The sequence below is a fragment of the Mugil cephalus genome, chromosome 15 (assembly GCF_022458985.1).
Source record: "Mugil cephalus isolate CIBA_MC_2020 chromosome 15, CIBA_Mcephalus_1.1, whole genome shotgun sequence".
Taxonomy (NCBI): domain Eukaryota; kingdom Metazoa; phylum Chordata; class Actinopteri; order Mugiliformes; family Mugilidae; genus Mugil; species Mugil cephalus.
In genome coordinates, this window is record NC_061784.1 from 12,698,794 (window position 1) to 12,830,964 (window position 132,171).

General features: G+C 42.9%; 1 protein-coding gene across 1 annotated transcript; it reads left to right on the plus strand.

The window, feature by feature from the left end:
- Positions 1 to 5,377: 5,377 nt before the first annotated feature.
- Positions 5,378 to 94,144, plus strand: LOC125021591 (reticulon-4 receptor-like 1). The gene is made up of 3 exons (XM_047607711.1): positions 5,378 to 6,211; positions 89,643 to 90,097; positions 90,635 to 94,144. Exons 1-3 carry the CDS (start codon positions 6,199 to 6,201, stop codon positions 91,532 to 91,534), a joined length of 1,368 nt encoding a protein of 455 aa, XP_047463667.1. The 5' UTR covers positions 5,378 to 6,198; the 3' UTR covers positions 91,535 to 94,144.
- The last annotated feature ends 38,027 nt before the right edge of the window (positions 94,145 to 132,171 follow it).

Genomic DNA, 132,171 nt, shown 5'->3' on the forward strand with positions numbered 1-132,171 from the left:
GTTGTTGCATTAAAAGCAAACAGTTCATTCCACCTTTCAAATAAAAACAAATTATGCTCCAAAACAGCACATTCACAGTTATTGTATTACATCTATTTATTTGTTTATTGGAGAGGTGTCCTTCCACTCTACGCTGATTTGGCTCTGGAGCAGCCATTCACAACTATGTTGAACTTAAATGAACTCTGACGGCATAGGCTGATACGGGCGCTGCTCAAGTGTTCATTTTTACATCTCGGAGTGGAATTAGCACTCGTGATTTGCATTTGGGGACAGATATGACAGTTCAAAGTGAGTTCAGATCTGAAACTGGCTGTTGCACTACGCTCAAAATACTTGATCGGCCCGGCAGAGCTTCACCTGCACATACAGTTCCCAATTTTCTCCTGTAAAATGTTGTGTCTGGGCGAATTTCAAGCTGGGCTTTCAAATTACACTATAGACTACTGTACTTCCTTTATCTAAATATTATGGAGGGGAACATTAAAGGAACAAATATGGAGAAGGGCTGTGCATTTTACCCTTCATGATATACTGGTTGCAGGCGACTGGTTATCACTCAGTCTTAGGAAGAGTTAAGCTGCCTCTGCCATTTTGAAATGTTTTGACTGCAAGAGATCAGATGGCACTGATCCAAGGAGAGCAGGTGTGCATGACAATGGGCAGTGGAGCTAACCTGGTGAAAGCAATCATCCCGAACAGGTGGACAAGAGTGTTATGCCTCCACATTGATGTTGGTAAACTCACTGTCTCCATCTCTTCCTCTATGATCAGAGGACAGGTCTGGACACTCTGGACAGGTCTCCAGTCCAGCACAGGGCTAACACAGGTAGACAGACAACCATTCACACTCACACTCACATCTACCGCCGGTTTCGAATCACCAATGAACCTAACAAGCATGTCTTTGGATGGTGGGGGAAGCCTAAGCGGAGTTAGCATCAGTGCTAACCAACCATTACATTTATTCATGTGATATTAGCATCCCAGAAAATTAAACTCTTCATTGCAGTCATGTTGAGTTCCTTTCATCTCATCTTTCACAAGGAGCCGTTTAACTGTTCAGATCATAATCATTTAGAAATCCACTAGACGAAGAAAAGTTTAGAGGGGATATAATCTGAGTGAACTTTTGTGAAGTTCACTAAGCCCAGCTCACCGGAGGCCTCAGCCTACATATACGATGACAGCAATCATTCACACACAACTGCTTGTTGTAGAAAATGGAAAGAAAATCTTGTTGTGTTCAACCTTTTCGTTCACACTGACACATTGACACTGGTGTCTAGTTTATAGACACTGTAAGTAGAAGGTTTTGCATTGATCAATAAATGTATTTATCTTTTTTGTGTAGGTAATTGGTGTAGTTTGGTATTTGGTGATAGTCAGGTTTAGGGTCTAAGTTGTACAGACTGTACGCTTGTGTGACTTCCAGCCAGAAAAAAATCATTGAATGGTACCAACGTATGTTTATATTGTCATTTGTGTTAAAAACCACAAGATATTCTGAGGTACTTTTAACTATAATCCTTACAGTTAGACGGGAGGCAAAGTAAAGAGAGCTTTAAGTTAGGCTCTAGCGCATGTTGTAGAAAAGCAGATGTTTTGGACTTTCTCTTCTTCATTAGTGTCATTAAAGCCCCTGCGCACCCATAATCCACCCACACAGATCCTTTTGTTGCCTGATTAGCTCTATTCTCAAGACTGTGATTCACATCGCTCTCGCTCCCTCCTATTAGTTTTGTTTCACCTGTTGTGGTGGGACAACTTACACTGACAGACAACACGTAAATCCTGGCTGAGCTGCAGTAATCCTTATTTAATCTTTGAGGTGCACGCGACCTCCACCTGACTAAAGGTCTAATCAGCCAGGCTAATTGAAAAAACCTGTGGGGGCGTGCATGCTGAAGAGAGAGCGGGGCCTATTCCGAAAGAACAAGCACGAGGAACTCAACACGCACATTTACAATGCAGCAAGATTATGTTACCGGTGACATTTAACACTCTGATCTTTGCAGCGAGGTCTATTTTTCTTTTCAGACAAGTACAGTAGGGCCAATTACACGCAAAGCATATACCCTTTATGTTGTTTTCTATCTGTGGTTAAATATAATAAGCAGATTTTCACAAACAAGATGCTAAAGTCATTACAGAGACAATAGCAGGCTGATGATAAGCAAGTACTTTTTACCCTGTTCACAATGTTAGTTTAACATGTTAGCATGCTAACCATAGCTAATTAGCAGTGAAGTAATTTGTTGAGTTTACCTTTGGTGGTCTAATATTCACAACCAAAGTGGAAATCTGCAATAAAACATGCTAACTGATGTGTCCAGAAATGGTGGAGGGGGGTGCATAATATTCAGGGACCCTTGAGCTCCAGTGCAGAGATTTGCCCATTCACTCCATTTTAGACATGACAGTGATAAATTGCTAACTAAGCATTATCACATGGTAGCGTTCTGTTGTAGCATAAGGGATGTTGTGTTGGCTTGATCAGGGACCGCAGATACCATGGAGACCACAGGTGCTGTGTCGACTCCATATGTTTTATCAGTGTGCTACGTTGATATTAGGCACGGCTTGCATAAATATGTTGTTTATTCAATGATTTTTAAATGCACAGCGGTTGAAATGACTATGTCAAAGATCCAGACAAAGGAAACTAACAAGCTGATGAATATATTCCCTGAGGTTTGTAGTAGCATGCTACTGCTGCATGTGTGAAAACTCAAATGTTCACAGTAACAACCTTACATGGTGACTACACTTTCAGCTTGTTTCAAACCACTATTTGGCCACAATGCTCCAAGTTGAAAGAAGAAACTTGGACACAGATCCTGGAATGTTACTTCTTTCATTTGTATGTATAGGAAGTGCCTCACAAGCATCTGGATCCATTACCCAACTCAATCATGTGCACTCGCTCAAACAGGTTTTCTGTATTCTGGTTGTGAAGTTTCAACTGTACAGGATATATTGTCGTACGAATGAATTGTAGCAAATGTGTAGTTGAATTGTCACACAGTAGTAAACAGAAACTTAAATAACACGATACATCCTTTGATTAAATCAAAATGTAATGCCTCGAGAAACATCTCCCTTGAGAACTCCTAAATATATATCACTGGATGCCACGACCACAGGAAAAAAATACTCAAGACATGAAAACTGTAATTACTCTCCTTAACATTTACTCGTTTGTTAGACTTAAATGAGTGTAATGACATTGCTGTTCTGCCACATGTTCAGATCCACGCAGATTCAGTCGGGAACAGTCACACATACAAGTTGGCAGCAGCACCAAATTAAAGCTTGATGTGGGTAATTGCTTTGACAGGTTCATACCGGAAAGTTTAAAATATATCATTTAAAGCTAGAGATGAAAAAAAAAAAACAGATATGGTAGAAAGAGCACAGGCCTGATGAAAAGTTGACCAATCCCAACTCATAGCAAAAGATAAAACAAGGCACACAGTGGATTAAGGCAGCATGCTTGGACCTCTCCACTTTTCACACACTTTGTTTTGTAGATTTTTTTTTTGTTTTTTTTTTTTAAAAGAGCAAATTTTAAAAAGAATAAATTCTCAACAATCCGTAATTAACAGAAATATATTTCAGCCAGACATTATTTAACCACCTCTTGATGCTTGGTGTTGCGTTCATGTGTTCCCTCACTTTCAGCCAGCTTTTTGTTTTTGTTGCTAAGGAGGAGCATGATGCTTCCACCTCCGTGCTTAACTATAAACATGGTACAAGGAGTTACTGGCTGCTGCCCGGTGTTTGAGAACACATTGATCTTGGAGTTATATCTAATTAGTTTAAGTTCTGGACTCTTCAGACCAGATAATATTTTTTCTCATGCTGATGATGGCCCTGCTAATCACAAACTAGGTGGGATGGTGTGTCACTGCAAGACATTGTGGCTTTACGTTGACCATCACCACCACCACCATCACAGCTCTCTCTCCATGCTTCACTGTATGAACCACACACACATAGACCAGCTGCACCTTTTATGCATTACACAGTTGTAGCTGCTAGAGCCAAAGACTAAACATTTGTGTGATTTCTTTGCAGAATTTTCAGCATCAACGTCCTCCAAAGACCTGATGATGAGATGACTCTGCTACTTGAACTCTGGGAACCATTGATGAAGGGGTTCTACTGGGTGCAATTAATTGGCGAACTTGTCCTCTGTGGTACTGGTAAGTATTGGTCTTCCTTTCCAGCAGCAGCACTCATGACTTCACATCTTAAAATAATGATGGACTGTTTACATAATACGTAATACCAAAACTACCTTGACACAGCTGATGGTCTCAACTGCATTAAACATAAAAGAAAATCTGCCAGTCTCACCTCACAGAAAAATATTTCCCGCCGACAACCTCACTAGGCATCAGCAGTGTGCAAAAGTAATTAACAGTAACATCTTCAGTAATTGTTATATAATGCAGAAAGCCCTTTAAATTCCTTGAAATGAGTCCAAACACTTGACTGGTAATGCACCGTATATATTCAATGAATATACACACATCGTAACTTCATTACCACCTACCTACTATTCTCATCCACACCAGTGGTCAGACCTCAAATCTTTAAGCAGAACGTTGCACACAGCATCACACTGCCTCCACCAGCTTGCCTTCTTCCCACAGTGCATCCCGGTGCCATGTGTTCTCCAGGTAAGCGATGCACCCGTACCTGGCCATCTGTGGTTTAAAAGAAAAACAAGATATTATCAGGCCAGGCTCGAGGCAACAGCATGGGCACCCTGAATGGTGTGCATCTACGCAACACAACCTTCGAAATCCAAATCCTTCCTTGCCCATTTTTCTTCTTACATCAACTTTGAGGTCAAAGTGTTGACTTGCTACCCAACTTAACCCACCCACTGACAAGTGCCACGACAATCAGATTATTGCCACTGGTCATACTGTTACGCTGACTGTATCATTTGGAATGGCAATATTGTAGTCCTCAAGAACGCACCAGTTAAACTACAACCAATATTATCATCTTGTAATTATTTCTTTGCAGCATTTTTTTCCATTGAAAAAAAAAATGCCCAACCATTATTTTACTGTGATTCTCTGTCATTATATTTGCATTGCAAACCCTGCACACATGCCATAGGTAACACTGAATTGAAGTATGGCTATGCCATTAAAGGCATTCCAACTCTGAGTTTGAGTGGCAGCGTGAGGCAGAGACCGAGAGCAAATGAGAGAAAGGAAGAGTGGATTCAGAGGGAGGATAACTGAATCTTTTGTAATATAGTTTGTGCAACACTCGAATAAAATTGAATTGAGGAGATAAAGAAGGAGCGAGCGAGTGGAGACGTTAAGTGAAAGAGTGAGAGGGTGCGAGGACTGATAACCCACAAGGATGGTTTCGATATGAGAACCCATAAACAAATATGATTCCTTCCTGTGGTGCCAGTAAAGCATAGCCTATTTGGATGGATGGAGAGATGGAGAGAGAGAGGGGGGGAGAGAGAGAGAGAGAGAGAGAGAGAGAGAGAGATGTTTTGGCTTTCATCAGTCACATCTCGCTGTGGGAGGGGGATTGAAGCTGCTGCCTCGGAGCTCTCCTGTAACAGAGACAGTAGACACGGCACTGACTCACGCTGACGATCCGCACACTGCACATTTCAGACTCTACCTGACCCGCAGCTGAAGAGCCGGCCGACAAGAGGAGGAAGAGGATGGAGACGTGAAGGAACTTTCCTCTCATTCGGGGCTGTTTTCAATCCGCTCTCCTTTGGCAGCATCTCCGCTTTAAATTTGGACTTAAAAACTAAGGCAGAATGTATGTTAGCGATTCACAAACACCAAATGGGGGTGAGTTGAAAAATCACTAAGACACCAGCTGAGCGTGTCGAGGATCGGGTGTTTTATCTTCCCTGCTAATCGTGGACGAGACAACTTCGTTTTTTTTCTTCTTCTTAAACATCATCCGAACCTCGTTTCCTCCTCCACTACTACAATCTTCTTCTCGCCTCTCTCATCCAACCGTCTTCACTTGATTTGAAAAATAAAATAAAATAATCATCCACCAAGGAGAGGAGACTACACAGTCTGCCTGCCAGCGGTCAAAGGGAATCAAAACAATCAGCAGCTCAGGACTGGACCCTTCACAAGGATGCTAATCCAGCACAGAGACTACTAGACGGTCCAAACAGCCGCTGCCAACATGTTTAGACGAGGTAACATAAATTCACCCGTTTCTGTCGCTGGTGTTGATGAATGTGGTGTGTACGCGCGTGGCTGTCTATTAAATGTGTGCGTAACTAAAAATTCTTGGAGTATATATATATATATATATAGTTAGACACATTTATTATTATTATTATTATTTTAATTATTATTATTTTGAATTTGAGTGGCATGTGTATGTGTGACGCCTCGACAACTTACCGGTCGCCTTTTAATCTGCTCTGGCGGCAGAGAGTGGAAAGTGAAATTAAATATTTATCCACTTCATGTAAAAAAAAAAAAAAAAAAAAAATTATTCTTAAAATAGCGAACCGCTGCCGCACTGCAGTTTGGAAGACTTGCCTGCACGAGGGTGTCTGGTGCTGTCTCCGCGCGCTAGAAAGAGTGTTTGTGTGCGTGCTTGTGGCGCGTGAGATGAGGTTGTCGGGGGAGGAAAAAGTTAAAAACTGCCGTTTTTTGGTTAAAAGTTTATTTATTTTTATTATTAAATGGTACTTTGTGCGCGAGCGTGCGGTTTGTATGCGTGCGCGCGCGCGCGCTTGTTCTGATGTATGTGCGGTTAAATTGATGCGACAGAAAGAGGCGCTCAGTCTACCAACAGTAGGATGTTTTGAGGTTTCTCCCGCCGGGTCCGCGGGCCCAGAGAGGATAGAAACCGGTGGAAGTGTAGCTCAGAGAATAACTTACACGGCCCTCGTCGCCTTGCTGTTTACTCCGACTCACACGCTGCTGTTTTGTGGTACGAATGGGTATTAAGTTTTACCACAATGACCTTGCCTGTGCATGTGTTGACAGGAAAGCTCCAGTTTCCTCGTACATCCTCCTTTGGTCATGTCCAGTAAATTGATGTTCAAAAAAAACGTGCTGCCATAACCAAAAAAATATGAAAGGTCTCACAGGCCTTACAAACATACTGGGTCTGGAGAGGCCTCAGGGACAGACATAACTGATCAAATTGTTGGGCATTAGCATTTAATATAAGTGAATCCGCTTTTCCTGACAGACAGTTTTTCTCCTCTTATTGTCTCTTCTTTTGTTTTGGCACTCATGAGATGTCTCTTCATTTCGTATTTCTGTTAACAAGTGTTCAACTTTTCAACATAACTAGTCCGAGCTAGCCAAATCTGTCACATGGTACGTAGAAGGCGGCCCCTAGGGGTGTTGTGGAGTATTGCAGACACACTATGACTGCCATGTCTACAGGTACACCTTTCTCATCATTTCCGTGGCCCCAAACAATTGCACGTTTTTTTCTTCCTGCCCAAATAGTGCGCTCGTGCTCAAAAATAAAAATTCTGAAGAATGGTGTTGGTGGTGTTGAGTGGAGTGGTGACTCATCTGCCAATCACAACCCCCTCCCACCATCAAAACATACAGTGGGACTCCAATGAAAGGCAGCTTGTCAGAAGACTGTTCCGTGATGAGTGTAGCGCACGGCTGACTGAACCCTGACAACATAATAGAAAAACATTCTTTAATAGAGACACTGGAAGTCTGTCATTTGTCATTTCGATGCAGCCTAACGCGGGGGGGGGGGGGGGGGGGGGGGGGGGGAAACGACGCTCATACGTCCCTGTACATCATACTCCATTAGCTCACTTGGTTGGCCCGAGTCGGGGCACAAGCTGGGCCATCTCCTCATTAAGGGCGGAGCTTAATGGGCTTGACAGAGGGCTGATTAGTGCTGTCATGGTGTGTGTGTGTGTGTGTGTGTGTATATATATGTATATGACAGCGCAAAAGGGAGACAGTGGGAGCTTGCTGGCTTGAGGGAGACAAGCTTTAATTTTAATCTTCCTGTAATTTCAGATGGATAGCACCCACCCACAGCACACACACACACACACACACACACACACACACATACAGCAAAAACATGCAGGCTGGTGCATTGCTTTGTATCGCCTCCTACAAATATGTAGCCATCAGTCACAATAATAAAATTCAAAGTAATTGCACAGTCTGCTGGAGATACAGTTATCTGTGTCTGTCACCTTTACCCACAGTATCTCTCCACGCTGGGATAAAACAAGAGAGAGGCAGAGCCAGAGAGAGAGAGAGAGAGGAGAAGGAGGATAAGTGTTTTTGTGTAATGAAAACTCCCTCTCTTTGTCTGCCTCTCGTTCTTCCTCTATCTCTCTGCTTGGCCAGCTCCTGCTGCCAGCCTCAGACTGAGAGAAGGGAGGCCTGGCAGGCTGATTGGCTACTAGCTGCCTGGTTTGGGTAGCTGCCGAAGCTTTGTTACCCAGCTTGTTTGAAGCCGGATTTGTTTCCCTCACTTGACTTCCGTCTCCTCGAACTTTTAAGTTGTCTCTCTATTTATCTGCGGTTTTTCAAAAGTTAACACTGACGGCGCGCAAACAAAAAGCTGCCAAACCTTAAAATTAGTTATGAAAAGGAGCGCTCTCCCGCTAAAAAAAGACACACAGAAGGCTTCATTGTGCTCTGTGACAAGTCTGTAAAAGTGCGCATCCGTTTCTATTTTCAGTTACAAGCCTGCAACTAACGCACACGTGCTTAGGTGATTAATCAGTTTTGTCCACCAAACTCGATATCCGTTGGAGAAACTTTGACCGGCAAACATTTAACGTGTTAAATAGAATATTGCTGTTCGACTATTCGCACGTTTATCTCACATCTGTTTTCCTGCATGTCCTGCCATGTTCCACTTTTAACTTTTTTTAACAGTCACATTGTTATTTATAAATGATTAACCGACAGCTTCCTGCTAATTTTTATAATGTTACCAAGTGGTGCAGGCTGCGCCTTTTTTGATTGTCTTACAAGCATTCATCTGTTGACTAAGACGTTTACTACAACAACAAGGACAAATAAGCCGAAGTCAGGATTTATAATTTATAGAAATATCAGTGGGGGGGGGTCAGACAAATGAGTCAACTGTGTATTGATAAATGCAAGTTAACATTATCAAAATCGACAGTGTACACATTTCTTGTAGCAATTTGAAAACACTGAATGCATTATATGTTGAAGTGACGACGATAGCCGTGTTTCCACAGTTTTTCGCTAAATAAAAGCGATATTTCTGAAATTTTGATAAAGTAAAATTGAGCTTTCTGCATGTTTTCATCGAAAGGTGTTTTGCGAATAACTCCCGTGAAGTCTATTCTTGCGACCCGCTGCGTCATCTCCAGTGACGCCGGTTTTGGGAGATGCAAAAAAAAAAGTGTTTCCATCGCACTTTTGTGATAAACCTTTGTATCGATACCGTACGTGTGAAAAACCACCTCTTGAAAGTGTTTTAGCGACATTTGAGAGTTTTTTTGAAATGTTGGTGTTTCCATTGGCAGTTTTTATTGTGATATTTTGGATTTGCACCTTGCTAGGGTCAATGGAAGCGCAACAAATGTCGCGTGTGACCGGTCGACAGAGCTTTGTGTGGTGTCAAGATTTATATTTAAAAGTTTTTCATGTGCTAGTAGGATCCAAAATTTAGGCAAATTTGCAGCATAAGGAGATAAAATAAGTTTTATTTGTCACATGCACAGTTATACATAGTACAATGTACAGTGAAATGTATTTAAGTTGGCTGAATTATCTATTACAACTTCTTGGATACAATATACAAGCGAATAACTAGCAAAACAAGGATAATGATAATGATGATTTGATATAGGAAAATGTAAATGTATGGTACTGCTGATGATCATCTCTCTAAGCTGAACATTTACTTGTATGATAAATAATGATTCACTCCTTCCTTTCATCTCATTTCTGCCAGTTTTCAAACTTGGTGCGCCACACAAGTCCAATCTGCGTGGAAGACGGCATGACTTCTGCTTCTGCTATGGCTTCTGTTTAAGTTGAGAACTTTGTCTTCTAAAGACCAGACGCCGTCTCAACTTTTAATATCATCGCTTCTTAATACAGTTCCATCCTCTCGCTTTCGTTCTCGGCCCCACAGTCGAACGGGCTCTGATCCACGAAAGCGTTGCAAAAGGAGTGAAATGTCCTGTGATATTACCTTCAGCCTTGATAATGAATAACGAACTTCAGCTCTGTGCTGAAACTCGCTGATCAATATCAGTATATGATGGTAAAATTGCAAGTCACTGTTCATCCAGGCTATAGCCTCAGCCTCGCTCCAGGGCTAGTGGCGTTCTCTGGGTCCAAAAGTGAATAAAGTCTCTGCTAATTATGAAACTTTTCAGCATGCTGACCGTGAGCTTAAGTTGGTCCTGATCAAAAACCCCCCGCGTGCTAAATATAGGAACACTGACCACGCTATTTAGCTTTAAACAATTTGTCATCTCCAAACCCACATTCTCATTATATCCATATTTTAAAATCATGCTGTCAGAAACATAATATCACACAGTGGATCTAATGGCAATGTGACAAAAGACTAATGCCACATTCCTCTCTGAGCTGACAGTTGCCTTGGCACACATACATTTCGCCCGCAGGCCATTGTCAAGTCTACAGCCGAACAATTAGAAGCTGCCGCTGCTCATTTGCGTCGCTCCGCGTGTGTTTACCAGCATCTATGATGGCCTTGGTGGATGATAATAACATATGGATTAGTGACAAAATGTTTATTCGGGTCGTGAAGCACCAAATGGTGGGGTAATTGAGTGCCGAGATTGATCCAAATGTGCCGTTGCTCTACCGCCGTCCTGAGGCAGCGGGCAGATTTAACAGATTAGGACGGAGCGCGGAGAGCGAGTGGATTCTGTGGATGTATTAGATTAGGCAACTAAATCGTCCTGGGATTCGATGACTGGAATGGAATTCATATGATAATCAATTACATCTCCAATGCGAGTCACAGCAGAGAGCGGGATGAAACGCATCGCCGCACACACCGCCGCACACAGCGAGCGTCCGCGTGATGGCTGTGCATATCAATGACCTCTGCAGCCGGTGCTCCCGCCTGATCTCAAGGTCACAAACAAACAGACTCTTTCTTCCGCTGCATCCCGGGCTCGGTGTTGGTCTGACGTCTTGGCTCTGTCATTATTAAGTCGCGCAACAACTTCTCGGGAGCGCATGTCACGTTTACAGTCGACCTTAAAATAATTATGGGGGTCTGATGTTTTACGGCGCATACAGCTTCTAAACCGGTGAACTCTCGCAAGCGCAGTGAGAGAAAAAAAAAAAAACTGTTAATGAGCAGAAATTGGTTTTGATGCTAAATAAACAAACACCAAGTGCTACAAATTACACTGTACAGAGCATGAAATGGAATTTCACAATTGCACTTTTTTTTTTTTTTGCCGAGCAAAGCTTTATGATTTACATTTACACAATAAAACACAACTTTTGCAGTTTCCCCACAAAGGAAACAACATTCCTAATATTTTCATATTGTTCAAACCCCCAAATTAGTATTAAAACCGCCTATACGTCGGATGGACGAATAAGAAAGGGTTTATTCCTCACTTCCCTCTAATTAGACCCATACTACTTGGTTAATTGCCACTGCAGTGAAGTGGTCGCTGAATTGTTGGTAAATATAGTGCACTAATTTGCCTACGGACCGCCGCGGTTTACCTTGAGAGCTGGTGGCACACACAGCAGGAAGGCCCTGTGTGAATAAAGTGCCCAATCAAATGAGACATTACTCCCCTATGAAGAGTCCTGCGAAGGCCTCTGATTGCAGGTTCACTTGACAACAGCTGGGGCTAGTTGTGCATTTACCGCATGTGCTGCACTGGGTACGTGTGGCCGTGACCGAGAGAGACAACAAGAGAGATCATGCATGGGTGTGTCTGCACGTCACAGTGTGAGGAACTTTTTTTTTTTTTTTTTTATGAAAGATGTGTATGTGATCACGTAGCATCTGAGGGGTATTATGATTGTGTGTGTGTGTGTGTGTGTGTGCGCCTCAGGAATCGCTTAAATGTCAGAGAGGAGTTACTCTGCCCACCGAACAGATGCTGATGCAGACACGCTGAAAATGAAGGCAGAGATAAAAATGCGAGACTGAGACAGAAGGACCGGACGCGGGGAGAGAGAGAGAGACGATTATTTGGAGGCAGGGTTCACCTGGAAGATAAAGGAAATGCACAAAGAGGGAGCGAGCCAGTGGCAGGTGAAGATGCCGGAGCCGACAGGAGCTCATTGTGTGGGTGTGTGCTTCAGTCTCTGCTTCCTGCTCTGGCACCGGGAGGAACTCTGGTATTTTCTCATCTCCAGGGGGAGAGGCAGTTGGATGAACCAGTCGCTCGCAGCTGCACCCGCATCTGCTGACTGAAGTGAATGAGCCGTAGACATTTCTGAGACTGTTCTTTCTGAGAGTGACACGAGAAGATGGATATATATATATATACACACACACACACATAATCATGTCTGAGGACTGAGCTTAGCAATAAAGCTGGTAGCACGTACTGTAACACGGTTCTGATCAAATTTACACATCTTGATACTTTAACCTAAACTAATGCAGACATTTGACAGTGAATGGACCTCCCAGCCTCATTGAGACTACAAATAGATCCAATGTGGAAAAAAATGGAACTCGTGCTCAGAAGCTTTTGTATTTCCGATGATGCATGAGTCAGAAAGTGAGCGCTACAGGACTCGAATTGCTATTAATTTGATTGAGAAAGACAAAGAGAAATTACCCACTGAACTGTTCCTTCAGACTGGAGCTGTAAACTTTCACATAGCTGTCAACCGGCAGCTTCAAGTCCCATGTTTGTACATTATAGCTGATGGCTTTGTCAAAAAGTGACAGCTGCGCCATCAATCAGTTGTGCACCGCGGAGTGCACATTGGCAAAGAAGACAAAAAAAAAAAAAACAAATCAAATCCTTTGCGTCTTATTCCCATGCAGGATATATATCTCCTCTACCCCCGCACCGTCTCCTCTCGAATCTCGTCTCCTCCCATGTCTTCTCCTCTGTAGCTGGTTCGCTCTGTACCTGTTGAATAATTGATAGATGTTTTGGTTTCCGATAAGGCGTTTGGGGTCCACAGCTCTCAGCAGTATGGGCTTGCTGCTTTCCTCACGGCTGATCACACGGCTCAGTCCATCCTTTCACTCCCCGTCTCTTCATTTTTTTATCTCGTCTTTTCATATTCCACATGTCAGCTGCTCTGACACGCGCCACTCACGTTGTCTGTAACACGCGTGTTGCAGTGAAACCAGCAGCTCCGTACTGGGTTTCGGTCTCAATAAGCCCTAAATGTCCCTCTTATCCTGATTACAGAAAACCATGTTAACATAAATATAAGTGGAGCACGCTGGATATTACCAGGGAAACAGCTGTGGAATGAAAAATTAAGAAATAAGCGACATGTCTGCATAAACTGGCTCATACGGCAGCAGCGCTACTAGTATACAGACTGTAAGTGGTTGTTGGGGGATCTGAGTTGCACCCCGGTGTTTACAGAAATGCTCCTTGTGAAAGTTTCAACTTTGAAGTGGCTGATTTGTCACTACAAACACTTCCAAAAAATGCATGTGAAGAAGCCCGCATGCCAATTAGGGGAATTTACAGACTTCCCCTGTACTGTCAATCATAATTCCAGGGAGATACGTCGTCTCAGGAAACTGCATTGCGAAGAAAACAACAGCTTCAGGTGTTTGTTTCCATATGCACTGGGCCACGTTCATCTTTTACTTTGACTGGGATTCTCTGTTGAGGCAATAAAGGTGCACAGAGGCAGCAGGGTTGAAGTAGCCACAAAATACTGCATTGGCCGATACAACTGGTGCAAACACTGAGGTGAAGGCATCGTGATGTTGTTACAGCGGAGCAACATCACGTCTGAGGTTGGGGTAGATGGCTGGGTCAACAAAGTGTGTTGATTAATCACACCATAGGTGAGCAGGTGGTCCACAAAATCTTTGGTTGATTATACATTTTTTATATATTTTTATATATAATATACTACTGAGCCCAAAATGGATCCCCCCAAAAACAGAAAAAAGTGAATGAATATCTTTAATGTGGAATGGAAAATGATGATAGTAATGTATATTTACAAGTAGCACTGAGCCAAGTGCACTATAGGACACATATAGTAGGTAGGGCACCCCTACTTTATCTCTCCATTGGTTTGGCCTGAAAAAACACTGAAGACCCCTGATTTACGCTTTCCATAAAAAATTCAATGTCCTTTATCAAGTAGTTCATACATATATGTTTTGACAGTTTTCAATAAAACCATCTGGCAGTGTCACATTTTGACGAAAGACTGGATTGCAGATAATATTCCTTCAATTAAGACATTTAGGTCTTAATGGAGGGAATTAAGATGGAGGGTTGAACTCGAATGCAGCCTTACGCTACAGAATCCATTTATAACCAAGAACTCACATAACGATTAAAAGCGTTTTTCTTTAATTATTTTTCACTAACGTCGTTATGTGTACTCCATGCAACAAACGACAAGCAGAGTTCTTGAGTTTTATATGAATGCACCTTTTTTTCCTTTATTCCCATTCCCACCTCTCCCACGTTTTGCGATACCTCTGTGCTGTAAAGTGTTAAGTGTCTGTATCGGCTGTTGCCCAGCATGTGAGGAATGGCAGGATGTGGGTTAAAGAGGGAGAAGAGTTCATCAAACGCCGGACAACAAGTCAATTCCTCCTGGTTTACCGCATCAATCTCCATCAGCCCCACAGTGTTCTTACACACGTACGTGCACGTGTGTCCGCACATACGCAATTTCTCAGATTGACACATGCAGACACACGCCGACTTACAAGATCTATTTTACATTTTCTCCCTCTCTCTCTCTCTCTCTCTCTCTGTACTGCAGTATAGACAGACAGGAGAGGCAGCCGTAGCAGGTCTTACGCAACTACATCACTGCATTAACGAGCCCATCTGCTTCTGCTTACACTTACAGTTAGAGCCCTGTTTAAACGATGTACCCCTTAATGCATGTGCGCATACACCACCAAGACCGTTTAAGCCGTCCTTTTATTCAGGCTGGCCAGGTGAAAAGCTGTCAGATTTTCCACATTGGACACATTTTCCCTCTTTAAGATGGTGTAAGAACAGATGTTACTGTAGCCATCATAAGTCTGATTTTGAGTTCCAAATTTGAGGTCCTATTCATTCCTCGGTCTACGTGTTTCAACACACAAGCTAAATACCGTAGATCAGTTGTGAAGCTTCCACGTGAAGAGTAATGACAAACACAAAAATCTCTGCATAAAAAAAAAATATATATATTTTTTAAATATTCTGACAGCTGTGATGGAGTACAGGATTCAACCCGCAACAGATGCTTTAACTGTGACAGCCCACTGAGGTAAAGTAAACTTCCCAAAGTCGTTTGCCATTAGATCCTGATCGATTCTGTCTGCACGCCGGGTATCATTTGTGATTATAGATGGAGCGAATTAATGCAGTTACTGCTGTCGTGCCACCAGCCCTATCGCTCACGAGGATCCTGCGGCTGTCTGATGCTGCAGGTATTTAATAAACTCGCGGCAGAGCCCCCTCGCGAACAGCTGTTAGCGGCAAACTAAACTTGAGCCCTTTTAAACGTGTCGTAGAGCCTTGTTAATCTGACTTGTTACGGAGTCTGACTACATCACAAGAAGGCTGTATTTTTATGGTCTTTTCAATCTGCGGTAGATGTTAAATAGCAGAGGAAGGCGAAGCCCGGGCGACAGTTGAGTAGTCCTTTAAAATTCACCAGCTCCACATACTGTCTGAGCAATCTGACCTCGATGCTTTCTCAAACCGTCTCGGGTACATTCACACCTGCACTTTGAGCTGTTTACTTGTGAGCAGGTGTGCATGTGTTAAACTAAGGCTGGCCGGTTTACCAAAATTTATATCACGGTATTTTTTCAAATTTCTGACAGCATCACGTGCATGATCACATGTTCACAACATTTTCTACTGGTTGAGAGAGGAATTATTGCAGTGGATTCACCAAGGATGGACTATTTTACCGTGATGATGGGCAAATATTGTAGAATAATCCCCCACTAGTAGTAAAACAGGTTTGCATGACTCCATGTTAGCACTGCCTGCTGAAGTGGAAATCCAGGGACATTTACAGCTCAGAGAAAAAAAAATAAAAATAAATGTTATTAAGGTGAAATGAAGCAACAGGGACCATTACAGTTCCATTTATTTTGACATATTTATTCATATTAAAACTGCTATGTCTGTAATGTCAATAGCAACACGGCTGGCTACCGCAATAATTGTAGTTTGCGCGCAACATTTTTTTCTCATTCATAAAAAGCTAAAATTGGGGACATATTCAGGGACAGCTTTAGCGGGGGGCACAAGTCTTTTCGTTGTGCTGCTTCATTTTTCGGACCTTTCCATCTTCACCACACCTCACAGTGACGTAGTCGCACCGTGTGTGTTTAGAAGCGCTACATTGAAAACGGTCCGGTCTGAAACAGTGTCTCGTGCCACAATGTTCCCAACGCCACATAATCACATACATTGGTATGCACCACTCAGCCCTATGTTAAACTACTGAAGTAAAGTAAATTTGTGACCCGTTCACACCTGACATTAACATAAGATAAGGAATATCTTATCTTATGTTACTGTTGTGAACGGGTCACAAATTTGTAGTTTAAGTCATTTAGAAAGCACAAATGCTACATCTGCTTCATTTATTTCTTCCTCTTCTCATCACTTGCATGTTCCTTCGCACACACACAGACGCACCACATCCATTTGCCACGAACCACCTCCGGCTTTTATGGTGTTCATCCTGAACCATTTTTACCGTTTCTAAATCCAAATCCCGACTAAAGTGCTAAATTAGCCCTGCGAACCACAAATAGGGAGCAATCTATAAATTACTTAACATCCAAATGCCTGCGCACAAATCCGCCAGCGCGCCGCACACAAAGACACTGACGCATTAAATGGCTGAAATTAGAAGGTGTACATTGTGGGAGGGAGTCTGCATTCGACACGTGCTTCGGAGTGACGAGGGGAGATGGAGTGATGTGAGAGAACAGGAGATGAGGGACGTATGAGAAAGTGCTGTTTGTGTGCCGCCACAGCTTGTTTGTGTCTTCGGCCTGAGTCTCATTATAACGCAGAGGCATGGTGTTTGTTCATGTGCATTCACAAGTGTGTATGTGTGTCACACTTAGTCTTACATAACAATCAGATGCTCAGCTGGGGACAGTGTACAGATAAATCCCGGGACGCCCTTTTATTGGACTGAATGCGGAGGTTTTCTGGAACGCAACTAAAAAAGTAATCAAAGGCGAACTTTCACAGAGCTGGAAAACTCATAAATGTGTGCTCACTGTAATATTCGAGTAAATCAGCATCATAGTACTCGTCGCCGCACAAACCCGCAGTTATTTTCATGACTGATGGTTTTTTTCTAGAATGAATGAGTCATATAGGCTTTTACATATATATATATATTTTTTTTCAGCTTTTTTTTTGGCAATTCAAGCCTGGAACATCTATTTATTTTTTAGCTGGGTCGTATTTATAATTTCAGTGAAATCAGTGAGGAATTCAAGGGATTAAATTCAAAATACCGAACCGTGCCTACTTCTGTGTCGCTTCCGTGTTCGGCAAATTAGAAATGATTTGTACACGACGGGCTCAAGGTAGCGGCCGTAATAATCCATAGTGAATTTTCCTTTTATGTAGCGAGCTTTGATTTTATGTCAGTAATCATTCAAATGGCGGATTGTGGCTGAGAATGAAACATCTCATTTATGGCATGTTAGCGGTGGCGCGGCGCATTTGCTTTTGAGTTATGGAGGGATTATTAGGTTGATATCGTAAGACGGGACTAGAATTTTATCGTTACATTATGTGCTCAGAGACGGCATTAAATATAGTGGGCCTTAAATAAAAGCGTCAAGATGGCGTAGATATTGTTGATGGGGCTTGTTTATGGCTATACCGCCGTACTGTGTAAGTGCTGTTTATGGGAGAACGCGTCCTTATAGCGTCTGCGTTGGTGGGCGCCGGCAGAGTTAATGTTGAGGGTTAGAGTCTGTTAGTGGATGATTACTGCAACAGAGAGACCAGTATGTGCGGTGCGGCTCGCATCTGAACCAAATATTACAGCTGCGAGAGGACGGGTGGGTGAAGACATCCACAGTGCACCCTCTGAACTCCCTCTCCGCCTTTCACCAATACGGCATTAATCTTCTTAAGCTGTCAACATGACCTAAAACTGACGATGCACAAGTGCGCGGAGAAGAGGGAAGGCTCCTGCCAAGTAGACAACAGCTTGTGACTAATAGTGAGTTTTGCACAGCTCACCAAGCTCATAACTGAGTTGTAGCGCCGTCTTCTTGGCACAATATAATAACCGCTTGCAGCGAAGGTGCTTACCTCAGTTGTTTCTACTCAGTCATGAGTCAGTCCAGCTCCTTTTTTACCTGGAATGTGCAACCTCTTTGTGAACCGCGGCGCGCCACGGAGCATCTCCTTCCGAATGTTTTTGTTTTCTCTTCTTCCAGTGTAGTATTTGGAGCCGCGGGGAACAAAGTTAATGCCGACTCAACCCACACGGCACAAAGCGTCCGTGCGGCTTGTGCAGGTGCGAGTTAATGAAAGGTGTGCTGGTAGGAGATGTGTGAAGGAGATGCTGTAACGCTGAGAGGATGTGCGAAAGAGCGAGGGAAGGGAAAGAGAAGATGAGAGGGGTCATCGGGGGACGGAGACACCGATGTTCATGATTTTCACGAGACAGAATTTATACGCCTCGGCTTGGCTTTGTTATTCAGTGATATAATGACCCGGGAGATTATCACGACACGACGAATGCCTACCTAACAATGCAGCGAGTCCCAAAAAGCCTGTATGACCTGCGTTGTTGTTGTGATTACTACAGCGCTACTGCCCCAATCAGAATCTGGCAACTATTCTACAGCAGCTGTCATGAAGACGGGCTGCCTGCCCAACTCCACCAGCTGTGCCAGCCCAACCATCACTTAATCACCCTGGGAGGGAAGGCGGAAAGGAGGGAGGGAGGGTGACGGAGGGTGGGATGGGAGATTTAAAAAAAAAGGAAGAGCGAGTGGCAAAGGTGAGGATGTTGCTGTCAAGGAAGCGATTTAAAGTGAAACCGCACAAAGCGGAGAGCAACGTCGGGGACGGCGCAGGATTCTCAGTAGGTGTGAAGATTTGTGAAGAAGTGGCAGAGGAGTGGGATGCAGATGCTTAAGCAGGAAAGGGAAAGGATGAATGCAAAGGAACGGGAACGAACGTACGGGGGAAAGAGATGCGGGGGGAAAAAAAAGTGGTGCGAGAAATACGCCAACAGAATGTCGAGGCAGATTACAGAGGGGAGGAAGGTAAGCAGTGTGCAAGTGATAACATGAAGAAGTGTGCGAGGGTGATTTGTATAAAAGGAAATAGAGAGCCGGGGTGCGGGGAAAATGGCTTACACTGTAGAATGATGAAAAGCATGGAGGGCATAGTGTGAAAGAGATAGACCGGGAAGGAGGAGAAGATGATGTCAAACATGTTTTAGGTCGATTTCTCAGCTGGCCAGATCAATACTGCTGCAATCAGTCTTATAATAGCGGGAGCTGTATGCAGCCGACACAGAATGCAGTGCACCATATTTAGCAGACATTTCTGACTTCTGACTTTCAGCACCTGCTTCGCTACAAACGTTTAGCCCAGAGGCCTGACTGAACATCTGCGCCTAAACGTCACCAAATGCCAGCAAATATTAAAGCGAGCATGAATCTGCCGCGACCTTTTTATATAAAACCAACACCATATTTGTGCACATGTGTGTGTGTGTGTGTGTCTTTTGTCTCGTTGTGGTACCTACTGACCCTCCTGCAGCGCTGCCATGTACAAAAATACATTAATCCCGTGTCTTTTTTGGACGTCAAACATTTGATCCTCTTTGATGCCGCGCAGTACAACACCGCAAGGAAAATTTACATTTTCAACCATTTATTCTCCAAAAATATCAATAGTAAGTTCACACTTGGCCTCGGTATTGTCCGCTTTGGCAGAAATAACTTCTTGTAGGCGTTTTGCATAATTGTCCACCAGTCTCTCACATCAGCTTGAGCTGGAATTTTTGACCACTCTTGTTCCACTCATGCATGCGCTGCCTATCTCAATTCCCCCGACAACATTTAAGGGATATTCAAACATGTGCTTTTTACATTTTTTTTTTGTAACTTATTCTTCGGTTAATGTGTTGTCGTGTTGAGGACCACTATCCAGTTGAAAGGTCCCCTTCTGGTTGTCACTCTCTCTCACTCTGATATGAAGCTGAACTCACAGCTGAATCAAAAACTGCAAGAAGTAACCCCAAACGATAACCTTTCGTATTACTTGCTTCCATAGCCAAACTATTATATCTTTTATTTGTTTTATTGGTTTATTCAAAACATCCTGGTCTCTGCCAATAAGTTCAGTACCAAACAGGGACGTGCAGTCTCTTTCTTTCAATAGATCAAAGATGGATGGAACGGCTCCTCAAAGTGAAGCCAAAGCAAGTAGAGCTCCCCCTGGTGACTGGCGGCAGTATAGGTCATAAGCTCCACCTCCTCCATGTTAGTGGATGGGACTCGTGGATAATGTTGAAGAATGTTTGAGCGTCAATTTTCCTGTAAAAGGATGTGACCTCATGATGAATACAAGTTGCTATGCCAACGGTTCTGTTAAGCAGTCCCACAGGACAGTGAGAGTAGGAAAAAAATAAACACGCACCGTGTATAAGCCAACATTTCTTTGTAACTGGTGGAGGTGGAGCAGAGTGCAGCATTAGTGAATCAAAAATGCGAGTGAGTCTGGAGGAAGTGTTGTCAGGTCGTCGATAATTCAGCTCCCCTTGCTCTACCTTACTCTTAGACCGCACTGTGCAGACTCTGGTTCCAAACTTGCACCACCTGTATCCCTGGGAAAGTAGAGCCAGTTTGGCCAATGCAGGGAAGTGGGGACGTATTGTCCATATTTATGTACAGTCTATGCTCTACACATGTACTTTGGCACTAGCAGTTGAAAGACAACAGTTGCCTACAAATGCTATGAGGAATTTTTTGGGGTTCTCTGCAACTTATTTTTCCATCAGTCTGTTCTAAGGCCGAATTTGCAGTTGAAATCAACACCACTTGCATATCATTTTCCTTAGAGGATAGTTTTAGTTCAAATGATTCAGAGATTTTATATCTCTTGCTTGACTCATGGGAGGCATCCACAACATTTTTCTTCTGAAAACCTCAGATGGTTCCTTAGATCTCGGCATGATGGCACCACACACTTGGTAATCAAAGAGAAAAGCAGACTCTTGATGTCAGGTTTATATAATAAAAGCTACACCTGTCAGTCCCTAAAGAGTTTCTAATTGTTGGCACCTAATCTGGTAAGTGTGATGGGTATACTTGATCTATCAGCGACTGATTTGTTTAATTAAATAAATTAATATCATTAAAAACAATGAAAAAAACTACAAAATGCCCATTTAGTGTGCCACTTTTCTGAGTTTTAAACAAAGATAAATGTTAGCTTGTCCAAACGTACTTACTTTTTCCCCGTGACTGTATCTAACTATCCATCATATTCCTTTAATCTCTCTCTACGTCTCTCTCTCTCAATGTGAATATGTGTGACTAACACCATCTCAGGCAACGGCTCTCTGAGCAAATCATTCCTCCCGAGGGCAGATTTGTGCTGCACAGCTCAAGATTTAGGGCAACGAGGATGAGTACATTTGTCTATATTATAAAGGCAGGTTATGCTTTATTTTCACACGGACTGAAGGGAGAATCACTGACACATGAATATTAAACTTGACTATTAACATAAACATGTTTTACTGCAAACATAAAGATGTCTCATCGGTTTTAAGTGAGTCTTTAGCTTAATCTAATCAGACAGCGGCCATTGATCTGAGCTGGAAAACTCCAGGATTGTATTGAGCAGAATCAGCTACACTTGCATTCATTGACTCAGAACTTGCAAACCCTAATAGACGTGGACGACTTATAGGATTTACTTGTACTGTAGTGCTGTAAAGCTCAGTTTGATATTTTTGAAGGTTATTAGAGACTGTATAGCAATAATGCAAGTCACATTTTTGTGTCTGAAAGCTGTGATAACATGAAGTGTTTGCGTGTTTGCAAATCAACAATGCAGCAAGATAAAGCAAGGAAAAATGCTAAACCCTTAGAAATATGACACAAACACATAGCGCCAAGGTTCCTGCCTCCCTCTCAAGATGTGTTTTGGTCTGCACACTCCTACCTGCCCTGTCTCTTCCCATCTGGCTCCTCTGCCAGGCTGAGGGACCTTACACACTCAGTTCGGCAACAGATCAAGACAGCTACATCCTCTCCAAATGTCATTTCACGAGCGCTTCCCGAGACACGTTCGCCGAAGAGGTTTTTCATGTAGTCACGTGTGCGTGCGCGCCGTTCGGTTGAACGGCGTGTGGGAGGCGAGCCTGCCTCTGAAGATGCCATGTATTTTATTTATTTTTTTATTTTTTTTTGTCTGGATCAGCCGCAGTCACAACCAATTATCCCTTATGTGTAAGTCAACGGCGTGCCTGATAGATTACATGTGTTTTCGGCGGCGAGAAGGGAAGCGGGATGAATGCTGCGTTGTGTTGTTAAAATTGTGGATCGCGGATTTAATTTACCCTCAATCATTGTGAGACGTCACAAGAATAGAGGGTAATAACACGCAATCCACTTCTACAATCCCATCCTAATGACGCCAGCACAGTTTGGACTCGTGTTCGCTGTAATAATGACAGGGATACTTGGGTAAAATGCCCGATTAAATGAAAGGCACGGATAAGAAAACTGCAAACAAACACGGGCGCCTCATTGTATTGTCACATTTCCTACTACAGTAGCACGACCTCTCTGTGTTGACCTCAAAGGCCCCCGTGGTCCAGAAGCAGCGGACCACAGACTTACCTTAAAGAGTTAGTATGGTAATACTGTCGGAGTCAGTCAGCCCGGCCAGAGCAGAGTTAAGCCCTGCTCTACTCACATCAAAGGGGACGAGTCATGCACAGCAATCTCCCAAAGAGAGAGAGAGAGAGAGGGAGAGAGGGGAGGGGGAGATGGAGAGGAGGGGTGCTGTCATATATTCCCTTTATCACTGAGAATTTTACGGTTCAGACCTGTGATTCTGAGGGGAATTTTATGGGCTGACCAAAGATGGGCAGCTTCAATTCAAAAGCAGAGCTGTCTCATCACTTCCCAAGGTGTGTGTGTGTGTGTGTGTGTGTGTGTGTGTGCGCTCGTGCCAGCCTCACCTTTCTTTACTTTAGAGGCACATTTTATCATCCTGACAGCTTATTGTTTATCAATCCGAGCTGATTCATGCACCGCTGCCGCTTCCTCTCAGACTTGCATTTTTAATTGAAAAATGGAGGGGGCCGTCTCCGTGGGGGCAAACAAAAGAATTATAATAATAATTATAATAATAAAATAAATAAAAAAAGACCAATCGATTCATTTGAGGGAGGAGGGGGCAAGTTGTGCTGCGGGTTGTTTCTCTTCGCTCGAATATTAGCTGCGTCATGTATGAAAGCAGCACCACTTGTTTCGTGGTTTGAGCGGTTTATCGAGCGGTTTTGAGCGGCGTTTCCCATGAAATTTCATGAGACCCTGATGTTTTTTTTTTTTCTTGAAGGGAGAGGGGACTATTATCTTAATAAAAGCCCCTAATTAAGATGCTATCCCAACTATTACAAACAATTTACGCAGTATATGGCACATTAAATGGCTCAATAAAGTCATTATCAGATTATGAGTTTTGTATCAGTCCATCTTGCATGCAGTCTGCGCAGTTCATCCACATCCGGGGTCTTCAACGTTTTTCAGGCCAAGGACCCCCACACTGATGGAGAGATTAAGAAGGGACCCCCACCTACCTACTATATGTGTTCTATATTAAAGTGCTATTTATTAATATACATTATCATCATTGCATTCAATATTTTAATTTTATCATACACACACCTTTAAACACAGCTAAATGTAGTCGGGACAGTGAATCCCCAAAACATTTTGACCTCAGTAGTTAGCCGACGGGAGCGAGCTGTACTGTGTTAGCTTCTCTTCTGTAGCGTGCGTCAGGATTTCACTTAGGGACTGAATAGGCCCTCGGCCAATTTCGGAGAACCTGACAAAGTAGGCACATAATATACAACCTTGTGATTGGCTAAGCAGCGATAGGGGCGGGTCCTACTGTGTACAGGAGGCTTAGATTGACAGGTCCAGTGTGGCGCTCTGTGTGAAACGGTGCAATGTTGAGACGAATGTTGATTCGTGTTAATATTTATTTAAAGAAATTTAAATTTGTGGGGGAAAATTAAAAAAAAAAAAAATGCGACCCTCCTGCAGTATCTCCATGGACCCCCTAGGGGTCACGGACCCCCTGTTGAAGACCTATGACCAACATGAGCGCTAAACAAAATGCTTCTGAGACGTGGCATTCTATGAGCGAACGTATGTAAGATTAAATGAATTATCAGTGAATAAATCTAATTGATGTTAAACTATTTCAATCAAACTTTGCTAGTGAGAGCTTCTAAAGTTTAGCTAGTTAACGTTAATGTCTGGAGTCGTTTCCTTCAGAGTTCGACCAACTCTCTTCAAGTAATTGTAAAACTCCGTGGTCTGATGACCAAGAGCACCATTAGCAGGTTTTAAAAAGAGGCAGTAAATTTTTATTAGTGAACTCAAAGGCTGCAGAAATAGCCTCTCGTTCTGCGTGGGTTGACCATGTGCTGTTTTCTTCGTGAGGTTCGATGAAGTGAAGAACAGGTGAGCAACCACTGTGTGTGTGTGTGTGTGTGTGTGTGTGTAGGGGCTGGGGGGGCGACGGCTTTGGGGAGGGGAGGAAAGGGGAGATGCTTTCAGGAGCAGAAGGAAAAACAACAGAAGCGCAACATTGTTTGAAACATGTACAAATATTTCCGATTTGTTATCAGGCCACGGCGGTGTAAATTAGACCCTTGTGGGCCGCCGTAGTATTAACGTTGAATGGTTCGCAGGAGATGGAATTATCGCCCAGCGGAGCTATTATTGCAGCATGACGCAGGCTTTGTTACGTGTCATACATAAACGTTACATAGGATTAATGAAACATGTTCTCTGGAGATTATTCATATTCCCTTTTAATTATGAGATGGTCTCACTACACGATAAGCTTCTTATCTGCCTGTGAGCATCAGTTTATTTCCAAATGAGCCACTGATATCCACGTGTGTCCGTGTCCACGAAGATGTGTCGACTAATGCAGCCGTAATTACTGCTATGTGCAAATACTTTGAAGCATTAAAGGCCCTGAAAACCTATTTTCTCTTTTTGCGAGCAAGTGCTAAATAAATGTGACAGATTTCTGCATTCGTGTTTTCTGAAGATTTCGGTTTGATTTGAAGTGGGTAGGCTGAAACTGAAAATATGCAATGTCACATATTTCTGTACAACTATCTGGGCTTTGAATCTAAATCCGAGTTGTGTGGGTTTTTTTTTTTTTTTTGTTCGTTAGCCTCTGTCAGTCAGATCTGATCAAACCGTTCCCTCGCAGGCCTGACACAGATTAGCTGAGTTAATAAATAATAACTAGTGATGTTTTCTTACAGGACTTTGATTGTTGCTTATTTAGTGATGCCTATTTAATCTCGTAGAGAAATATCCTCAGAGAAGATTTTAAGATTAGGTTTTTCGTGAGAGACAACGTGACACAGATTTCTTTTATTTACATCAACAAAGGAGCCTTTTTTTAGACCCAAGCGGACGTGTTTTCAGTCGTCGCCAACAGTTCTGCAGAACGGTTCATGCCGACTTTATGCAAAGAGACAAGGAGATGAGTTCCCAGGAGAATGCATTGCCAAAGAGACACTTAATCAAACAGGGACACGATATGCTGACTGTAATAATTGTGGCCATAAACACCGTGGCTCTGTGTCCTCAGTGAACTTTGGTGTCTTTCCACTGCGTAAAATAAATCTTTGGTCGGAGGTTCTTGAAACTTTTCTTTTTTTTTTTTAGCCATGTCCGTGTTTCAAAGCAGAACGGAAAGTTGATGTAACCCTGACAGTTTTTGTCAATCGTACGGGAAGCAACTAATGAATCCAAGTTGAATTGTAGTAAAATAAAGGTCAGTACCACTCATCCTAAGCAGCCGTTAGCAACTCACATTTTAACACTCAACATACGCAAAGTCAAACTGCAGTATATCCACTAGAGCAAAATACCAGGAAAACATTTCTACCACAGGCAAGTACATTTTTTTGTCTTTAATGCCCCAAATCAATGTAAAACCACTTATTAGAGCTGCCATATCTGACCAGAATCCAAAGGAAAAGACGCTGAATTCTTAATTAGTTGTAATTAATTAGTCATATTATTGTATAGTAGTAGCTTGGCACAGCCACACTCAACTGAACGGAGAGTCCTACGGCCAATCAGAGTCATTATGCGCAACGGTGCACAGATGATGTGTGTATAACTATGTCGCTGGAGTATTTTATTGGCCAATCAGATATTTGCTAGGCAGGAACATTTCAGAACAGAGCGACTTCAGACTGAAAATACCACAAAATAATTGGTAGTTGGGGGACTTTTAGGTTTGTTTTCAGTCTACTGTAGAGGTCTTGTACTGCTCGTGTTGTAATGCATTAAATACAGTATATTTTATTCTTGGATTCGTAGCAAATCACTTACTGATTTGATCTCAATGTCTTTACCTCCTCCTTGTTCTGGTGTACACAACGGGTGCTAATGTACGATAAACACAAATTGCCGGTGGCGCCATTAAAACTAAATAGGTGTGAAGATAATTGTAACCGATATGGGAGGTGAAAGAGATTTCTGATGAGTTTGTAGGTTCGGACCGGACTAATTTGAACACCAAGGGGGATGAGCCGTTCCCACTGGGTGGAGCGGTCACAGGTCACGTGTCGGAGTGACGTTCAATGGCCCACGTGTCCTCATCAAAATGAACGCAGCGAAACAGCTGCACCGTTAGCTTCTTGTCCTGCCAAGGATGCATAAATCCCAAGCCTGGTCAACCATAGCACTAGCTGCTAAGTGTAAGAGCATAATCATAATAAATATTGCATGTGTTAAAGTATTCTCAGGGAGAAGTAGTCCACTGTGCTGCTTTCTGTTATAGAACAGCCAGGACCCAAATAAAGTGCTGCATTATTTTTAGGCTTTCAAACTGTCTCACAGTCTGTCTCAGCCTCTCTCACGTACACACACGACGGAGCACCAGCCATACTGATTGAAGTTCAATCCACTAAGTATGTTCATTGACAGTGTCACCATGGTATCTGGGATAAACCAATCAATTCTCCTTCATCTACTAGGAAGCCAGAGAGGCACTAAGCCTGTCTTCGGGTTGGCATTATGCATTATGGACAGACCAATTAAGAAAACAGAGACAGCACTCCGGATGGGGATGAGACACTGAGGCAAAAGACTGAAATATCGGAAGACGGATGCACAGAGGAGACACAAAGTCAGACTGATGATGTCGAACACAGACGAAACGGAGAAAGAATGATTTGAATAGATGGGAAAGAAAGCGACATATCAGGCAAACAGAAGGAGATCGATGCAAATGAACAACTTTAAAGTCAAGGGGGTACCGGAGCAGAGAGTGGATTTTTGCAGTGATACAAGCTCAGTCCAATAGCCATCAGTCTTCCAGCAGGAAGAGAGGTGGCACAGTGAAGGCGATGCCGCTGCTGTTTTAGAATATATAAGCACAACTGTCGCCTACAGCTAAGGCAGAACGATTACAGCTTAACTCCATAACATCTGCTGCTCTCTGGCCAGGGAGAGAAATTACCGCAGAGAGAGGAATTAAAAAGGAGGTTAGGTGCAGGGCAGGGGTTCTTTACGCCATGTCACCGTGCCCATCCTGTCTGTGTCACCTACACTTGTGCTCTGTGCTGTCCTACTCTCCAGGTAAGGGATGGGAATCGTCAAGGTTTTATCCGATACTGGTGACAAACCGGTGCTTTCTAAACGGGGCCGGTGCTTAAATGGTGCCTGAACCGTTGCTCAAAGAATGGAAAACATACAAACTTTGTCCAAAAACGGTGCCTTTTTGTTTTCAAGACATTTTGTGACGTGAAGATTGAACAGAAAATTAAATTCAAATAATGTAAATACAACTAAGACTAAGAAATATAAAGTCAAACTCATAACAAACATAATTATCATGATAAAAACAGCAGCAATGCAGAACAAAAATTTACAGTACTTTCAATCAACTTTAAATTTTTAAATGTTTCAAAAACACCTAGCAACTTTTAACTATCAACAGTTATTCTGTAAAAAGATGACCATGTTTTCCTTTTCTGGTGATAGGCAGCATTGCTTTTGGCTGATGGCAGGATGCTGCAAACTCGCAGCATCTTGCAGCAGCTGTTATGCTTGGTGTGGGGTTTTGCAGGCTATCAAAGACAGCCTTTAAAAAAATACTATGCATCGTCAGATGTTTAATCAAATTTGCCTTTGAGCACTTGTTGCAGGTTGCCAAGTCTGCATCTTTTGAGGTTGGGTGCAGCCAATCTTTTGACCGTTTCACCGTTTTGAAGGTTCACTTGCATCCACGCAGGTGAAAAACTGACGTGACGTCAGTGTCACTGTAGCATCAGCACAGCCATAGAGCTAATGAAGCACCGAAATCTGCGTTGCTTTTCGGTCTGGTTACTGCTGTTTGCGTCAGCACCGGTGCCATTGTGGTGCAGAGTATCAATACCCATCCCCATCTCCGGGGGCTTTGAACCTACAGGCAGATTCATGGCTGTCTCTCAAGAGAGAAGGGTGAAAATGAAAGGAGCAGGAGACTGAGATATGTAAAAGGCAGAGAGATGGAATGGAGATTTTGAACCAAAGCCCCGTGGGTCTGCAACACCACCCTGAGAACTGATGGGCTGTGAGCCTGCATGTATAAGTGGACGCATGTTCATGTGTCTTCGTGTGAAAACAGAGGTTTGGCCTCATTAGGAGCTTGTTTGGGCTGGACATGGAAATGCTACCGTGAGAAGGAGGATCAAGAGGGGAGCTAAGAGGATGCCTGAAGTACAGTGGGGATTGAAGTCAGACTGAAGGCTAGTTTCTGCAAAGACTGCAGGAGAGAGACATCAAAGAAATGCAGGAAATACAAATGGGCTCACTTACATGTGCAGGGCCATTCATGCTGCCTCAGATGAACCAAACCTTTTTATGTTTGGCGGAAAAGCAACAGGGATCCTACAGAAATTATTTTTCTTAACTCATCGTCCTTCCCATCGTAAATACATTTGAATAAAGATTTGTATATTCAGTACATCGGTTTGCTATTTTGAATGCCATAATTGGTGGGAAAAATACCGACCAGGTTTTAAGAGCTTAAACAAAGCTAAACTAACTGGACTTGATTTAGGTTTTCTCAAGATGTTTCACCAATTGTCAGATTCTTTAGGAGTGTCGTGCACATTCACATATTGAGTTTCGAGAATTTCTGGTCATTGATGGATCGTTAGAGAAACACTAAACATGCCAAAAATACAAACATCATCCTCTAACTCAGGTGACTACTGGTTTGTTAGCAGCCGTGTGAAGTTCAGGTGGACACCACCCCCAGCTGTTCCCCACCAGTCAGTAAGCACAGAAGAAGCCACTTGGATGAGTGGTAAGATGTCTTCAGGTCAAACAAGTCCATTTACCTTGTATTAGGTTCCACGGTAATTAGCAAAACAGACTAATAGCATCTCGACGGACAGTCTGTGGAGGAATTTTGGACTTTGATGTTCGGCCAGGATCATCTGGTAACGTGACTGGTCTACAAATCATTGACGACCAAATATATAAACACGATTCAATAATCATGATCATGGTAACATCAGCGCTTCCTCAATATCATAAGAGAGACAAGTCTGCAAGAATACAGAAGGATGGCCCAGCTGATCGTGTTGTCTAGAGGCTGACGTTAGCCGGCATGCTACTGTTGACAGATATTAAAACTGACAGTTAAAATCTCACCTCCTGTTCCCTTTGAAGAACAAAACAACCGTTGTTGACCACAACTCCCCAACCATATTCTCATCCACACTTGTTTTGACTTCCGCTTTTGTTTTTCCTCACTGGAATGAATGACTAACTTCCCCATGAGATCACACGGGATCATGCGAGGTGATGCATTTGTCACTGATTGCTCCCTCGGGCCCAATAATGTAAAACAAAATCCTACAGTGTGTATTTTTAAATACTGTAGCATGTGCATGTTTGGGATTAGAGAGAAGAACGTCCGCAAAAGCAACACGATTTCAAAACCGTTCCGAATGTTTAAGCTCGAGAAATGTCTTTATTTCCATGTTTATCGTCTGGTCTGAATGTGGCACTAAAGGAGAAGGATGGGAATTCATGCTCTGTGGGTCATAAACGTCTTCAGCAAATTGCAGCTCTCCCTGGAGGTTAGATGGGGGTGGCGCAAGAGGAGAGGCTGCCAATTTCATGACATTAAGCTTCAATATGTAAAAAGTTAATCATTTGTCAAAAGGGTTCAGTTAGAAGAGAAATCACGAAGAGTCCAAAATGTCAGCAGCCTTGGATGGCAGATGAACAGGCTGACAGACACCTCCAAGCTTTGGCAAAGGACTAAATGATAAGTGCTGATGAATAATCAGTAACATAGTGTGTCAAAGCGCACAGTCACGTTACAAATGAGGGCTTTTTTTTTATGAAACTTAAAGCACCAAATGTAGCTTGGATTTAAAATTAAACATAACCATGGTTTCCAAGTGTGGCGTTTGTTTAAAATATGTCGTTAGGTTGTCGTAATCTGACTTTTACACCTACAGATTCTCACGCAGTCACACATATTCATGCTCTGATAACACAATTTTTTTAATATATATATTATTTTAGCATTGAGACAGTTCATGATCCCAATACAATTATCTCATGCTTTCACACACTCACTATATTTGTTTTTTTTAAACAGTCAAAACTTAATTCCAGAAAGTTCACAAAAGGTTCACTGGTCATATTCATATCAAACTGAAGTGTGACCATTTGATGGTTAACGATACAATAATAAAAATATACTGATTGGACTGTGTTTATCACATCTTAGCTGTCGCCCATTGTGCGATTAATACGTACCGTTACTGTGTAATACTCTCTGAGTGCAGGAAGATCACATTCAAGTCAAGTAATCTTTGTCACAGAGGCTAAGTAGACTGTGAATTAAAAACCACTGCGAGAGAAGAGGGAGAAAAGAAGGAATTTGGAGCAGAATTGATGAGGTGTAACGAGAAAATGGGGCTGCGGTGGCTTTGATGTTTCCGCGCAGCATCCCTGACAGCCACGCTGCAATGGGACTGGGACATTTTCCCATTATTTAAGCTATGGCTGCGTATGAATATGGAGAGCACCTAGTTAACATGGAGGAAACCAGAAATAAGCATGTAAAAAAACGAATTCAATGTAGAGCTTCGGTCTGTCAGAGGTGTTTCCTGAGAGGCTGTGATTGGGTCTGAGTGGCCGCAGAATGGGCGTGCTCGTATCCAAGGAGCTCCGGTGCAGCTTTAGCGGCTCAATCACGGTTTACATCACTTTCGCAGGTAGCAGAGCAACAGTAGACATTCCTCTTGTGGACTTGATTGTGTTAACATTTTATTTATACCTCATCCTACATCCCAGTCACATTGCAGCCTTCATCTTGCACCAACTCACAAAGGAATGGGTACAACAGCATTAAGATACACAAGAGTCAATAACATGTGAAGCAACTGCAGTAATAATATACTGGATTCAAAACAGGTAAAGGTAAATATATGTGAACACTGAACTATAGCTCCTCTTTTCTGCTCCTTCATAAGCCATAGCTTTCTGTTTTGCACTAGAGAGGCGTTTATAACACATTATAAGCTTACTATAAACCAGGAGAGATAATTTAATAAGAAATTATTCTTAAAGCTACAAGACACAGCTACATTATAGCGAGTTATAAGTCTTTCATTAAATGTTTTATACCGCTTATAAAGGCTAAATAATTGGACTGTAAAGAGTTACTGCTTTATGCAGGTGCTTTGTATCCCTTAGCAGCTTGGTTGTTTAAACCGCAACAAAGCTTTACAAGAACACAATTCAAGCGCCTCACAAATGTCCTGTGTCACTTTTAAAGGACCCAGAGAGGTACTGTCTAGTACCATAGTCAGCATACGTCAGAAATGTTTGTGCTGTTATAATACAGACAATGCTGAAAATCACGGAGCGTGACGGATGTAGTTAAAGTTATTATTATTCTGTTTGTATGACGACACTGGAGATCCAGGACTTTTGCATCAATGTAACATTAAAGGCATCGAGCAGCGTTTTTGACCACTACTGGAGGTTATTTCACAAGTAGGCCCTGTGCACTCACATGCAGGTGACATTCATCGGTTTCGCATCCTCCATTGATTGGCAGGGGGTGGTAATGTCACAGTAATTCACTGGCGAAGGCCTTAAGGTGTGCACACGGTGTGCCCCCGTTTTTCTCCGGCTTTCTCCCACCTCCAAAGATGTGCTCGTTAGGCTGATTGGCGACTCTAAATTGACCCTAGGTGTGAGTGTGAATGGTTGTTTGTCTCTGTGTTAGACCTGCGATAGACCGGCGACCTGTCCAGGATGTACCCCGCCTCTCGCCCCGATGACAGCTGGGATAGGCCCCAGCAACCCCCGCGACACTAGTGAGGGTAGAGCGGTAGTAGGAGACGAGATGAGATGAGTGTATGGTGGCGACTTTAATTGGACACGGAAGCCGATATCACAATATAACGAGAGTGAATCTCTGGTCGACCTGGAGACTACTGAACTATTATGGATAATTTATTCATTCTGCCTACCCCTTACTTAGATAATGAATGTCTCTGATTAATTGCAGAAACAATACCAGTGTGAACTCCCCAAAAGCCACGCTGACACTGCATTTATCCTAAAACCCCATCCTGCTGCTGAGATGCCAATCTACAAGCCTGTGGGATCCGGAAATTTGCTCACTGCATGCTTTCTGCCCTGCCTCTGCTTAACTGAAGACAATTTGGGCAAACTGTGCAAGCACAATATTAATCAGCCTTTTATTCACATTTCAGGCAGAATGGGTGGCCACTGCTGCACCGGCGGAGGATTGCTGCAGGGGTGCAGCGGCCGCCGCCGTACTTGCAGCGGCGCCGAGTGCCCGAACGTGTATTTGTGCATGTTTTCTTGTACGCGGGCGCTTAAGTCAGCTCAGCTCTATGCAGTCGGCCCAATCCTCCTTACGCAACCGTGTTTCATATTTCATACTTTTCCATTTCAGCCGCTGCGCATGACGCGAGACTCTCCGTATACGGAAGATGAAAAAATGCGTCAGCTGTGACAGGCATGTTGAGGAGGAAAAGAAGGGAGAGGGGCGGAGGCAGACAGCAGACATGAGATTTCCAGGCTGGAAGTCATGACACGGAAACAGACGCAGACCCGTGTCACAACGCAGAAACTTTTCAGAACTTTCTGAGACGCCAGCATTTGAAACGTTTAAACGCCGCGCTTTGCTGATTTGACCTGACGGCTTTAACCGCGCACATCTGGTGAGGTTAAACCGAACGCTAATACTTATACGCAGAGGTGAGTCATCCCAGGTCCCTTTAGGCATTTTAAGGGGTAAAAGTTATCTGCGCGACGTGACATCATGCTTGTAATCCTGTAAAGACACTGGCAGAGAAGGCGTAACATCTGAACACCCTCAGCGAATACTGTTCAGCTGTCATATTCGTCAGAGTCTGATCCCATTCGCAAGGACCAGAACCCCAGGAATATAATCTCACAATAATTATAGTATAAACACACGTACACCAGTGTTGAGATCAAGTGTGTGGGAATATAGAAAGGAAACAGAAAGGCCTCGCATTTCATTTTAGGTCAGTGTCCGTATATTGGCTATTTAACGCCTTTGTGCGAGATGCTTTCACATCATCTTTTGGTTTCTATCGCCTGGAGCTTCACATTAAATCGTATTCCCATTAGCCTAAGACAACAGACAACACACATAAACACACACACACAAACACGCGCACGCACGCACACTCAAACTAATCCTCCTTTATTGTCCCAGTCCACATCTCCTTTCACGGGGCCGCAGGAGAAAAGCGTTTATGCAAAACAGGGCTAGCGCACAAACACGGAGACGCACAAATGCATCCACACGTATGTTCATAACTACACAAACGTGTCCCAGGTGAGAAGATGCCAACTATCAATGCAGTTTTTTTTTTTTTTTTTTTTTTGTTAAATATTTCATAGCTGTGGCAATTCTAAACTTGTTTAAAATAAGTGCCTTCCCATAAAAATAATAATAATAATAATTTGCCTACCTCTCCTTATTTTCTGTTGCGAGCACCCAGGCAACAATCAGACAACTTCGAGCACTCGAGCACGTCACCGCTGACAAATTACGAGCGGTAGCGGCAATAAAAACCTGTCCGAACTGGAAATGATAAGACAGCTGTGACAGCGCATCTCAGCGCCGCGGTGCACTCATTTGTAAGTAGCCTGCAGAGACGCGGGGAGACGTGTGAAGCCTGCGCGGACATGGAATATGCATGTACACAGGTGTGTTGTGCGACTTGAAAGGCGACAAATATTCATAGATTAAAATTTATGACGACAGGCCCGAGACGGTCTGCAGCAAAAACAAAAGCCTTCCCAAGGTTGAAAACAAAGCAATTAAATCGAGAGTTAGGGTGTCAGCGCGAAGGTATCGGGTACAATCAAAGCTCTTTTCGGTGTCGGGAAACTTAAGTGATTGTTACAATTACATTCTGCAACAATGAAAAACAACTGGAATGGCAAAGCAGCAGGGAAATCTTCCTCATTTTGAGCTGCAGACGCATTTTAATTATACGCATTTTTTACCGTAGCTCATCTGCTTATCAGCGTGTTTGCATGTCCTGTTTAACTCAGTGATTGATATTTATTAAGGGAACTACATAAGAGATAATGGCTTTTGCCTGGATTCACCTCATCAGTGTGCTTGATGAAAACAGCCACCATTCCTAATGTGCTGCACATTCACCGCACAGCTCTGTCATACTGTAAACCAGAATCCCGTCAGCCGTGTCCGTTTCCTTTTCTTTTCTTGTTTTGTGCGTCGCATTCTCTAAATCCTCCCCATTACTTCTGACAAATGTAACTCGTGTCTGGATTTCTTCCGCACCAAAAAAAACAACAAAAAAAACAAAAAAAAACAAAAACAGACACAGCTCATGCAGCCTCTCGCTTCTCTCCCCTTATCTCCTCCACCCCTGTCAGATCCCACCTCTCCCTGTCCTCACATCTGCGAGATCTCGGCCGCTGACCACGACGGACCAGTAGCAGCGAACGTGAGAGGATGGCAAATACGGCCCCGACCTCAGCCACCCGAGTTCTGGCACTGCTCTCGGCACAGCTCAGAACAGAAAGCTGCACAAGAAATTGAGAATTCAGCTCGGACGGGACCGACCGAGTGTCTCCGTCCAAACTTTCGCTGTCACGCATTTGTGTACCGGGCAGAGATATTCTCAAAAGCTTTCCGACACGGTGTTCCACTGTAGATATGAAATTTACCTCCGCACACTGTTATAAACTGAGCTAATCCACTTTAAACACCGACTAAACACACCAATTGGCAGCTGTGTCATGTTTTCAGCGTGTTCGCCGATCCTGTGCTGAAAATCAGCTCGACGATGAGTCAGATGCAAAATAGCGATAACGTTAACGCGCGATCACGAGCGACAGAGCGTCGGCTGCGCTCGGCTGGAGTGCGAGAGGCACTGGGGCCGTGGTTAAACTCACCCTCAAACTTCCTAAAGCTTTTAAGTGATGACGACGCACGGAAGAGATTTACTATAAAAACTCAGCCGTCCTTTAACAATGCTCCAGATAAGAGGACAAAGCCCTCCGGAGAAGAATATGGAGGATGAGCATTCTAGTCGCCAAAAGAGCAATCCTGCAAACACTCAAGAAAACTCTTTGATGACGATAATGACAATGATAGATCTTTCAGCACTCAAGGGTTATGCACAAGGCCAAACCCATCTCGGAATCTCAGACAATTTCAAAATGACCTTTACATCACACAAAGAGAGTTTCATCTGGTGGGAAAAATTGAAAGCTGGTGAAGCACAAAGTCTCCAGAAGACAATGCAGAATAGGCAACCGCAGCTCGAGGGAGCTCAGCGCTCGATTGTATCAGTGTAGACAAAACAAAGATAGCGATCACAATATGTTTGCGACACAAAGGAGATATCCACCACACATCACAGGGCTTTCCTAAGGGTCGTGCTCTCGGAGCAAGCGGTGAATTAAGCGCTCCAGATCTTCGGCTCCTCATTCAGCTCATGCGCCGACTTGTCCGACGTTCGGGAGCCGGCGCTTCCAGAAGCTGAACTTGCCAAGTAGTAATCACGTTGCACAAACTTTCCCCTTTTCGTGTTGTGGTCATTTTATTTCGGAGGATGGACACTACACGAGGTCGGCAAAGAGTGATGTCGTATGAAAGCGACGCTGTCTGAAAAGACGGCTTTATCGTACTTGAGTGCATAAAGAAGGATAAGGTTGCGTGGGCTGGTAAAATTAAATCCACTTTTGAAACAACCTACAAAACGTACATACTCTGATCTTAAGATTTTAAAGATATCTGAAAGGTGCAGAGATTGTCACGGTCCAGACAAGTCAGAGATGATTAGTCCCGGCAGTTAACTTGGACAAAAGATTCATTATCAGCCTCACTTTTGCACTCTTTGCACTTATCAGAGATGTATTACAGTTAATTATCGCTAATGCAAAAGGAACATTTCCCTCTGCTTCTTTGTTACGACAAACGCACTCAGCAGGTTCATCACAAACGTGTCTTCATTCAATCATTTAAGGGTGTTTTCTGTCGGCCTATAATTTCTAAAACAAAAAAAAACAGCAGTAGCCGGAACATAATTCGTTCCCAACAGAGCAACTTTCAGCTGCAAAAAAAAAATTGTGGGCTGGGGAAGCTGGGCTGGCTTCCAGGCAGAGATTAATGGGAGAATATGAAGCAAACGAATAAATGAGAGAGAGAAAGAGCTGCAGGTGATCAGCCCTCCACAGTAACCAACTCTAGAGTTATTACATTTAAAAGTACGACTGATTGTGTTCGACCATACTGTAATCAGAAAGAAATCAGTCTCTATTTGGTCTCTATTTGTTCTTCCCATCCATCGACAATGATGCAAAAGTTACGACAAAGATCCCATAATCCGACAAAGTACTTTTTTTTTTTTTTTATGCAAACCGAGCATTTAATATTCAGTTTCAAGCGTGATTCAGAACATGCGTCGCCTCATTACGAGTCTCTGTCCGTCTGGTTGTTTCTGTTCACGGTTTGACCTTCGCACATCTCGGCCCATTCACGTTGAGATCACGACCACATTGGTACCAAAGCAGTAATTATAAAGCGGCATTCAATTTGAATTTATTTCTTCCATGTTTACAATAATAATTAACAGACATATTTTAGACTAATCAGTTCCAGTAGTGTTTTAACTGCAGAGACACAGATGAAGGAATAACCCAAATTCACGTTTTTAATGACACTAATAGTAATACCATCGGACACTGACCTAGGTCATATCTTAGAAATATTAAAAATATTAGGCTGGCTGATGTCCAACATCTTAAAATCGATATAAACGTGTTTAGATGCGCGTCCACACACATATGCTTGAATCCTTGGTCATTTAAACCCTCAAAACAATGAGAGGGTTGTTACAGCTTTTCTAATAATGAATAAATTAAACACATAAACACACTATTAACTTGTTTTAAAAATGAAAACATGAACTATTAACTAATTATATCATTTCCATGATAAGAATCTGGGTATCTCTTGAGCTATTTATTTAATTTGTTGGTAATTTCTCTCACTATTTTTTTTTCTTCAGAGCTCCGAACTGTGCACATCTTGGCTATTAATTATTGAAGCCATTTTGGCAGAGCTCTCAAAAGTGAACTACATTTAATAATAGAATTTTTTTCCCCCAGTATTTCAAAACAAGTCTCTTCAGGTCGCGTCAAGCATGCGAGTGGGAAGTCGAGTCCTCATTTTTTTTTTGCGACTCAAGTAAAATTCAACGCTCTCGCTGTCACCGCCACAGATGTTACCAAATCAAGCAGCACTGAACTGTTCGTCTGCGTATGCCACCGCACACAGGAGCTGCGTTAGGACTCAACATGTAAATCAGGTCAGATGAATGAGAGCAACAGCCAGAGACAGCGGGAGCCTTGAGAGCCACTTGGCTAACTTTTTTTTTTTTTTTTTTTTTGTTTCTTGATAAGCTACTAGATGTCTTTGCACATCAATATTTCCTTTCAAACTTCCTACAAAGTTACGTGTCAACGGATGGTTGAGAAAAAAAAATGTAACATTCACAGAACGTCTCCTCCTCGAAAAAAAAACAACAAAAAAAAAACAACTTGAAGACCAGAAGATGTCAAAGCACCTCATCAGCATCTCCTGCGGTACTCTGGGAAAGGCCACCGCTGCTTATGCGCATGAGTGGCATGGCAGCAGACGCCCCATGTGCACAGCCCTTTGAGGCAGAGCCACAGTTTATTCCTTTGTTGTCGTGCAGCTAAAACATTTTCAGATAGACGTCCCAGTGGTGGCCTTTTTAGAGAACAGAACTGGAACACTTAGAGAGAGGACAACCTACCAACTCATGCAGAGTGGAGGAAAAAAAGAAAAAAAAACTACCCCTTTAACATTTTTATCTTGAAACGTAAGCGAGATAGAGCTGCGGCCTTTATATAAGGGAACGCTATAGATTCAGCGTCAGACCATCATCAGAACTTTGAGCAGATGAAGACCGAGAGCCTCCGCCACCATCAGTGAAAAGTTGATTGAGAGCTGCTCTGATGTGCATGAGCCCCCCCCTTGATGCCACGTCCACGGCCCAGAATGCCCAAACAGCTCGAGTCCTATGGACTCAACTTAACCGTAAACTGTTGACTGACTTCCAGCGTGGCAAAAACCCTCTCCTAGTACAAACCCTTTGTGGCGCGGATGATTACAAAGCACAAAACACAATTCCATTCTGTTTGCAGCCTCCCCTGCTGGGGTGGATGATTGAAGAGCGGTAAAGAATTGCGTGCGTCCCGATGAGCTTTTGAAATGGTACATGCTGCGTAACGTGAAGACCAGCAGATGTTTATGGTCACCTACATGCACAACGTCCATGTGATAGTTATTAATAAAGACAGGAGACTAGTTATTTCTCCACTGATACATTTGCATGCGTCTACACATCATCTCTTCTAACAACGCGTGAGTCATCTGCAAGTCTGAATCAGTCTTTTCAGTAAATCTGGTGTAATATTCGTTTGTATATGTGGGAGTTATTAATGTACTGTGCAATCAGAGGGCAATGCTCCACACCGTGCAGAGCACGTTCCCTCTAAACCTGTGGCTTTATAAGTATCCGAGCACTAGAGTACAGGAGTATATGCTTACCCAACGCCGTCTTTTGGCAGAAAACACAACGCACCAAAATAAGTCAGAATTCATTATGCCCATTCTACTTACGAAAGCTACAATTACTCATCAACATGGCAGCAGGGTGTTACTTATGAATCATCGGCGCTTTGTAACTAGCTCTTTTTTTTTTTTTTTTTTCAAGCCATCCATTAACATACATCGTGGCAGTTTGTTTTGTCTTGGAATAAATGTGAAGCTCTTTTTCTCAATGTCGCTGGCTCCACGTACGTTCGGGTCAATGATATGGTGCAGACAAACCGCAGCAGTCTGCCACCGCCGCTCACCTCAGCGCCGCTTGCTGAGGGAGGGATTTTCAAAGCCTGCCCTTCCTTTCAAACAGCGGCAGACTTGACTACCATTCCTTTGTGACACAGTGGTTACGTGGAATAATGACCCACTCCTAACGCCTTAGTCGGAACAGACTGGCCTGAACCCAAAGGGATGGTGATGTGACTTGTGTTCGGCAGGAAAACGCCCCTAATTACCATGTCCCCTGTCCTTGGAATAAATCAATTCCGTCTACACATGTTTGCGTCACTTAGGCGTGGTTATACCTCTGTGGGACGTAGATGGTGCAACCAACACATGTAGCCTTCGCCGGTGCAGGCAAACCTTGTTCGCTCTGCAACAACACCATCCAGTCACTAGTGTCATTTTTTTGCCAGCCGGGTTAATTTTTGTTTCTACTTCTTGCTTTACTTCCGACAGTGTCATACAAGTCATACAAACGTTTGTATCAGCAGCTGGAAACACTAAAGCAGAATTACGCTATATGAAACTTACGCGTAGACCATGTGTTAGGGTGAACATAAGGTGAGAAATTTCCACTAGGGACAGAAACATGATGGTGGCTAAATGGCAGTAGCAAAACAAATTGAGAACCATCCAGCAATAAATAATAAATGAATAACAGAAATAAAAATTTAAAAAAGGACTATTCTTATACAGTATGTGCTCCGTGGTGGGGAAAAAACTGGATAATTATATGCCATTATGTAGAAATACTGTCCATGCAGATGTAGCCACTGTAATATATTCTTCAACGTCCTCCTCTATTCACAAAATGTGCCTGATGTTGTTCCCTCACTTGTTTGACCTCCGCTGTGCAGAATGATGTATGTTGCAGCGTCTGATACCAGAAGGTTGTTTTCACATTCATCTTCTGAAGGCGGATGTTTACTGGGACTCAATCTAGTATGTGTGCTTACATTTTATTTTATTTTTTGACAATACAGCTCTATAGAAGCCAACTGTAGCAAATAATAATACTCACCTAAGAGCGATGGGGAACCCTCTAGTGCACTGACACATTTGAAATTCTAGGAATTCCTGATCGAGCGAGTGGGAGGTACTACGGTGCAGTAGTGAATAATTAACAAGGTAATTGCATTCCTGGAAAAATAAACGTCTGAAAAGCCTATGCACGTAGTGAGAAGATGCGCCGCGACCCCATCGCTTTGCAGAACTGGAACTGGAATTAAAATAAATGGTTCTGCAAGATTTACTAGAGTGCCTCCGTGTTCCTGCTAATAATGACACCGGAGCACAAACTCACTCTTTTATTAATCAGCTATTGCTATTGGCGCGATAGATTATTCAACCGCATCTAATAAAATAGGGAAGGTGTCCTTGAGCGAGACGCCCTGGCTCCAAATGTTTCATTAAAAACGTGAAGTGACTGTCCTGCTTTCATACATACATACATACTGTACTCTGTCGTCCTCGGGGCATCCTCGTGGCTCAGTTAGCTCAGCAGTTACCATGTAACTGTGGTGCCCTGGTTTCATGTGATGCGCTATTCTGGTGATATAATATTTTCCCCACGTCACACCCAGTTTTCTGGTCTCACTGTACTGCAAGCAACAAATGGATATTATATGAAAAGCCTCTTGTCCCCTCAATAGAGAGCTAACACACAAACTCACTAAACTAGCAATTTGCACTATTGTGCTTCCAACAAAGTAGTTTTTTTTTGTTTTTTTTTCAACTCCTTTCCATTGCTGTCATGCTCCACAAGGACACTGCATTTAATGCTGCCAATTCCGTTGTAAGCGCTGACCTTTTTAGGTCTATTTCCATCCCGCGGTTCTGTATCTTCAGTGGTTAGTGGGCACGCCTCGTGGAGCAGAACCTGTTTTGCCCCAATAAAGCAGAGAAATGACATGCTTGTGTTTACTGAGCTGTAATCTCTGGTCACGTTTAGTCGGACACTTCAGGTGATTTATGTTGCTGCACTCTACATTCATCTTTTGAAATGTGGAGTTCCCCGGAGGATGAATTCTACCTTTTTTTCCTTGGAAAATGAAAATGAAAAAAACGCCGTCTTAGATGATGCCTTCGGGGAAAACTCGGAAATTCTACATTCCAACTCGGAAATTCAGACTTACGATATCACAGTGTTCACGTTACATGTTAACTCAGAGGAGAAAAAATAAGTGGTGTAATTTCACTGTTTGCTGAACTTTAAAATATGTGCAGCAGCTATTTCTTATTTTGGAAGAGTTTCTGAGTTTGACGACTCAGAGCTTATTTTTTGCCAAGTTGTCTTGAATGCAGCATCAGCTGCAGCTGGATCTCAAACAAGTTTTCCTAGACCCGCCCCCACCCTGCTATTGATTGGCTAATGATGGTGCACCACAAGTTTTGACGCACCCCCCGTGTTCTCTGGCGCCCCCCTTGGTTGGGCACGGACCCCAAGTTGGGAACCACTGCTCTAGACAATCCTCTGACTTTTCCTTCCTGATGTTTGTGCCACAGAACTGAATATTTAAGTGTCTACTGAACAGACCAGCATTAAAATCAGTTTCACACGTCATGCTAATTTTTGCGACCCACTAAATTTTCCTCTACCGCCCCCATGAGGCATCGTTTCCCTCTTTAACGACCCAATTCCTGCAAGCACTAATGGCACTTTGTCTCCGCTGTACTTTGGACTTTTTCCCAACGAGCAAATTTTTTTTCCACATCACCTAAGATTATTACCTGAGAAACGTCGGCACGTCGCACACGCTGACATTTAACTGGAATCACCGATTGAGGACAGGCTCACGGAACTGCTGCTCACCATTTTATGACCTTTCGCGGGCTAAATCATTAATATTTTAATCAAAATATTAATTAAGAGATGAATTAGTCATGACATTTATGATTAGCGCCGGTCCTAGTTTAGCTAATGCACGAGCATTCCAGCTGTGGCTATAATCTCCGTTTCACTTGCGCGGTTTCAGCCTTCGTTTGTGACAGTGCCTCTGTTTATACGAACCTAGCCGACCTTTGTTTGTTGCTTCTTCACTTTTTTTTTATCATTCTCACCCATCATTCCTTTTCTCTCCGCTTCCCTTCCGCCCTGCGATCACAGCTTTCCCCTCAGCTCTTAGCACTCAGGTAAACTCATTATCCTGCAAGGCCAGCTGGTAATTAGCGGTATTTTAACAAGCTTGTGAACTGCTCCGAGCCCCACCCCTCTTCACCTCTCCTTTTTTCTTCCATTTCCCACCACTCTCTCTCTCTCTCTCCCTCCCTCCCTCCCTTTAGCCACCGTCTTCCTCTCTTTCTCTCTTTCTTTCGCGTCCCAATTTCCCGTTACAGCTGAAGTCAGATATCAGATGGACACAGATGGAGAGCGGCTGTAGTGGCCGAGCCTCGTTCCATCATCGTGCGTCCGCAATTAAAACAGAGGAAGGAGTTTTGGACCCGTCCGCAGTTGCGTCATATCGTGTTTTTGTTTGTCTCATCCGAGCCACTCAATGCTGATCTGACGTCTGGCCACCTTTCTTTCCTTTTTTTTTTTAATCTGATCTGATCCAATCCCCCTGCAACTAATCGCCCCTGTATCAACACCACCACCACCACCAGCAGCAGCAGCAGCATCTCCCTGTAGCTCCTCTATCATCCTGCTTGCTATGCAGCTCACACAGACCTGTCTAATTACAGTGGATCAGGACAAAAAAAAAAAAAGAGAGATGGAACAAGAAAAGAACAAGACACATCCCTCCATCCACCCCACGTGCCTCCTCGCTCTCGTGCACGCTGTGCCTCCTTTCATTTTATCCCCTTTACCTCGCGTCCCGACGCACACACAAACGCGCAGCCTCACGCAAACACGCGCTGTGCACACATTGTCCAGATGGGCGAGGAAGCCGACGACGTGAGCCGTTGTCATCAGCAGATTTGAGATAAATAAATAATTTTAAAAAAAAGGATGGTCTGTGGCGGAAGCGCTGCTCGTCTTGGGGGTTTCGCCCGTTCGTTTGACACAAGTCACGTACCTTTGTGTGAACTTTAAATGAGCTGACCGCTTAGAAAATTCTGCAAAATCGTTTAAAACACAAACTCACCGTCCTTCGCCTTGTGCAAACGAACACACACGCATGGGCGCACACACCTACAGAAGTGTCCTTGGAGCTACACACAGAGAATCTCTATCGGCTCCAGGGATCCATTCTGATTCGCTCTTTGACCTTCCTGTGCAGAAAGGAGTTCCCCTACAGGAATCCACCAAAGCTCCGGCTACTGGATCGCGTCGGATGACGGATCTAGATGCGCGCGTTGAACCTGCCGTTATTGCCTTTTGAGCTTAACAGACTGAGCTCGATTAGCCTGGCCTTTGTTTCACATGGGAGACCACAATTAATTTAGGCTGCTTGGCCAGGGCTGGTTGCCATGCCAATTGGTGATCAAATCACACCGGCGCTTTTATAACCTCTGTTCTTCTCATTGCCACCGCTACGCCACATTTAGTCCGGCATGCGGCCCTTATTGTGTTCCTCTGCCTCTATTTGCTGTGAACAGACAACGCGCTCTCCTAATGACGCCACTCTTTTATTTTCACCTGGGAGCGTGAATACTGTAAGTGAAACCAGCCACCTGCCAGGCAAGAGGAAAACAAGTGATTATTCCCCCCCTTAAAGCATGGTGGTAGCCGCTGATGAACTAACTGCAGGGTTTTGCTTTTCACTTCTCCAAACAACGCGTCATTGGGAAAATTGGAAGGCCGTTAAGCTGTTCAGTTTAGACGATTATTTTCTATGGTGCTCTGGCGCACAGTCAGCAGCAGGTCCTTGCACGTGTTTTCGCGTTTCTTTTGAGGCGTGTGAAGAATTTTGTGAGCCCTGGGACCACCGCCTTACATTTAATCAGCAGAAACATGCACTAAGTGGTGTTTATCAGGTGTGGTAGCGAGGTAAAATTAACTTCACAACAACCTGGCAATAAACGCTACCTCCAGGAGGCTTGTAGTGTTCAGCTGCATGAAGGCAGGAGTAGCTGTGGGACTGTTGTATCAGAGCTAGTGCTAGCTTCTGGGAGGCAAATGACAATCTTAGAAGGAAAATTTCAACATCATAGGAAGTGAAAATTAGTGAAAATCTCACTAAACATCTCAATAAATCCATTCAGCAATTGTTTTTAAGAATATTTGCAGCAAACCTGGCAACCTCATTGTGAAACTGTGACCATCTCGATGTTAAGCTACGCTAATACGGGCAATCAGTCCTTAAAATCAAGGAAGAATGTACATAATTGTCAGCTAATGGAAGAAGTTTATCAAAATGTTGAACTACTCCGTTAAAGAAATCTGATTATTGTTTTTAAACCTTTCAGCCTTACACACGTGAATCTGTACCAGGATTACCCATGTGTGCTGTCTGAGGAGACGTACCATCACGTGTGTGTGTGTGTGTTTTCTCATTAGTTATCAGAATCAGTAAAAAACTTTACTTGCCCCCGAGGGGCAATTAGGAGGGCGAAGAGCGGTACATAAAATTAAAGAGCACGAGAAGAAATACACAAAGGTGGGTGGGCTAAAGTAGCATATTGTGGGTAATGGCTCGTCTGCTGCCAGTAACAGAAAGAGCTGTTGACATGAATTGCAGTAAATATGAAATAAATAATAAAAAAAAAAGTAAAAAAATAAAAAGTAAAATAGCAGATTCAGTACAGCAATAAATAATGTGAAGCATGGATTAAATTAATTAGTAATATCGCACATGGGGACATAGTGATATTGCACATTATGGTATCATGAACTGTTTAATTTCTGTTGGTGACTGTCTTTGGCATTGCTGTCATTACTGGAGGCACTCATGTGTGTGTGTTGCATGCCTGTGTGCATGCGTGTTTGCTTTTGGATTTTGCTGGGACGGCAGAAGTGCTGAAGATGAAGGTTAGGGTTGAGCTAATGGTCGTTAAAGGCCCCAGTGTTTATCTTGTCCTTGTCAACATGAAATATAACCTCTCTCTCTCGCTCGGTCTGTGGCAGTAGCTGTGTGTTATTGCTGTGGGTCTCGGTCGTCTGCTCACCTCTGAAAGCCGGATTCGTGTGTAGCCGCCGCAGCGGATCATTGGGAAATTTAATTACCCGTCTGAAAGCTCTTTCAATCAGACAGATTACCCGCTCTGTGTGTGCGCGACTCGGTGTTTGTGGCGGTGTGCAACAGTGCGTGCGTCTCTGTTTGCAGTCGTACATGGTCAGTGCGCATACACGTGTTTGCGCGGGCTGCCCCGCTGAGCACCGCTCCTGGGACAGAACACACAGTTTGTTTTCTGTTTTAAGAAATGCTTTTTTTTTCTCTCTCTCTCTCAGAAAAGCGAAAGTAAGATTAATGGAGGGCGTATTTGATCGATTTCTATCACGCAGAGACAGATTTCTCTCAAAAAAGAAAGAAATCTAAAGAAAGCTGAACCTTTGATATTCCAGCCCGAGACGCAGTTCTGTTTAATAATACTTATGCTAGGCAGCTCACAAAAGAAAAAGATTCTGTACCTTAGGCAAATAAAAATGCCTGAACATAAAGTACAGCTGGATGGAAAAATCAAATCACTTCAGTATTTAGGTCTCAGCATTCGTTTCTTTACATGACATAACACTTTTATTGCTCTTCCCTGGCGTTCTTTAAGCTTCCCGCTGAGGCCTGAGCCCGCAGTCTTGTGGACTCGCTATATAGTGTGCTGTTTGTGTTTCCTCAGCTGGAGCAAATAATTCCTGTGCATTATAACAGAACACGATGCAGCAGAGAGTTTAGTTCCAGCGAGCGAAATTGTGAGGTGTTTCGAGCAGTGCAGCAAAGACAGGAGGGGAGGGACTGAAACAACTGGGATATCACCACAGATAATTGCTTACAGGTATACGCGATGAATTATACATACTGCACGATGCAGGCGCTAAAAATAGCCGCAGCCATTTCCACTGATGCAACACATGGGATGAAACTGATTCTGCTGTTGAGGGTTGAGATTTAGAAAGCACAACCGTAATTACATTACACGTACCTATTAGGGAAAAGGTACATGTGCACATGTCAGCTGCATGGAGCTTCACAGAAATGGATAAAAAAGTGGCAGTGGATATATTTTCAGCTAAAACAGATTGTAATAATCACGCATCAAGATAACAAGTTAATGCTCACATGACTTCTAGATCCGAGCAAGCCTAAAAGATTTCAAGCAAATTTGAGGAAGAAGTAACGTCCCGGTTTCAAACACACTGGTGGCCCGCGAGCCTAAAAACAGTCCTTCTGATCGCGCCGATAACATTTAGCGCCGCGGTTTAGCCCCCTGCCTCGTATCAGACTTTTTAATCCCTCTCGAGCCAGCGTGCAGCCGCAAATCCACAGGAACGATGGCACTCGGCTCTCGAAAGGCAAAGACAAAAAGGTGACCAGCTTTCTCCAGTAAGAGGACCGGAGCTTTAGGCTAAGAGAAAAAAAAAACTTAATCTCTTTTAAAAAAGGTACTTTAAAGAGCAAACCTCTCCTTGGCTGCCTATTCCTTGAATTTCCTGAACACCTGTCTACGTACTCAGGTGTATCTTGCGCTAAACAAACAACTACTCTGATGGTGAAAAGCTGGAGTGGAAGCACTTGTGGCTTTTATTTTGACAGTCTGGACAATGAGGGGGAGCTCTCGAAAACTTTTAATTGGATTTTTATTAAACTTGACGGACTGATAAACCTCAAGATTAAAGGACAGTTGATTAAATTTGTGATCTGGGAATAATTTGTTCTTGAAAAGATTTCGTCTAAACACTTAAGATGAGAACTCAATCAAATTTGCTCTACAGATATGTTTCCTGGTCATGGCTCGTTTGAAGCTGGAAACACTATGGATGTGGAGCTCAGTTTCCGTAATTCTTTTTCTCTCTCTCTTTTTTTTAAATAATAAACTATCTCTAGCTTTTGAAATATCACACAAATGACTAAATGAGACTGTGACATTACCCAGAACAACATCCATCTGGCAGCTGTGCCAAGTGTTTGATTTCTTATATTAGACAATTACAGCTTCTCGTCCACAACATAATGACATAATTATAGGAGGACTTGATTTCAAATGTTAACAGATCAATGTCACCTAAAATGGACTTGACAGAAATCCTGACCCGAGCTGCGACGGCTGGTGACGAATGATTTCCAGTAATGCAGCGTTTGATCAATACCTCTTCGGTCTGTGCCGAGGTCCCTCTCAGCTCCGATTTCCTCTCTGTGTTTTCTGTACAGCTGCACTTTCGTGTACAGCTGTTCTCACCGAATGAGCTTGTAGAGGTCCAATCTAACTCAAAGGCACCTTGACAGGACACACTGTGGTTTCGGTGACGGCTCTGGCAGCTGTAGGAATTACTGGGGTGAAGCCAGAGCTACTCCGTCCGGCGCTGGGCCCCGGCAGCGTACAGTAAGCTCGTGTGAGAGGAGACGGAACGGACGGGCTGCGCGACGACACAGAAACACCTCTGCGCCGTTGCCTGGTTGGATTACTAGCAGATGGAATTTAGGAATATCAAATCTCTCTGCTGCGCCTCACTGATCTATGGTTGCCTTCCGCTTTGCACCCTTCAACTGCCGGCGGCGCAGACAGAAAGAGCACAGATCAAAGAGGAAGCTCATGCGCTATGTTGCATCAAGATTTTTAACAAGATTGTTCGCGACTTTTTATTTGATAATATACCGTCATCTTGTGACAGAGCCAGAAATACATTTGTTCTCAGAGTTCAATATCCAAACGGTATCAGCAGGCGGCTACGCTGAGAGGAAAATATGACCCGATAGGACAAAAATAAAGCGGATATATTGTATACACTGATCAGGCGTAACATCATGACGAGTGAAGGGAATGATACTGACCATCTTGTAACAATTCAGTGTTCTGCTGGGAAACCTTTTGGACCTCGTGTGGATTCGACATGTACCACCCACCTTTACTAGACCAGACCAGACACCCCCACCCCCATAGTAATGGCAGTCCTTGACGGCAGCCGGATGCAGCCTGACACAAACACACACAAAAAACTGTTTAGTAAAAACATAAAAAACTGCTGAAGTATCTGTGGGATGATCCACAGAGGCCCCTCCCCACAAACCACAGACCCGAAGGCTCCCACTGTTTCCACATTACACCCCCAGAAAACCATTCTCTGATGAGTCACGACTGTTTTAGAGGCAAGGTGGTCATAATGTTATGCCTGATCATCGTACAAAAATAATGTTTGTTCTTAAGCCATTTTAACCTAAAAGCCACAAACTCCTAATGATTTGAGGCCATTGAGGAAACTTATTCAGTTTTAACCAAACATTTTTCAAGGATTCTAGTAACAAGTGTTCACATTTAAGGGCGGCTACGATAAGCAGAAGGCTCTCAAAGCTAATGAGGTTCATCGTTAATAATTTGATGCCGAATTTAGAATCTCCTCGTGTGCCCCTCTGGAGAGCTCCAAAACTCCTGGAGGTACACTTACCCCAGTTTGGGAATAGTGGTACTACATTCAATATGCTCTTAAACGTAGAAAGAGGGGGGGAGGAATTAGAAAAGATCCAGGGGCTCAATTTATGATTCTTACACGCACACATTTTTGCTTCCAAACAACTCGACTACTACCAAGTTGTGACTTTTCTAAAAGAAAGCAGAAGTTCTGCTAATTGACAGCGTGACGAGCCGCCGCTGCCTTTTAAATTAGGTCACAGAATCAGACGCACAATAGTCTATTAACGATAGGTGCCACCGTGCAACAGAAACAGCTTTCTGCGGCAATTAATAAAAGCATTAAAATAGAGGATAGGCTGTTACTCATTCATGAAAATTCACTTTCCCCGTGAAGGGTTTCCAGACCAAAAAGCCAAAAGTCACAAACCAGATGAAATCTGCTCGAATATTAAACTTGCAGTCGTCATTCAGTGCACTGACAGATAAAATCAGAACGCACCATTTTAGGTGTAAAATTCACAAAGTAATATTGATGAAATGAAGAATGAGCCCGCGGTTTGACTGTGTGACAGCGAACTGACACAGGCAGAATAAAGCCTGTGCATGTGAAGTGAGCGCTGTAACGGAGAGGAGACCCGTTGACAAAGGGATATTATAGAATTATTATTGTTCAGAACATGCACTATTGCATAATGCAAGAGTTGACGCTTTGATTCTTCTAACTGCCTGCATGCCTTAACTTCCAGCTCTACAGACGCTGTCTTTCAGCTTAAACCAGTATGCAAATGTTCTTCTGGGAATTAAGTGCTTTTCCTTCCACCCCGCATACAAAACACGCCAATTCTGGTTCGAGCCTGCCTTCGTTTTGCCCTCGCACGTGAATTAATTTCTCCCTAAAACCTGTCTAAAGCCCGAGTGCAGTCATTCCTCAAATTCTGCTTTCATACCATTAGATATTTGCATTGTTTCCCCAACATCGTTTCCATATTCATTTTGACTCTCTTGTTCTTGTGCAGTCCAAAGTATGAATATACCGCAGCGTTTTCTCATGTCAAAATATTCAAGCCTTTGCCATCTGCCTGAAGCACTGCAGCACTGCAAGTAAGTAGAGTGTTAAATTCGGACAGTTCCGTTGAAATGATGACATACCCTAACAGAAGGAACATATTTGTGTTTGTATGCATTTTATTTATTTATTAATTTATTGTATGGGTGTGCGTGCTGTAATTATGCAGCACTGCTCCACTGTGCTGTTCCATATGCATCCCACATCATGTTTGACCCACAAGAGTCAGTCTGCATATATATCTGTTTGTTGCCGCTGTACATTTTCATGATGTACAGTCAGGACCACTCAGAGTTCGCTAAATGGGTTTGATGTTCGGTATAAATGTGTCACATCACTTCTGGTTCCTGTCTGTCACCGTTAGCCGCTTCAGTTCAGCCACCACCACATTTCACTTGTTATTTTTTATGCTTTTCCGTCCCTTCATACGATAGACTGTTTGGAAATACGGCCTATACATGACCACTTCCTTGCGTTGGTCAAGCTGAAGCTATTTTCCCGCGGATACGGGCGGTGCCGTCTTTTGAGTTTGGAGCCAGAGCCTAGGCACAGTACGGTCCGAGAGTGGAGTCACATGGAGCCGTGGTATCGATAACCTGACCACACTTCTTCCAGAGTCACTTGCATTCAGGTCCACTATACCTCCACCAGTTTCAAAGAAAGCGGTTGGCATGGCAACTGGTGGTTGTCGTTATGTCGCATCCTGTTTCTATAGTGTCAAATAACTAACTAAAACAAAACTTATCCAAAAAACTGACACTTGGACATTAATCAACATGATATTAACTACCTAAAATGATACCATTATGACCTATACTGCAGCCAGTCACCAGGGGGAGCTCTACTTGCTTTGACTATAATTTATGTCATGAACTCTCATATTTATCTTGTGATCCAGACAATGGGCAACACTCCTCCTGCCTTTGATCGCAACGTCAACTACAATAACTACTTGGAGACTCTAATCAAGTCCCATTATCAAGTAAAAATATCTATTTGTTCTTTTTTTAAATACTAAATACTTGTGGCCTTCACATCAACCTAGTAGCAAAAATACAATCATTACTATGGTGCATATACTGAATGTTTACATAAACATCAGCATAAAGAGTCTAATGGTCTGAGTAAAACTGGAAATTACAGGTCAAGTACCAAAAATCGGAGAAACTCTCTTTCAAAATGTCCCTTTGCTCAGTATTTATAACATTCGCCTAAACCTCCTTTTGTCCGTTCTGTGCCAGTTGCGAATGATACTAAACATCCTAAAACAAGATGGCGTCCATGTGACTTCATATGACCGACCATTGTAGAAATCAAAACAAATCTCATTCAAAATACAGACAAGCAAAACAAAACTGTAATTGATACTGAAATTTCCTTTTAAACTCCCTTTAATGAAGACCATGACCCACAAGCCCTAGCTCGCTGCTAATGAAATGCCGTGGCTCGAGAGTCCACAGAGGACAAAGAGGAGCATTTGTAATGATTTGTTTTGTTAGTTTGACTTTATTATCCCTGAGTGGAGATCCTTTTTCCGCAAAACTGAACGTCGACTCCGTCAGTAACAAGCAGAGAAACGTGGTTTCAGCATCACGACATCATGCATCATATATATACATATATATATATATACACATATATACACACACATATATATATATATATATACATACATATATATATATACACATATATACACACACATATATATATATATATACATACATATATATATATATATATATACACATATATACACACACACATATATATATACATACATATATATACACACACACATATATATATATATACATACATATATATATATATACATACATATATATACATACATATTATATATACATACTTTATATATACATACATAACATATATATATACACACATATATATATACACACATATATATATATATATACATATATATTACATATATATATATATATATATATATATATATACATACATATTATAATATACATACATATATATATATATACATACATATATATATATATACATACATATATATATATATACATACATATATATATATATACACACACAAATATATATATATACACATATATATACACACATATATATATATACATATATAGCATATTTTATATGCTAATGATGATTTTAAAAAGTTTGTAACATTGAATGCTACATTGGAAGGCACTGTGTTACTTAGTAAAGCCATTAACACAGGCTACTCACATATTTCTGTTAAAAATATGTTCATTTTTCCTTCTCACTAATTTCTGGGTGTTTCTACACCAACATATGGCACATAGACGGATGCAGTTTATCTCGTGTGACCTGAATGTTTGGGCCTACGCTGTGGAGGCAAGCAGAGCCACTATAGAACACATGTTTTTATTTATTTTTCTCCCCCCAATCCCCACAGCGAAGCACAATTATCATACTCCGCTTTCCACGTCACTGGACATAGGTTGAAAGTTGTGATTATGCTGGTACTGTGTGTGCATTTTACAGCTCAGTGCATCACACGTGCTCTCTGCAATGCTCATTCTAGGACATTTTCTCAAGGCGATGTACCGCCAGCAGAACATATGTGCATTTAAAGACTCCGAGGTTGTGACTTTTGCACATTCGGTACGACACTATTGATGTAATGTTTAATATGCAGAACCGTGCAAAAGCTTTAAGCACATTTAGGCTCTCATCCATCACGCGCCGACATCAGCGGGGCACCTGATTCATTGCCAAGCATAACGGCAAACATAAAGCCAGAGTCATAAAAGAACTATGGCTGCTGTAAACAATTCTTATTTTCAAACTCATTAATGTATCAATTATCTGCGGTGGGTCGCTTAAAGCCACTGAGAGCGTAACACTTTATGTATGTTGGAGCAAAAATACGACTGCTTGCAATTTTTAAATGCATTGGAAAGCAGCATTCGCCATGCTAGCGATTATAGAGTTCTTCTCTTAAACATGCACGTAGTGACACCATTCAAGGCCAAACTCAGTAAAAGTCTGAATATTGATGATTTTAAGATGCCTCTTCTGCTTTAGTGTGTTGTTTAATTTTGTTTTTTACAAAGCGTGCATCTTATAAAAGGCTCTGCTTAAAGATTTACCACAAGTCTGACTTATCAGTCATTTTCGGCACGCCCGGAAGTGCGAGCCATCGCCGTTTTCCCCAAAGACCATCGTATTTACATAATTGATGGGGCATCGAGGCAGCCCTATAAAGAACTGTGTTCGGCAGCAAGGACAGCAGATGGTAAAACCCTGATTTGAACATCATCGGTTCAGTCAGGGATTACGCAGAGAAGGCCCAAGACGCTGCAAAAACCAGAGAAACCGCGGCGAGCTCTCCGAGACGCTGGAGGTAACCTTGGAAAACTGTGCGCGGAAAAGAAAAATTGGTGCCGTTTAAAAAGAAAACTTGAACTGTTTATGGCGTTATTGTTGAAACCGTCCTTGCTCTTGTTTTAGTGTGCGAGACTCCTACACAGTGCTTCCCATTCGGTCCCATTCTCCATCTCACATTTTTCTGTATTTCTTTCTCGCCACTGGGTCATTTGTCAGACCTCAGGTCCTCCTTCCCTCCTTTATTTATGACCGCTCTGCTTTTCCCCCCGCTCTCTCCACCACCTCCCTGCTGCACGACCATCCAATAACCAATGTCACACGTCATTAAGCAAACATGCGAGAATGTGCAGAAACATCTCCCGGTCTTCCGGGCGCTCTTAGTTTCCACCTCTAGCATGTTTTCCTCGCATGATGTTCGCGCGCCGAACGCACCGCACCATTATGTTCACGGGCTGATGAAGAGAGACGCGCGAAGAAGTGAGGAAACGAGTTTTTGCCGAAACAGACTGCGGAGAATTATCCTGCCTGCTTTCAAGGAAAGAATTTGTGGTGTTCTCTCTTAACCGGTAATCTCTGAAGACACAAGTGGCACATTTAACGGGACAGGATGTGCCTCAGCTGCTCTGTTCTGCCTCATCATAATAGGGACTTTTTATGTTGGCAGGCGTATTTATTAAGCATTATCTAATGTTTTATCACAGCAGTTAATCTTAGTTCACTAATACCCGCATGCGTCATCTATTATATCCTAGTGAATTTGAGGCTTACGACTGTATCATAGCATTTTTTTTTTTTCTACATTGCGGCTTACAAATGACAGTACGCACTGCGCTGAGAATGCTCTTGATTTTGCATGTTCGCTGAGCCTGCAGCTAGTGGAGGTTAAAGGTCAGGCCGCGCTCGCATGAACTAGAGGGATTCCACTGAGACTGAAACTGCTCCCGCACAATTAAATAAGCAAGCCATTATACGTTTAGAGGGGGAAATTATTTAGCGTGCGTATGTTTTATCGGAGAAACGGCATTTATTTTCATGTTTAACTTCACAAACAAATTCAATCCCATCGCGGCGGTTTCATTTAGTTTCTGTGTGTCATATCTTGCTCTAATTTCTGCCTCTACCTGGATAAAGGTAGAAAAACACGACGTACCAAATTCTATTTTTCGCTGTGCTTGATAACCTCTAACCTTGGATAAGCTAGAAAAAAAAGCCTTCTGGGAAATGACACATGAAGCCAGTTCTTTTTTTTTTTTTTACAGATGCCTGCACACTAACATTCATAAGTTCTCAGAGACACTTGCAGACGCACACGCATTGATATAAGCACTGACCTCTACACCTGAGTGACCGTAAAGATCGAGCATTTAACATAAAGAGGATCCCGCGACCCTGAGGTAATGTGTCCAGCCTTTGACACTGGTCAATCGCACGTATTGATGTCGGCCTTTATCTGATGACTTTGATAATGGAAGGTCTGTGTGAAGAAGACTTTGGAGGTGGCGGCGATGGGGAGGGGGGTGGGGGTTTGTCCCTGAGGGAGCAGTTATTCTGAGAGGGAATGGATGGTGTGTCACATTGTGCTGTGTTGGGCAGAAACACAACAGTTTTAGTAATGCCAGCCCGCTGACCTTTCCGCTAATGCCTCAAACCCCTTCATCTTCCAACATCTGTAGTTTTAAATATGTGCGGCTCTGCACCGGTCAGTGGAGACTTTATTTTTAGTCAGCAATTCATATAACAGGACTGGTTTATACCTGTGCAGCGGGGTTTCTTAGACCAGGGGTCTTCAACGTTTTTCAGGCCATGGATTGCCAAACTGATGGAGAGATTAAGCAGGAACCCCCTACCTATTACATGTGTTCTATATTAAACTTGTGGTATTTAGAAATATACATGATTATTATAATTTTGCATTAATATATTAAGATAAACATAACTGACAACGAGATAAAGATAACATATTCTGCCTCCAGAAAACTACTAACACATGTTGGATTCATATTAATGTGTATTTAAAGAAATTTAAATTTGTCACGAAAAAAATAAAATATATATAAAAACGCATAAACAACCAAAGATTTTGCGACCTCCGCGGACTTCCTGGGGGTCACGGACCCCCTGTTGAAGACCTATATCTTAGATACAAAGATATTTTGTGTCCCCATGCAGAAATTGTGTGTGGGTCTTGATATTGTGAGTTAAAGTTTTGTCCCATGAGATTTACATCTCTCCAGTGGCCAGAAGATGTCAACCAACATGGACCATCAGACCCATGTTTGCCGTGATGCTGCACACATCGATTCAATCTTCATTCATCTTATAGGATTTGTTCTCGCAACTAATTGTTTTTCCATGTTACTGTCCTTCTAAGTAACTATCGACTGATGTTTTACTCCTGTGGAGCAAAAACAAATGTGCAGAAAGATCAGACATTTACATGTTTATTAGCTGCTAACATTTGAATATTTGAATATTTTTCTATTCACTAAACAAACCGTCAATCTTATTGACAACTCCAAACACTGAACGTGATTAGATCAGTCTGTTCTGATTGAAGTGAATATAAAAAGCTTATTTAATCACATTATTATCCTTATTTTACAGAAACTGATTAGCTATGACTGGATTATGAACTAGTACTGGTGTACAAAGCACTAGCCACAAAAATGTTTCCCACTACTGCAACAGTCATCAGTTCTATCATTTTTAACTCTTACTTCAGGGAAGTGCACTGAGCTGCCTCTGAAAATGTCTAATCTGACTCCGAACACCAGAGTTTGGTGTAACCAAAGCGCATTCGGCATGTTTAGACCTACATGAAATAGCTAGCTAACAACTGCCTAAAGTTGACAAAGTCTGAAAAGTCAAACCACGTTGAAAATATAAGCGTTGCATCAACTAGTGCTGCAACTACTGCAACGCCACTAAAATGGGCGTTAATTAAAAAGGACCGTTGCCAACATCAAGCCACGTCTGAAAGAGTGCGTCATGCTGTCATAACTAAAGAAAATATAGTGAATAGATTCAGAATCAGAATAATTAGTTATCATTACAGCAGCTCCTACTCAAAGTTTACCAGTGTTCAGAAGAAAGAGCAATGTGGGCAGTATGAATATGCAGAATGACTAGGAAATTAGAATAAGAATAGTAAGAATAAACATATCATTGTAAAATATATACACACAAACACACAAACACACAAGTACAAGTGAACATGTGTTCTGATGTAGGGTAATGCACAGCGGGAAATTATTGCACATGGTGAGTCCAGAGTCCAATAAATACACAAAGAAATATGTACAAGTATATGAGAAGAAAGTGAACATGAGTTATTGCACAGTTTCAGTAAAAGTATGGGTTATTGCACAAGGAGGAATTTATCCTTTTTTTTTTTTAAATCAAGAAGGAATTATTACTATTTATTGTCATTATACAGTGTATAATGAGGTTGGAGAGCTTCTCCTTTTCAGTGCAGACACAAAGTACAAATACTGCAAGAGGTACTATTTACAACAGAGAGGTATTTACAAGTGAAGGACAGTATATAGGACCTTATAAGCACGACACATTAGCATCACTGCCGCGGTAGAATTATTTATCAGAGCATCCGCATCCACTGCCCACGACACCTCCCAACGTATTGCACATGTTTCAGTCAAAACTGTCTTGTGTGTCAGATGTGTTAATTATTTGTCGGCACGTTTTAAAACCGAGTCGGTGTCTATTTTCAGAACCCGCGGCCTCTGGTTTAGGACCGGGTTCTTAAGACGCATTCGAAATTATTTGAATATGATTTTCCAATAATCACGAATGCTCAAATTTAGTCCCTGATTAATTGTGAACTGAGCAGCACCGGGATGTAAATCAGCATAACATCACAGACTAAAGTCGTGATTTTCTGGTTTCCAGCTGCGGGAGAGAGATACTCACACATGCAAGAGCTCATGCTCATATGTCCTACTTAAGAAAAAAAGAAATCACAGTCTGAGTAAGTACTGTTAGCCCTAAAATGACATCTGTTTCATCATTAAACTTATTTTTTAGATTTTCATTTTTTCCCCTTCCTTCCATTGGCTTTGATCATTACACTTTTCACAGTGCCTCGATTTCTGCCAACATGAACGCTGCGGTATCGATAATGACCTCTGAGCGAGGACTACGTCCGTCAGTCTCCTCTCAAGGCAGCGAAATATTGGCAGGAATTAGGGAACAAAAGAATTGCTCGGAAGTAGCATTTTTTTATTGCAGCCTCAGACTTTCATCTCGTATATATATTTTTTATTTAGCGGCGTCAGTGAGCAGGAAGCCGCACGCAAAGATCGACCCGTTCACACAGAGAGTTGATAAATGAAGTGTTTACTCAGCGTTGGTCGTCTACATTTTAAAATATCACATGGAGCTGAAACAATTAGTTCAGTTAGCCGAACGGATAATTAATCATCAAGTGTTTTGCGTTTTGGACTGTTGGTCTGACACAGCATGTAAATTAAAGACAAATAATAATAGTGTTTTAACTAAAAAGACTTTGACTGTCCCAAATGGGCGAAGATAATAAACGCCTGGGAGTTTCTACATGTGTCCACATGTCGTATAAATGCGTGATTTCCGTGGCATTTGCAAACACGCGGAGGTTGGAGGTATGGGGAGCGGGCGGTTCAGTCTCCTGAACACTTTGAGGCTCGTGACTGGAAGAGTTTCCAGCCAGACGTGCTCCAGAGCTCATCTCGGCACAGACAGGATGAGGGGTTTTACCGCGATGGCTCTCAGCCTCCCACTCATCCTCTCCTCCGTCTCTGCCTCCGCCAGCTTGCGCGGTTAGCTGGCACCGCGAGGCCCGACGCAACCTCCCCGACAAAGAAGATAACGCTGGCCAGTAAAGACCGGTAGAACTTCTGTAGCAGCTTGCTTAGCGTTCAAAATACTGCAAAACCACGCACAACAGTTTCAACCCATCTGCCACCGCAACCTGGCAGCCCAAGATTCGCTGGGAGGCGGCTGCTGCCTGCGCAGGCGGGTAGGCCCGTTGAATTGTGAATGAATTAGCTAGCTAACTTAGCTGTTTTCAAACTTCCATGACACGATGCAACTGCAAATTTAGGATCCCCTTGAAGTTGAATAGTTGTAGTATTAATTGAACCCTTTTAAAAAATCTATGTTAGCAGATATGTCATTTGCGGGTCTAGTTCACCACTACGGAAATATATTAAAAAAAGCAGAGGGAGAGGAATGAAAACTTTAAATTGCACGCGTCTTTCAAAATAACACATATTAACGCTTTCAAAATAGATCTGTGTGTGCGGCAAACTTCATCACACAGCACAATCCTTTTCAATTACACCCTGATGTTATAACAGTCCGCGCAAATCTTGTCACAATAAACGGTAAACCCCGCTTCAAGCTCATCATTACCAGACACAGAAATTACAGTAATCTCGCAGGAGCGTCCATTTTTCACGTCTGATTTTCTTGAGCAGAAACAAGAGACACTGATAATCAAAGTTTAGGTGCGATTTATCGGAGCCGTTCGTCCTTTTTATTTTTTCCCCTCCCTGTCCTTGTCCCACTTTTTTTTTTTTTTTTATTCTCCTGCCTTCTTGGCTTCAGCAGCATGTCAAATAGATAATCAATAGCTTCCCGTGGCTTTGTTCCCCGGCATGCTAGATAATGGTTAGAGTTGCCAGTGTGCTGAGCACACCTCATTAACCACTGGTTGCAGTAATTTGGCTTTTCCAGAGCAGCCCCGGCCTCTGGTCAACACTAAGACTAATTCACCTGACAGTCACGGCAATGACACAAATATTTCAGCGCTTCTGCTTGGGTGCATGGGTGACGATGTTCTCATTAAACCCGGACTCTCTCAACTCAAGTCATGAAAAGCTGACGAGGGTCTTCTCTTCTGCTTATTTTCTTCCACCTTTTTTTTTTTTTTTTTTTTTATTGGACTTGTGCTTATAAATACAAGGCACATACAGCATATACTGTAGCTCCGTGTGCACAGCTGCGGATCAAGTCAACCAGAAAGTTCGACTTATATCGCACATACTGTTCCCTCGTGGGAAAAAAAAAAAGAAAAAATGGGGGGAGAAAAAAAAGAAGATAGATCCATGCATGTGGGAGGCTGGATGAAAAAAGGAAATGGACAGAGAGAACCAGGGATGGCTGTGTAAATCGTAAAGAAGGATGGAGAAGCTCAGAGATAATCCTGAGACCGTTGTCAGCAGTTTTGCCTCAGTGCACGTGAACGTGTCTGTGCAAGAGAGAGAGACAGAGAGAGAGAGAGAAGGAGAAACCTGCAACACATGTGGTGTAACACATGTATGGTGTTTCTATTATGGGCTGTCAGGAAGACGAGCATCACCTCACTTGCGAAGTGACGGATCGGTACATTTATTTATCGGGGGGAAAAACGTGGACCGTCTCATGTTTCGCTGCCGTGAATCGTAAAACTTGGAATCATCTGCGGTGCAAGATGATGATGATTCATCCACACTTTAGAACATTGCCTGCAGTTATTTTCCTGTCTGTCCATGTAGCCGATATGTGATCGTGCAGTTTAATACACGCAACGCAATCATCAGAGAAACAGCCAATTGGAACAACTAAAAGAAACTAAAGATTATAATTAATAACGATTATATAGGGGTGAATGGTAGATCCATTTTCTTTGTTTAAATTCTTTCTGTACTTCATTAAGAACTGAAGTTATGTTAGCTTCAAGCCTCATGTCTCTAGAGCACAAACAACTCTGACTCTGTGTTTCTTGCCTCCCCTCATTACATCTCTCAAGTTATTTTTCTTCCACCTCGTCTCCCCCCTCCCTCCCCGCTCCCTTCATTGGACAAGCTCCCTCGCTGGAGATTTTGATTGGCTCAGAAGCTCAAGAGTGCATTGTCATGCAGTTTCCCGTGTCATACGGAGACAAGGATGTGGTCGGTGTCTCCGTTTCAGACAGTCAGTGCTGCACATTTAGGGGGACAGAGGCGCTCGGCAGCTTTGATAGTGAATCAAAATGGATGAAATGGAGCCATACCTGCTCTCTATTCCCCAAACTAATTACGTGAAGCGGAGATGTGCAAGAGGTCCATCATGTCACCCTGTTCATCTCATTTCATTACAAGTGATAACATTTTGCATGCGATGCCATCCCTGCGCACAGAAAATATCCACTATTTAGTCTCTCAGATCATTTCACAATAATGTTGCGACGTTTGCCGAACCGCTCTCACTTTCTGAAGAAATGATCGGATGATCTGTGTGTCCTTTCCCAAAAAAATCCCTGTCAGAGCACAGTCAATCTCAGCTCCTCTTCCAGTTTTATTCATAATTTACCAGCGAATGAAGTCGTGTTGAGCACAGAATGGAAGATGTAACTACTCTCGCAGTGTCATGCAGGGACGGGATTTTTTTTTTTCCCTCCCCAAACAGTTGATTTGGTATTGCTTAGATTGAAGAGTGGCGTGTGTATATGTATTGTTGAATAGTGCCTTACAAATTCCTCCCACTGTACCTAAGTGAAGCAGAAAATCTCATCTTTCACAGCCGTGTCATTTACAACCACAATCTATGCAGCAGTGATTAGGTCATGGAGGTGTCGATGTCCTACTCTCTGTTCAGACCAGGGCTTTTCATGATGTCACCAGCGGAAGATATTAGCTGCTGGGGAGCTGCTTTGTTTCTACGTCCTGCTTCACTTTTAACAATCGCGACTTCCGCCTTAATTTCACCAAAGACGAGACATGCAAATGTCTCCATCCCTGAACTTCCTCAGTTTACTTTCCTCCTCGATGTGTTCCCTCTGTAAACAATTAATTTGAAAGTTGCGTAGATGGAGAAACAGACGGAGATACTAAAGGAAACATGCTACTACCGAGCGGACCAACTACCGCAACGTGTGGCATTTGGGTGTTGGGCTGTTGCCGTAGCTACGCCATCAAATTGACGGAGAAGCCTAAACTGACTATAAAACATCCCAAGCAACTAGTGTGAGACAAATCATGCACAAAGTTCAGTTCAACAAAACCAACAGAGTGAGCCAGCTCATAGAAGACGCGTTGACTGCTGCCACTAATTGGAGTGATGTGCCTACAGGGCGGCCATCTTGGAACAGATCTTGGACTGTTCTCTGTGTAACAGGCCGTTGCAACTTGTATTTAGTAGTAGTAGTAAAAAATCCAAGCACCCTGTATCATAGCTACGTGTCTGACATTTTTAACAAATCCAATAGTTTGGAAATTGGTCCAAAATTCAGCAAATAATAGTACTTTAAAATTCTAACTTCATTAGTTTACATGCACATGCTCTGCTGCCACTGTACCAAGATGGCGGCTCTTTCGTATATATGTCTATGGGTCAGCTGACCAATCAGGGTAGCCTGGGCTTTTTTGGAGGGAGGCCTTAAAGAGACAGGAAATAATATGGAGCGTTTCAGACCAAGGCTTTAAAACAGGGTTTACAACAATAATATTATGAGTAAAATTACCATTTTGGTTTATTCCTTTTTGGAATTTTTTAGCATTACAATATGTAAACTGATTCTAGAAAAGTCTGGAAAAAAAAAATTGAAACTGTAAATAAAGAATATGGGTCCTTTAATATAATATGTCTAGAGTAGTTATGTCCCGACTGTCTCTCTGTGCATTCACATTAAACATTTTAAACATTTATTACTTTTCACACCCTGCAGGGGATTATACAGGGATTTGCAGAGGTGTGTATTCTCCGAGTGCTTTTCTAGTTTAAACAACATTTGGCACTGGTTTAGCAGCGTTTAGCAAAAGTTACGCACACAGCAGAAAATAGATGGAAGCTGAGTGGGAGCTAAAGGAGCAAAAGGAATTCATTTGCGTCGGCCCATAAACTCACATCTCAAAACATAATCAAATTAAGATTATTTAATTCATCCAGTGCAATGAGGACATGCCCGTGCCTCGTTTCAGCCGAATCCTACAGCGTTTTCGGTGGAAAGAGAATATATAAATGTGAAATGATTAATTATTTCTTTCCCCCAGTAAGTTGAGGTATTGAAATATTTTTCTACTTATCTATCAGCAGAGTGCTATGGGGCTTAGCAGAGCATGTTTCACTCCGTTATATATCAGATAGCCAACTAACAAAGCTCCTCTGAGCTCTTCTGTTACCATACATCACACTGACTTATACAATCCCTCCTCTGACCCTTTACATTAAACATTTCCAGTTAAGTCGCTGCATAGACTAAATCCGCGGATTATTTTAGCACAGCTAGATAAAAAGATTACAGGACTACTTACTACAGACATCAGAGAGAGGTGGCAAGAAATGAAGGGGTGATTGAAGGAAGGGCGGAGAGGGAGGGGACGCACAGATGGGTTTTGGATGAGGAAGGAGAAAATGATTGTGATTTGGATTTTCATGACAGCCGTGGCAGAGGGAGCGGGGTGGAGAGAGGGGAGGGAAGCGTGCGAGGCTACGTGAGCAAAAGATGAATATTTCATCAAACTCGTGAAGACCTGAAACAGAGAGAGGTGAGGAGGGAAGAGTGAGGGGATTTTAAAAAAAAACAAAACAAAAACAAAACAGAAAAGAGCGAGTTGTACGGGTTTGTGAGTTTAAAGTAAAATCTATTTATAGTCTGTTTACTAAGAGCAAACTTTTGCTTCAAATTGAAAACGCTTTGACACACAAACCGAGTCCTCCCAACGTAACAAGTCATTACCTAAGGACAGACACAGGCCTGCGCTCTGTGGTAATGCTCTTTTATAACCAGGACAATCTAGTTCAAAAGACATTGCACAAATATATTTTAGCTGTGGGCACAAAACCATGAAGTTAGGAAAAGGTTGAGAGACAAACGTGTTTTAAATAAAGGAGAAGCTGCAGTGATGTATAAGTAAAAGAATATCGCTGTATTTTAGTTGGGCCCCCAAATGAAATAAAGCTTAACGTGGTTACTCTGAGTGATTATCAGTGATCTGGCACCTGCCTCTCTTGACTGTCTCCAAAAGTGGTAAATGTATTAAATATTTAATAAGACTCACAAACTCCCTTCGAGGCAACACACAGCCTTTGGCAGAGGTATATATTCTATACTGGACCTGAACCTTGATAGAAATGCTGTCCAATAATGGTGGTACAATGTTAAAATGTGGTACGGGACGAAAGCTCCGTACTGAGTCTCAACACTAACCTTTCATACGCCGATACCATCACAGAACTGAGCTCAACGCGCACGGTTGTTTTTATAAGAGCTTTGATTTCCACCGTCAACCAAAACCACAGCAACACCGTTCATGAAACAATGAGCTGACAAATATTTAATGCTCCGAGGGGGAAGTGCAGGCACCGGATAATAAAACAGGTTTGTCAAAATCACTTTCAAATGACACAGTCGTTCCATTTATTGTTATAAGGCAGGGGTTGATTTGAGAGTGGCGAGGTTTAAATTATGTAATTGGATGTTATAAAGTTTATAACTAGCTAGTAAAGAAGTCCTCGCATAGAATATCTATTTTCTTGCCTTGTTTTCCACCACGGTGACTCTCACCCTGCACATACAGTCGATTTTTCATTTTTTCATGCTCCCCCCGCCCCCCCCAGCTTTACCTCTCCTGTTTTTCTTCCTCGTTCTCCATTAAAAATGGTTGCCTCTTCTCACCTCTGCTCGGTCTTGCAAGTTTATTTTGGTCCTGTGCCTGTTAGCACAGCAGCGTGTGGTGGTTGTCACCCTTATTCACCACCACCTTGCTACCCACCCCTCACTCTGCCCCTCCCTCCTCTCGGCACTGGCCTAAATCATTTCTTTATCTTCTCCTTTTTGATCAATTTTTTTTCTTTTCTTTTTTTTTCCCCACACATCTATCTGGTCACGCCAGCCTCAGCCCTCTGTCGTGCCTTCTTCCCATTGTTTAATTTCTTTTTCGCTCCGTCTCCTTCTCCGACCCCGGCCATTTATTAGGTATATATTCTCAGCAGAGGAAGCGTACGCTTTGGCATTAGCCTCCGCGCATGGGTTCATCAGTGCTCGAGTGCAAGGACTCAGCCTGAGAGGTTGCGCGGGGGTTACTGCCACTATGGAACTATAATTACCTCAGCTGTCAGTCAAGCAGCAGTCCATTCATTCACACACACACACACACACTCACTCACACACACAGACTCTTTTGAAGTTAGACTAATTCTATCTTTGGATCTTGTATGCAAGAATACACAGACACTGCTGCCTTTGCCCAAAATCCTATTGCGCCCCACTTCTGGCACCAAACAACGCTGACTTACGAGCAACTAAAAAACGGAATTAAATGGTGTGTAATATGTAAATGTTCGTTATTTTTTCGTGCTTGATTTTATTTCTTTTTTTTTTTTACGGTGATGCCAACGTCTCTGTGGAGCTGCTCTTGTCTGTGCTGACTCGTGCACGATTCTCTTGGGTTACTAAGGGTCATCCTCTTGGATTCCCGCTCCGCACACGAGCGCGTCGCTCGAGGAAACCCTTAGACATTCGAAAAATACCAAGCTAATTATGGCTCTGGATGATATTTCTGAAGGAATTTCCCAATAAGGCTGAGCAGGGGAGAGCGGTGGGCGTACTACACTCTGAGACAAAATATCTGTAGGCCAGGGATTTATATTAACTTAATGGTGTGCAGGATTCTACACAAAGAGACATCTTTGGGGTATGGCAGCAGTCAATGGAGAAATAGTGGAAACTCTCCCATTTCCAGGCAGAGTGCAGAATCAGTCAACAGACCAACAAATCACGCCAAGTTTTTCAATCATACTGGGAAAAATAAAAAAAACAAATTCAATCGTCGCAGAAGACAAGTACAAAACAAACCAATGGCCAATTATTTTTTCATCCAGCAGCAGTCTCCAGCTGTGACAATAGCCTCGGCGTTGTATACATTTCAGCGAATAAAGCCTTCGCCCGAATATATTTAGCTCGAATGAGCCTCGTGCATCAAATGGCTGTTACAGTTTTTTGGGTGGAGCGTCCCGGCCTCAGCTTATCCAGCCTCAATGTGATAACTGGCAAACAAAGTCAGATTCGTTTTAAATCAAGCCTCGTAAGCTTGGAAGGACGCCAATTAGCGAGGGGTAGAAAGCGTGGCACAGCAGAGACAACAACAACAACAACAACATTGTTTGGAGTGCAGTTAATGTTGCCAACAGAGTGCCGCTTGTATGCCGAGTGTGGATTCAGTGTGAGCTGTGTTAAATATTTCAGCTGATGTCCTCGCAGGCGTTTGCTGTGCTGAGAAAAAGAGCAGGAACTATTGATGTGGTTAACAGCTGAAAGATGGATGAGGACAGATCAAACTGAAGCAAAACAACAGCAATAATAAGGCAACGACAGCTTTCTAATCTTTTTTTTGGTTTGTTTTTTTTTTTTGTTTTTTTTGTTGCTTTCGCTGACAGAGCGAAGAAGAGAAAAGCTCTGATGTTTTGGACCGAAAACCGTGACGGAAAAAGTGAGGCGGGTCCCAGAGTGCAGAGCAATTTGGATCCCAGATGACTCCATGAGTCAATGTGGAAAAAGGAATCACCTCAGCTGTTGTTTGTTTCATGTGTGCCATTCTTATTATCTGCTTCTTCACATAATCTTTTCTTTTTCCTGCGTCTGAGCACCCTCACCCTCTCCGCCGCTGAACTGGCCTCCGCCAGATGATGACGCGCGCGTTCAATCCCGAGATTTAAAACCAATAACGTCAAATCAGAAAACGGAAATCTTCACCTATGCCTGCCCCCTTTCCCGTTCCCGTTCCCGCCTCGACAGCGAGGCGGATTCTGCCTCGAATGCCGACACAGGCAGCAGAGAAAGGCTGCGGATGCCCGGCTGTTATTTCCTTCCATCCCCGTCTCCCCCTGTGTTGTAATATGCTCAGCGCTCTGTTTTGATAAGTACAATAAACTTACCAGAGGAACACCACGGGAGGTCTGAGCAACACTGGGAGTGGCACGGCAGGGAAGGCAGCTTAGGAGCTTATGGACAACCAACACAGCTGCTGCAGACAAAACATCATGGGGCTGCACCATTCTGCATCCTGCCTGCTGCTAAACAGAGCAAATCGCAGTTGTTTTTTTTTCTTCTTCTTCAGGTGCAAATGTTTATGTGTGGCGATGAAAGAATGAATGAAGAAACGAGCAAACCGGAGGGAGATATGGGGCGCGTTTTGGCCAAGCCTGGAACATTCCTTGAACACATTTAGACTAGAGGTAATAACAAAGGATATGTTTTCACACTTCTGTTAAAGATTTGATTTTCTTGTGTTTCAAACTAATAGTTTTTTTTTTTTCTGAGGATAATGGTTTTGGTTTGCAAACGACACAGAACAAAGTGCAACGCAGCATAAACAGGCGCTAAATGTTGCACCCCCGAGTCTCTCTGCGCTTTCACAGCTCCTCGTTTTATAGTCCTGTAAGAAGAAAAAAAAAAAATCTATGTTTACTTCTTTATTCCGGTCGTTTCTCCTCCACGCACTCACCCCTGCCACTACCCTTCCCTCCCTGTTTTACATCAACGCTCGTCCTCTAATCAGACTTTCTTCAATAAAAAAAAAAAAAAAAAGCTGCAGAGAGAAGAGGGGAACGTCTCCAAGAGATTTGAGAAGCCCATAAAGTAAAGCGGCTCTCTTCCAAAGGCAGCTAAGAGGCTCAGGGGAGGATGGCAGTCGCCGTCTTCTTCCAGAACATGTGCCTCAAAGCAGTGACATGGTGTCACAGAGCACAGAGGAGACGAGGGAGGGGGGGGGGGGGGAGAGAAACAAAGAGAGAAAGAACTTGGTCAACTTGCCATCCATTATAGATTGCCTATTATTCATTCAGACCCATCCCACCTTGTGCTGAGCTGTTCTCCCTCTTTCATCTTCACTCTCTTACTCAATCTTCCTGTGTGTCTGTTTCTGTCTCTAGGCAGAAAACTCACTGAGCAGTATTTTAGGATCTCCATAAGGGCGGCTCTGCCGTGTGTAGTAAAGTGCAGTCCCGCAACACACAAATCACCAGAAAAATACATTAGGCCGCGCTCTGAGAAAGCGAAAAGGGCAGCACAAAGACGCTAAGTTGAAAACGACAAGAAGCTGAGAACCAGCAGAGGCACCGGTCACATGGGCAATTTTTCCTCCAGCCTAATCAAAACCGTTATGATTTGAGATTCTAATAAAAACGTTTCTTCCTCCTCCCGTCACCTGATGTTTACCCCATGTGATTCGAACGTGCAGAAAGAGAGAAACAATTAGATAAAGAGTTTACATGGTGATTAGGTGGCAATATGTTCCTACTGAGCAGATTGGCGCCAAGTTATAGCGATGAATTTACCACTGAATTTGACTGAAAACTCCAAGATCAAGTTTTTCAGGCCAAGGACCCTCAAACTGATGAAGAGATTAAGTAGGGACCCCCTACCTGCTATATGTGTTCTATATTAAACTCAGCCTTGTGCTAGTGCTATTTATAAAGATACACTATTGTTGTCATTCAATATTAAGCTATTCAAATAATGCAACGGTTCAAATATGCTCTGCTCTGCAACTGCCATAAACATAAACATGATACATGGGATTATATATATATTATATATAAAATGTCTCATCAACCAAAGATTTTGCGACCCCCCCTGCAGTACCTCCACAGACTCCCTAGGGGTCACAGAACCCTGTTGAAGACCTAGATTCCTAGACAGATTATAATACTGCTTATTATCCCCCAAATAATGTAATTTATTCATTCCCACAGTTTCTGTCACTTTTCTCCCTCGAAGGCGTTGCTGGCATTAAATGCCCCACTGAGTTTTTTTATGTTTTATGGCAGCAGATGTTGCACCGTATGGAAATCCTTCAAAGTTTTGATCATTATTTTGAGCCCCTCTCGACTCCAAACGTCAGCCTGACTTGATATGAAAATACATCTGGGAACCTGGTGAGGACGGACGGTCTTGCATCGTCTGTTCTTGTCGTGGAATTACTTTTCTGTTCAACGCACAAACTCACGGCAATGTACATTTTCAGCTTTGTCCTGTAACTGTAACGTTTACAATTTGTACTCATCCCGAACGTAACACCTTGTAAATCGTGTTACAATACACAGCGGTTACAGTACGTAGCAGCTGGACAAGGCGAGAGGAACATTGACGATGATGTTGCTGTGGAAACATCGGAGCTCATTTAGTTTTGTGATATTTAAATTCCAACTTGATTCATCTCCAATTAAGGTTGCCATCGCGCTCGTTATCCAACTCTCTCCCCCTCCCTCCATTCTTGACCTCAGCTTCTAATCTAAAAGCCATTATTTAATTGACCCATGCTTTCTGTTCGTTTTTTCACACGTGCGCACTTATACAAAAGCGCTCAGACACTTTGGCACGTATCACCAACATGTGTTTATCTGGGCACACGCACAAATGCATTTATCACTGTCCAGTGTTAACACATGACTCCAAACCAGCCATGTATTCTTGCATATTTTAATACATTTTCCAAATAAGCAAAGTGTTTTCAAAATTGTTGGTTTAGGTCATTAAAAGTGTCCCAAATTGAGATACATAGTGGTTTCCGTCTTACAGATTTGCATATACACTGCATATGTTTACCGGAGAACAGGCGTTAGACATATGCAGCGTGGGTTTAATGAGAACATCATACATAGTGGGAAACTAACACTGCATTGGCCAAAAATGTCTAGAATGTCATCATCTCACCTGCCTACATTACACTTTTTTTTTTCTCCAAACCCTTTATGTTAATGCACACGATGGAGGGAAAGCGTTTTTTTTTTTTTAAAACAACACAGGAAGCTGCATGTACAGAAAACAGCCTCAAGGAACAACACAACAATTACGTTTTAAAAATAGTTTTCAACGAGTGCGACTTTAATATGAGACTCTGAAAGACTTTATATTTTATATAGTACAAGTACATATTGTACAATGAAAAAAAAGGGTTTAAAATATAAAAATAAGTTTGTAGAAAGTGGTGATAAGAAAGTGGATTACATGAACCTGTTTAAGAGCTGGTGCTTAACCCTCGATTACATTAGTGGAAACGTAATTACTGACCATATTATTATTGTGGTTTTTACATTTACAGTGCACGTAAACGTGACTCATTGCCATAATCTGGTGTCTCGTGCGCATGTAAATGTAGGGAGAAACCAGTCCTGTCAACCGGCTGCCTGTGACTCAGTGTTCGAATGTATGCACAGCAGCCCCCCCACCCAAATCCCCTCATTCAGGATTCCGTTCTGTCAGGTAGTTTTCGTTCTAGCAGTCTAATTAGGGTCGGATTTACACCTGAGCCGAAAGGTGTCTGCAGTTAATTACATGGAAGGACGGAAAACAGAAGTGGATTTGAGGATCACCGACATACACAAACGCCCACGCGGGAACGCGTCCTGAATGCGCTGAGATGCGACACGTGCATGACCACACGCCCCCCCACTTCCACACACACCCCTCCTTGTGACGGCCGAAGTCGTCGCACGATGGCCGCCGTGGCCCGGCGAATACTTCACCCTCGGGAGACCGGACAGCAACAGAAAACCCTCCGCTCCTCTGGTCCTGAACTGCTGTCAAACTTTGTCTCATCACTTGGGTAAAGTTGTTGTTGAATGTAGATTCGTTGGGTTGTCATCCAGGTTGCCTTTTACAGAAGAAACATATTTTCTTGTGGCAGTTTAGCGTAACGATTTCAGGTCAGTTCTTTGTCACCTTTTTTTTGTTGTCGTTGTAGTTGTTGTTATTGTTGGTCTTTTCCTGTAGCAAAAAAATCCAGTACTGTGTTTCTGCTGTTTTGTAGTTGTGGCCACAGATAATTGAATGTCAGTCAAACTGGATCCTGACAGTCAAACACTTTAACTGGATTATTACTTTATCTGAATGTCAAACCTAAATGTGAGTGTACCACAGACACTGGTCATAATTTTCCCATATACACTCGCTTTGAAAACACACTTTTACTGCGTTACAGTTACAAGCGTTATTTCTAAAGGATGAGGGAATGTTAACAATCTACTTTAGAGAAACGGCTCCCCTTGTACGATAGATTAAACTCTCTTAAACAGTGTTAAATCCATTCAGTCCTTTCTTATCCGTCCATCATTTATTACCGCTTATCCTCTAAAGGGTTGCCAGGGGTTGAAGGCTCTCCCAGCTGGCATTTAGTGAAAGGAAAGCAACCGTTTACATCACCAGTTAACGCAACCATCGTGTCTTTGGACTGGAAGCTGGAGCAAATGGTTTAAATACATAAAAACTGATGTATAAATTGATTTATTGTAACACCGCCACAGGTATACACTGATCAGACATAACATCATGACCCACCTTCCTCTAAAACAGTAGTGACTCATCAGAGAATGGACATGGACCTACTGAAGGTGTCCTGTGGCGCCTGGTAGCAGAATACTGTTAGTGCAGGTCGTTGGGTCCTATGGGTGAAGGGGATGGACCTACATAGATCATCCCACAGATACTTGATGAGTTTTTGATCTGATATTTGTTTTGATTTTTGAGTATTTTTGTAGTTGTTCCTAAACCGTTTCGTGTTCATGCGTCCGGCTGCATCCTGCTGTGGTTGGCTGTCATTGCTATAAGGGTCCAAAAGTCTCCCAGAGGAACACTGCAATGTCAGAAGACGATCAACGTTATTAACTTCTCCCGTCAGTGATCACAATGTTACGCCTGATCAGCGTATAATCTTTTATCCGCGAATAGGAACAACCAAAACCACATAAAGGTTTGGTAAACTACAATCGTATATGAAAGGAAATAACAGCGACTTCATTATTTCATACACTGTTTACATACATCCGTTTTAATTGCTCCATTTATGCATCATTCTCGCTCCATTTTTTTAGTCTCGGCCTATCTATTAGTGCACATTTGTGTGTATGTGTGTGCGTCTCGTCTCTCCCTTCAAGCCGACTGTTATTAATTACTTAGCTGCTGAATGTTGTCGGGGTATTCCTTAGGCCTTCCTTATGGGATGGGATGTAAATACCAGCAGAACACGGCAGGGCGTTCGTGTGTGCGTGTGTGTGTGTGTGTGTGTGAGCGAGCTTGTGCCGGAGCGTGTCGACAGCGTTCCGCGCATTTTGCAAAGCCAGACTGTAAGCGCTGTGTATGTTTTTGTAAAGGCCAACCAGAGAGAGAAGCAGATAATGCACCGCACTACAGGTAACAAATCTCTGCTGCGGTGAATACATTGAGCGGAGAAATCTATGGACTTAAAGAAGTGGACAAAATGGCTTCAAAATCCAATTTCCCAAACCTGCTCTGCATTCACGGGCGGAATGCTCCTTCCTGAATGCAAGCTAACTTTTGAGAGACGACTTTTTTTGTTCCCATTTCCACCCATCTCTCAGGACGTGCGTCACACTGTGCATTTATAAAGCAGGTGCAGATCAGATGGAAAACTTACAATACGGGGGACTGTGAGCGCACGTGTGTGTGTGTGCTCACGCGTTCGGAGGCACCCTGCTCTCGTCGGAGACGCGCACGTTTCCGTACATGTCTGCGACATCGTAGGTCTGTGCATGCTAATAAATGTCTTTCTGGGAATTTGCGTGGGCGTGTGCTCCCCCGTCCTCGGCTCCGCGAGTGCTCAGGGTTTTTTCGAAACGTTTGTTTTTTTTTTTTTTTTTTTAAATCTACTTCACTTCAAAGGGACACATGGAGAGCTGGGGGCCTTCTAGCATATGGGCTTTAATTGAAGGAGAGACAGAAAGAGAGATAAAGAGAAGGGAGAATTTTGGATTGAGTGAGTGTTTGTGTGTATCTTTGTGTGTGTGTGTGTATAATGATGGAGGAGGTGCTGGCATACAGTTTACCTCAGAGCAGAGAGACATTTTACCATCAAGCAAAACTCTGCAGAAGAGAACAATTGCAACAAACCCTGTGTGTGTTTGTCCTCAGGGCTGCCATAAGCTGGCAGTAGAGAGTGGCATTTATAAAAAAAAAAGGAAAAAAAAAGGCACATATGCACACACACACACAGACTCATCGTCACCGTCTTTACCCGGCAGCTCTTTACTAGCTGGATAAGAAACAAGGAAGGAACCAGTAACCGTCTCCGGTTCGCTCGTGAAATGATAATTCAGAGCCACGCCGCACGGGTCACCCCCCCGATTCAAACACAACGACACACCCGGGAGGTGGAGGCGTGGAAGCCGAGCGGGGAGAGGGGTCAGGGGGAGGTGGCACGAAATGGGCGAGGCAACTGAGAGGATCGCGTGGCCGAGGTGACGGCGGCTCGAGCAGACGGGGCGTAGCGAGCCGGAGAGGACGGACTTGGAGACGCGCATTCATAATTCATTTCCAGCTGGCGCGCGTGTGTGAGTTTCTGGTTTGATGTATGGCGCGTGCGCGCGTGGGACGGCGCGCGTTTAGGAAATTATGCAAGTTTGTCGAAGCTAAAATGCTCCTGAGCGTATGAATGTTATTATAGAGTTTGTGCGTGCCTGCAGGAAGCCCGGTGCCTTTTTGTGTGTGTGTGTGTGCTCCACTCGCACACGTGTGCACCCCGGACGTGCCTTGTGTGCGACGTGTGCGGCCTTGAAGAAGAAAATCGGAACATTCGCGGAGTCGTGATGAGAGCTGCGGCCCCTGTGCTGAAAAAGATCAGGAACACGCCACGCTGTGGGTTCATTTCTCTTCTTGTTACTTGCCTCAGGTGAAAGAGAGAGGAGCCGCACTGCCTGAAATAAAATGTTTCAGTTTAATTCAAAATCCCAAATCACAAAGATGTATTTTGGAACCATCCCAGCATTGGTGTGTATTTGAGCCCTAGAGCGTAAAATAGATGCGTTACCCTGAGATTAAGACAGGGCTTCCTCTCAATATGTTGGCACACTGTACCAGATGATGACCCATCTGTGATAACCTTTACCAAAATCACTAACATTTTATTTATTTTTTGGGGAGTATGCGGATAGTTTCCTCTGCCAGGGCTTTGATAAATCCATCCATGGAAGCTCTGCTGCCTCCACAACAGAAGTGAATCGAATTTGGCTTTGTGATGTTCAAAGCATTTAAAAATGACATCTGGAAACCTCAACGGTGACAGGTCTTTTCAGAAATGTTGCCCCAGTTACCCTGGGTAAAATACGCAGACCTCTCCGTGAACCGTTTTCACAGCTTCCACCAAAACAAACTGTGCCACTGAACTACTGCAGAGCCACTGCGGTCAGCTAAAGTTAAATAAATGACTAGAGAGCAACAGTGGAACCTGAAGCCATGGACACGAGGCCATAAAAAGAATGAGCCTGAAAGTGAAAAGAGGACGATATTAATAGGAAAGACTTCTTTAGAGCAGTTAGATTATTCTGTGTAAAACCGGAAAATTGAATGATCCAGCAAACAGAAGAATCGTTTCTGGTCTGCACACATTTAGATTCTCTGCAAACGAAGCTTTCTGCTCCAATCAGACCAACAACAACAACAAAAAACTTCTGGTACCTTTGCAAATGAAAATCTGATTACTACTAGAGCTAGTTTGGACACAAAGAATTAAACAACAGCGGCAGGAGCTTCTCCATCCACACCTGTAGCAAAACGTGGGATGTGGACAGAGATTCACACTCTGATCCTAGCATCACAACAACATCGCACACTGGTACTGATGCCTTTATTGAAATGCGTTGGTATTCGGAAGGGAAGACGACTACACGGGATGCAGACTCACTTCTTGAGTGGAATGAGCGAAATGAATTTCCTTTTCTGAGCAATTTTCAACTCACTTTGTTTCTAACTTTATATTCCACTGTTGTCGTTTTGTTAATATTGTCATATTTATATTTGTTACGTCCTTTTTCTTATTTTGCACTAATTACTTTTTTCTGTGTGTAGTAAAAGGAGAATTATTTAATTTTTATACATTTAAATGGTTTTATATTGTAATTAGTTGATGGATACAGGTTTATTCGACTCAAATATTAGTGCTGTGTTTTATCTGAACCATAATCAACTAACTAAAGGCAAAGTTATGAAGTTATTCAATGAGCACGACATTTCAAGTATCGGTATCGATATCGGCGATGCTAGCCCCCAGTATCGCCCACCCCTATTAATAGGCTTGTCGCATCGTGTTGGTACATAACGAAAGAAAAACTAGCATTTAAAGAAATGAGGCAAAAGTTCGAAGAAGACAATTAAATCTCTAACCGCAGTCATCTGAGAATTTCTCGACTCGGATTTCGCCACCACGCCAGCTCTACCCACATCAGCGCCGCCTCCCCATAGCCCCAAAGTGAAGCAGAATAATTAACGGCACACTGTGAGCACGGAGCTCAACAGCAGAGGAGATTATTGTATGTGATAGTGTTGAAATGTTTCTGTGAATGTTGGGTGTAGAGACATTTTTCCTGCTGTGACTGAGTCATCAGTGGAATCCACTGTAGCTGCTGTGAATCCAAGATGTACGGCTGCCACCCTCATTCAAGGAGCAGGTTACAAAACTTTCCCTGTTTAATCCTAGACGCGGCAAGTGTCACGTTTAATGAAAAGACGCTAAATTTGAGGTTAATCTGGATCGAAAGCAAGAGGCAGTTTAAAAATACAAAGACCACGCGCTTATAGAAGAGATGGAAGGGGATGAAGACAACAATCTACACAGGACCACCCGACATTTCCAGATTGTTCCAACCTTCCCGGCAAACACAATGAATGATGGCGGAGTTTAACCGGCAACCTTCAAGATTAGCCAGATCTCATGACTGATCGGGGGAGTTAAACCGTCATGCTCTTCTCGCTTCATCCATCTCCCTTTAGCTGATGGGGAAAAAAGCTGCGACGCCTCCTCCTGTTCTCCCCTCATACATCCTTCCTCTCCCTTTCACATCTCCCACTTCTCATATTTCCTGACTGATGTCTCCTCTGCGCCATTTCTCTGTCATTCCACCTGAATGCATTTTCCACGAGCAGCACGGTGTGAAAAATGTCAACAAGGAGAGCGGGCCGAAGGCGAGGTGTAGCACTTCGCTACGCCAACATCATGCTAATGGTTGATTTTTCTTTTGCGAAGAGCGGTTATATTGTGATCAGCTGAAAACTATTAGAAACAGTGTGACACTCCGGATTTGGACTGAGGCGGTTGATGTTGCAATTTCTTTCTACAGCGCAGGATGCTGTAGTCGTAGTTGCGCTCTCAAGTCATTAATCATTTTGTTGCTGTGGGTCTCGCATTCGTCAGCTGCTGGATAACGCGGTTTGGAACGAATCTGATCGCATCAAGCGCCGCCAGTTCTACAGTGGTAAAAGTCACGCTCTATGGGGAGCCCGTTTAATGAGAGGCCCCGATGCCGATCTCTCCCTCTTGTTTGGTCCAATACGGCTGACAAATGACCAACGCCTGCTTGCGATTGGCTCCGTCAAAGGGAAGAGTGCCACAGCAGCGTGTTATCCCATGAAACAGCCCCGGTGACAGATGATCCCTCGGACATGTCCCCCGCGCCGAAAGCACACACACTACACTTGTCATTTTGGATTTTTGGATTTGTAGCCCTTCATCTTGTTTGCCTTCTGCATCTTTCCTTTCCTCTCTTTTCTCGAGTCTGCGCGTTCCCGATTCACAGGGGGGGAAAAAAAGTCCCTGAGCATTGGCTGAAGTTACTCGCTTCAAGTACACGCGCTGTGGAAACAAGGTGCGAGAGCACACACAGTCATCGCAATGAAGGATTTATGCAATAATAAAGCCTGATGTACTTTTAACAGTCTTTGTAATAGAGACAGATGGGAAACTAAACGAACAAGAGGGAGGCAAGCGGAGGAGGGTGACAAAGGGTGATTCATACCTGCGGTGTAGAGCAGAGAGCACGGGAATGATTTAGTCACAAGAAGAGGAAGAGAAATTTTCCCTGCGCCGGGAGAATTGGACAAACTGCTATTAAGAGAAGAACCAGCTCGCCCCCACGCTTGCACTCTCGCTTCCTCCTCTCATCGACTTGTTGGACAGCCTCATTTCTCGCCGCTTCCCACTGAGGATATCTGCCAGAGAGCATTCCAGATCCAGCGATGGCAAGGCATGGGGGGCAACGAGCACCTTAGATCTCAAGTGTGTTTGTGTGTGTGTGTGTGTGTGTGTGTGTTCGTCCACAGTGCACATACACGGCTCACACACGCCGTCTCTGCAGACGCAGATGCCTGCTGCCAGATCAGGGTCAGTCAGCTGTGAAATTCCTGCGATTGCTGTGTATTTGCTCCACCGGGGGTATGCATCTGTGTGCGTTAGTGTGTGTCACATTGCATCTGCCTTTTTGCCTCCAAGCCCGTGTGTGTCACACTCCACGTAGATTTAAGTATAATCAGCTCAGGTAATTTGGTAATATCTGTGCTGATGGAGAGAGACGATTTCTGAGGTAACGCAAATGGTGACGATGAACAGAAGCATCTTCAAAAAAATGTAGGTTTTCAAACTGAAAAGTTATATTCTTATCAATATATTAACTTGGATTTTAGATCTGTTTCAATACAAAACTCAAAAGCAGCAATGTGATAGACTGGTGACCTTTTCCGGGATGTGCCCCACCTCTTGCCCAATGACAGCTGGGATAGTCTCCAGGACCCCCATGGCCCTATGGATCAGGGGTATTTTTCAGGCCAAGGACCCCAAACTGATGGAGAGACTAAGTAGGGACCCCCTACCTACTATATGTGTTCCATATTTAACTCGCCCTATTGCTGATAATATACATTATCATCATTTTGCATTCAATATTGAGCTATTCAGATAATACGCAGGTGCAACTCCGATAAACATAAACACATCTGACATAAACCTTCAAGCTTCTCTTCTGCAAATATTACAGCGTGCTTCCAGGATCTCGGCCAACTGCACGGAACCTGACAGAGTCAGTGTGTAATATGCGGCCTCGTGATTGGCTCGGTGGCGACAGGGGCGGAGCCTACGGTGTACAGGAAGCTTAGGTTGACAGGTGTAGTGTGGCGCTCTGTGTGAAACAGCTCCTGTATCACTGAATGAGTGAAGTACAGACTGAAAGATAACGTATTCTGTCTTCATTTATCCCTTCACTAAAATACATTTGATTCATGTCAATATGTGTTTAGAGAAATTTAAATTTGTGGAAAAAAAAATAGAAAAATGTCTAATCAACCAAACATTTTGTGACCTCCCTGTAGTACCGCCACACACCCCTAGGGGTCATGTAACCCCTGGTGAAGACCTATGCTATATAAGATCAGAAAGACAAGGATAAGCTATGGATTGCATGAAACAATGGAAGTCAAAGACCGTCTCTTCCCACTCTCTGCAGGTAGCTCCGCCTGTACTAATCCCCCATCCAGCCACTAGATAGAAAAAAACTCACTAAATCATTTTGGTTCCTACAACCTGTTTTAGAAACCTTATATTTTATTATACAGTGTGTGCTGTGTTTTGTTGGTGATTAAGAAGTGCCTGGGTATCGGCTTCCTGAGTCCTTGTGCCCCTGAATCCATTAGCTTTGTGATATCCGAGTAGTAGGTGCCACACCACATCCACATCTGAACATGCCCCTTGTTCTCCACCGACACACGGCCGGTCTAAGTTATCTTCACTGAGTCAGGACCAGACATAGAGGAGTATCCGTACGGCTCACATCTAACCACTAATGGGCAGGATTTAAAAAGGGAAAGCTGTGACCTGCATCATCTGATTATGCATGGACAAAGTGCGCGTGTGTGTGTATGTGTGTAAATACGGAGGGCTGGGCAAAGTTTTTCTGAGTATAATTAGAGTCTGATTAGTGTTGAGATAAGCTTAGCCTTTCAAATGACCCAATTACTGGATGCAAAGAGGGTAGAGGTTATTTTTGCATTCGCTCCCTTTCCCTCTTCCTCTGTCCCCGTCATATACACACATGCGAGCTCAGACACTCGCACTGATCAGAGTGGAGGGTGTGTATTTTCTTTAATGGGCCAATATGTTGTGTGCTGAACAGATGTCACAGCGGCGGGCGAGGGGTCGAACCGGGAAACCACAGCACTGAGCTGGTCAAGGAGTGGGAAACAGACCACGTTGGACCAGGGCTAATTTTAAAGATACCTTTAAAAAAAAAAAAAAAAAAAAAATAGGTTTCAAGCAAGTCTTCCTGAACTTGTTAGACAAGTAAAGCACCACTGAAGGTGCTTCAGGATAATGGACATTGATTTTTCTTTCAACTTTAAGCTTTTTCTTCCCCCGTTGGACCAAGCCAGCAACGCCGCCATGCTAGATCGATTAAGGTTAAAGAATTAACAGATCCTTGTCATAATGTGAAATTAAAAGACTACAACTAGTGGATTTGTGCTGTTCAGTCCACTAACAACAGCTACATTCCACATGGTGTGTCTTCCTTTACAAGCAGAGTTCATTGCCTTTCATTTGTAACATAAGCAAGGCTCATTTTGAATACTTGTCACTGGTAATGCGCTCAAGGACAATATGAAAATCTGAATGAGCTCTAGAAAATGCTTGCATTCAGCTGGTGCGTTTTAACGGAGGACAGATGGCAACCAGACTTACATTAGCAGCTTCGACAGGACACAGCTTGTTCATGATAATCAATTCATTATAGCCTCCAAAAATGTTATGGAGTGCGTTTAAATCTTCACTCTATAAAGTCTTTGGATTGCACATTGACGGAGCTGCTGCCATTTCTGATATTGTGGCTTGAGACACAAATAGTTCATCGGTTACCGTGTTTGCTGCCGATTGATTTAAACAGATGACCCGAGCGATCAATCCCGACCAGGCTAATACATGTGATCGGTAGAAGGGTAAACCTGAAGTGAGGTCATTTACTTAAATGATTTACTTCATTAATAAGTAAGAAAGGTGAAAGGACAGAAACGTAGGAGAGTAGTAGAGCTGTAAGACATTTTCGAATCTGCAATATTTTGTCTACTTGTAACCACATTTCAAAATTTTTGCAACCTCAATCCTCGAGGATCAGATGAAGGCGTATCCACTCCTACGCATAGTCTACCAGAGATTTGTTTGTGTAGTTTTTGTAGTTTGTTTGTTCAGGGGTAGCAGAAATGTGACTCGATGAAACTTTAAAAGACTACAAAACAGAACTTCCCAGGCCACAGACAATCAGCGGTGCGGAGCCAAATGTATTGACCTGATTTGTCTCCGATATAAAGATGGATGTAATGGGTGTGTGCTGTATTACATGAGAGGGGAGGATTATATAGTGCAGAGATATTTCAGCTGTGTCTTTGAGGCAATGACGCCATTTAAATCTCTCATTAACTCTGCCAGAGATTTATCACCATTTCAATGAGCAACGCTAAATGATCTTTGGGATTACGCTCAGCTAAATCAGCCACTAACAAGGAAGGAGCATCGTCTATGCCAAGTGTGTGTCCCTCCTGCGCCCTTTCTTCGCCCTCTGCAAACTTGACGGTTATTTCTCTGTTTTGCGGTTATTTCCTGCAGACCTGAAGATTACACGTGTTTTGGTGTGACCGACTGTTTTTTCTCTCTGCAAATGAGGGTGTTGTGCGTTATCAATTTGCAGGCGCTCGTCAGACTCAACGCTCAGAAGGGTCAAAATATTAGGTGGTGATGCATGGGGAAGTCACAGCCGTGTTCCCGGACAGAGCAGACACACATTTACACACCAACCCATATAATGGTCGGCGCTTCACACTCGATCCCTGTCATCCCCGTCATCCTATTTTAGCTACAGCCTCTCTCTCGCTGTGCTCTCTTTCCCTCCCACACCGCCGCTCCGTGCCTCTCTCCCCTCCTGTCTTTTGCTTTCATGTTTTAAGAGCTCCTCATTCCCTTTGAGAAACATCTTGCCCATTCCTCCCTTCCTCTCGCACAATCACCACTTCCTCTTTGTGTCCGCCAGAATGAGTGGCAGGTGTCTCTTCCAGATGTTGTTGTTGTTGTTGTTGTTGTTGTGGGGAGGCAGTTGCGACGGCGGACTGACAAGCAGCATGTGTGTTTGTGCTGTTTTTCGTCTTTCTTTTTTTTTTCCCTCGTCCCTCTCCCCCTCTTCTTTTCTGCGTTGTGTTTTCGTGTGCTGCTGTGGAGGAATGAGAGCTGGAGAGAGAAGAGGGAGAAGAGGGAGACGGCTATTGTAATTGAACCCTGGCTGTGCTTGATGAAGCTTTTAGCAAATATCTAACCAGGGAAGCTAAGATGAGAATTTAGACAAACAACCAGTGGGGAATGGACGCGGAGACGTGGAGAGCTAAAGACAGAGAGAGTTTTGATTAAAAAGGCATCACTTGCTGAAATAGACAATTACTGGCATGAAGTGAAAGCTGTGCACGCTACCCCAGAGGACGAAAGGACATCAACACCTGTGTGATGATGAACCAGTCGGCAGGAAAAACACTGAACTACACTCTCACTTCTCAAAGACTAGAATGGCGTTGCTGCTCATTCCCATGCTCCAAGCAGGGTCTCATTTCCACAGGTTGTTTTACCACCGTGTTAATGTGCGTTATGGTCAGAAACAACATTTGGTCGTGGTAGTAAAAGCAACATATGCTATTCTTTTTTTTTTTTTTTTTTTTGCTCCAAGCATTTAAATATATAGGACAAACATCATAATAAACCAGTGTTGGTACTGTGCACATCAAAGGAGCTATGACATAATTCATTTAATTTGATGATTACGCTTGTGATGTCGGTTCTTTTGACAACATAAAGCCTTTTTCAGACCAAAGTATTTGATTAACCACAAAACTGTGGAGCTGTAGCGGTTAGAGGTGCAGTTTCAGATCAAAGTTTTTGTCAATTATCCACGGTGGTGTTCCTACTTTGTGGGGGTGGCGGTACAGCTGAGTGCCCCCCCACAGCTTCCCTGATTGTCAAGTGTTTAAGACTACGGCATCGCTGGCATCATGTGAACGTCCCAAGATTATTGGTGTATGTAGAGTACCATACATTGTTCATTCTTATGAGAAGAGATTGCTTTTTTTGTTTTGTTTTTTATGCTTTTCATTGGAGCCTGTAGTTCTGAGTCATATTTAAGCAGCACTACAGGGATATTCCAAACTTCTTGTGTCAAGGACTGTGTCCAAAAAAACAACCATTTTTGGACATATTTTCAAAAAAAATGAATAATGAAACACATCCTTGGCTGAGTGTCACTAGGAATTTAAAACATCCGTTTCTTTACAACATTGACTATTTTTAAGTACCCATTATGCTATTATGCTAGGTGTTTCTGAGAGCAAAAGCTAGTCAAGTAGCCACTGACACCTGCTTTACTCCACTCGCCGTTCATGCCTTTTCTACAGAGTCATTTAGAGCCCTCGTGCTCTCATGTGATGAGTGTTTGTCCTGCTTTCCAGAAAGCAAAGGTCAAGATAGCAATATTACCCTCTTGGTCACAGGTCTAATTGTGACGATATTAATAAGACGGACTTAAAACTCACAACAGTGAGCTAAACGTTAGCTCTCCCATGCGGTAGGCTGTTCAATGATACGAATCAGTAGCTAATGGGTTCAGGTTAAATCACAGATGGGGCTGACAACAACGCCCTTTCCTCGTTTAACACAATACACCCTGGTACAAGGGGAAGGAAACAGGCTTCCCAGATTGGTGTGGGAGAACTTCACAGAGACTTGGCCTCGTAGTAAATTGGAAAACACGAGTGCGAGTGCAGATCAGGTCACTCGAGTCCAACCTCGCGTAGGAAAATCCCTGCGGTCGGGCTCAAATTTCTCATGAAGTTTTCCCAGAAGAGTGGAGACTGTCGTAGCAGCAGATTCATTTTTAAGGCGTCTAAGCTTGTATTATTGACAGCGGAGAAATGACAGGAACCGAGAGAGCGAAAGATGCAGTAAAAGTCCTTGGACGGACTCAAACAACAGATTCCGCAGTTCACGGATTATATCTCAACCCACAGTTCATAACAAGTTCAACACCGACATGCATTGTAGGCATTATCTGGATTTTTTCCATAATGTATTTCATTCATATTAAATGAGCAGAAGAGAATATCCACTGTGTTTTTGTTTATCCCGAGCAAACCCATCTGCAATTGATTCAGTGCAAGCAAAGGACTGTTAGACGGTAGCACACATGCTGTTCTCTGTCTTCATTCAATAGAGCACCTGGATTATAAAAATCAGTAAAAAAATATCTCAGTCATGAAAAGGTGTTAGGTATCAAATGAGCTTTAAAACATTACACCCCATTCACCAGACATTCTCGCCAGGCACAAATCAGCATAATGGAAACTTGATTCATTTTCGTATTTTACAGCACTTCACGGGAAAATGCGCCATAACGGATGACTGGTGAAATAGATATTTATGCACCTTGACACTCTTTACTGGGAGTTGTTACAGGTTTGAGACTTGGCCTAATGCCAGTCTAATGCCTCCGCTAATTGCTAGTTTGCAATTAGATGACTGTTTCCAAGCGTTAGAGGAGATGAAGGCAGACGAAAGTCAGTAGTGAAACCAAGGATGTGCTGAATTTTGAGTTACAACATGTTTTTAATATTTGGTAAATTATGTTGATGTTGTGTACTTTACTGTACATTAAAAAAATATATATATCAAGAGCTTACGCCTTCCTTAAATGCTTATAATATCAGATCCCTTTTCTCTTTGTACCAACTTATTATCAGAAGCAGAGAAACTAACTCTGCAAATGGAGACAGATAATTCCATGTTTTACACGGCAAATGATGAATAAATAAAATGTCTGAACGGCTGGCTGCTGGTGGGTACGCTGATACGCTGCCCCAGTGTCAGAGCCATATGGCGGTCGGCAGCTCTCCTATCTAACATCATCAGCTCCATCTCTCAATCAGCAAACTTTAAACACCCACAGTTAATCTGCAAGCAGAGACGGACACGTTTCAGCACGCACTTTTGCCAAATATGGAACACCACACACACACACACACACACACACACACACACACACACACACACACACACACACACACACACACACACACACACACACACACACACACACTGCACAATGAAGAGAGCTGAACAACAGATAGAGGATATAATTGGGAGAGAATAAAAGGTGCAAAGGGGAGGAGGAAGGAAGTCAGATATAAAGCAATGATGAAAATACTAAAAGAAAAAAAAGAGAAAGAGAGACTGCAGGGGTAAACAAAAGACGACGAGGGAGCCAAAGCAATTGGAAATGCAAACTAACGCTAGAAGCACTATCACAAGTACATGTCAAGCAGACTTTCACTGAGAAAAAAAAAAAAAAAACAGTAATGGGGCCAGTGGGAGGATCCTATGGGTGAGATTAACACTGTAAACTTAAACTAACAGTGGAGAAATCACAGTGTCGATCTGTGACAGAGCTGAGGGTGTTGACTGTATTTTACCAAGAGGCTGAGACATACAACAAAGAGCTGAATGCTCCTGCCATGTTTTTACTTACTTATAATGATAATAATAATGATTTATAAAAGGGCCTTATAAAACTTGAGGAACGAAAGTGGGATGAGCTTCTGTTCATGTGGGTCCAGTTCAGTCAAACAAAGATACAAGGACATGTGAGATAATCATTGCTTGTAATAAATCCTTTTATAAATTAATCTGGCATTGTGCTGTTGCTTGTGATTATATGCTGTGCATATTTAGTGGATTCGTGGCATTCAGTGCTCAAACACATCCTTCAAATCCCTTGTGAGACACCATCGTTATTAGGCAATTTGACTCTTAGTCCCTGGAAATAGGGTGGTGCCCCGAGGTTTGCTACATGTAGTAACTATTTATAGACATTAATGATTATTTCCCCTGACTTATCAATATTAATTGCCAAGAACCAAATTGCGCCCCCTACTGGAGTCCAACAGACACAATTTCACAGATATACACAAACACATATTAAAAATAATCCTGCAGCTTTGTTGTAACATTGTAGCATTTATCATCACAGAAAATCAATGCTACACTTTTCACATTTAAAAATAAAAAACAAACATCACAAAACACCTTCGCATTCGGGTGTTCACACATTTTACACTCAAGTCTGTTTAGAATATATTTTACACATTCGCTACATTCACACACAACGCGGAATATAGTGGCTTTATACCTAATTAACAAGCACAGCAGGTGTGGCAGAGCAGCAGTGGAAGAAATGCAAACATGTTGAAGAAAGGAAGCAGAGAAGCATGAAGCAAAGGGCAACACAGATGAAGAGATAAATCGAAACAGGGGTTAAGAACAATGAAAAAAAAAATAATAATAATTTGATATCCTACGAAACATATTCCCATGTATGTGCATGTGCATGTTACGGCTTATGACAAAACAGTTGAGCAATTGAGTCTATTGGCAGACTGAGAAAAATAAATCAGAGAGACAGATGGAAGAATGACATGAGGAAAGAGAGGGAAAGGGGAAACCACAGCGGTCAAGGGCTGCACATGTTCGGCATGAGCATTAATAATGAATGTGAATTGATCATTTTAATATTCAGTATTCAGCCCTACACCAACCTTATAGTGGGTCATCAGAGCAAACACACGCCGCATGGCCAAACTAAAAGATCTTGTCAAGCTGAATGGAAACGTGTTTAAAATGGTGTTCCAATTCATTTCTATTTGATGGAATATCACACATGTAAATAATTCATCCCCTATGATAAATCTGTATGAAAAGCCCAGAATCCCGCAGATGATGCAATAATCATAATGTCATTTGTCAGTGTTGGTTAATGTGCAATAATGGTCCAAATGGTACTTAGTAACTGATGAGTACACAATTAATTTAGGTATATAGTATAGTAATAGTAAAATAAGACGGCACCAGAGGTAGTAAACTCAAAGAAAAACTTTTGGCTAGTTATAAAATAACAACCTCTGTCATACTCAATGTCAGACTGTGCGGCATAGACTGTATATAAATATGGACTATGCATCCCCACTCCTTGCATTCGCCAAACTGATGCTATTTACTCAGGGATACGGGCGGCACCATATTGTGAGAGTGAAGCTAAAATCAACACAGTGGAGTGGAGCCACATGGAGCCACGTTATTAATGACCCTCAACCACACTTCCTGGAGAACTCACTTGCGTTTTTGTTTAATTAATACTACGCTCTACTCTGCCTTCCCAAGTTACAAAGAAATGATGGATTATACACTGTACTTATTATTATTAAGGGATAATAATGGGACCAGTTCACAGAGCGTTTGGCATGGCAATACGCAGTCATCATCATGTCACATCCTGTTTCTATAGCGTCAAACAACAAAACCAAAAGGAAAACCATCAGAAAAATGAAGACTTGAACAAGCATGAGCATTATATTAACTAGCTAAAATGACAGAAACTATCCTTAAAAACATTATCTGACATGTATTTTAATGTTTTGGTTTGGTCCCATCCACTGACCTGGAGGGGGTGGAGCTTATGGCCTATACTGCAGCCAGACATCAGGGGGAGGAGCTCTACTTGCTTTGGCTTCACTTTTGACAGCTTCGTTTCACTGTGCTTTGTCCATCTTCATACAGTGTATGCTCAGTAAAGAGACAGTTACTCTGTGCTGATGGGTTTGACAGCATCATGGCTCCAGTGTCATGTTCATTCATTTATATGCATTAGTCCTGCATTATAGCTCTACACCAAAACTCAGAAAAACAGAATGGAAAAGATGATGATCTTATACTTGGCATATGACCAGAATTTCAGAGGAATTGTACAGATTGTGTCATCAACAACAGCGCTGTACAAATTTCCTAGACCATGAGCTAAGGAAATGAGTTATTGTTTGTGACACAACTGGGACACTAGGCATCTTCGAGGTGTAGCTTAATTTGTAAAGAGAAGACAGGGCAGCAGATGAAGTATAGCAGCAACATCCTGAAAGAAGCCTCAAAGTGACAAAGATATGAATGAGCTCTTCTGGTCTTAACTTTAAGAATAGACTGATTCTACCTCAGGAGATGATTATGTGATCATCATATTTTGGTCAAATTGCCCATCCCCATAATTTGGAAATTAAGCTTTGATGTTTATAATGAATAGTATAACATTTTTTTTTTTTTTACATTTTATTATTTTTTAAATAAATTATGCATTATCATTTATGGTTACATCTGCAATTAATGAATTAGTTGTTGCATCACCACCCATATTTATAAATATTCACAACGTGATGCAATATTAAAGTATTGCACAGCAATGCAAAAGTGCTGCCATGACGATAACTGATGCACGTTTTTTTTTCCCCACTTACTAAAAAGGTCAGACTTGTCAAACACACAAGATGCTGCTCTTACTGTACAGATAAAATGTCACACGCAGCACATATAGAGACAGACATCCTGCACTGACAAGCTCACACACATTATGTTACCTGAGCACGGTTACGGAAGTGTGCCGAGTTATACAGACCTATGTGACGCACACGTGACAATACTCCTCTGTCCTCTGCTGATGTTTCAGAACATGTCGTTCTTTACAAAGCAGCGATGCCCTGGTCAAACTGACATCTGTTCGTCACATCTGTCCATGTCTCTGACCCACACATGCATGTTTCTACCTCTATGAGGAATATGACGCACAACCTAGTTCCTTACCTTAACCCTTTAGTGCAGCGGCGTTAATATTAAGGTCCACAGGCCAAATCCAGCCCGCCAATGGATCCAAAGTAACTGCTTGATCCTAATTTGTCCACTAGGGGTCAAACCGTTTAGTCAGAGTTGCGGACGTAAAACAACACTGATACCCAGAAATAAACAGCAGATGACGCAAACGCACAATCTGGTGCTATAAATGGCTATTTTGCTAATCGTGATAAAGATTAACTGTAAGTGCACATTTGCTGTCAGAATTATCCTCCGTGGCACCGCAATTACCAAAATGTTTTTGTCAAAAAGGAGACAAAATGGACATAGGTTGTCGAGTTTTCCAAGAAGAATGGACCAATTCCTATTTATTCACAGAAGTAAATTGGACGCCTGTGTGTTTGGTGTGTATGCAGCAAGTTTCAGCGCTGAAAGAATAAAATATTCGGCGAGTTTGGGTTGGTGGAACTCCTGCACTGCTGCAACTTTCATGTTTTAAAATGATGAAATGGCAGAAGCAAATTGAAATACTATGTTTTTCAGTTCCAGATTGCAACTGGTTCGGTTCATCGATATCTTTAGTCTTCATGTTTATCGATTCCCTTATCGATACATGGTGTCGAAAGCCATAAAATGAAAGTAGAATCTTTACGTCGAAGCATGGTGCACAATGTGCAACTTTTGTAGCACTGCAATTTCAAGCAAGGGCGGCAACACCACCAACAAGTTGGAGCATTTGTCGAATATGCACAGATTGAATACAAAGTGCCGCTGAACTTGTGTTGAACAATCTCCGGTCAATGAGTGCAGCCACCGCCAAGTTTCAGCAGAGCAGCGCTAGTGAGGATCCAGTGACCAATGTCCTATGTTTCTGACACGGCCGTTTACCCGAAACCAATCTAGATCAAAGATTCACAGGGGGAATTAATAAGGGAATCGATAATCGGATCGATAAGCAGAGTCGATAATGGCACCAGTATCAATAAAGTCCTATTGATGCCCATCTCTAGTTATATATATATATATTGTGCCTTTGAGGCATGATATTGTTGAAATTGTTCTTAATTTTCTTTAAAAAAATGCAGGTTGTTCATAAAATATAGTTTATCAAATGTAAATTTAATAAACTATAGTACTTGTACCTATTCTTATGGTCTGGTCCTCTTGAGAACAATCTGGGCTGAATGTGGCCCTCAAACTAAAATGAGTTTGACACCCCTGCTCTAGTACAAATAAATGCTAACACAGACTTAAGTGACTTTAAAAACAAGTCTTACTTCTCAAATAGCCCTATGAAGTTCGGAGGACTGTCCAAAACGTCCTCCTTCGTTTGTTTCAAAGCAGTATACACACAGATGGAGGAATATCTGTAAAATCACACACACACACACACACACACAGTTGGACACATGTCAACAGGATGTTGATCTTTTACTGCATCTCCCTCTGTTCAGAAATTGCTCGATGGATAAACATGTCTCCACTCTCATCTTCTTCTATCTTTACCACACTTCTTCTCTGCCACCCTAAGACACATCAAACACTGGAATGATCCAGAGGAAAAAAAAGAAACAAACAAAAAAAAGTCAAATAAATAAATAAATGGGCAGGAGATGAGGGGAATCTGAAAAACCACTTCACAGGCACGCTGCTGATGATTCCCACACCCCTCGTTCCAGGTTCCCCTCATTGTGAGAATGTATTACAGGTGTGGTGTGTGTTTGCTTGTAAGCAGGGGAAACATCGATTTTCTGTCACCTTTACAGGATAACCTAAGGATGCAACTCTGTGCATGATAAGATGCTGCGCGTCTGTGCCGGATCATCACCACGAGTGCAGGGAACACAAAAATAAAAATGAGTGTTGCATCTCTGACAAACATACAACCCCGCAATAAAAGACAGCTCTCACACAGCGTTTGTAAGCCTGGGCAGGATTTTTATGTGTTTTTCGTGCGTGCCATTGAACGGGGCTCTTCAGTATTACGGCTTTTCAAGGTTTTTTCCTCAAATATAAAAAGGTTTCCCTGAGTTAAAAAATTGGGGTTTTAACAGAGTTTAGGATAACAGTGAAGGGCTCTGAAGGACTTTGTGAATGATCGAAAATAATGTGAAAAGAAATGGGCCCGCAAACAATGCATGAATGTTTGTGAGCGCTCGTGCATTGTGTTTGAGAGAGACTTGTTTCGGCGTTGTAATTTGTCTGCACTGAACCGTGCCCATTGTTGTCCTTGTAAACCGAGAGCAGTGAGTGTTTCATTCAAGATGTGCCTGATAACGGGATGCTGTATGAATTCAATTAATTCCGCTCGTCTTTTTCCTCTCCCCTTTTCCCTCCGTCCCTCTCTTTCCACTTTTTCATCCCCCTCTCCTCCGCTCAGGTTACGGTGGGGTGGAGCTACTGTTGGTGCTGTGGGGCCTGGATCTCTCTCAACCCTGCCCTCGCCACTGCATCTGCTACACTTCACCGAGCACCGTGTCCTGCCAGGCGCACAACTTCCACGCCGTGCCCGAGGGCATCCCGGCCCAGAGCGAGCGCGTCTTCTTGCAGAACAACAAGATCCAGCGGCTACTCCGCGGCCACTTCTCGCCCACCACCACCATGCTGTGGCTTTACTCCAACAACATCTCCTACATACAACCTTCCACCTTCCACGGCTTCGACCGCCTGGAGGAACTCGACCTTGGGGACAACAAGCACCTAAACGCCATCGCCGCCGACACCTTTGTGGGCCTGGGTCGGCTACACGCCCTGCACCTATACCACTGTGGCCTGACCAGCCTTCCTCCGGGAATCTTTGCAGGCCTACAAAATCTCCAGTATCTCTACCTACAGGTACATGGGTAACACACACACACGCGCGCGCGCCTTTTACTGTACGTCGCATCCAGGGCCGCAATCGCATTATGGTGCAATCTGTCCATCGGCCTGGTTCAGCACTTACTGCCTATGAACCGGAGCCTGATCAAATTATCCTGAGTGTAGTGAAAACACCACAAACCTCGGCTTGCACTAAAGCAGCCGCCAATGCATCATCTGTGGTTAATCCCTGAAGGAAACGAGTGCAACCGAGAACCGGCATTGAGTGTACGATTTCAATAATTACACGGCAGGTTTAGGGAGAGAAATATGGAAAGGATCTCCACTTCATATCATTGGCGGGAGAATCAATTGACATCAATATGGAGGGAGTGGGGTAAAGGTTGCAGCCCGACATTTGACAGCGTTCTTACATCATCTGTAACGATTCCAACGGAACAAGCTGACCAGATGTACAGAAACGCAGAGCTAGTAGATTTTTCACAATCACGTATGCAGCTATGTATCTTCACTGCACTAAAACCTTTTCCTCTTTCTCCTACACCCTCGCAGGACAACCAGTTAGAGTTCCTAGAGGACGATCTGTTCATCGACCTGCTGAACCTCAGTCATCTCTTCCTGCACGGAAACCGGCTGTGGAATCTACGGCAGAACACGTTCCGAGGCCTGGGGGTTCTAGACCGGCTCCTCCTCCACCAGAACCAGATCCAGTGGGTCGATCGCCAGGCTTTCCACGACCTGCGGCGCCTCACCACCCTGTACCTGTTCAACAACTCCCTGACAGAGCTATCTGGCGCCAGCCTGACTCTGCTGCCGGCTCTGGAGTACCTTCGACTCAACGACAACCCCTGGGAGTGCGACTGCAAGGCACTGTCGCTTTGGGATTGGCTGCGGAGGTTCAGGGGCTCCACCTCGACTCTGATGTGCGTCTCGCCACCGGAGTTGGCGGGGAAGGACCTCAAATCGCTCAAGAAAGAGGAGCTGCCCAGTTGCATGTCGGGGGAAGGTCATGCACGCGGCGCTCCCGGTGGTGAGACGGAGCACGGAGAGTCTTTGAACCACCTGAACCGACACAGGAATCATCACAACCACCACCAGCGGCCGTACTTGCCACACGGGGACCAGTACAGCCTGCCTTCACCCTCACCCCTGCCACGGCCGACCAAGGGAGGCCGCAGAAACTGCACGCGCCGGGGCCGCAAGGCGAAAGGCGGCCTCAATGACGTGCAGGTGCTTCAGGAGGGGATTGACAAAGACTATGCTCCAGACGGAGGTAAATATGACATGTCCGGATCTGCGAGACGGAAGAACAAGTGCATCCCCAGAACTTCTGTCGGCCCACCAAGTGGGGTCCAGAGAGCCAATAACAAAGCACAGGCACACCTTGCAGATTACATTACCGGTTTCTCATCAGCTCTGCTGCTGTCACTCTACTTTGTGATCCCACGCTGAGACAGGAAATGGACACTTTTGTGCAGGTGATGCAACCTTATGATTCATTCTCCAGAACCACCCTGCCCCGACTCTTTAAAAAGAGGCATGTGTGCACAACCGTGTGTGTACATGACTGTGTATAAAGAACATTATTGCCTATCCCTGTGGTATTATTGCAGGGATCTTTACGAGTCATAATCGATACATGGAAGTCAGGGAAAACAATTTAGCCCATTGCTTTGATGATGTCACCAAGGAAAAGAACAGGAAAACTTTACTTTTGTCTCCGTGGCATCGATTCCTCCACTGAACCTATGTACAGCCGCATAAAATAACAAGCCAATAATCCATTCAAATAACACCGAGAACAAAACAGTTCACGGCTCTGTCTCCATGTTTAGCCTCCTCGACACAATAATACTCTTTCATTGCAACCTCCATCTGCCAGTCACTCCGAGACAAAGGCGCAGTCATTTCCAACAATCACTCTGCTCACTCAACGGCACCTTAAGATCACGAAACAAAACACTGCAGACACAAGTGGCAGTAAAATGAGTCACTGTGAAGCATTTTCGCAGTAATAACTATAATCACCATATATCCACAGATAAAATGGATTCCTTCCATGTCACAACAGTTTTAATGCTCAGTTGTATCCTGGGCTTTTAGTCGGAATTCTAAAACAAAAACAGTGAAATTGCGGCACCTCTATGTAACTGACAATTCCTCACATGAGTCCTGTTGAAAACCATCATCTGTCCCTGTTGTTGCATCCTGACGTAAAAAGCCATTCAGAACCAACCGGTCATTCTCAGAGCGAAAAACGGTCCCAGTCAGTGTAAGTGAGTTTGTACGAGTGTGAGTTCACAAATTTAAAAAAAATAATAATTAAAAATTAAAAAAAAAAAAAAAAAAAAAAAAAAAAAAGCACAAAAGCCATGCGGGTAGAACTAGCAAGAGTGCCTAACGAAAGCCTGATTCAAATAAGGACGAGATACGGAGGCGAGAGGCAGTTCCATTCGCTCTTTGACCTCAACGGACACAAAAGAGAGGCCCCGAATGAGCCTGAAAGGTAAAACGTCTGATTCCACAAAACTGATATGCACTTTTCCGTGGAGAGATTATTCAGTCTAAACATGAAGGTTTCAAATGCTGGACAAAATAAAGGAGAACTGATGATCACAACACATCTCCTGCAAAGATAAACACTCAAGACTTGATGATCACCGGAAAGCAAAGGGACTGACAAACTACTTCGTTTGTCCTCTCTGGTTTGGTTAAAACACAAAAAAAAAAAGGATGGACTTGATGCTCCGCAAGCCCTGATTGGAGAGCTGGATTTTAATGCTGCTACGTGTGAGGAGAAAGAATCCCACTGAACCTTTCCGGAGGCCGAGGACTTGTCTTCAGGAAACAACAAGCACAGAGAGGACCGCGGGACACGTTGCCCTTTATGAACTTAGGTTCAAGAGAGGAGAGGTCCAAGCGTGCACCCCTCTTACGAAGCCCAATCAATCACCTTCACAGCCTTCCTGTCCCACTGCACACTTCTAACCCGTCAGTCCAGAGCAGAGCAGAGCAGCACAGACGCTCTCCAGGCTTTGACTTTGGCCTTTCTGAAGTATTATTTCACCACCCTAAACTGCTCGATTACAATACGTGAAACCTGTACAGATACGCACGAGTCATCCGGGTACCTTAACTACAGAGTGATGCTAAAGGCCTCCTTCATTCTTATGGCATTACGAAGTTGTCAAATCTATTTTAAAAGCCGAGCAACACTTGGATGCAGAAGATGACCTATAGATTAAAAAAAAAAAAAGCTCAAACGAAACTAAATAAATAAGCACAAAAAAATTAGTGGCAACCCAAAAACACCTGGTTCAGGTGCGGATCCGAGAGCAGGGGGGCCGCATCATTTGTATCTCGCCCGCAAGCGTCTTAACCTGCTGAGAGAGCCGCCTTTTCGTGTCCATCTATCTCGGTGTCGGGGGGGGGGGGGACGTGCAGAAGCCTGGTGTCATCCTCCCCTGACATGTAGGATTAGAGATCCCTACTGGTGAACTTGTTTGTGCTGCTGTGAACCCAGAGGTGATGTAAATTGTGTCTGTTTATTCCTGTGAGGATGACTTTTGTAAAAAAAAATTAAAAAATAAAAATAAAAAAATAATAAAAAAATATATCTATAAATAAATAAATAAATAAAGAGACAGAGAGGGGGGAAAAAATGAGAAACTGACTCTCGGTTGTGTCTCACTGGTTCCCTTAAAAATAAACAGGGAGCTTGAGGCTGGAACTTTATTATTTTTTTAAATATGATTATTATCATTATTACTTTCAGTCTGTTTTTTTTTGGTTTTGTTTTGTTATGCTGGCTCAATTGAAGATTAACGGTACACTGCGCTGCCCCAGCCCTCCCGCTCCTCCTCCTTTCCCATCTCTCCCTCCATTCATCCCTCCATCCTTCCCTCCCTCCTCCTCCTCCGCTCTTTTCCCTTTCACCCCCACCTCTCTGTCTCTGCCTCTCCTGTTTTCCGTTGTGCAACCCAAATGTTTTGTATGTGGTTATCAAACAATGCCAGACTCAAAAGCTGTTTATAAATAACATTAAACAGAAAGTGTCCTCAACTGCCTGGTGGTCTCTGTTTGTTTGCCTGCCTTTTGTTGGCGCGTACGCGCGTCGGTTTGCATGTGCTTAATAGACATACCTCTAAAATGAGCCCTGGGGCTGAATGATAAGGCGAAGAAAGGAAAGGAAAATGGTCAAAAAAGTGAAAAGGGGGGTAATGGAATAAGTAAGCGCATTCATCTGCTGCACGGAGAGGAACACACCCACATTTTACCAAGATATATTGTGGTCTCCTTCATGTCCTAGTTTCACTCACACACTCGGCAGCTTCACATAAAATATGCATCAGAGCGAATGTAAGCTCACGCACACAAACACATACACACACACACCCACATGCACCTGTCGGGCTGCATTAGCCACAAGCCTGTGAGAGGGAGGTGTGTGTGTGTGTGTGTGTGTGTGTGTGTGTGTGTGTGTGTGTGTGTGTGTGTGTGTGTGTGTGTGGGGCGGGGGGGTCCTGTTTCGAGCTAAGGTGAGGTCAGGTAGCTAGCATGCGCTACATCCGCTCCGACCGTCTGCGTCTGCGTCTGCGTCTGCGTTCGCATTTCTTGCACGCGTGTCTGCACGAGGTGCCGAGTCGCTCCGTGTGTGTGTTTTTTTTTTTGTGCCACCGGTGCACCAAGTATGCCCACTGTCATGTCGGATCTAGGCTGACGGCCCGGATAGGGCAGGGGATGAGAGGTGCGCCTCAGAGACCGTATCTCTGCTCTGTTTGTAAAACAAAGCTGACAATTGGGAGAGAGGGGGAGAGGAAGACTTGGGCAAGGAGGCAGAGGGGCGGGGATGTTTTCCGAAGAAACCCATGAGGTGGTTATCGGCGCCAAACAATCCGGTATCCGAGCAGAGGGGGGGCGTGATGGGTGGCTGCTGCAGCGTCAGCGTCTAAAAACGAGGCCCGGGATGCAGATCGCACGCGTTTAAATTAGAGCACAGAGCATCTGTGTCAGAAGTCACATGGGTAATGAAGTAGCTTTATTAATTATGAGAGTATTTTAGGGCGGGACGGTATACCAATTCATACCAAATACCGTTTTTTTGTTATTTTTACGTTATGATATGAAATTTTAATATAGTGTTCGGAATCCTGCACCGCGAGACACTGTTTCAGACCGGATTATTTTCAATGTAGGGCACATGGTGTGATCGTGTCACTGCGAGGCGTGGTGAAGATGGAATGGTCTGAAAAATAAAATGAAGCAGCAGAACGAGAGGACCCTGAAGACACTGAAGACCTTGTCACCAAAAAGGTTAGCGTTTTATGAATGGGAAAAAAAAAAAAAATGTTGCACACAGACTTCAATTATTATGGTAGCCGGTTGTGCTGCTACTGACATTACATAGCAGTTTAAATATGTAAGAAAAAAATAAAGAATACAGGTATATACTGCGAGACCATCAATATTTTTACATTTTGGTCATACTGGCCAGCTCTAGGGTGAATTAGTTTGAGTTTGTGAAAGGAAAGGATGGAAAACAGAGGACAGAAAAGTTGTTTTGCAAAGCAACATTAAGGGTGCAACGATAAACAAAATGAAGGAGCAAACAAAGACCTCAGTAAGAAGGATTAAAGGAAGGAAGTGATGAAAAAAGATGACAGTCAGGCAGAAAACAGCTTAGGCTTGGTTAGTCTGTTCTTATCAGAACTTGAGCCTGGATCCCATGATTGGAGCTCTACAACCAATCAGAGCCAAAGAAATGTTGCATGTGCTTCTTGAGAAATGCCGTGATTGCTGTTAACTGTTGTCCTTTAAAGTCATACTGATGTCAATATCTTTTACAACAGACTGAAAAGCTAAATGATGTCTCTTTTCTGGTTACATGGCTGTGTCATCGCCGCATAAAACTCACCAAAACACTATAACTGGATCAGGTAAAATAAATCCTGAGCAGGACACCTCCAAGACCAACAAGCTGGTGGGGTTCATAAAGTTAGGACAAAGAGAATAAGAAAGTAAACGAGGAGGGAAGAAGCAAAGTCAGATCAAATAAACTCGTGAGAAAGAAATGAAGGTGATGGGAGGAAAAACAAATCAAAAGAAACATGAAAGCTGCCGATAAAGACAATCAGAGGAATGAGGGTTCATGGAAGGAAGAAATTAAAGGAGAGGACGCGGAGGGGAAGAAGGAGATATCATCCAGAGACGCATGTACGCAGCTCCATGATCAAACAGAGGAACGGCTCATGCACTAGTTCAGTCCCTAAGCTGAGGATCTGAAATAGCCGCATGTGAATATTTATATATGCCTGTGTTCCCTTCACAAGGCAAAGAGGCCAGGCAAAATTGATTTCTCTGTGTGAATCCCCGAAGAGTTGAGACTCAGCAAAAGAGAAACAGTGAAGAGCGAGCGAGGCTGAGGAGAAATAAAGAAACTCTAGGAAGAACAGCAGGAGATTTCGTGCAACAAGCGAAAAGCTAAGAAACGGGAGACACCCTCAGCGAAATGCAAATGCGGGATGTATCCACCAACACAACGCGCATAACATTCATCTCGCATTCATTCTTCTCCCGAGAAGAATGCGAGCAGCGTATTCCCGCCGCGTGATTTGATTTCCATTCCCATCACCGTTCGAGCGCCATGCATCCATCACGCACCGGCTCACATGCCTGACAGAACCCTTACAGCAAGCACCATTTAACACCGGCCATCTTTTTTCGCCGCCATAACTCCATCAGGCTGCATTACACTCATTATAGCCACATATCTGATTCCAATTAGGAAGAAGGTCAAAGTGTGGAACGGTAATTGAGCCAGCGGAAGATGCGCAGCCACGAAAACCACACGTTAGGTGCGAAGTGTTGGAGAAGTTTAACAGCCATCTGCTTCAAGTCAAAACTTTCCACACGCAAACGCATATCTGCAAGTTACCAAGGACTCCTCTTGCTGGCAGCGAACAAAAGTTCACATGAAAGATATAAGGGGCACAATCATTCCCAGCTGGAGATATCTCCAACCTTTTAGCAGCGGCGCCTTACACAAGAAAATCTGAGGAATGACATTTGAGAATGCGGCTGATGGCGTCACCGTCTGTTGTGTTTACATGGTGGATCAAACACGAACCAGTGTGGGGTTTTTGTTGCCAGTTTTAGAGTCTTGCCGCAGCTTTATTAAATCTTTCATCACCTCGGATTAGCGTTTTGAATACGTGCAGCCGGTATCTGCAGCGTAACAGCCAGCGTAGTCTCAGAAACAATGTTTGTGTTTCCAGCTACATTTTTTATGAGCCGTTTCCTCAACCAAACAACCTCGAAACAGATGTCTACATTAATTCAAACATATCTGAGGGGAAGTGACAGTAGTGAGGCATTACCGTCACCGCCTTATTCCCATCTGAGAAGGGAACAGCGCTGACAAGCCATGACTGAACAGGAGCGGATCTTACAACGTATTAGTGGGCATAAATAATAAAATAACACGGGGACCAAAACAAAGAAAAGGCTGTAGGAAAATGTATTTTGAATCAAACATATGTAAACAGTCTAAAGCAGGGATCAACCAGTATGGATTTGTTCGGGCTGATACCAATACAGATTTTGTTTACATCAGCATTGACTGATGGCCGATACGTGCTGCCAATTTTTCTGGCAAAAATGACGCAATGGTAACAAATGTTACAAGTCTCAATTTAACCAACAACAAATATTTTTGTCCAACTCTTAATTTGAGGGGTGCTCTACATGCCTATGAGTACAAGCATTTTGCAGCTTCCAGCAGCTCGCGCTCTGGTAATGGGGGAGGGGCAATGTATGGGCTGCACGGGTCCGCAGCCTCTCCAGCAGCACAGGGCTGCCTGTAGATGCGCCTGTCTGTAAATTGCCAGGGGAAAAATACATATAAATATATGCCCCCCAGAGTGTCAAACTTGGTGAAATGTATCAGTAAATACAGGGAGACCAGGGAAAATGTGGATCATCAGATAAGGCCAGTTGGATTCGACAATGATCCATACTAGGGCTGCACGATCAATCGTTAAAAAATGGCGATCTCGATTCACACATACACGTGTTCTCCTCTCAAAACACAACGATTCTTAAGCATTTTATTTCACGGGCAGCATCACAAACAAATGCTCCGATTTCTTCCCGGATTTTTTCAAGCGCCCCTAAAGGCAGCACTGCCGCTGACTCCTCCCTCGACCTATGGTAAAGCGTCGTTACAACACATGATTCCGTCAGTGGAGGAAGCCTGCCTGCAGTTGAGTGTGTGGAAACACTGAGGGAGAGAAGCAGAGAGAAGTCAGCCGTAAAGAGAGTTTAATGGATGGGAAAAGAAACCCCAGGTGGTAGTGGCAAGAGTCACCCACAGAGTTAAAGTTCATCCGTGCAATAAACATTTTGTAAAACAAATCGTGCCAAAGAATCGTGATCTTAATTCTAAGCAGAAAAATTGTGGTTCACATTTGTTCCAGAATCGTGCAGCCCTAATCCAGACGAGCTAGTTTGGATTTGGAAAAGTGGATTGGCCTCAGTTTCAGTTAGTTTAAGTTAGTTTTAGGTAATTTCAATTATGATGAATGTATCTAAATAAAAGATGCTAACACTAGGAGCTTTACAGAGGAGTAACGTTAGCCGTCCGACCGGACGTTAAAAGGATGACAAGGAGTGATCACTAATATTCCTTTTATTGTTTTATCGTTATTTATTGTTGGAACTGAAATAGTTACTGTTGGCAAAAACTGAACCAAAACAACAACATCTCATCTGGCAGCCTTCCAGAATGTAACTTAAGAAGTAACTTAAGCTATGACTTCATTTAAAAATACAGCATAAATTAACATTACCTGACACTAAATGTGAACCACAACACCAGGTTTCTGTGCCTGGATTCCAGTAGTTTCTTAGTAATGCAGCAATCAATTTACTTCTCATTTCTTTGACTCTCGGGAGCCTGTAAAATTATATGTCTGACTACTTTTCAAATCTGTTGCTACAGGCAATCACACGACAGCTCCTCCCCATTAAATTTTTATGTAGTTTTACAGTTTAGACGCCATTAAAGCCTATGATTCAAACTAATGCTGCTAATCTCCAGGCTCAACTGTCACTTTTTGCCACTCAGTGGCCGTAACCATGGAGACCTCGCTACCTGTGACGTCACATGCATGCCCTCTATAGGCAAATTTACAGGAACGTGAACGCGTCTGCCAAATTTTGCAGCGGCCCCAGAGTCGGTAGGAGTGATCCTCTGGGCACCATGCATATGTAAATGTGTAATATTCGTGGTAATAGACTGAGAATGAAACCAGTGACAGCCGAGCCACTAGCATGACACTACAGCATATCTGTGGCGTTTTATCATGATTAACTGCCTATAAAATGAAAGTCCTGTGCGGGATTAGCGGTTGCCTGAGCAATGACCTTAGTGCAACAGCCTCAGCACAAACGTTTTTACGCCAGGAAGAGGAGTCATGCAGTCGTCAGTGTAAAAGGGGCTGTCCTGCATCTAGTGACCTGTGACAGTGACCCACTTTAAGATTAGGGTGTGAAAAGAAATGCACGGTCAGGGTGATAAAGTCATTATGATCTGATATGCTTTACGCTCCTCCCACTAAAACCCTTCCCCTAGAACTACACTTTTCTTGTATTTCTTCCTTCTTTAAAAAAAAGTTAAAAAGGAAAAGTTGGGGACATGACCAAGAGCTCCGCTGCTAATGGGATCCTATCTATTATTTCTGAGTGCTCTGCTGTACTGGGTGGTTTGAAACCGTTCCTGGAGGAGACAGCGTGTCTCTCTTAGCCCTCCACCTGTCATCCAGACACCGTCCCAACTTAATTCCTACACGATAAGTCCTTCTATAATATTAATTATTTCAGGTTTTTGACAGCGACTCATTCTTTTTTTAGTTCCCGATGCCCCCAGTATCGACAAACACCCAGTCTTGATTTTTGATCTTGCCCCAGCGTCCCGGCTTCTGAACTCGCGTCCCCGTCACCGCAGCTGGCGTGAGGATTAGATCCACGGGGCTGGCGGGATAGAGTTCAGTTTTTTTGGTATTTTGCCATCTCGAGTTTGATGTATTTACTTCGACTTTGAGGGTACGAAACCAGGTCGAGTCACCAGACGTCAGAGCAAGAGCTCTTTAAAAATAGTTCAGTGTTCAAATAATTTATCACTTTAAGAACCCGTGAGTTTGACAAGCTGTCGTACCTTTTTTTTTTTTTTTTTAATTTGAGGCCAGATACAGTATTTTGCAAGCTAAATATGTTGAATTAGTTTCATTAAGCTATAAAAATTCATAGATGTGAATCCTTGCTTTGGAAGAGAGCTAATTGGTTGCACAGACTTTTTAAAAATGTTGTTATGGTACCATCAGGCTGCATGGCTCTAAACTCTGGTGGTTAACTATCAGACACAGAGGCTGTGAAGCTTCTTAGTCATCCAGGTCATGGTATTTCCAAAAAAACAAGCTGTAACACGAGTACAAAGTCTACTACAAGAGCAGTTTCCTATGTGGCAGCTTGTTTTTTGGAAACAGAAAAAAAAAAAACAGAAGGTCTACAGTAGAACATATTACTGTCGAAGGCAGACACGGACACACACGGATATCACATGTAAGATATAATACACATTCAGCCACGCAACCACAGACCGAGCTCTGCTTCGTCAAAGACTACAGTAAAAAAAAATAGCTCCCTCCAAGATTACATTAGATACAGATCCCACCGTCAGGTATTCTACGGATGCCGTGTGGTTAATCCTCATGCAGAAAACTTCATGCAGCACAGGGAATATAGTGTTTAGTGAGCTGATACGGATCTTTCACAATCGCCTGATGTGCTGCAGCAGTTTAGCACAGATCCGCTGCAGATAATTATCCACATACCATGAGCACGAATTCACGGCAGTGATAAGCAGAAGACCATCATCAGTAAAGTACATGGAAACATGCGGAAGGCTGACAATGAGAGCAGCTGTAGCTGAACAACATAAACCACAGAAAAGCAACAGCAGCTGAGATGTAATTATGATATGACGAACAGTAAAGTAAGGTGTCGCAAAAACCTTAAGTTAAAATATGTATCTAATGTTTGTCTGAATTTGAAGCACACAGGGAGAAAATGTTAAGGTGACAATCTGTACTGTGAGTAGAAAAAAAAATGCTTAGCATGAAACAGCTATACAGAATCTGAATCTGCAAAAACATCTTAGCACATAACATTCATATCGCTCAAACACCACATTCATACTCATAAATGAACTGCATGAAGACATTTTAGTATGTAATATAAACACCAAAGAAGAAGAAACGCTCAGCCACAGCAGTAAAGTGACTGATCATGAAGACCATGACCATTAATAGACAGAGATGGATGGGAGCTGCAAGCAGGAACCAATATATCACATCACATCGCACCAGATCAGATCAACGCTAAAGCCAATATTATGTTACTGAGTCAGTCTACGGTAACTGTATTTGAGAATTTATATTAGATGAAACCAAAGGCTCACATTTAATTTATGTGTGCACATGGAGTATTTAGTTTTGAGCGCCATGGAATGATTTAAGGTGGGGATCTGCCATACAGAATGAAAATAAACACATATACTCATATATTATATAGTCCCACAACTGGTCTACACGAAGCAGGAGGGGGAAATGTTGCAGAGTGCAACTTTTGTGTGGGAAGTGGAGCTAAAGGGCTCACACCGGAGTTAATAAATGTGGAACAATGTCAATTTTTGTTGAAATCACTGCAGATCACAGATCATAGAGAAGAGGTCACGCAGAGGGTTTGTGGGAGGCAGAAGGAAGTGGGAATTTACTGTGCGCGTCCAGACACATGAACAAGCTAAATTAATTTTCCACCAATCACAGCTGCTGTGTGGGTTGCTTTAAGCTGATATGTAGGGAAAACAGCTTCAGATATTGGTAGTGATGCTAAATCAACTGGCCCTTCACATGCCCATTCACACTCATAGAGGTGATCTGCCATGCAAGGCCCTCACCTGACCACCAGGAGCTATTGGAGTTCAGTGTCTTGCTGAAGAAGTTTTGTGGAGCCAGGAATTAAAATGCCAACTCTGAAATTAATGAATCACCTATTATAACAAAAGCATCCGTGACAAACCAACACTGCATTATATGTAAAACAGTTTTGGGGGAAAAAAACAACCAGCAGCAATGGCCAAACAGCAGCCATATGGCCAAACTCCAAAAACACGGGCTGGAGAGATCCCAGACAACCACTCATGACATGCATTTTAGTAGACGGAGAGGGCACTCACGGCTGTAAAGTGAATCATTCATCCCCATCATCTCAGCAGAGTCCGCGTTTACGCTGGTGACAGCAGGACAGGAAAGTGCACCCTCAGCTTGATGCCAATAGTTAATATGAGCAACAGCAGCAGCGGCCTCACTGGATTTATTCCATTGGACTGTTGACAGGTTAGCTCACGTTAGCAGTAGCACCTGTGCTTGGAGCTCGGTTTGGCGACTACAACAGCAGAACAAGAAAACACGTAGGCGGAGTGATTTAAATAGACCGACTGACTTCAAGGCAGTGGCGTGCGATACCGCTGGATGTGGTATCGATCCGTTACCAAGTAAATGCAGGGAAAGTATCACCGATACTGATAATTTTTTTTTTAAATAATTGCCTACAATCAATCTGAATGAATCTTCATTACTTTTAAATGTTTTTGTGATTTGCCTTTTGGATTATTAATCAGTTAAAATAGCATTTGAGCAAAATGCATAAGTAAATAGAAAACGCTTTCGTATCACAATAAAAGTTTTTGTCCAGAAACAACACAAGACATTATCACTGAAGAACAGATGAAAATTAACGTTCGGGCAGAGTGTACAGAAACTACAACTGCTTTTAAATAAAGTCTACAAAATGATCACTTCAGTCGCTGAAGAGATAAACTGAAACTTAAGTATCGATCACGTTGAATTAGTAGTGGGCGATCGATACATTGGTATCGAACCAATATATAGATCCGCCCACTACTAATTCAAGGGTGCGATAGATTTATGTAGCAGCACGTCCCAAGTAGAAACAACAAGTCCTGAATTAATAATGAATAAGATTTTAATCAGCAGTTAGTGATGCATATATCACAAGAAGTATTAACAGTTACTGACATTATTATTATCTTGACACAAAAATTACTTTTGCTCTGGCTAATCAGCTAGCTATCTAATTGACATGAGCTAAATTCAAAGAAGAGGCGTCCAAACCTGAAAAAAACGTAACTACCAAGGATCAGATTCTCTCAAAGATCGTTTAATTTGAGATGATATTTCACTCAGTGTCATATTAAAGCTTTCTGTTAAGATTAGCAGTGTTTTGCCTGTTTTTTTTCCATCTAAAAGCAGGGACTGAGTGATAGGTCTTATTCTATAGACCATCACATCGGTTTTTGTCAGTTTCAATGTCAAGTCCTGTCAGAGTTTTCCAGTAAACTAATCTTATATTGTTTAAAATGCAGCTTGTGACTGGGGACCTCCCGGGTTCAAAGCTGTGAAGAATGTCTCGTTATCACCACGTCAAGCTAATATTAGCCCAAACAGAGCAGAGAGCAGAGCTGTCACTGTAGTTCAGTTTTATTTGGTCTTCAACTTTAATTTGTCAGGGACAAAGCACAGCATCATTCCATAATTATCACTAAGTAGCTGCTATAAATAAAAAGCCACATATTATGTTATAAGGAAGGTTTTTACCGTTAATGAAAGTGTCAAAATCTTTTCTTTCTTTTACTTAGTCACATCATTGTTTGTTATCTTTTTGAAGTTAATGGACTTGTTAGCAAACAGCTGTTTTGGAGCAGACTTATCATTCAGTTAGTGCCGTGTTTCTGTTCACCAGGTGTCTTTTAGCGCTACATCTGCCTCTCTAGCTGCCAAATACCCCACAGGTTCACCGGGTAGTTGTCTGCAGTATGGTGCTGAAAGAGTAGCTTGCGTCGGTGCCTGCTGTGCTTGAAAACAACACTAATCGAGCAGAAGAGGGACCTGCAACAGTACATTTGCAGCTGGACAGCAAAACATTGAGCTGAAACTCACTATAAAGGAGTACCGCATCATGTTAGTGGATGTGCGTGTGCGCAGACCACACCTTAATCGAGGGAAATGAGGGAAATGGACAGAGCGATGAAAGGGGTCAAAAGGAAAGGTTATAATAATTGAATTTAATGCTAGTGGTTCATAATAGCTGGAAAAATATAAACCGAAAAGCTACCTACAAACCCCCAAAAATGTAATTAAATACAATGTTTGCAGGTAAACATGTGTTATGAATATAAACAAACTTGGAAATACCACATCAATGCAATTTTTTCTTTGTGTAAATTACAACCAAAACATATCACAGTGATTGAATGTGGTTGTTCAGTCGTACCTTGACTAGGCAACAGACGTTATTCTCTATAAAGTAACTGTCCCAGTGCCTGCAGCTTCAGCACGCCGAGAGGAGATTGCAGGAGAGGAGTGGTGCACCATATGGCAGACAGGAGCACACCGCTATGAGCGTCCAAAAGTTAGAGATGAATATGGATAGCAGCCAGCAGAGACCGATGGCGTTGTTCACTTTTAATCATCTTAGTTCTGAGTGTAAGTTTCAATAACGTGACTACACATGAATATGAACCCACAGAGAAAATGGACTCGATGAATAAATCACAACATCGGTTTACGTATCCAGACAGCAAACAATACAAGGCCCATAAACAATGGGGTCAGCCAGGCCCTAGAGTCATAATACAGAGACTGTCCGTCCTAAAGTCACATACTTAATCAACATCTTATTGTGGTTCATGCAAATCACATCTGATCAACAGTCAACTCTGGCTTATAATATTTTATTTTATGCAGCACCTGCACATTCGTGGCCTAGCTTTATGCTAACAGTCCTATGAGTTTGTAGTCTACACATGATGACAGATGGTTTTGTGTAATATTTCCTGAGCAGATTGGACCATTACCTCTATAACGACAACCCTTTCTAACATGAGTGACACTTTTAATAAGCGCGTGCCTTCGCAGATATCCGAGTGAGCGTTAATTTGAAAAGAATCCACTCAACAGACGTCCCACAGGTGTAATATTTTAGCAATATTATGAAAAAGGACCCACTGTATTGTACCAGCAGCACTCAGTGCGCGGCAACTCTGACGGAAAGAGTGTGTGTGATGACGAGGAGGAGGTATAAGTGCGAAGCTTTAGCCGGGCATTATATGAGGCTGAAAGGGAGAAAATGGAGCAGTCCTCAGGAGTAGTGGTGGATATTCTCAGAAATGCTTTCAATTAAAGGCCTCTCTGTTTCCCATATTAATTAAAGGCTAAGCGTTTGGAAAATTACAACCACACAGAGAGGCCGAGAGTGAGAACAATGACTTAAGTGTAGGTGGTTTGTGCCTTTGAGCTTTTTTTTTTTTGTTCTCGCATGTGTGTGAGTGAGAGATTTTTAGTGTTCACATAATGGCAGGCAAAACATTTGGGAGGAGGGGGGACACAAGGTGGGAGCAGACAATAAAGGACAAACAAAAGGGCTTCTTGACATTCTTGTCCTTATCTTCCTCTACTCTTCATAACCTCTCCCTGTTTATCTGACTTCTGCTGCTGTCTCCGTGATCCATCATGGTTTAACATGTTTGTATGAGTCTGACAAAACCCTGTGTTTCCGAACACCTCTTCCTCCTCTGTGTGTATGTGCAGCAGCAGTCCTGGTTATAACAAACAACAATGCTGAACTTTTTTTAAAGTTATCATCTGAGTCACAAAACTCTTCTGTGTGTCTGTAACGAGTGGCATCGATGCAACATTCATGTAAGGAGTACTACTGACAACATGTTGCCATGGTATTTATTGATAAAGCATTTGCAGGGATGGTTGCCAGGTTATTTATCATCATCGTCGTCATCAATAAATTAGATTTTATTGGAGAGGTTGGCATCACTGTAGGGCAGCTGAAATTGCTTTAGACACTACTGTCTAAAACAGAGAACTCATATCGTGCTGTGAGAAACCAGCTTGGGGTGTAACATCTGTCATTAGTGATGCTTCTCTTCCTCTTCTCGTCATTTATTCAAGCAGCGTAAGAAACACAAACTGCAGAAACTACCCCACAATCCACAGTTAATCAAACTTGTAGTCTTTTCAGCTTGTCTGTGATCATTCAAATAAATTACATAAATAAACACAAAAACTTGACTGAGAATTCACCCTGGCAGATTTCAGGGGTTGTGTCCTCCATCCTCCTTGATCTGCAGGTGCCCCAGTCACTGCAGAACAAATTAACTTTATTTTAAAGTTCCGGTGCCAGAACTTACCCCAATCAAACTATCAGGTAAGTCTTTGGTTTTCGTCTTATATCGGAATTTGCCATCGGTTTTGTGTTGACATTCCTGAGCTGTTGCGCAGATAGCGATGCATTTTATGTCACCCAACAATTACTGTTTGCCACAGTTGAAGGGGGGAGCAACCAAGAACCTAACTACTAATGTCGTCCAGAAGACGTTCGAGGATGACGCTACTGATTTAATTGAGAGAAAAGATTACAGTCTAAAAAAAAGACAATCTGCAACATGGACTACCGCATGTGTCACTGCAGGGCTTTGAAAGAAACAACTGAGGGACTGTAGACATACATGCATCATAAGCGCAGTGTATTTTTGCTCTCATTAAATGAATGGCTGTTGCCAAACGAGGTAACATAATGATTATTTGGCCGGCAGCCTATTGTATATAATATAGGATGTCTTTACATTTATACTATGGCAATATGAGAAGCTGCACAAACATTTTAGTGCAAATTCTCAAATCTCAATCTGTCATCCTCCCTCATTAATCTTTTTGCCAGTAAGGGCATTTAAAGCTTACACAACAGAGTCACAAAAAAAAAGGGTAAAATACTGTTTGTGTCTAAACTTTAACTGTGGATTTTAAGAAACCAGACATGTGACACTCGTTTGTTTTGTTTTTTCACAACAGAGATACTGGACAAAATGTAGATATCAAACATACTGGTGCTCAATTAACAGGTGTGGGATTCGCTGTTTAGTTCGTTTATCATTCTGTCCACAAGCCCACCACCTGGCTCATCAGCTGTCCTTGAAGTATAATGAGCCAGTTAGCGGTCATTCGAGCCAAAAACCAAAAAAGAGTACAACTCCAATAGCGTAATAACAACACCAATACGATCAGCTTAACAACAGAACAAATTCTTGACCTGCGGCGACGTGTCTGTAAAGCCAGATATAGATGCTCTCATATTGTAGTGCTGCCACTTGAGTGAGTTTTTAATTTTCTCCGATTTGATTGTGTCTCCTCTAAATCTTGTGAGGCCAGGCTCAGATTGTTACTCCCTGCAAAGGGGGATAAGCCTTGTAGCAGCCGAGGAGGTAAATAACCACTTGACCTTTGCATTTAATGGAGCGCAAACTAAATATAGGTCATAAAGGGTTGGAAGAGACTGTTTAACACTCACATGGATCTTGAACTCGGGAATTCAGTCTTGACCTTGACGTCAGGATGAACTAATCTGAACCCATGGTCCACTTGGGATTATTATTGTCTTTTCATTACATCCCCAGCTAGTAAACAGATCAGGAGCTGAGATTATGTGGCCAGACGACCATGTGATGAGTTTTTGGGAGGAGGATTTATATGACAGATAAAAACAAAAAGCGAGAGACCTTTTTGACAGAAGCGTGTTTGTGTGTGGTTATGTCCCAAATGGGTGCAAGTCCTCTTGTGCATTCTGGTTCATTGTCGGGGCTTCGCTGAGACACTTAATGGAACTGAGCTGTCATTAATCCACAAGTGCTTCCGCCACTGTCAAAACGTCTGCTGTGAAATAGGCTAATAACAAATGACCTATTTTTCCAGTGGACGTCTGCACAGTGAAAACCACTGGGTCAAAACTGAGTGGGTCGGTGTAGCATTACGGGCGTAAAAATGGGTTTATTTGCTTTGACACAATGATATGTTCGGTTTAATTGACAGTTTTCTCAAAATTTTATTCTTTTTTATTATCTAGTGTTAGAAACACCTAGAACTGTACAAATGGTGTTAATTATACAAGACTCCAATGGAGGAATATAGGAACAATCAATTCAGGAGTCAATTATTGTGTAAAAATGAGACCATGTTCCATATTCTAGTCGATGAAGCATGTAAGTACATAACACTGGGTTAAACATAATGAGTTATTGGCATAGTGGCTTCCAACCCATTATTGTCTGGTTTCCTGTTGGAGATACACTGACCCAAATGAAGTGTGAGAATATTGGAGATTTTCATTTAAATAAATGTCTATTAAGGCATTAATGTATGAGAACACTCAAGTTATTGAGTCAATGGCCGACTAATGGAAGAATTTCAATATTTATACAGTCAAAAAAATGTTAGTATGATGTAGTGCCAATGTACTCTATAAATGGATATCTGGATATAAATGAATGCTACATCACTGTGCAGTGCCGCGACTCCAAATGTTTCTTTAAATTCCATGTTGTGTTTTGAAGCTAGATAGGACTTTGTCTCCGGCACAGAGTGTACAGTGAATCTTAATATTGTTTTCTGTAGCTGACACAAACTCAAAATAGTGGTGGTATTTCCAGCTAGAAAACAGCATCTCTCTCCTCCCTCCATTGTTGTTTACGTTTGTGTCCCCGCGTGGCGTTACACGTGAGTTGTCCTCATGCTGAAAACGTGACTTGTAGCACACATGACATGACTCGCCGCATGAGGAAAGTAAAAAATATCTCTTTTAACTCACGAAAATGGGAAAAATAGTAACGTAAAGTGACTTGGATAAGTAACTTTAATCTGATTACACGTTGGATTACTCCTTACTGAAAAAGTGGTCCTGTTACCGGCATCACTGGTCACCATTACCTAGCAGCATTTTTTTCCCAGAAAATGCAACTTCCCACTGTTTAGTCACACTTCAAACTTTGTTGTGACGGTACAAATACAGCAAGCTTTTTTCCCCAGGCGGGTGTTTAGGTCTTAAAGGGTTAAACTATATGGTTAATCATGTAGCATGCATATAGTGCATGTAGCATTTGTGTGTATACACATGCATAAACGTACAGGCGTGTACGTGCATGTGCAGGCGTGCACGTGCATGTGCAGGCGTGCACGTGTACGTGTGTGCACACATGTCAGGTGTGATATAAAACTTTATTTCTTCATAAAAAAAAAAAAAGTTCTCGCACAACAATAAAACATTCAAGCGAGTACACAATTTTTTTTTCATAACGAAGCAACTTGCGTTCCAACAGACATGTTAGGAGAAGCAGAAGCTGCGGGGAACATCTCGTACTTCAAACTCCCCTGTGATCCTGTTCCTGAAACAAGCACATCAGCGCTTGTATGACTTTGAACGTGACTCATGCACAGCCGTCACAACACACCTCAGCTTTCTTCTTTGTTTGCGGAACGCCGAATGATTTCTGAAGAATAATTTCATCAGAAAACGCAACAAATCGCGGGGAAGCTATGAGTCGCTGCTACTCTCTCCTCCTAAAACTGGGATTCGGCTTCCGACTGTCACTCACCCGCTTCTCTCTAAAACTGCTGCTCCCCATCGGAGCGCTCATGAATATCTGAAGAAAGGCAATAGAATGATTTTTTTTTTTTTTTTCATTTCTTCACCGGACAGAGAAGCTGTCAGCAGATTATGTGGGAGGGCAGCAAGTTGACAAGATTTGTCAGTTTTCACTCCCTTCCTCCCTCCTGCTCAACCACACACAGACACACACACACACACACACACCATGAGCATGGAAATCACTCTTACGAGCTTTAACAAAATAAATGGGAAGAAATCCATGAGGAAGGACACAGGGATAAACATGGTGATTTACATGTATTACTCTCTGTTTTCTCGTTCCCTGCTCGTCATCCCTGCCTTCCTCGCAGCTTTCCTCCATCAAACCCTCTCTGCTCTAAATTCTCTCCATCATTCTGTCTACTTTTGTCTTACTCTCCCACTCTCTAACTCTGTCACCTCTCCTTATGTCTCACATCTCAGTCTCCACCTCCCTCTCCCTTCCTGCCAGATGCCTATGATTCACATTCGAAGTGTTTATGCCTCCTGCTGTTCCTCCCTTTCCTCCCACCCTCGCGCTCTTACCTCCTCCTTGCATTTTCTCCTCTTTCAGCTTCTGCTCTTTCTTTCCCTCCCTCATCCCCTCTCCACCCCGCGCTGCCTTCTTCTGCTTCTTCCCCCTCTCCGCCGTCTCCCACTGTTATTCCGCCTCCCCCTGTGCCTCTTAGATAGCTGTCTCTGCTCCCGACACTTTCATCACTTTCAGACCAATAGAAGTGGAGGAGGGTGCGACACCCATCCGTGTCACCCTGTCACCCCCCTCTTCACCCCACTGTGCGGATTCCTCCCATTTTTCTTCTTCCACGGCGGCTTTGTGAGATGCGCCACTTCCTCCATCCTTGTCAAGTAAATCATCTCCTCCCCTCCCCGTTCGTTACTCTGCGAGACTTTTTCTCTGTTCGACTGTAACAGAGTCGCTTCTCACGGCGGCCTCAGTGAATCGCTCGTGAGATGCTACAGTACATTCTACATGCAGACCACAACAATCAGGGTTTTGCTTTCCTTTAATAAGGAACAATCCGATCACTTTATAATCAGGGGCGCAACCACCTTTCACACGTAAGTTCAATTTTTAACTTTATTTTCATTTTTTAAGGTTACGTTTTAATATTATATTCCATATAGACCAGTTGCTGATTCTTAAAGGTAGTGTATGTATTTATTTTAAATTTTTCTTTTGCCCAAATTCAATAATAACCTGTGCATCATAGACCATTTTACGCCGTGTCACTGTTTTGGGTGTCCCTCTTGGTTACTCTACATGTAACATCTTCACGTCCCACTGCTAGTCAATAATTTTGACTTTTGTTTGTTTACGATAGAAAGGTGAAGCTCAGATCTGTCTTTAATAATGAGCGTGTCCTGATCAGCGGGTGGTTCACAGTCATTCTTTAGTGTCTTATTACGAGGCAGCGCTCACTAAACACGGCTCCACGGTAAGCTACGATGCTACGAGAGTGTTATGCATAAACAATAACAACGCACCTCGTGACATACGTTGGTCGTAGTGATGCGTCTACGTTGAATTATCACAGCTTCAACAGCCCCGACTCCGAGTTCACAGCTCTCGTTAGAGTTTTGTTTTTTTTTTCATCTACAACACCACGTCAAATTAAAGTATGTTTGCGCCGCTTGCAAGTGAAAAATTTCACACCAAACACAGCTCCACCTGAATGTGGAAACAAATGTGTGAAATCTTATTCGGTTTTTGACAAGTTTCTGTTAAAATTCCGTGTGTAAGGGCTCAATCTGATCCTGAATGCGAGCCCCGGCCCCTGCGCTCTTCTGCGATTTGTGGGCGCTTTTGTCTCGTCTCGTGTCCCCCTGAAAAACTCTCCTGATTTATTGCCTTTGCAGGGGCGTGAGCAGATGCTGATGCTCCTGCAGGGCTGCATGCACTCGTCCTCTTAAGAGTGGCTGATTCAGATTTAGAGGGGAGAAAAAAGTTTATGCTGTCTGTCTGTTCTGTGGTAGTATGTGCTGTCGCCCCGTTTTGTATCATATGGTATAATAGTGGAGTAATATCCCCACAGAGCAATAAGAGCAATCAGCCTCCTTTTATTTTATGTGCCGAATATAAAACTGTCATGTTCGACTAAACGCCGGCTGTTAGCAGAATATTTCCCCTATTTCCTCTGCTCCTCATTGTTCGTTTTACAGTAAAAATAGTTGTTCTCGCTAACAGCCTCCGTCGTTTAAGCACTTCAGTCTGATGTAACATTTGGCCTCAGTGCAGGCAACGTATTACAGCATCCAGTAACCACATCCAACTCCTCCCCAATCACTTCATGCCTTGTGACCGCCGCGTGGCTGTTGCTCGAATCTTAAAAAGGGGGCTCGGAGAGACGCAGCGCACGGGTTCTCCGTGCCGAGTTCAAGCTCAAGTCACAAAAACGAGCAACGCACACACACACTCGGGTGACTCACACAATGTGCTCTGGTGACACCAGATTGGGGATGGGGATGGGGGGGGGATTTACAGCAGACAAATACAGCTGGCCGTGCTTGCACACTCCACTAAACCATTTGTTCGGCAAACACACGCACATCAGCGCCGCAGACACAAAAACAAACAGACGGCATCCGCAGAAGCCCACGAGCACGTGTAGACGTTCGCCGAGCACCGAGCGCGGCTAAAAGAGAAATGCTGTCACAGTTAGTTACATCTTCCAAAAACACAGTTTTATCAGCTGAAATTAAAATAACGAACTGATTACACCCCAGATTGCTCCCATATGCCGGCTACTCCCAGGTCATAAGTTTCAGCGCTAATAACAATTCCCGTATTTTTAGGCATAAAGGACAGAAACTGACCCAAAGCTCTGTTGTTGTGTTTTTTTTTTTTTTATTGTCTTTCTCTTAACAAAACTCTTTCCATTACAAAGTCGAGCAGAATCATGCTGTGTGAAGTGAAGCTCCATCTGGCTCCGTCCTCAGTCCTCATTATTTCTGCCTGCCCACTGGCCCAGTACCACACAGGCAGCTATTTACTGATGACAGCTAACTTACTCCACAGGCCGGGGAACTTGTGCTCACGCTTCCCTTCTGGGTAGCAGGCGCACACGCACACGCACACACACACACATATAATACACACATACATAAAAACATGCCTTGAGGTGCCGTTTAGGTTATGCACACAGGCACTGAAATACACACACGCATTGTCTCTGGTGAATCGTTTCCAGACAGATAGTCCTGCTCTCTCTCTTAAATGCTAACCTACATTAGATATGCGTCCTACTTCTACCTGGACGTCCGCACAACCCCCGAGCTAGCGGAGCCTACCTAAATAACACACACAAATACAATCCTCGTTACTGGCTCCGAGTCAGATCATCTAATGAGGCCTTTAAGCTGGCTTTACCTTAAATTATGATATTTCTTTTTAAGGAATATTTAATGTGCGCACACAATGTACGTGGGTTAGATATAATGCACTCTACATCTATAAGGATAGATGGTTGAAAAGAAGCTAAACTGTGGCTCTGTTTGACTCCACAACAAAAAAAATACATCAGTCTATTATCACAGTTAGGAAAATGACCTGCGACCGGTCATTCTCATCCGTTTTATTTTCCTGTTTTATTCAGATTGATCTAGTTCTGGGCCATCACTTTGTGCTTCTTTCATTTGTCGTCTAAGTGCCTGTCGAAAGGCACAGCAGCAAACTGGGTTCACACAGGGAAAAAACAAACAAACAAACAAATAAATTCAGATCATTTCCTCTGAATTTCTCAGGTGGGCATTGTTTGCTTCGAGGCGTCGCCCCGGAGCAGCTGAATAAGTCCTTACTCTGGATTTACGAGGCGTCTTATTAATTCAGACAACCGCTAACGTTTTCTCATTTTAACGATTTACGCCTCCGCACTATGACTAATGTGAAATGGTTCTCGTGAATTCCAACCTGGCTGCATTCGGTTTTCTGAAAGAAGCACGGGGAAAAGACAAAGAGTGCGCGGTTTAACCCCTGACAAAACAAAATGAAACAGCGAAAAACCTTCCAGCTGCATATGAAGACGCATATTGAACAATGAAATGATGAATGCGGAAATGTTGCAGAAACTGGTCTATTGCACATTTTAATTATGCTCTGAAAGCACTCAACCAAAAGCTGTTAACTTACATAACTTACATATTAGTTAGTGACGTGCTGGCAATTCACCCTCTGAATTTACAGCCTCATTTTAGACAACAGACACAACTACATCCGAGTCGACCTCATCCCAGCCCCGACACTCCTGCTAACTGTGCACTCAACCCTAAGATTGCCTGTAATTCACGTGATGTATCTCACTCTCAACCGCTTTGTTTATCACCTGGAACTCACTGAACTCTTGATAATCACTTGATGTAAAAGTGTCAGCGGCCGACTCTCCAAAAAACCTCCAAACGTTTCGAGGATCTGCTCCACGGAGGATTCACTGGCAGCTACTGGCTGCTACAGAGATCATGAATTGTTTAATTTTACATTTAAATGACCATTTAATCCCGCGCGGGCTTCTATTAATTGGAAAATGGATGATCGGTTACATCTCAACTTAATAGAATAAGGGACAATTCACATTTTAGTGAATTTCTTCTTTCTTTCGACTGCCACATTGTACGAATAAGCAGGTGTTCACAGAGCTCATGCAAAGAAAACCACCCACTGTTCACACTATTATAACCACAACTCACTTAGACAGTTTAATAATGTCACGTTGTCCACATTCACTGATCAACCATAACATTACGACCACCTTCCTTATATTGTGTAGGTCTCCCTTGTTCCTCCATAACAGTTGTGACTCATCAGAGAGTGGGCATGGGTCTTCTGAGGGCGTCCTGTTGTGTTTGGTAACAGGATGTTGTTAGTGAGGGCCTTTGGGTCCTATGGGTTGAGGGGAGGGGCCTCTGTGGATCATCCCACAAATTTCTTGATCAGTTTGAGAATTAGTGAATTTGCACGTTGCGCTGTTTTCATGTTTTTTGAGTTGTTACTAAACTGTTATTCTATGTGTGTGTGTGTGTGTGTGTGTGTGTGTCAGGCTGCATCCTGGCTGCATCAAGGAGTGTCATTCAGTGCGTTTACATGCACGTGAAAAAAACGAATTATTGCCTTAATCGGACTATAACAGGAGAACTTAAGTGCATGTAAACACGTTACTCCGATTGAAAACGGAGTTCTCATTATCCGATTGAGACACCCAGATAATGCGATTGAATCGGAGTTTTCAATCGGATAATGCGTGTGCGCATGCTCCACCACCGCTGTGCTGGCGTGTGACCCCGGAACAAAAACGTCCAAGAAAGCCGATCGCAGAAGAAGAAGAGAAACGGAGCCGCTAGAAGAACCGTCTGAGGGATAGCGCGGATCTTACCTGCACCAGAAGTAGCGCGAACATTACATACAAGATTAAAAAATGTACTATTATCCCTATGGTTGTTGTTTGAAATGCCGGTCTGCCGCATGAACGACTCTTGTTTATTATATGACGTAATAGGTCAACCCGGAAATCGGGCCGTATTAACGTGGTATTATCCCGCTGAAAAGACACGTATCACCACTTAGTTTGGAGGAGGAGAACAGTTATTCGATTTTCTTACACTGCATGTAAACTGGGACAAGGACTGTAGTGAGAAAGTTGAATTTTGGACATAGCTCTGCATGTAAACGCACTGATTGATATGTCGTGCTGGTGCCTGGTCTGGTCTAGGTCCAAAAGTTTCCCGGCAGAACACTGAATCGTCATAAGACGGTCAGTGGTATTTACTTCACCTGTCAGTGGTTTTAATGTTGTGGCTGATTGGTGCATCTCCTCTTTAAAACGCTACAGCTGAAACATAACTGTGAAGACAGATTAATAACAATGCAACAGACATCGTCCTCTTTGCACATGCACATGTTGCACATAAAGTGCGCTCAGGCCTTCACTGTTAAGATTAGCCCAATATGTAGCAGCAACACTGGTCAGCTCCAGCTCCTACGTCCAGTCCTGTAGCTCCCTGACTCTCTAGTCCTCAGAGGTGTGGCCGAAGTGATTGAAGGAACGAACAATATCAACCGCGCGCAATGTTCTCCCGCGGTCTCAAAACAACACAGTAATTCACGACAGCGCCCCCGAACACCCTCACTCCGAGACTATCTGTAATGAAATATGCTATTATTATTCCTCTGCGAACCACCTCTTCCGCAGCACGATAACCTTCCCTCCAATTATGACCAGGAACACGCTGCGAGAGGAGAGTTCTTTGTGTCGAAGTAATCTACTGTGACTCTTGAGCGGGCACAAAGACAGCGGCTTTCCATAAGACAGAGCGAGAAATCATTTTTCGTGAATGATCTCAACATTTCATTAGTTTCTAAGTGAAACGGAATGCCTGATTAAGCTGAGCTCATTAGCGTTAGGTGCAGGATAAATGAGAAGCCAAAGAAGTGAGGAGAGAGTAACTCTAATTAGACTGAAGACAAAACGACCAGAGAGAATCTCTGTTATGTTATCACGAAAAGAGAGTAAATTTAAAAAAAGGGGGGAGAATAAATGGAAGTAGAGGATTACAAAATCTGGGACTGTTAGAAGCTGAAACCTCCTATTAAGTTCAAAATCTATTTTGAAGACAATAGTGATTTAATTTAAGTTTTATTTCACGTCTTTTTGTCATGTTTGGGCCGTGACGAAGATGAACGCAGTCAGCTTTTGTAATATTTTAAAACCACATTTCAGTCCTTTCCCCAGTTTTAACCATTTCTTATTTTACTGTTTACCATGTCAGTTTGGCCCTGAACGAGGACGAATCTTGTCGCAGATTGTTTGCCCTTGAGTTCACAATCGCTCAGCGGCGCCTCAGCATTCGCGAGCGCAAACATGATGAGGCCATTTCAAAATCCACTACTTATGCTGGAAATAAAAAAAGAAAAAAAAAGAGAGAAAAGAAAAGAGCGACATGTTGTTTTTTCAGGCAGCGGTGTTAACAGTGCTACAGACCGAATGAGCAGCTGACGGGTCAAGGGTGTGACCCGAAGGACGTATGCAGTCGTGAAATAATTTACACGAGGCGCAGGGAGGCCCCATTCATGACGCTGTGTGATGAAAATGTGTTTTTCATGATGTGGTGATGTTCAGGAAGCAAAATACTATTTTTTGTTTTTTTTTCTTAGAGGGGATCTCACGTCCTTGCAGCTTCTTTGTACACACCAGACTGTTCAACCACATTTCTGTGCTCACATATGGGCTACGAAAGGGACATATCTTCATTTAATAAAAACAAAAACAAACTGTGTTAAAATATGCCAGTGTTTCCCTCTTCATTGACACTGTCATTACACACCAATCAGCCACAACATTAAAACCACTGACAGGAGAAATAAATGACATTGACAATTCAACTTGCTACAATACAGTGTTCTGCTGGGAAACCTTTGGACCTGGCATTGGTGTGGATGTTACGTTACCTTTACCAGGCCGGGCACCCCCACCCCATAGCAATGACAGTCATCCCCAGCAGGGGCCCCACTCACAACATCCTGTTGTCAGACGCCACAGGACGCCCTCAGAAGGCCCCATGTCCATTCTTCGACAAATTGTTTTGGAGGTCATAATGTTGTGGCTGATCAGTGTATGTAGGGCCACTACAAGAGCAAACTGAGATCTTTACAAAAAGACCTGCCTGTGTCACAGAAATGTGATTTATTCACTTTGGAAAACATATTTGCTCTGTTTTCGTGAACTAATCTGATTGCTTTCACAGAATTACGACATAATCTTTCACAAAAAAAATAAAAACAACATCAGTTTTGCTTTAGTCGGCAAACTAATAATATAATCTCACTTCAAGAGACGAGTATCTCCCAATATCACAAACCCAAACCCAAATTAAAGTAGATTAAACTAAACAGGTGGGCAGTGTTTGCCTTCAGAAGTCTCTCCTAAGTAGTTAAAGGCTGTACGTGCTTCTTTTGGAGTTTTGAGGTGTTTCATTAAGTCGGGAAGACGAGGCAAATAATTCTCGTCTCAGTTGAATGCATCGCTCTTCTGTACGACGTCTCATGTGAAATGATAACAGATTGAGTTTCAGCCTAATTCCTTTTTTCTGTTTTTTTCTTTTTAGAGAAAAACGCAAAGGATTCCTGTGCCGCTTCCTGGCCTAATACATATCAACACAACACAACACTAAAAATTTCTCAGGGAAATAAACTGATCACTGAAATGCATGTAAATATGGCTTTAGTGTGCCTGTTGCAGAATTTAGTCTAATCTCAAACCACACAAATTATATTGTTATTGAAGAATTCAGCATTTTGTGTAATATATATATTATTACATAATATATTGTAGTTTAGTCACTTGGAGTTTATAATAGTAGAGCTAGAAGAGCTCCCCCTGGTGACCGGCTGCAGTATAGGTCATAAGCTCCACCTCCTCCATGTCAGTGGATAAGACTTGGGCCAAACTAAAACACAAAAATACACAACAAAAAACAAAGACGATTTTTTTTGTTGTTGTTTTAGGTAGTTAATATAATGTTGATGCATGTTCAAGTGTTAGCTTTTTGAATAAGTTTCTCTTTAGTCCCTATATACGATGTACATCTAAATTCTAAAGTCGACATTTCATCAGCTTGTATCACCTGAAACTCAGAGGGAAAAGAAACAGAGGAAAATTTTGTCTGCACAGTGACGATGGATAATGGTGAATTTTTTTTTTCTTCCTATTTTAATCGTGTCTATGGAAGTTAAAATATTAAACAAACGGTGCAGAGGTGCAATCTACTTTAAAGTTTGCTTAAACCTGTCATATTAAAATGAAATCTCTCTGGAAAAACTCATAGCTTTTTTTTACATTTTTTTTTGCAGTTCATAGTTTGATTGTGCAGCCTTCTAATAAACCACATTAACGTCCGATTTTGCAAAGAACACAGAAGAAACAGAAACCGCCATATTCGATTGTGCTACCTTGCGATGTCAGTCGAGCAAAGCGCTACATAAAAAAAGCTTCACAGTACATAGTAAGTAACAAAGCTGCTCTGTGGAGCTGGAGAACTGCAGAAATTGTGTGATTTTGAGTTTTTGGATCATGCCATCGTGACATTTCAGCAGCACATGTGCTGCTCACGAAAGTGTTGGTCGAAATGACCTCGGCTTTAACCTTTAGAGTACCTCTACACTGTGCTGCCACTTGGCAAAATTACTTTCTGAAAGGAGACTCGGGGTGTCCTCCAACAAAGCAGCTTTTTTTCATTTTCTGACAATTCTGGGACGCTCTGCAGGACGAAGGGACAAACATCAGTTTCCAGGGGACAAAGAATAAAAGGCAGTGCAGAAAGGAACAGGCCATGACATGACACTCACCATTGTGTGCATTAAAGTCAGTTTAACCTAGTTCCACGTGAGTGGTGCGACCGTTATTCTAATAACTCAACAGCATAAAGTTAAATGTAAAGCAACGGCTAAATGCGGAGCCGTTCTCCTCAGACATGTGGAGCGCAGGTCTTACACCTCGCTTGCGAAGGTGGTGACAGTTTTTTCATTCAAGATGTTATGTCAAGCCTGTTTCTATTTCGGCGTCTCCTGTCTTCCTCCTGTGTGAAATTCACTTAAGCAGGAGATAAAAGTAACCGAGCTGAAATGCTCATAGTATGTTACAGGTATGATTGATTAACAGATTGCTGTGTGTGTGTATGAGCTCACATACGCCGGCAACTCAAGATCATTTTTTACGTATTAACTCCACTCTGACTACCTGTACTCTCTAGTCCCCCATCTAATATAAACTTCCCCATTTCCCCCCTTTGAAATTGAATTTATTCCAACACTTTCAGCAATCACCACCTCCTGAGATTGTGTGTTTAGGAATGTGGTGCGCGGTGTCGTCGCCTCCTGCCTCCTGCACTGATAATCTGGCTAAATAACTGAGCATCAGACATGTGGCGTATCCGCGATTAGCCACATCCCTCTGGGAGGGAGATTTATGAGCTTCAAGCTGCATTGTTTCACTCTAAGGCAAGACACGTAGAGCTCAGTACGGCAAGGCACACGTGTTCTTATGTCGGTCTGTTCAAACGCCTCTTTTATGCATTTCTAATAATCCAGATTTAAAGGCTGTTTGGATGCTTAATTAAATATTAAAGTGCCCAGTAAGCTTTAAGACGACGCTCCCAATAAAACTTCACTGAGGCAAGTGTGATGGATCCACGTACACACACAAACACACAAACAGGGGAAGATGCTTCCAGCGTGCTTCCTCGAGTTCAGCGTGTACTGCATACTCGACGTGCAACCTCTCATAGGGGTGTAATTATGTTTGTGGTGTAAACTGGGTAATTAGCCTCTTCTCCACTTAGCTCTCTGCATGAAACGCGGGAAAGAGAGAAGAGAAGAGAGGAGCAGCAGACAGAAACATCGTCACATCTGCTCACTCCGACTCCGACTGCAAGATAATACAATTCCCAAACAAATCACCGCAAACCACATCCCGGCATAATGAAGCGCATCCATATGCCGTTTATACAACCGCCATTGTTCCTTTTTATGATTAGACCTCCCTCCCCTCCCTCCCGAAGAGCCCTCTGTGAGAGAACACACGGATTGTGTGTCTGCCCACTCATGCAGATGCAAGACGGACCTCGTCCTGGTGATTTAATTCTATTTACTTCTTGATTCGTGGCGTCAGGCTGCTTTTCGTGTCATTGTGATGCTCCTTATAATTATTTATTTATTTATTTTTACTTGTTACAGCAGGAAAAGCACAGATGTTCAGGGTAACGTTAACGACGGCTCTGGTCACTTCGCACGTTCCCACTAATCAATTAAATCATTTAACTTTTCCTACAAATGTCATCCATGAAAAATTCCTGTTTGTAGCGGAAGTGGAACTCAAAAGTGCCACTGCATTTTTTATTTATTTATTTATTTATTTTTCATTCTCAAGAGATGTCTCACATGCTGAAGTTCTTGTTAAACCTGCATTATCAGATTTCAAGGCCACATGGGGCCCCCACAACAAGAACACCTGACATATTATCATCTTACAAAGTCATGTGGGAATCCATCAGTTGAGCAATATTAGCTTTCAACTGAAGCTTGATATTGCCCATCTAACGGTCTGGTATAGCTATTTTTTTTTTTTTTTTTTTTGGGTCTCTACAGGGGAAATGGCTCCTTAGAGCTCCGGTATATTGAACAGCTTGCAATCGGCTAAATATATCCGTCATTTGGTGCTGCATCTGGAGATGATTCTGATGGAGCGTCCGAGTGAAGTGCAACAATAAAGCTTTGGGCCACGCAAACCAACAATGAGCTGAGAGACTCCTGGGCTGTTTTCTCACCCAGATTTAATTTTCTCTCTTCCAAAACGGTTGATTGAGTTTGTAGCTACAAAAGATGTTTAGCTCACATCTGGTGAGTGCATCTGTTGGTTGGTTTGAAGTCGCATTTTGTGTCACAAACAAATCGCTCCATGCGCTCAAACCGAGCCAAAGTCATCACAGCGTGTGGTCAAAAGCTGCCTCTCTTGTGGCGTTTGCAGCCTTGTAAATGGACATTTTTGGATAAGGTCAGTGTTCGCAAGTCATCGACCCGACCACACACCACTCTCCGAGAGTGGTCATACTGGTCAGACTCTGGCCGCAAAGCAATAAGATGCCGCTGCCTTTATCCTAGAGAAAATAGTGTCAGTTTGGCCAATGCAAGAAAGTGGGGCCGTGTTGTACATATTTATATACAGTCTATGTTCTGACTTGGTAAACCGTAGCAGCAGTCTTCCCATGACTTGCTCCCATTTTTCTCCGTTTTGGGGGGTACGACTGTTGGTCGAGGTCCGATCACATTTAAGTCACAAACAAATTGCTCTGGAGTTTGTTTTAAAGGTTAAATGCAAACGGACTAAACGCTGCAAATGTAAAAACTCCCCCCAAAAAAAACTCTATAGAGCTTCAGGGGCCTGCAGAAGGTCGATCACTGTGACAGACTCATACATAATTCAATGTCTTTTTATCCACTTTGAAAATGAAAAAAATTTACATTAAAAAGTGCAAAAGCATCAAGACCACCTTCTTTATTTCATTTTAGTGAGACGCACACGCAATATTATCATATGAATGTAATGTTAGGCGTGAGAGGCCTGAATGAATTTGAACCACAGCCTGCAAGGCAACGTGAAGGTGGAAAACACTCTGATTAGCTAAATGACAGCCATTTATGTCGACTCCCTTGAAAGGGCTCCCTCCTCTTCTCCTCTTTCTGCCTGGTAATAGAAAAGTAGAATAAAGAGCGCTATCCCAGTGGGCGTATCTAATCCCGTAGATAAGCAAAACAAACAAGAGGGAGTTATCACAGCCATCTCTGTGATCAGATGCAAGGTTACGAAGATAGAGGCTTCAGACGCTTATCTACTGGCTCATCTTAAAGACACTACAGGTGCACAGAGATGGTATCGCACGGACCGGCTGAACGACACTGAGCCGCCGTATGAGTACAGCACGAATTAATATAAAAGCTAAGAATAGATTACAAGTCGAAAATCGCCCTCGTATCTTGCACAGTTGTGACGCTCGATCCGCCTTCAGCGCGGCTTTAATGGCAGGACTGAAATTCGGAAGTCGGAGAGCGAGGTGCTAAAACTAAAATCTTGGGCAAAACTGACAGCAGGGACACAGATGCAGAATACAAGCAGGGTGTGGGTGGTCGGGTGGCCAAAAACCAGACGAGGCAGACCGGACAATGACAAAAGCCAGCAGGCAAAATGTCAGCTATATATACAGAGAAACTAATGGTGAAATGAGATGCAGCTGGAGAGGCAGGCAGCTGGTCACCAGGGCTGACGATGCAACGGGAGACAGATGTGCAGAGGAGGGAACACGCTGAGGCAGCCTGGTGGACAGGTGAGGAATGACACGAGTGATGGTTCCCACGAATTCATGATAAAAAAGAAAAATAAGCATTAGTCCACATATGCACCAGCGGCATTGACTTTGGTGTGATGTGTTGATGCAGGCCGGTGGCAAGCTAATATATTCTAAATTTATTTGTACAGAGCTTTTTTCTTAATGTTAATATTCCCAGCAGCCTGATATTCCCAGCCGTTGGGAATGACTCACCGCCGACGCTACCACCCGAGCATTGTGCATGCACGACTTCCCCAGCCACAGCCAGGACACGCAAGTTTGAAGGCATCATATATTATTGGTAATATCCCCATCATTTAGCACATAACACCAGCTAAACATCATCACGTTCCCATTGTCACTGTGAGGCTGTCAGCACACCGATGGTAGCGTTAAGCTTAGAGCGCTAATTTGCGCTAAGTACCGACGCAGAGCCCCCGGCAATCCTGTGAGTTAATCTAATCTTATTTACATTCAGTCAGGTCTACGCCGAAAACGCGGCCTCAGTTTCAGTGGGATTACCTGATTAAATAAAGATTATTGTGGTTATTATTTTTTGCAGTTGTGCATTTTTTTAAGCATTGCTGGAATGAATAATTCATCTAAACAGGGAACTACTTTCTAGTAAAGAAATAGTCCATAAATTACTGTTGATTAGCCAGAGTAAAAGGCATCGAAACCCATTTCTGTAAATCTCTGAATTAAAATCATTACAGCAGCGTGTTCCTGAACCATAAATCCATGAACACACAATCGTTTAGCCTAGCTAACTTTTTTTAACATCAGTCTTTCTCCCTCTAACAGCGGCGTCCTCGGCCGGCCGCTCCTCACGTATGTGCTCAACAATTACAGAGGGAGGCGTTCATCAAAGGGAAGACGTTAGACGTGGAGTTTGTGCTGCTAAAGTGACATTTTCTTCAGCTGTACACAGCTTGTTTTCCCACCCACTAATATTTTGCCGAATTACTTTGAACTTGACTGTATCTTAAGTGGGGAGAGGTGGATGAATAGCAGCGGCAGCAGCAGCAGCAATCACGAGAGGCAGAGCAATTTGGACGGCGTGTATCACAGGTATTAGGAGCTTATGCCACCCACCTGTCACACACCCAGGCTGTACCGCGGCACAGCAGGCGGTTTTCTTGGGGCTCTTTTCTGTGCCAACTTTTGTTATTTCGTTTATATACATAGACGACAACTTAAATGAACATTTGAACGGAGTCGAAGCCTAAGTCTCCCACACACGTCGAAGGCTGGAGGATCCATCCATTCACACTCATCTGAAAGTCTGCTCTTTCCTTCACTGATGCACAGGTGTAGGATCCACATCTACTGCATTTATATGGACGGTATTCCTTCAATGAAATGAGATTCCACCTTAATATGATATATTGATATAATAAGGTTACATGCCCCAAAAGATTTGCTGCAGAGTACATGTTTTTTTTTTTTCAGATGTGCAAAGTGGTTCTGCCTGCTGTGCAGAGTTGAATCTTCAGGAAATATAACAAAAATAGTTTTTTTTCCCCCTCTGACTTTTTAAATTATTTAAACACAAATTGAAAAATGCGTTATTTTGCCCAGGAAACATCACCAGATGTTTAGCCCACATACAGCAAACAAGGTCAGAAAAGCGTTTATATGTTAAATGCTTCACCTGAGAGACGATCGGATGAAGCATTCCCGTGGTCATTAGCACATAGAATTAATTAATGTATACATCACCCCTCTCAATATGACAGAAGAATCACCCCAGATCAAGGTGTTTGAGTAAGGTGAAGGACAGCGGCAACAAACGCCAACTGTGACATCGCCTCACGCCATCTGTGTCTGGGCCAAAGAGTTGCCCTTGGACACGCCGCAAAGATTGCAGCCAACGGACAGCTAGTATGTTTAAGTTTAGAAAAGAAAAGAAAAAGCAGAGGGTTTATTATTATTATTTGACTGTTGACTGACATTGAGTGGCAGTCCGGTCTACGGCTTACTGTACAAAAGTCTGACGTTGAAACTCATATACACTGAAGGACCATGACGCACCAGAAATAGCCTGTGAGAGTGGGTTTCACTTTCTGAGGTGTGTCCTGCAGAGTTGGCACTAGCCGGGACCTCTGGTGTCTTTTTGTATGGTTGAACGTGCTGAATCAGCATCCAGAGCCCGTCGGTGGGACAGATCTCAAAGTGGCAAAGTCAAGAGGGCGCACACAAATAGAGCACGGCTTGTTGTCCATCTTTATCTCATTTGAATGTTCAAATACACAAATATTTTCACCACAACTGGATAAAGAATGAAGAAACTGTAAATCACGGTCGTCATTTTTCAGGCCAAGGAACCCCAATTACGTAGGGACCCCCTACACTATATGTGTTCTATAATAAACTTGGCCTAGTTGTAATTATAAATTTACATTATTATTAGCATTTTGCATCCAGTATTAAGTATTAATATATATTTTTTTAATTTCAAACAACAGTATGGTGGCCGTGCATCTGCCGTAAACATAAACATACCTCTATATATCATGCTCTGTTAGCTTCTCTGCTAACATTGCAGAATGTGGTGCTTTGTGTGAAACATTGTGCTGTCGAGACAGCTCCTCTGTCACTGAATCACTGAATGAGTGAATGCTGACTGAAAGGTAATATTTTCTGCCTCCATTAATCATGTTCATGTGTATTTAAGGAAATTTAAAAAATATATAAAAATAGTGGAAGCGTACCTATGTTCCCCCGGTCCTTAACCCTGTCCCTAACCCTAACCCTGTTTTTAAAAAAGCTAATCAACCAAAGATTTGCAACCTCCCTGCAGTACTTCCGTTGATCCCCTAGGGCTCAAGGACCCCCTGTTGAAGACCTATGCTGTAAACCAACTGACCTACTGTAGTGTTTGCAGTGACATACAGCAGGTGACATTAGGTGACGCTGTCAAGTGGTTGGGTACGACCCAACTGCAGGACACAAAGAGAGGCAGGAGCAGAAAAAACAAATTGACTCTAACAAAAAGTTACAAAACTGGGAACAAAAGGCATTGCAGGGTAATCCAAAAGACAAAACTGGAATCACAAGAGCCAGATGACAGGGCAGAGACTACACAACAGAGTCAACTTCACAGCTGACTGGACAAAAGGGGGTTTGGTAATAAAGTAAAAAAAGAACAGATGATATAACAATGAATAAGAAGTAACTGAAGATTTGTTGCTGGTTCTGTTTCTCCAAATCTCACTGGACTGTGTCTTCCAACAGTTAACCATATTTGTACTATCTAATTTAATTAAAGGTGCCATACATCCACTTGTGGCAGTTTTGCTCCTCCCACACAAGAACATCAGTTTCCTCTCAAGAGAAGTGAATCCACTCTTCTTCTCTGCATCACAGGCTTAGCTTCACAAAGCAGCAACAAAAACCTCTAGAAACGAAAAGCGGGGTGGGGGTGGGGGGGCAAATTTGACTGACACAAGCCCCTACCACATCCTGATAATATATTTCTCATAATCACACCCTGTATCCAACTGCACTTCAATTGGGCCGCTTGCCTCCAGCAATGAAACATCCAAAAAGTCAGCTGTCACAGCATGAGCGCCACGCTCTGCACCGCTGAGCCTTCACAACAGAGCCCAGAGACACCAATTTGTCCGTGGACAGACGCCACAGTAGACCAAAAATATAGCACAGCATTTTGAGTAATGTCAGCTATTCACACATTTGTTTCGTTCTGTTGCACTTAAACTTGCCATTGTTCTTCATCAACACTACAAGTGCAGCAAATTCTGACCCTAGCTCTGAGGGAGCCATTAGCTTAAAAGGAAGTAGTGTGCATCATATCTTAAACTTGGTAAAATGCACTAATACAGTGAAACACTTTGCTCTTTAGTCAAGACTAAGGGGTTTGTTAAGGTAATGAAATGATTGGTCACTGATAGAAAACGATTATGCTTGTTAGATATCTCTGTGAAGAACTAAGAATTATTGAGTATATGCAAAACATGTTTTATTGAGGTCACAGTGGTCTTAAACCACTAAAATCTAATCACGTTTTCGCTGTAAAGGTTCTCAGTCATCCAGTTCACGGTATATTGAAAAGGGTTTAAAAAGGCATCTGGTCTGGTAGAGTTTTGAGGAGACGTTTTGCCACTCATCTGAGTAGCTTCTTCAGTTCTAAGGGACTGGTGGGAAGTTTGAGGTCTAAATAGGAAACTCTGGGTAAAAATCCATCAGAAAATTGCTTGACTTGTTTCCGTTAACGACTGGTATAACTAATGTTATACCAGTTTCTTTCCCTATTAATTGTTCTCTAACAGCCTATTATCATCAGTCAGAGGCTCCAGTCTCAAGGTGTGAATCACATCGGATGGTTTTTTGTCTGATGTGAAATGGGCTTTAACTTCTGTCCCTAGGAAGTCAATGACTACAACACTCGGCTTCAATGTGAACAGGAATGCCACGTCCACCCACTAATATACACGATGGTGTTGATGCACCTGCTTGTCACATTCTGATTGTGTTACTGGATGGCCTGTAAAACTGTGTCATTGTAGAAGCTCCAGGGCTGCGAGCAACACAAAAACAGAGCAAAGTTTTGGTCTACTCCCATAAGAGACCGATCTCTGAAGGGCAGTCATTCAAACAATTGAAATGTGTTGTTACATGATCATTAAATGCATGTGTGACTGTGTTTATATACAGCTTGTATATGGCATCGATCACGGCAGCGCACAGGCAAGACTGTGTGAGATCTTTGAGTTGTTCTGCATCCGAGGAGAAGAGGAGATTCGGCGACAGATATTGGGCTCTGTGCAGGACGCAGTGATTTACTCAAATATCATCAGCCTTTTGTAAGAGTGGGGATTTGACCGGCCCATTCTTCAGGTCATCAACAAACTGAAAGCGTTAAAAAAATACACCATGCTGTCCATTGTTTACCTGCAATGTACTGTACTTAAATGTGTAATGATGATGTTGTCAATGCAATGACGTATGAGAGGGAGAAATAAAACAGACATGCAGCTCTCACAGTGGGAGGTCAGAACTGGGATTTCTGGTGATGTGAAAGCACGGCAAAGGCAGGTCGACCCGGGTCTGAAAATCCTGTGTCGACTTGGGATTTTCGCTGTGAAATGGGTATAAGACTGGATTGTAAATTGATGGCAGATTATATCTCAATCCACCTCCTCTGTTTGGAAAGTTTTTTTTTTTTTTTTCCAATTTGACATAGATGGCTTCCTTGCAAGAAATCATGTTTACTCTCAGGTGGAAACCATCCACCCCAGTCTCCCTGTCATTATTACAGTCTTTTGCATCACAGAGCTATCCAGTCCGCTATATGAAAGACACCTTACAAATAAATCCATGGACTACAAGCAAGATGACCAGACGCCTCAAAGAGTGTAATTAAAAAATAAGTCCTGTTCCTCGGGGATAACCACATCACACATTATATAAATACCAAGCCTCAAATTCACACAATGAGATGAACGGATAAAACAAACTGTAAACAGAATTACTCTGAAGAATAATCCACCAAAATCAGCATCAAACCTGACAGAGTCAAATACGTGATGAATATTCAGATCATCACGTGTTCCCAAAAAGCTGAATAACTGCATGACAAATGTGCTGTAATGCTCTACGTATCTGGTGTCAGTGTGAGATTTCATTTCTAGCAAAGGCTGAGGAGAGTCTCCCGTGTGCCTGGGAGCAATCTTTAATTTAATCCTCGACTTATTAAATCCACATGCCATATAAACATGCCAGTATAATATCAATCTGCTGTACCTAAAGGAGCACATAAAATTTAATGTTGTTACTGCCGTAATTTAAGTTACGATACGTCGCATGCCTCAGTTCATGACTCTCACTGTGTTGTAAACAGGCTCTAATTGGTAATTTAAAAATGTTCTTTCTCCTAAGAGCTATCATGCATAAGTATGGACACAAAGCGTGCACCGTGCAGGATGGCCTTGGTGTCGACTTGGCCTCTAGCTCTCCAAGAGGAGCAGAGGAGAAGAAAAAAAACAACATAAATGCCCTCGGGCCAAATCTGTTTGTGGCAGACAGAGGGAGAAGGAGAGCAATATGGAAGGTCGGTTTAACTGGTGGTGAGTAGGAGAGAAACAAAGACCAGAGAAGATGAGAGGCAGCACGGAGTAGGAAAAAGATAAATCGATAAGGAGCTCAGAGAGAAGCGATGACGGCCCCGCGGAAACAGTGCGAGGGAAAAAAAAAACAAAAGGTACCGTAGGTGGACAGGGAGGCAGAGGAAGAGACAGATGAGGAGAATAATGGAATGAGTAGGGCGTTGAAGTGGGGATTGGGTTATATATGTAAAAGAAAAAGGAAGGAGGCTGAACAAAAGGAAGAATGGCCTCCTACAAGTCAGACAAGTTGAGAGAGAACTCTGCACGTACAGCTCCCCGCCACGTAACATTAAAGACGAGAGAACGCTGCAGAATACCTGCCGCCTGTCTCTGGAGCTCGTTTGACTGGGACGACTGAGATGATACATACATCCATGCACGCGCACGCACACACGGAAAATGCAGGGCCTATAAATACCCTTGTGAGCGGGAGGTGTCCTTGATAAAGCTGTGAAATCCATGAACAGAAACAGGCAGTCAAACTGTCTATTAAAATGTTCTGTAAGATCAGCAGAGACTAAGTTGGCGAACCAGCGATGCACACTCTTCTTCTTCTTCCTGTCAGTTGTGTGATGGCATGTTGTGGATTAAACAAGAATTTATTTGTTGGCTCACTTCAATGTGTATATATATATGTGTGTGCGTGTGGGTGTGTATATATATATATTAATAATAATCTTGAATCTGACCCCCTGGAGCACTTTTATGTTCACAAAACCTTCACAGATAGTGGAACAAAATATATTTATAATTTGAAATTCACAATTTTCCTCTTGGTTCAAGACAAAGAAACATTTGGTTTTGTATTAGACTGTCACAAAATTAATCTCAAACCGCAGCCCTAGGTGGATCCAGCTAGATGTTGGTAAGGTGGTAATTGCATATATCTCACTCCAACTAGCGCACTTAATCCGTCTGTGACTGCAACAAGTTGCTGCTGTCATTCTCCCTGTCTTGTTAAAGTGGCACGAAGTTAAGTGGTTGAACGCAATTGTACGGACATCACACAGAGCTTTTGTTGTTCTTGACGTTCATAAATAAGATTCACTGATGCGTCTGTTGGTCTTTTTATCAAGCTTGCTGTCACTCTAATTTGTGCCTCATCATCCTATGAACATGCCTTGTTCTTTGTTGTTGTTCACTGTTTGTTCATTATTGTTTCTATTAGTATTATTGCTCCAAATACAATTTCAGTATTCATATTTGGTTGCGTTGTCTTTTACCTTTGCTTTCACCACTGTCTTCTCAATCAAACCAGTCAAGTAGTCAGTGGGCCACCCACCCTGAGGCTGGTTCTGTCTTAAAGGACCAGTATGTGGGATTTAGTGACATTCAGTGGTGAGGTTGCAGATTGCAATCAACTAAATGTTCTTCCTTCTCTCTTCTCCTTCTCTCATTGAGCGTGTAGGGGAACCACTGCTATGAGATTCCTGAAGAGTGGTTTTGAAGCATGAGATTAACTGAGGTAGGCAGCTAGCAACATTAACTGTATGTATTAAGCTTTGATGTTATTTAAATATTTAAATATTAGTTATGTAGTAAATCAGCCCACATACAGTTATCATGCCTGAAAACATTAGTTATAGGGACCAGGCTGTAGTAAACAAGGGCTATGGGTTTGACATGAGATCTATGGGGCCGACCATAGAGCCAAAGCAAGTTGGGCTCCCCCTGCTGTCTGGCTGCAGTATAAGTCATAAGCTCCTCCTCCTCCCCCATGTTAGTGGATGGGACTTGGGCTGAAGTAAAACACTAAATTACACATAAAACATTTTTTTTCCAGGATGGTTTCTGTCGTTTTAAGTAGATTCGATTCTACGGAAACAGAATGGTCCTGTTGAACCATGCGAGTTGGAAATTCAGTGTATAATCCAACATTTCTTTGTAACTGGTGAAGGTAGAGCAGAGTGTTGTATTAATTAAATGAAAACTCGAGTTAGCCTGGAGGAAGTGTGGTTGGGTCATCGATATTGTGGTTCCACACGACTCCACTCTCAGACTGTACTGCGAAAACTGTGAAAAGTCACAAGATGGCGCAACCTGTACGTATCCCCGCGAAAATAGCTTCACTTTGGCCAATACAAGGAACAGGGGACACGTCATCCATATTTATATACAGTCTATGGGACTGACTCTTTGCTTTTAAAGTCAGCCTCAAGTGGCCATTAAAAGAACTGCATCTCTACCCTGACTTACTTTTTTACTCCTGGAGGTCGGAGAAACATTTTAACACGGCAGTTGTAGCTCACAATAGATTGATTTGTAGTAGTGGTTGAACAAACACAACCTAAAACATTAATTCTGGATACACGCTGTTCCTTTAAAAGGGAACACTTTATTCCCCTTCACTTCACAAATACTGTCAGGTGTTGACCTCACTGAGTAAAGTGCATTGAGATGACAGTGTGTATCTTTGGATTTGGCATTATTATAAATAAAACTGAATGGAAAAACTAAGCTGCAGAAGTATTTCTTTCTTCTTTCTTTTTTTCCCCCCTGACGTCTTTGGCATTTACCAAACAGCTTCAGGTGAATCAGATCAGCACTTGAAATGACAAGTGTAAATGAGACCACAGAGAGTCGGAGTAAAATTGGAGCCTCAAATTAAAAATCCCAGTGACATTTGTAACCGCTGCTATGACTAAAAACGCAGTCGGGACATATTTTAGATTGTAAGACGTTGCTGTCTGAATATCACATGCACACAATTCCTCAGTGAGAGGCACAGATATGAACTGTCCTACGCGTGTTTGAGGCTAAATAGCTGCTGCATATATTGCTTCTCTTAAACATCGCTCTGTTGCATAGTGTCCACACACACACCAACACAGATGAGCTTGACTGAACGGCAGTGTGTTTTGAGATAGGACCGTGAACAGATAGTCTGTGATCAGGGCCTTGACCTCTGAGATAACCACAGCCCATTTCCATTTTACTGCCCTCGCAGCCTCACACACATCGTGCAGATAGACGCAAACCACACACTCACCAGACTGAAGCTCCCACATTCCCAGAAAGAAGATATGCCAGCTGCACCGGCAATTCAGTCCGCTGCTGCTTCGCATGTCAGATAAAGTTCTCGGGAAGATAGCGTAAAAAAATAAAAAAATAATAATAATAATAAAAAAAAGGAATTTCTCCTAATCTCTTCACTGTGTGTCACCACAATGCCTCGGGCTGGTTCAGGCCTCAGACTGACGTGTCTCCATCTTAAGTCTCAATCACCAGCAAGGCTTTAAGTTGGAAATGACTTCCTGATCTCATGGACTCCCTTTTTAGATTTGCAGAGCGGAACAGAGTGTTACATTGACTGCACCCGCTTATTCCAGCAGTGTCAGGATTTAGTTTTTTTAATTATTTATTTCTTTGACCTGCCGAGGTTTAAGAGCAAAGAAAACGTGTCACTTCAGATGTAAGTGGTTTAAAATGTGCGGGAACGTTTGAATCAAGAGCAGCCTTTAATCATTCCCC

Coding starts and splice junctions, on each gene's coding strand:
- LOC125021591 (XM_047607711.1), top strand. Junction 90,098..90,634: donor TCCAGTATCTCTACCTACAG/GTACATGGGTAA, acceptor ACACCCTCGCAG/GACAACCAGTTAGAGTTCCT.